At 46.0% G+C, this 144179-nt stretch overlaps 4 protein-coding genes and 6 pseudogenes across 13 annotated transcripts in view; 3 read left to right on the plus strand and 7 right to left on the minus strand.

Moving 5' to 3' along the window:
- Window positions 1-5333: 5333 nt before the first annotated feature.
- LOC136528282 (jasmonate-induced oxygenase 4-like) lies at window positions 5334-17460 on the minus strand (annotated as a pseudogene).
- LOC136528575 (uncharacterized) lies at window positions 12504-14653 on the minus strand (annotated as a pseudogene).
- A 15986-nt stretch (window positions 17461-33446) lies between the features above and the next one.
- LOC136525235 (jasmonate-induced oxygenase 4-like) lies at window positions 33447-35470 on the minus strand (annotated as a pseudogene).
- A 4706-nt stretch (window positions 35471-40176) lies between these two features.
- Window positions 40177-50633, plus strand: LOC136525237 (preprotein translocase subunit SECE1-like). 8 transcript variants are annotated; one of them, XM_066518232.1, is made up of 5 exons: window positions 40177-41394; window positions 41666-41727; window positions 41824-43126; window positions 49156-49395; window positions 50498-50633. In XM_066518232.1, exon 1 carries the CDS (start codon window positions 40246-40248, stop codon window positions 40792-40794), a length of 549 nt encoding a protein of 182 aa, XP_066374329.1. In that variant the 5' UTR covers window positions 40177-40245; the 3' UTR covers window positions 40795-41394; window positions 41666-41727; window positions 41824-43126; window positions 49156-49395; window positions 50498-50633. The 8 variants fall into 8 exon arrangements, with proteins under 8 accessions (XP_066374329.1, XP_066374330.1, XP_066374325.1 ...); XM_066518233.1 differs by having other exon boundaries at window positions 40177-43126; window positions 49156-49223; window positions 49331-49395; XM_066518228.1 differs by having other exon boundaries at window positions 40177-42934; window positions 43025-43126.
- On the minus strand, window positions 49995-53100 carry LOC136525236 (protein SRG1-like; annotated as a pseudogene).
- Window positions 53101-57648: 4548 nt separating this feature from the next.
- On the minus strand, window positions 57649-58511 carry LOC136525685 (flavanone 3-dioxygenase 2-like; annotated as a pseudogene).
- A 22284-nt stretch (window positions 58512-80795) lies between these two features.
- Window positions 80796-87670, plus strand: LOC136527292 (probable protein phosphatase 2C 36). 3 transcript variants are annotated; one of them, XM_066519975.1, is made up of 8 exons: window positions 80796-81175; window positions 82554-82627; window positions 83863-84047; window positions 84644-84689; window positions 85777-86145; window positions 86228-86592; window positions 86673-86909; window positions 87296-87670. In XM_066519975.1, exons 3-8 carry the CDS (start codon window positions 83898-83900, stop codon window positions 87476-87478), a joined length of 1350 nt encoding a protein of 449 aa, XP_066376072.1. In that variant the 5' UTR covers window positions 80796-81175; window positions 82554-82627; window positions 83863-83897; the 3' UTR covers window positions 87479-87670. The 3 variants fall into 3 exon arrangements, with proteins under 3 accessions (XP_066376072.1, XP_066376070.1, XP_066376073.1); XM_066519973.1 differs by lacking the exon at window positions 82554-82627 and having other exon boundaries at window positions 87296-87669; XM_066519976.1 differs by lacking the exons at window positions 80796-81175; window positions 82554-82627 and having other exon boundaries at window positions 83983-84047; window positions 84609-84689; window positions 87296-87669.
- Window positions 87671-94806: 7136 nt separating this feature from the next.
- LOC136527294 (jasmonate-induced oxygenase 4-like) lies at window positions 94807-96633 on the minus strand. The gene is made up of 2 exons (XM_066519979.1): window positions 96126-96633; window positions 94807-96020 (listed from the first exon to the last, which is right to left on the minus strand). The coding sequence occupies exons 1-2, from the start codon at window positions 96360-96362 to the stop codon at window positions 95115-95117; spliced, it is 1143 nt and encodes a 380-aa protein (XP_066376076.1). The 5' UTR covers window positions 96363-96633; the 3' UTR covers window positions 94807-95114.
- A 40020-nt stretch (window positions 96634-136653) lies between these two features.
- Window positions 136654-137774, plus strand: LOC136525358 (BTB/POZ and MATH domain-containing protein 2-like; annotated as a pseudogene).
- A 4710-nt stretch (window positions 137775-142484) lies between these two features.
- Window positions 142485-144179, minus strand: part of LOC136528983 (jasmonate-induced oxygenase 2-like) — a 1763-nt gene continuing 68 nt past the window's right edge. Inside the window, exons 1-2 of the mRNA XM_066521995.1 lie at window positions 143928-144179; window positions 142485-143466 (exon numbers count right to left, since the gene is read on the minus strand). The exon at window positions 143928-144179 is cut by the window's right edge and continues 68 nt beyond it. Of these exons, the coding sequence (XP_066378092.1) occupies window positions 142813-143466; window positions 143928-144152 (879 nt within the window). The 5' untranslated portion in view covers window positions 144153-144179 and the 3' untranslated portion in view covers window positions 142485-142812. The remainder of the gene's footprint in view (window positions 143467-143927) is intronic.

Raw genomic sequence — 144179 nt, forward strand, 5'->3', positions numbered from 1 at the left:
GTGGCATGGTGTGGCGTGGTGCTATAGTGCCGATCGTGGCAACACTATGGGCACGGTGGTGTTTCGCCAGCCATCGTGCGCGACGTGGTCTCGCTGTGGACTTCGTCATCACCTCTTGATCTCCTGGGGGCATCGTACAGGAGTTGGTAGCCATCCCCAGGTTGTTGGTCATCTTGTTGCTTGTGGAGCCGGTGGCCACGATCCCGAGCACCCTTGTCGTGGCCTTCGTTGGCTTAGATGGTCTCCAAAGTCAAGGCCGCCGTCGTGGCCCCCATCCCGTAGTGGGTGGAGTCATACATCAGTCTTGTTGGGCCGTATTTGGATGGTGGGTCATCATACTGGCCGCCACCACTCGGCGGTGTTGTTTTGTCTACGCTGTGTGGCGTAGGGATGATGTCTGACCAGGCTGAGGGGACTATTGTCCCCTCGGTCCTTGCGGGGTCAGTATGGCGTGCCTCCTCTTGTTAGAGCAGGCGTGCTTGGCATGGCTCGATCTCTCCCTATTCCTCCCAGAGGTCGTGAGGAGTTGCACAGCGCGCGGTGAAGGCCGAGGGGAGAGGTCGTGGTCAACCCCGGCCTTAATGTTTGGCCCAGGTCCGCATAGCTTGGCTAGGCCTCGGTCGTTTGGGCTTATACTAGCTGGCATACCGTGGGCCGCCCGAGCGGCTGACTAATCAGTGTCCTGAGATACCCAGGGTATCGTAACCTCGACAGTAGCCCCTGAGCGTTTTTGTGATCACGAAGTGATCGTGAAATCATAGATATTCACGTGTGTTGGGTGTGGGTTCGTAGTCGTGGTTGTCCGAGCTTCGTCGCTTGACCCCTTGCGGGCTAGTGCGTTCAATGTGGTAGGTGGCTGTTACGTCTCGTCCTGCCAGGCCGCCCTGACGGTGCGGTACGCGACTGCTGAGCCCGGCCGTGTCAGTGTGCTGCGTATTGGGGCACGTGATCCAGGCAAGGCCGTGTGGTCTCATCGACACTGTACTGGCTCTACCTTTGGGAGGATCTTGATTTCCCTGACCTCACATGGGCATCTGACATTGGCTGTGACCTCCCATGGTTTGCCACGTGGCGTGGGGTTCTCAGGCTGCTTAGTCCGCCCTTAGGCCTATAAATAGGGGGGCTTCCCTCCGTTTGAACCACTCGTAGCTACTTCTACAAACTTGGTCTTAGACCTTTTTGAAAGGCTAAGCGAGGGAGAGGGAGAGAGATAGAGCTCCAAAGGGAACAGTGAGGTTTCTAGCATGCGTCCCACTAGAGGTCACCTGTGGTGGCCGAAAGCCGTCGCTACCCCTTTCAACAGTTGGTGCTAGAAGGAGTCTTGCGAGCGGGGAAGGACATGATGGCCTGGCTACCATGTAGGGAGCCATGCAGCCTTTGTGACATGGCTGCACTTTGGCCTCCCTTTTGTTCCTTCTTGGCACCGGAGTGGTTGCCAAGGTGCTTGTTGGAGCTAGGCAGTTCTGCCACTTTCTTCCTCCCCGTGCTCTGTTCCTCGGGGATTGCGACACTACAGGAAGGCTTGCGAGTCGTTAGTTGCTTCGTCTCGCTTTTCCCTACAGCGTGCTCCCCTGAGGCTTTTCAGTGATACCACCGTTGGGGTGGTATTAGTTTTTTATTCCTTGTGTGCGGATCGACCGCACTTCACTTTATAATCATGAAGCATGAATAAAAGCTCAAGGAATTCTCCTTTTGGAGTTTTTGCGTCCTCTTGCGAAACCGTGGTGAGCCCCCGGGCCGTTTGGCCGAGTTTGGGTTCATTAGTCCAAAATCAAGGTCTCTTGAGCGGGTCATCGACCTCTCGTTATGCGGGGTGATGAGGTCATCTGACGACCGTGGGCCTTTCCGCTTGAGCACCTTGGTCGTGGTTGGTTGGGTACTTGGACTTTCCTGATACGTAGCAGGACTGCATTTGCTTTGTAATCGTGATATTCAAATGAAAGCTTTAAGGAATTCTCTTTTCAGGGTCTCGCGACCTCTCGCGAGGTTTCGTTGAGTCCCGAACCATTTGGTCGAGATTGGGTTTGTGGGCCCAAGGGTGTAGGTTTCGAGCGAGTCATTGGCCTCTCGTCGCGCGGGGCAGCGAGGTCATCTTGCGACCTTGGGCCTCTCCTCTCGAGTGTTTTGGTCTGACAACTTTCGGCGGGTCATGATCGTGATCTCAGGTCTGTCCAGGTGGTTTTCATTACGTTGGGCACCGACCTTTTCGGGCCTGAGTGGCCTTGACCACGCATGGTCAGATTGCTATCGCGTTTTGCGAGATCCAGCGCTGCTTCGTGAGGAAGGTGCTGTTGAGTGACCTTAGCCACCCGCTCTATCGATCTCCCTTGAAGGGATCGCTGATCCTCGTCGGTATGCGATGCCTGGGAGCTAGCCTTAGGTCATGGTTTTGGGACGTGGGGAGGAGCTGGCCGTGGCTTGGCCCTGGCCATTTAATGATATTTTTGCCTTTGACAAGAGGAAAAACCAGAATTCTCAAGGACCCATGAAGAGGAATAGAGGGAAGTTGCTGGTTAGGACGGCAACCATAGCCACTCAAGTTAATCTTTTTGTGAATTTTTTGCGGATTTAGACTATTTCCCCTAATGAGATAAAAATGCTTTCTCTTGATGAGCCACCGCGATCCCTCCATCCGTTCGAGAGTATTTCAAAAATCACATTGGCTCCGTGATGCCGAGAGATTCCACACTAAATTGGCAATCCCTTGGCTACAACCAACACGATCTCTCCGACCTAGAGTTACCTTTCTCCCAGGAAGAGATAAAAACACTATATATTCCATGCCTTCCGACAAAGCACCAGGACCGGATGGCTTCACGGGGGCCTTCTTCAAAGCGTGTTGGGAAATCATTAAGGAGGATGTAATGGCGGCCATGAACACCCTATTCACCTTGAATGCCCAGGGCTTCGAATGGCTAAATTCGGCTTGCATTATCCTTCTACCCAAAAAAACAGATGCAACAAGAGTTACTGATTTTAGACCCATCAACCTCGTCCACAGCATTGCAAAGATCTTCTCTAAGGTGTTAGCTAACAGACTTGCCCCTCGACTGAACGGCCTCGTCTCCAACTGCCAGAGCGCATTCATAAAAAAGAGAAGCATCCATGATAATTTCCTTTACATCCAGGGCGCGGTACAAAGGTTGCACAAGCAAAAGATACCGACGTTATTCATGAAACTAGATATCCACAAGGCTTTTGATATGGTTCACTGGGGGTACCTGCTCGAGATTCTGCAAGCCCTGGGCTTCGGACAGCGATGGCGTGAATGGATCTCTATCCTCCTACGTACATCCACTTCCACACCCTTACTTAATGAGCGACAGGGTGCCGCTTTTAGCCATGCCAGAGGCGTCCGCCAAGGAGATCCACTCTCACCCATGCTATTCATCCTTGCTATGGACCCGCTTCAACGTTTGCTTGACCGGGCAACCGACCATGGGATACTCACCCCCTTACCAATCACGGCGGCAAAATGGAGAACCTCCATGTATGCGGATGATGCTGCCATTTTCATCAGCCCCACAAAAGACGATGTCGAAGCCGTCAAATCCATCCTACACGCTTTTGGCTCATTCTCGGGACTCCATATCAACCTACAAAAGAGCTCGGTGCACCCAATCAGCTGCAAAGACGTTGATCTTGACCAAGTCCTCTCACCCTTCACCGGTTCTAGAGGGACCTTCCCATGCAAGTACTTGGGCCTGCAACTCCACATCAGAGCACTACAAAAGATACACGTGCAGCCTCTAATAGACCGTATCGGGCAGAGGTTACCCAAGTGGAAAGGAAGATGGCTTAACAGAGCGGGACGCCTCACTCTAGTAACATCAGTCCTCTCCTCCATGCCAACCTACCACCTGACGGTGTTCCCTCTAGCTGCATGGGCTAAGAAAAAGATTGACAAAATCAGGAGATCGTTCCTGTGGAAGGGGGAGGAGAACGCCAATGGCGGACACTGCCTTGTTAACTGGCTAACAGTTACCAGGCCAAAAGATCTGGGTGGTTTAGGCGTCCCCAATCTTGATAGATTTGGGAGAGCCCTCCGGTTACGATGGCTTTGGCAGGAATGGGTGGACGATTCCAAGCCTTGGAACGGCTCCGAGCTTCCATGTTCTGATGATGATCGTCTCCTCTTCAACTCCTCAATCATTATAACTTTGGGGGACGGTGCAAAGACTAGATTTTGGCACCACAATTGGCTCGATGGACAGGCGCCTAGGTACTTAGCACCAAACTTGTTTTGCCTAGTTTCAAGGAGAAACCGAATGGTGAAACAAGAGCTCCGGAACAACAATTGGATACGCAAGCTACAAAGTAAAATCACCTCGGCTGTCCACATAGAGGAGTTTGTGTCCCTTTGGATACGGATAAAAGATGTGCACCTACAGCATGGCGTCCAGGACACCATCAACTGGCGGTGGACCAGTGATGGGAACTACTCCACCCGCTCGGCCTACAGAATATAGTTCAGAGGCTCGCTCGTCCCCTTCATTACAGAGTTGATCTGGAAAGCGCAAGTGGAGAACAGATGCAAGATCTTTGCTTGGATCTTACTGCAAGATAAAATTCTAACGGCACAAAACCTACAGAGGAGAGGGTGGCCACACCATCAACAATGCGTAATCTGCAATGGTCCTTTAGAGACTGGCCTCCACCTATGCCTATGTTGCCTCTTCGCAAAGGCGGTTTGGGATCAAATCCTCTCGTGGGAGAACTTCACTCAGATCCAGCAGCAACCCCAGGTGCAACCCACCGATATCAGATCATGGTGGGAAGAGGTGGCGATGAAAGTGCCAAGATCCTAGCATAGGCGGCTTAACAGGGTAGTAATCTACACCTTTTGGAACATTTGGAAAGAGAGAAATAGAAGAATCTTCGACAACAAGGTACAGACGGTGCCGCAGGTGGCCGCAAAGATAAAGGAAGACATAGAGCAAAGGAAGAGAGCACTTGCTTAACCTTTTGGGCCGTGCGTTTCCCTAATTTGCATGTTTGTGGGGGTTTGTATTCCTAACCTCGAGTGCCTTTGTTTGTACATAAACTCTTTTTTTCCCATCTTAATTGAAAGGCAGAGCTCCTGCCATTGCGTTAAAAAAAAGATAAAAATGCTAGGGCGTGTATGTTTTCCAAGCATAGTTTCATTATGGAAATTTGACAAGTACTCCATATAACTCATGTAACACAATATATAGGTTTATTGCAACAGGGGCGATAGCTAACGCCTAAGTTTGTGGTGAGAAGTACAAAAGTACAAAGAACAAAGTTTTTTATTCTCCGCAGAGGCACGCACTCACTGATCACGAACATTGTTTAAAACAAACATATAAGGTTTAGATCTTCAAAGTCTCAATCAGTCTCATTCCTTTAGAAAAGTGTTATTTGGCCTCCTCCAAGAAGTCCGCCTCTGTAATCCTCTTGTACCTTGCCGGTCGCTTCTCATCCAGTAAACCGGCCGCCGGCTCAAGCACATTGTCACGTTCCACAGCATAGAGCATGGCCAGTGAGATCCTCTCCTTCTCTACATTCGTCACAACCCTGTGCACTGGGCTTTTGAATATCCCGGTTCATTATCTGTATCAAAATTTTGTAGTCAAGTTTAGCATAAAGGATTCAGGAAGTTGGATATACGTCAGTTCCAATTATTTATTTATTTTTGGAATTTTAATCACCACAGAGATTCAGGACACACAATAGCTTGGATTCCCAATTCCCTACCTCACAGGAGTCTCCCAGGTTAATCACCAGAGTGTGTGGAATGGATGGAACATTCAACCACTTGTTCTCTCTCTGAACCTGCAGTCCACCGACCTCACGATCGACCAGGAGAACCGTGAGAAGAGGGGCGTCAGAGTGAGCCTTGATACCCAAGACGAGCTCCGGCCTTGGACAAGGAGGATAGTAGTTGAATCTGGCATAATCTTGAGGACGACCACCAATCTGGATGATGAAATCTTCTTCATCAAGCTCTAAGATCTTGGCCATCGCCCGCAAGATTTTTTCCATAATAGTCTTGGTTTTTATTGCGTACTCGTGCAGAAGATCCCTGCAAAAAGGTCCTAGAACAGTTCAGGCAAAGGCCATTTTGGCTTGCTAATGTCAATAGTAGAGCTGACAAGTACTGTTTTTTGTTTCTTGGAGTATACTATACAAGACGCATGAGTCATATGTAACATAAACGCTCACATTGCATTTTTTTCATTTATTTTTCTTTGAAAACTTGTAAAACAAAAGCCTGAAAAGTGAAAAAGGCTAAAACTGAAAAGGAGTAGGTGACCTGAAGGATTCAGGATGTTTGGGCCATTGAGCAAGGCTTCTTTCGTCTTCAGGCTCCACCTTTAGCTGTAGACGATCGCTCCAGTCAAGGATAAGATCCTGAGCTGTCACTGGATCACTGCCGTACCCTTCCAGCTGGAAGCGCGAGCCTTCCCTCAGGTTGCTGTATTTCTGCCTCTCCTGGAGCGGCTGATTGAAAAACTCTCGTGACGCCTTCATTAGATCCTCCATTAGAGACGCATCTATGCCATGGTTGGTAGCCTGCATGGCATGGCACAGAGATAGCCATTGCATGCATGAGGAAGCCGGCAGCGATGGAGCAAGGTTCGCACGATGATGCATGGGAACTGAGTAACTGACACTGCTACACAAACTTTACTGGGGGCGGACGTTTTTGGTTTTCCGCGGCGGGCAAAGCCGTCCGCCGCGGCCTAGAGGCCACGGTAAATCGTGGCTTAACCGCGGCGGGCAGCTTTGCCCGCTGCGGTTAACCGATTTACCGCGGCGGGCGGTGTAACGTGCCCGCTGCAGTAAATATACTTTTACCACGACGGGCACGTTACACCGCCCGCTGCGGTAAATTATTTTACCACGGCGGACACCTTTTGTGGCCCGCCGCGGTTATGTTCATTAGCCGTGGCGAGCTTTATTATTTGCCCGCCTCGGTAAATTATTTCCTGAATTAAAAAAATACAGCAGGCATATAAATTCAAATTCAAATCACATCCAGATTTCACAGATTAAACTTAAAAAGTATGCATGCATTACACATAAGATAATATACATATATATACATTCACTTAGTCGTTCTTGTCATCGTTAATTCATTACATTTACATATTAAAGTCGTTATACATGCGCTAAGGTGTAATCCTGCGGACGCATCATTGTGGGTCATTTCCTCAGCCTCTCGTACTCCGGTAAAATCGCTAGCGGACTGTTCTCATTGAAGGACGTGCCCCCTTCAAGCACGTATTTGTCTAAGACAAACTTACATATGTCCGTCTTTGTCTGCTTGAAGCTGTGTTGGATGCTCTGCACGTCTCTCGACCAGTTCAATCCATTCTTGAGCACCCTCCAACTGCTGCTGTACTGCTTGCACACCCTCAGGAACTCACAGGCGTAGAAGCCACAGGTTTGTGATTCTACCGGTTGTTTGGCACACTGCATGATCGATACGCAAGCATTACAACACAGGCATTAGAACACATATGAACGGAAAGCACAATTAAACCTTTCAAATACTTACCGGAAAGTTGCGTCTGATTTTAATGCGGTTCTTATGCTTAGCCTTAAAATTCTCTGTTCTTCGATCATAGCATTCAGGATCCTTCACGTACTCCTTATAAGCGCTATATGAAATATACTAGTATTAGGCAGGGCAATAGAACGCATATGAGAAGACAGTTCAGTCACTTACACTCTGAGGCAATCTTCAAAGGCCTTGTACCCTTTTAAGTTTGGCACTGTCAACGAATCAAATACGCAGGCCCTGCCATCCTGATGGTAGATGATAAATGCAACCCAATGACCCTCGAGGCCTTGGCTGCGCCATTGAAACAAAATACAGGTTACGACGAGAAATAATAATACTAGCTAGCTACCCACTTATCTCTACAGGCATGTCTTCGACTTACCCAAAGTGGTAGGCAGCTAGGATACACCCATTTCCCCTGATCTTCTTCATTGCTCCTAGTATGTATCTTGAAATGTTCAACTTCTCATTGTCCATCAGTTTCTTCCTGTGCGCCTCTCTCTGTCGCTTGGTCAAGTCTTTCATGGTTGGATGATTGTCATCTAGGTGGTAACCAATGATGATTCTTTGAGCAATATGCATTAGAGATAGATAGATAACATCAAGTTTTAGTTCCTTGGATATATAGGCCATCAACCTGCAAGGACAAGCCATCGTGGCATATATAAGTAGTCTTGACCGATTCAAAGGCAGGTGATATGTGAAACTCGCAATTCATCACTTACATAGAGAACAAGGTGACTTGGGCGATGTCAAGGTCTTGTTCCCGCAGTAGTCTGTACATGTCGTGGAAGTCCACGGGGAGTTCTACATCGTTGCCGGGCAAGTGGAAGTACTCCGCCACAACCTTGACTAGAAAACCATGCAGGCCAGCTTTTGCCGCTTCCATGTACCAGAGATGAAACCTCCTTGTCTCCCACCTTTCCTCATCGACGAGTTGGGCCTTGGTTATCATGAACTTCCCATGCTCGTAATGGCCGGGGCAGTCATCCGATTCGGGAAATAGATGGAAAGGTGATCTCGGCCTGGGATAGAAATGTCAGTACCATATTATGGCAAAGAAAAGTTATTAGCAAATTATGCTCGCCGCTACCATACCTTTCGAACTCAAGTGAGTATGTGAGCTGCCCTTGGTTGCCTTTAGTCTTTGCCGGCGGTAGAGGACAGTGGCTTGTGCTCGCAATGGCAGCAGGCGGTGTCTTTGCCCCCGGTTCCTTCGTGCCTCCCGGTTCTTTGCTCGTGCCCTTAGACGGACTGCCGAGAGGTGGAGGTGGACTTGTTGTTGGAGGAGGAGAACGAGGGTGAGGGCTTGTGCCTCCCGGTCCTTTGGTCATGCCCTTAGACGGACTGCCGGGAGGTGGAGGTGAACTTGTTGTTGGAGGAGGAGAACGAGGGTGAGGGCTTGTGCCTCCTGGTCCTTTGCTCGTGCCCTTAGACGGATTGTCGGGAGGTGGAGGTGGACTTGTTGTTGGAGGAGGAGAATGAGGGTGAGGGCTTGTTCCTCAGGGTGAGTTCATTCCCTTGTCATCCCCGCCATTGCCTTCGTCATCGCCGTCGCCGTGATCCGGATCATCGGGGGGACAAGATCCGGCAACGGATGGTTGTGATGCTGGTGTCGCTGTCAGCGTAGAAGTCGGCGTAGAGTAGTACTAGAGTAGTAAAGTAGAGTAGTACTAGAGTAGTAAAGTAGTAGTAGTTGGCTCAGATTTGCCCCATTGTCATCACATCGCTTTTAAACTGGTTGCTTGTATCTAGTATACAAGCCATCCTAGTTTAGCGGGGGCACTCGATCATCATCGCCGCTACCTCAGCATAAAAGGGTTCACATCATTGCATATGCCACTGACTCAGCTTAGAAGTGTGAAAAGAATCATCATTGCAAATACCAAACAAAAGCCATCAAGATAGTTTCAAAATTCGGCCCCAAAGGGCTAAGTCCTTCGGCCATCAAGATAGAGTAGAAGACTAGAGGAGGTGAGAGTAGAGAAGAGTAGAGTAAGAGGAGTAGAGTAAGAGTTGTATAGCTCAAAAGTTTGTTTGGCATCATAGGCAGCAATAAACCCCCATCACAGCTCAATCAAATTTAGTCCGTAAGAGTAAGAGTAGTAGAGGAACTGCTCAATTTAGTCAGCAAGACAGTAGTCAGCAAGACAGTAGTAGTAGAGTTCAGTAGTAGCAGTGTTAGAAGATTGAGTAGAGGCCACTGCCTCATCGTCGCTCAGCACATGTTTTTATAAGTTTAACAAAAAATCATCATCGCAAATGCCACACAGATAAGACAGTGTCAAAAAATAGATCCCAAATCCATCCCAATTTATCAAAATTCATCCCAATTCCATCACAATTCATCCAGGCATTATGCTCAGTCAAAAAAAAGCATCACAGGTAGCTGCAAGTTGAAAAAATCATCATAGGCAGCATATAGGCAGTGGCATTGCTCAAATTACTATTGAAGTTAGGCATCACAGGCAGTAAGGGCATCACATATGCCATTCATCACAGGCAGCAGTTCGAATTCATCACAGGCATTGCTCAGAAATGGACACAGAAGGGAGAAATCACATACAGTTTCAAACCTCGGAGATGGAGTCAGGGAAGAAAGGAGCGAGCACGGTGCTAGGGTTCCGGCGCGCGGACGGAGGCGGCGGCCCTTGGCGTCGGTGTGGTCGACCAAGGTCAGCGGGGGCGATGGCGGCGGCCCTCGGTGTCTGCGGCCGGAGCTATGGCTCTGGGCTCCGAGGACGGGGCCCGGCGTGCGGACGGTGACCGGGGAGGAGGACGGAGGCGGGGGGCGCGTGCGGTGGCCGCGGAGGAGCTCGGTGGCCGGCGCTAGGGTTCCGGGGATGGGGCCCAGCGTGGAGGAGCTCGGCGGTCGGAGCAAGGGTTCCGGGGAGAGGAGGACGGGGGCAGGGCACGGGCACGGGGGAGGAGGACTGCGGCGGGGGTCACCGTGGAGGAGCTCGGCGGCGGGCACGGGCACGGGGGAGGAGGATGGGCGTGAAAGACTTAGAAAATTTGGGCATGGGCATGGGCACATATATAGCCACGGATTAACCGTGGCGGGCAATATAAGCCGCCCACCGCGGTAACTGTTTACTACAGCGGGCACCTTAGACTGCCCGCTGCGATTAATCTATTAACCATGGCGGGCGCTGTTACGTGCCCACCACGGTTAATATTTTTGCATTTGCTCATTCAATCTAACACTGATATTTATTATCAATCTAAAACTTATTTTTGCATTTTGCATTTGCTGTGTAGTAGTAGTAGTAGAGTAGTGCTGTGTAGTAGTAGAGTATATGTGAGTAGTAGAGAGTAGTATTAGTACAATAGATAGTAGTAGTAGGTTGAGTAGTACTAGTAGAGTAGTATTGTATAGTAGTAGTAGTAGATTCAGTAGTACTAGTAGAGTAGTATGGTTCCATGATATTAATAATAAGTTACAAAACTTGTCTTCAATAGATCGAGCTATATTATTACATATATGTCTCTGGGATACATATATCATTTTGGTGCAGGTGCTTTCACCGTCCTCTTCTCATCGTCGGGGCGGGCCCACGGCATCATCCTGGACTTGTTGAATCGGTCCTCGACGGCCTTGATCTTCTTTGGATGATCGGTAAAAAGCTCGAGCTCTGCGTAGTTGTTGTATTGTTCGGGACTCTGCACCCCATTAGCTCCCACAATCCGCTGCTTTCCGGACACAACCACATGCCTTTTTGGGTCCTCTGCATATATATAGTAGGCCACTTGCGCGACATTGGTTGCTAGTACCCACAGGTCATCTTTGTAGCCGATACTTTTGAGGTCCACGGTGGTTAGCCCATAACTGTCCACTGCAACCGTATTCAGTTTGACCCACTGGCAACGGAAGACGGTTATGCATAGGTTTTGGCCGTAGTCAAGTTCCCATATTTCTTCGACTTGCCCATAGTATTGCCTCCTCTGGCCTGTGGACTCTTCTTCGCCCTCGTATCGAACACCGTAGTTCTGTGCCGAGCTCTTCTTGTCCTTGTCTTTCGTGTGGAACCTGTAGCCCTGGACGTCATACCCTTGCCACGTGGTGATTTGACTGGATGGGCCTAACACAAGCCTCTTAACGGTCTCTGTATCTTCATCAGGGCATCCTTCAAGGGGTATGTGTTGCTCTTTGAGCCACTCTATGAAATTGCTCTTGTGATGGTTCTGGACCCATGCCTCCGTGCGCTGTCCGTCATTAGCGGCACGGATCTCTTCCAGGTGCTTTTCAATGTATTTCTCCATGCTCACTAACTGATGAAGGATGCTGTAATGAGCTTCTTGCACCGTTCGGTTTGCCACATTGGTGCGTACTTTTCGGCCTGTGCACCCCATCCCTGAGGTTTTGCCTTCATGGTGATGGATAGGTAGCCCAATCACCCTCCCATCTCTTGTGTACCTCATACACTAGTTCACGGTCTCCTCCATTGTGTATGCCTCGATCATAGAGCCCTCCGGGTAAGCGCGGTTATGGACGTATCTGTTGAGGGTGGACATGAACCACTCGTACGTCCACATCTGGTGTAGGTACACGGGGCCTAGTTGATGGATCTGATCGACCATATGCATCATTAGGTGTGGCATAATATCAAAGTAAGATGGTGGAAAGCACATCTCGAGCTGGCAAAGGGTCTCTACGATGAACTCCTTCAGGGCAAGCAGCTCAGCCTTATCAATGACCTTCTGGGTGATGCGGTTAAAGAAGTATGACATCCGTGTGATGACCATCTTCACATACTCTGGACGGATAGCCTTAATCGCAATTGGTAGGAACACCGTCAGCATGACGTGGCAGTCGTGTGAGTTGTAGCCGGTCATTATGAGGTCTTTCATGGAGACCAGGCTCTTGATGTTGGAAGAGAAACCAGTCGGCACCTTGATACCCCTAAGCAACTTAAGAAAAGCCGTCCTCTCATCTTGCATTAGGTTGCAGGCCGCACCCGAGATATCGACTTTACCGTTCTGAGGCGGTCCCGGGTGAAGGTCCGGCCTGATGCCCAGATTGACAAGATCCGTCCATGACTTGATACCATCCTTTGTCTTGCCCTTGATGTCCAGCAGGACACCGATCGTGCTTTCGAAGACATTTTTCTCTAGGTGCATGCAGTCGATGGCATGGGGTGTATTCAGTGTTTTCCAATACGACAGGTACTTGAAGAAAATTGACTTCTTCTTGAAAGGAACGGCGGCGGGGACTTCCTCCGTCTGGTCCCGCTTTCACTTCCTTGTCTGCTTGGTCCCCTCTTCAGGCGGCTTCTTCTTCTTTCCAAACTCCACCTGATCCATGTCCTTGACCATCTCATACACCTTTGTCCCCCAACTAGTCTGCGTCGGTTGATCACGCTGCGGCTCGTCCTGATTGTCAAAGTATTTGTTCATAATACTTCTTCTATACCTGTGATTTTTGGCGAGGAACCGTCTGTGCCTTGTGTACACCATCTTATTGGATCCCTTAAGGTAAGTGTAGTAGGTCCCGTCGATGCAAATTACGTAGCCGGTCTTCCCTTTGATCTGCCTCGACAGTGAGAAGAGACTGGGGTAATCGGTGATGGTGACAAAGATGATTGCTTTTAGTGTGAACTTCTCCTTGCGGGATGCATCCACCATCTGGACCCCAACATCAAATAGTATCTTCATTTCCTCCATGAACGGCTCCAGGAACACATCTATATCATTGCCGGACTGCTTCGGTCCGGAGATAAGCATGGTCAGCATAAGGTACCTACGCTTCTAACATAGATGGGGAGGTAGGTTGTACATGGTGAGCACGACGGGCCAAGTGCTGTGCGAGCTGCTAAGCTCATCGAACAGGTTCATCCTGTCGGTACTCAGCGCAAACCTAACATGCCTAGGCTCCTTGCCAAGCTCCGGGTAGGCCTCATCGAAATCCTTCCACTGCTTGCCATCGGATGGGTGCCGTAGCTTGCCATCGTCTTTTAGGCGGTCAGCTGATGCATGCCAGGACATGAGCTTGGCATCGTTCGGGTTCCCAAATATTGCACGCAGGCGATCGGTCACGGGCAGGTACCACACCGACAATGTTGGACTTTTCCTGTGTGTGTAACCCTCTTCTTCATCATCCTGCTGAACCGAGATCTGTTTGGCCGCACTGCTCTTCTTTGCCCCCTTCTTGTTCTTCTTCCGACCACCCCGCAAGCCTCCCTCGTCTTCTGCATCCACGCGACGACCAGCATTTTTCTTGTACCGACTAAAGCCGCAGTGCGGACAACTTGTCAAATTCTCATACTCATTGCCCCGATATAGGATGCAGTGGTTAGGGCATGCATCAAACTTTCTAAGCTTCATCGCCACTGGCCGGATCAGCTTCTTGGCCCGATAAGTATTGGCGGGCACCTTGTTAGCCGTTGGGTACGTGGTGGCAAGGTAGCTTAACAACTCATTGAAGCTAGTGTCAGACCAACCATGACGAGCCTTCAACATCAACATATGGAGGTTAAAACGGAGCGCCGTGCACTCCTTCGAACAATCACCGCCGTCCTTATAGAGAGGATCAACTACCGCCTGCTTCAACTCTCTGAAATTCTCCAACCACTTTGGGCAACCCAACACAATGTCATCTTCATCAAAGTGTTTGACTAGATCTTCAACAAGCTACACATCCTCGGGTTGGCTCACAGTATCCTAACCATCCCCACCGTCGCCGGCTTCGTCGGCCATGTCTTGCATTAGATCATCCACCATGATGTAATCACGACAACTGTTGTCATTGTCGGCTGGCGCAGCTGCTACTAAAGATGATGAGGAGCCGGGTGCTCCTAAAGGATCTTTATTCACCAGTGGTGCTATCGTCGTCGGCGTCGAAGAGCTCACTCCAGATGCACCGCCACTCGCACCAACTCTTTCGCCGTGAAATGTCCAGACTATGTAGCCCTCGACGAAACCATACATGATCAAATGAGTTTGCACCTCGCTGTCTTGGTGGGCTTTTAGGTTCTTGCAACGAGAACATGGACATATGGTTGTCATCCGCTTCAGTCTCTCACGGTGAGCTTTACCAGCAGTAATAAACTTCCTTGATTCAAAGAGGTACCGCGGATCATTCACTTTATCGATCCGGTACATCCATTCTGACCTATCCATCATACCTGCGAACATTATCCATCACAATCAACATTAAATAAAGAAGAATTAGGAGAAATTGATGATTTTTACGTCCAAAATCATGAAAAAGAGAGGAAATGACGATGTGAAAGATGAAGCATGCATCTATGATGAATCTAAAGTTAAAGAAATACATGACATCATTTTTTCCATTAAAATTGATCTAGATCTAGAGAGAACTCTAGGTGATGGAAATAGAGAGAGAGGATGGAAGGAGAGAGGGAGAGCCTTTATGAACCTCTTATGATGTCCTCCTCTCTCAAATCCAAGCTCTTCAACTCAAATCAAAAGTTTCCTCAAATTTTAGGGCAAAGCCTTCCCCATGAGTTTGAGAGAGGAAGACCCGTGGAGAAGATGAAGGGGTGGTGCAGTGTATTTGTATAGGCTTTACCGTGGCGGGCAAGATAAAGCGCCCGCCTCGGTACATCAACTCTTTACCGCGATGGGCAGTTTAAAGAACCTGCCACGGTAAATCGTATTAACCGCGACGGGCGATTCATACCGCCCGCCGCGGCAAATAACGATTTCCTACGGCGGGCAAGTAAGGTGGCCCACCGCGGTAAACCCTTTTTCCGCAACGAGCGCCTTGGTGGCCGGCCTCGCTGGCCGGCCACCGGTTAACCATGGTGGGCAAAAGAGGTGCCCGCTGAAAGGTCCTAATATGGCTAGAGGGGGGTGAATAGCCTATTTAAAAATCTACAAATCAACTAGAGAAATTTGATTAGCATGACAAATAGCGTAATGCAAACTTGCTCTAGCTCTACAAGGGTTGCAAGCCACCTATCCAACAATTCTAGTTGCAATGATTACTTAGGCACACAAACTTGCTATGTAATTACTCACTAAGAGCTCTCAACCTTGCTACTCTAAAGAGCTCAACTAGATGAATGTAAATAATAAAGCAAGCTCTCAATTCTAATTACACTAAAGAGCTTGTATCAACTAGTTTGCAAGAATGTAAATAAGTGAGTAGGGTGATTATACCGACGTGTACGGGATGAACCAATCATAAGATGAATATATAGCCAATCACTGGGAGAATGCCAAAGACAAGAGACAATCGATTTTCTCCCGAGGTTCACGTGCTTGCCAACACGCTACGTCCCCGTTGTGTCGACCAACACTTGGTGGTTCGGCGGCTAAGAGGTGTTTCACAAACCTCATCCACACGATAGGACACCGCAAGAACTGATCCACAAGTGAGGTAACTCAATGACACGAGCAATTCACTAGAGTTACCATTCGGCGCTCCGCCGGGGAAGGTACAACTCCCCTCACAATCACTGGAGACGGCCACGAACAATCACCAACTCGTGCCGATCCTCCACCGCTGCACTGAGCCGTCTAGGTGGTGGCAACCACCAAGAGTAACAAGCGAAATCCATAGCGCAACACAAATGCCAAGTGCCTCTAGATGCAATCACTCAAGCAATGCACTTGGATTCTCTCCCAATCTCACAAAGATGATGAATCAATGATGGAGATGAGTGGGAGGACTTTTGCTAAACTCACAAGGTTGCTATGTCAATGAAAAATGTGCAAGGGTTGGAGCTACAACCGACCATGAGGCTTAAATAGAAGCCCCCATGGAATAGAGCCATTATACCCCTTCACAGGGTAAAACGCGCTCTGACCAGACGCTCCGGTCATACTGACCGGACCCTGGACTCAGTGTCCGGTCCACTGATCTTTGCCACATGTCACTTTGAGTTAAAACTGAACCATCAGATCTCAACGGCTAAGTGCCGACCATACGCTCCGGTATTACTTACCGGACCCTGGTGCCTGAGCATCCGGTCGAGTACAGTAAGGGTCCAAAACCATTTTTCCTCGACCAGATGCATCCGGTCCACCTCGACCGGACACGGCCTAGCATCTAGTGGTATACCCTAGCTACTGTACCGCTAGGTCAGCGTGACCGAACGCAGGCAGTCAGCTTCCGGTGCATTCGGATCCAGCGTCCGGTCACTTGATCGACGCTGGCATCTCCTCTGTCTTCTTCACCCTTGCTCAAATGTGCTAACCACCAAGTGTATCACCTTGTGCACATGTGTTAGCATATTTTCACAAACATTTTCAAGGGTGTTAGTACTTCACTAGATCCTAAATGCATATGCAATGAATTAGAGCATCTAGTGGCACTTTGATAACCGCATTTTGATACGAGTTTCACTCCTCTTAATAGTACGGCTATCTATCTTAAATGTGATCACACTCACTAAGTGTCTTGATCACTAAAACAAAATGGCTCCTACATTTTATACCTTTGCCTTGAGCCTTTTGTTTTTCTCTTTCTTCTTTTCCAAGTTTAAGCATTTGACCATCACCATGCCATCACCATTGTCATGATCTTCGTCATTGCTTCATCACTTAGAGTAGTGCTACCTATCTCATAATCATCTTGACAAACTAGGTTAGCACTTAGGGTTTCATCAATTAACCAAAACCAAACTAGAGCTTTCACCCGCCACGGAGCCCATTTTGGCCACGCTGCGCAAATTGATTCCTGTAGTAGTGTGACTACTGTGAGGGAGAAGAAGAAGAAGCAGAGAATCGATCTCACCAGGAAAAGCCCCCAGGTCTGTAGCGCTGAACGGAGCTTGGTGGCCTCGTCGGCGGTCGACAGCTTGTCAAGGTCGATGATAGGGAGGGGATCAGGCATGTGAGCCGCGAGCATCAGGCTGCTAGGGCGGTCCTCCTCCCATTGCACCAACTGGCTCGGTGGCTCCTCCACGAGGGCAGCCCAGCTTTTTCACTGGAGTCGGCCCCTTCCATGATTCACCAGCCATCGGTGCTTGTTAACTGCTACCACACACAAAGATGAGGAGCAGCTCTCTAAGCATATTTATAGTGCTTCTAGCCTACTTTCAGTAGGTAAAGTGATTAGGCTATAGACAAACTTTGTTATATAGAGATAGATCGACTTCCCAAAGCCATAAATCCTAGAAACGCTAGTGATAAACCACAAGCTATCTGTTGTGGACACTATATAATTTGTTAGGCTAGAAACAAACTTTGTTACCTAGAGATATGCTTAAGTTTCCTTTGCTAATAAAGATAGACTTAATTTGTTAGCAATAAAGCCACTTTCCCAAAGCTCCTACATTTTATACCTTTGGCTTGAGCCTTTTGTTTTTCTCTTTCTTCTTTTCCAAGTTTAAGCATTTGACCATCACCATGCCATCACCATTGTCATGATCTCCGTCATTGCTTCATCACTTGGAGTAGTGCTACCTATCTCATAATCATCTTAACAAACTAGGTTAGCACTTAGGATTTCATCAATTAACCAAAACCAAACTAGAGCTTTCAATCTCCCCCTTTTTGGTAATTGATGACAATCCTTATACAAAGATATGAATTAAAGTTCATTTGAATCAATGTTGCTTGCCTAAGCATATTTACCATGTGTAAAGGATATGGGCAAGTTTCATGAACTCCTTATGATAGCAATTGCTCCCCCTACATATGTGCTAAGAGTTTGGATTGAAGCTTTGCACATATGATTAGATAGGAAATATAGGAGTCAATTTCTACCAAATGATGCTAAGGTATAAGAGATAGACCTTTGAAGCATGATACTAATCGGAGTGCACCAATATACCATCCTTAGCACCATTAGTATCTAGACATATACAAGAACTAGAATACCCCGTGAGATCAACATTACATGCAAGGGTCTAGTTTCCATAGAATGAACATAAGTCTAGTTACTTAGCCTATGCATGCTAGTTTTTCATTTGGACATTCAAACCTACAACTAACATACACCACACAAGCATGGATATTTGAAATTAAAACATATGTCATGCAAGCAAACATATGTAATGCTCATTCAAATGCACCATACAAGTTTATGAGCTTGCTCCCCCTATTTGTATGCTCAAATTTTAATTGATCCCCTTCTTTTGTCATATATTATCTCTCCCCCTTTGTTTCACTATCTTTGTACACTATTTCTCCCCCTTTGTCATCAATAACCACAAAGGCTTAAAGTATAGATAGGGTAGGATTATTAATGTCGACAATTAGCACAAAAGGTGGCCTTAAATTATAGATATATTGGGGTGAGACCATGTGAAATGAGGATCATTTTCCCAATTTGGTTCAATCTAGATTACTTGCAAAAGATATTTAACTCGGTTTGATCCAAGGATAAGCTTCTTCACACCTCCAAATAAGGGTTATCTTGTACCATGTTGAGTTAAACAATTATAGCTCATTTTCTAAATCAAACACTAGGTTTACAAGCCTACAAACATGTCATATGCTATCACTAGATCATTTTAAACATACAAGCAATAGTGGTACCATACAAGCATCAAATTCATTTGATTTTCATGAATGAGCCTATTCAAATGTGAAATATGTCTAGATGCACTAATCATGTCCTTAGCAAGGATGTATGCCATGCCAATCAACTTTTACCTTGGATTGCTCGAAGGAGAGACATGTCATATAATGGGGGTGCATCAACATATATTTGAGAAGTCAAGTATGTTCAATTCATTCCTTAGCTTGCAAAACCTCTTCTCATCAAGTGGCTTGGTGAATATGTTGGCAAGTTGATCTTCGGTGCCCACACTCTCTATGCAAATGTCCCCTTTTTGTTGGTGATCTCTTATGAAATGATGGCGGACATCAATATGCTTTGTTCTTGAGTGTTGAACCGGGTTGTTGGTGAGCTTTACGACACTTTCATTGTCACATAGCAATGGCACTTGCTTGAACTTGATTCCAAAATCACTCAAAGTGGCCTTCATCCAAAGTAATTGTGCACAACAACTACCGGCCGAAATGTACTATGCTTCGGCGGTTGAAAGTGCTACACTATTTTGCTTCTTTGGTGACCAAGATACAAGTGATCTTCCCAATAGTTGACATGAGCCCGATGTGCTCTTTCTCTCAATTTTGCATTTCGCATAATCGGAATCCAAATATCCAATCAACTCAAATCTTGCTCCTTTGGGATACCATAATCTAACATGTTGTGTATGCTTCAAGTACCTCAATATTCTCTTAGTTGTCTTCAAATGACTTTCTTTTGGTGAGGCTTAAAATCTAGCACACATGCATACACTAAACATCACATTCGGCCTTGATGTGGTCACATAGAGTAGGCTTCCAATCATAGACCGATACATCTTTTGATCCACCATGTTACCACTAGTATCACTATCCAAGCTTCCACTTGTCCCCATTGGTGTACTAATAGCTTTACTCTCATCTATTTCAAACTTCTTGATCATGTCCTTGATATACTTGCCTTGACTTACAAATGTGCCATTCTTCATTTGCTTGATTTAAAGACCAAGGAAGTAACTAAGTTCTCCAATCATAGACATCTCAAACTCACTTGCCATCATTTTGCCAAACTCCTCACAAAATTCTTGATTTGTTGACCCAAAGATGATATCATCAACATAGATTTGCATTACAAACAAGTCATTTCCAAGCTTCTTGGTGAAGAGAGTGGTGTCAACCTTTCCCATCTTGAATCCCTTAGAGAGTAGGAAATCCCTCAATCTCTCATACCATGCTCTAGGTGCTTGTTTCAATCCATACAAAGCCTTTCTCAACTTGTAGACATGGTTGGGTTTCTTCTCATCTTCAAAACCGGGAGGTTGCTCAACATACACAAGCTCATTGATGTACCCATTGAGAAATACACTTTTCACATCCATTTGGTACAACTTGATGTTGTGGGCACAAGCATAAGCTAGCAAGATCCTAATTGCTTCCAATCTTGCAATCGGGGCATATGTTTCTCCAAAGTCAAGCCTTCAACTTGAGTGTAACCTTGAGCCACTAATCTTGCTTTGTTCCTTATTACTATCCCATCTTGATCTTGCTTGTTCTGAAAGACCCACTTAGTTCCAATCACATTGTGATCCTTAGGCCTCTCAACTAAATCACATACTTGGTTTCTTGTGAAGTTGTTTAGCTCTTCATGCATAGCATTGATCCAATCAACATCCCTCAAAGCTTCATCTATCTTCTTAGGTTCAATGGATGACACAAATGAGAAATGCTCATAAAATGAAGCCAATCTTGATCTTGTTTGCACACCTCTTGAAATATCACCAATGATAGTATCCAATGGATGATCTCTTGCAACATTGGTTGGTTGAAGCACTTGCACTTGATTGCTTGCATTAGATTGATCACTAGGTTGAGATGATGAACTAGCCATTTGTTGATCTTGCACATTGCCATCACTAGTGCTTGCTTGGATTTGATCATGAGAACCACTAGCTTGCGCATTTGAGTTAGAGAGCACTTGATTCTTGTCATCTTCAACATCAATCACCTCTCTAGGCCTTAACTCACCAATGTTCATGTTCTTCATTGCATTGACCAATTGAGTGCCTCTTACATCATCTAGATTCTTATCTTCCTCTTGAGAACCATTTGTTTCATCAAATTCCATATCATGAACCTCCTCAAGAATACCACTAGCCAAATTCCAAACTCTATAAGCCTTGCTAGTAGTGGAGTAACCAAGCAAGAAACCTTCATCATATTTCTTTTCAAACTTGCTCAATCTAGTGCCTTTCTTCAATATATAGCATTTACAACCAAAAACCCGGAAGTATGCTATGTTGGGCTTTCTTCCATTCAATAGCTCATAAGGTGTTTTCTCCATCATGGGGTGACAATAGAGTCGGTTGCTATAGTAGCAAGCCGTGTTGATTGCTTCAGCCCAAAATGAATGACTCATATTATACTCACTCAACATTGATCTTGCCATGTCAATCAAAGTTCTATTCTTCCTTTCAACTAAGCCATTTGATTGAGGAGTGTACTTGGCCGAGAATTGATGTCTAATTCCAAATTCATCACACAACTCATCAATTCTAGTGTTCTTGAATTCACTACCATTGTCACTTCTAACTTTCTTGATGGTTGTTTCAAACTCATTGTGAATGCCCTTGACAAATGATTTAAATATTGCAAACACATCACTTTTATCACCAAGAAAGAATACCCATGTGTATCTAGTGAAATCATCCATAATCATAAATACATATTTATTTCCTCCAATGCTAGTGTATGTGGTTGGTTCAAACAAGTCCATGTGCATCAACTCAAATGTCTTGGATGTGCTCATCATGCTCTTCTTAGGATGTGTGTTACCAACTTGTTTTCCGGCTTGACACTACATAGCTTATCCTTTTCAAATGTGACATCTTTCAAGCCTCTAACTAAGTCATGCTTAATCAACTTGTTCAATTGTTTTATTCCAACATGAACAAGCCTTCTATGCCATAACCAACCCATGCTAGACTTAGTGATCAAACATGTTGACAATTGAGCTTCTCTAGCATTGAAATCAACTAAATATAGATTCTCATATCTAAATCCTTTGAATATCAAGTTAGAGCCATCTACACTTATGATCTCTACATCATCCACACCAAATATGCACTTGAAACCAAGATCACACAATTGAGCTACCGATAATAGGTTGAAGTTCAAGCTCTCTACTAGTAGCACATTGAAAATGCTCAAATCATTGGATATTGCAATCTTACCAAGCCCTTTGACCTTGCCTTTGCCATTGTCACCAAATGTGATACTATCAATCCTATTGCTATTGCTATCATTGATTGAATTGAACATTCTTGGATCACCGATCATGTGTTGTGTGCACCCACTATCAAGCACCCAATGCCTTCCTCCGGCTTTATAATTTACCTACAAAAGAAGATCAATTCTTTTTAGGTACCCAAACTTGCTTGGGTCCTTGTAGGTTAGTCACCAAGGTCTTTGGTACCCAAATGACCTTCTTCTTTGGGCCCACAATTGGTGTACCAATGAACTTAGCCTTCACACCATTGGCACCCTTATAAAGCATGTAACAAGAATCAAATTTGATTGAGGATACATTAGGTAGCTTGTTCTTGTTAGTCTTGTAATTTTGCTCTATATGCCCAACTTGCTTGCATCTATTGCAAAACCGACCATTGCCCTTCATAAAGCTAGCTTTGAGAGTGACAAAGGCCGCCTTGCCTTTCTTGGGGGTATAGCCTAATCCCTCTTTGTTGAGAGAAAATCTTTGGCTACCCAAGCACTTTAGCAAGTGGGCTTCTCCACCATAGGCATTGCCTAAGGCACGAGTGAGCTCATTCACCTCCTTCTTGAGGGTTTCATTTTCCACCATAAGTGAGGCATCACAAGTGAGACCATCACTCAAGGGTGAAGTGGAAGTAGTAGTGCTACAAGAAGTGTTAGTAGGAGCAACAATAATGGGTTCATGAAAAGATTCATCAATAAGATCACATGTTAGTCCCACATCACATGTTATGATCACTTGCTCCTTCTTGGCTTCCTCCACTTTGACTTGCTCAATGAGAGAGGAGTGAGCCTTTTCAAGCTTAGAGTGAGCTTTGCCAAGCTTCTCATGGGCTTCCATTATCCTCTCATGAGTTGCATTGAGCTCATCAAGGGATTGCTCAAGAAATTTGACTTTCTTGTTCAATTCCTTGCACTCCTTTCTCTTCATCTCAAAGCAAGTATGACTTGCTCACACATGTCCATGAGCTCCTCCTTGGAGTACTCCTCATCATCATCATCACTCCTACAAGCATCACTTTCACATTCATCATCATCACTCACATCATATTTTACCTTGGTAGGTTTTGCTATGAGGCACGTCGATGGAGTATCGAAGATGGAGGGCTTGTTGTTGATGGCGATGCTTGTTAGTGCTCTCTTGATAGATTTCTTGTCATCATCACTAGAGCTATCACTATCTTAAGACCCATCACTATCCCATGTGACCACATAGCCTCCACCCTTCTTCTTCTTTTAGAAGGTCATTCTCTTCTCCTTCTTCTCCTTCTTTTCTTTCTTATCCTCCTTATGCTTCTTCTTCTCATCCTCATCATTGTCACTATTGTATGGACAATTTGCTACTACATGATCAGGGCTTTTGCAATTGTAGCATCTTCTCACATACTCTTTCTTCTTGGTGTGATCTCTTCTCTTTCTTGCACCATAGCCCTTCTTCTTCATGAATTTTCCCATCTTGCGCACAAAGAGAGCCATAGCTTCATCATCAATATCACTAAGATCATCATCATCACTTGATTCTTTCTTGGACTTGCCCTTGTTCTTTGATGATGATGAGCTAGCCTTGAATGCTATGCTTTTCTTCTTCTTGTCTTCTTCTTCCTTCTTGTCATCCTTGTCATCCCCCTCCCTTTCCACACGGTATGTCTCTTGTGTCATGACATCACCTAGTACTTGGTTAGGGGTAATATCCTTTAATCCTCCTCTTATGATGAGCAATCTCAACATCTCAAATCTTGGAGGTAAGCACATCAAGAATCGATGGGAGACATCATCATCCTTGATCTTTTCTCCCAAAGCCTTCAAGTCATTGATAATTACTTGTAGTCGATGGAACATCTTTGGAATGCTCTCATCATCCTTCATCTTGAAACTTGTCAACTTGTCCTTGAGGATGTACAACTTGGCACTCTTCACCGCCGGTGTGCCCTCATATGTTTCCTCCAATCTCTTCCATACCTCATTTGCTCTTTCACAATCCTTGATTTGCTCAAACACCTTGGAATCAATGGCATTGTATATGGTGTTGAGAGCCATTGTATTGCATTGCTTGTTGATCTTATCTTGGTTGGTTGGATCATTGGGATCAATGATAGCATAGTCATTCTCGGTCACTTCCCATACTTGATCATTGATTGAACCAAGATACATCCTCATCTTTCTCTTCCAATAATCATAGCATGTGCCATCAAAGAACGGTGGTTTGCCCCCCACATGGTTGAACACAACTTGAGCCATAATTTGACACCGAGGTTGTTAAGCCTTCAATCAAACGGTGACCATGGCTTCGATACTACTTGAAAGGTCCTAATATGGCTAGAGGGGGGTGAATAGCCTATTTAAAAATCTACAAATCAACTAGAGCAATTTGATTAGTATGACAAATAGCGTAATGCAAACTTGCTCTAGCTCTACAAGGGTTGCAAGCCACCTATCCAACAATTCTAGTTACAATGATTACTTAGGCACACAAACTTGCTATGCAATTACTCACTAAAAGCTCTCAACCTTGCTACTCTAAAGAGCTCAACTAGATGAATGTAAATAATAAAGCAAGCTCTCAATTCTAATTACACTAAAGAGCTTGTATCAACTAGTTTGCAAGAATGCAAATAAGTGAGTAGGGTGATTATACCAACGTATAGGGGATGAACCAATCATAAGATGAATATATAGCCAATCACCGGGAGAATGCCAAAGACAAGAGATAATCGATTTTCTCCCGAGGTTCACGTGCTTGCCAACACGCTACGTCCCCGTTGTGTCGACTAACACTTGGTGGTTCGGTGGCTAAGAGGTGTTTCACAAACCTCATCCACACGATAGGACACCGCAAGAACCGACCCACAAGTGAGGTAACTCAATGACACGAGCAATTCACTAGAGTTACCTTTCGGCGCTCCGCCGGGGAAGGTACAACTTTCCTCACAATCACCGGAGACAACCACGAACAATCACCAACTCGTGCTGATCCTCCACCGCTGCACCGAGCCATCTAGGTGGTGGCAACCACCAAGAGTAACAAGCGAAATCCACAGCGCAACATGAATGCCAAGTGCCTCTAGATGCAATCACTCAAGCAATGCACTTGGATTATCTCCCAATCTCACAAAGATGATGAATCAATAATGGAGATGAGTGGGAGGACTTTGGCTAAACTCACAAGGTTGCTATGTCAATGAAAAATGTGCAAGGGTTGGAGCTACAACCGACCATAAGGCTTAAATAGAAGGCCCCATGGAATAGAGCCGTTATACCCCTTCACTGGGTAAAACACGCTCTGACCAGACGCTTCGATCATACTGACTGGACCCTGGACTCAGCGTCCGGTCCACTGATCTTTGCCACGTGTTACTTTGAGTTAAAACTAAACCGTCAGATCTCAACGGCTAAGTGCCAACTGGATGCTCTGGTATTACTGACCGGACCCTGGTGCCTCAGCGTCCAGTCGAGTACACCCTAGCTACTGTCCGGTCGAGTACAGTAATGGCCCAGCGTCCGGTGGTATACCCTAGCTACTGTATCGCCAGGTCAGCGTGACCGAACGCAGGCAGTCAGCTTCCGGTGCATTCGGATCCAGCGTCCGGTCACTTGATCGACGCTGGCATCTCCTCTGTCTTCTTCACCCTTGCTCAAATGTGCTAACCACCAAGTGTATCACCTTGTGCACATGTGTTAGCATATTTTCACAAACATTTTCAAGGGTGTTAGTACTTCACTAGATCCTAAATGTATATGCAATGAATTAGAGCATCTAGTGGCACTTTGATAACCGCATTTCGATACGAGTTTCACTCCTCTTAATAGTACGGCTATCTATCTTAAATGTGATCATACTCACTAAGTGTCTTGATCACTAAAACAAAATGGCTCCTACATTTTATACCTTTGCCTTGAGCCTTTTGTTTTTCTCTTTCTTCTTTTCCAAGTTTAAGCATTTGACCATCACCATGCCATCACCATTGTCATGATCTTCGTCATTGCTTCATCACTTAGAGTAGTGCTACCTATCTCATAATCATCTTGACAAACTAGGTTAGCACTTAGGGTTTCATCAATTAACCAAAACCAAACTAGAGCTTTCACCCGCCACGGAGCCCATTTTGGCCACGCTGCGCAAATTGATTCCTGTAGTAGTGTGACTACTGTGAGGGAGAAGAAGAAGCAGAGAATCGATCTCACCAGGAAAAGCCCCCAGGTCTGTAGCGCTAAACGGAGCTTGGTGGCCTCGTCGGCGGTCGACAGCTTGTCAAGGTCGATGATAGGGAGGGGATCAGGCATGTGAGCCGCGAGCATCAGGCTGCCAGGGCGGTCCTCCTCCCGTTGCACCAACTGGCTTGGTGGCTCCTCCATGAGGGCAGCCCAGCCCTTTCACTGGAGTCGGCCCCTTCCATGATTCACCAGCCATCGGTGCTTGTTAACTGCTACCACACACAAAGATGAGGAGCAGCTCTCTAAGCATATTTATAGTGCTTCTAGCCTACTTTCAGTAGGTAAAGTGATTAGGCTATAGACAAACTTTGTTATATAGAGATAGATCGACTTCCCAAAGCCATAAATCCTAGAAACGCTAGTGATAAACCACAAGCTATCTGTTGTGGACACTATATAATTTGTTAGGCTAGAAACAAACTTTGTTACCTAGAGATATGCTTAAGTTTCCTTTGCTAATAAAGATAGACTTAATTTGTTAGCAATAAAGCCACTTTGTATATGTATTTTATTATTTTTGCAAATGAGTTACTATGTTTCAGTTAACAGGTTGTTTGCTCCAAAATCTATCTATTTTCTGCCACGCTTTGTTACATAGAGATAGATAGACTTCCTAAAGACATAAATCGTGGAAACGCTAGTGATAAACCACAAGCAATCTGTTGTGGACACTATCTAGTTTGTTAGGCTAGAAACAAACTTTGTTACCTAGAGATATGCTTCAGTTTCCTTTGCTAATAAAGATAGACTTAATTTGTTAGCAATATAAAGGCACTTTGTATATGTATTTTATTATTTTTGCAAAAGAGTTTCTATGTTTCAGTTAACAGGTAGTTTGCTCCAAAATCTTTCTATTTTTCGCAGGGTTTGTTATATAGAGATAGTTGACTTCCCAAAGCCATAATTCCTGGAAACGCTAGTGATAAACCATAAGCTATTTGTTGTGGACACTATCTAGTTTGTTAGGCTAGAAATAAACTTTGTTATCTAGAGATATGCGTCAATTTCTCCATTGCTAATAAAAATAGACTTTGTTAGCAAGAAAGGCACTTTATTTATTTTTATTATTTTGCAGAAGAGTTTCTATTTTCAGTGTTGTTAACAGATAGTTTGCTCAAAATCTATCTATCTATTTCTTTGCACTAAAAGTTGTTTTATTTTTTGTGCCTTGTTTGATTGAGCCGTCTTTAATATATATATGTGTGCCATATCAGGTTTTGTCGGTGTGATCAACCCCTAGGGAATCTGTTATCCAAATGTTTCATACTGAGTTTGGGTTCAATTTGTTTAGTACCAGTATCTGAAAATAGGTTAATTGTGATGGGTAATAATAACATGCAATAGTGATGGGCATTTTGCGTGTCATCCTGGACGTGTTACTAATGATTTATCAAAGGTTGTCGGTCACATTTTGTACTCAATAGTGATTCATGGAAATTGACGTGCATCACTTTTACTAAAAGGATCCCATGGGAGTGCCCAAGAGGGGGGGGGAGGGTTGAATTGGTTATGTTGTATGGTGACTTAAATCCTACTTAGACTAGGACTCATGTGTTGACGACAGAAAATAGAAATATATATGTCAACTAATATTTTCCCAATAATGATGTAATTCCTGTAAAAAATTAAGTTTTAGGCTATGTTTATCTTGGATTTGGCATCCTAAGTTTTTTCCCTTGTTGCAACACAAATGCATATGGGCTAGTATTGATAAAGTTTCTATCTGCAGCTACCAAATTCTATCTCTAATAATGAAGTTTATCTCTGGCTAGCTTTTGTGATAACAATAGAAGGACAGGTTCTCTTCTTGATAACAAATCTATCTTCAGCACATAAAGCATCTTTAGATGACAGAGTTTATTTCTAGCCTAACAAACTAGATGGCTTGTTGTATGAAACAATCAGTCCATTTCCACAGTTTATGGCTTAGAATTGAAAGTCGATCTTTAGGCAATAAAGTCTGTCTCCGGGTAACAAAGTTTGTTTCTAGCCTAACAAACTAGAAAGATTTTTTTTATGAATGATTAGTCCGTTTCCTAACGAACTAGAAAGCTTTTATATGAGACTATCAATCCATTTCCATGATTTATGCCGTAGAACGTAAATTTTTATAGGTAATAAAGTTTGTCTCTGGATTACTAGATTTGTTTCAACTTTAACATACTAGATAGCTTGTTGTATTAGACTATTAGCTCGTTTCCAAAGTTTATTGTTTTAAATGTTGAACTTTAGGTAATATAAAACTTGCCTCGCCTTACCAACAGATTCTACCTTAACATACTAGATACTTGATGGAAAAGGGTTCGATCTGGTATATATCTCGAGCAAATAATAACAAGAAAACTACCTATAACAATATTTTTCCACATGAAAAAGATGACGAATTGCAGTGAGCATATTTCCTACTAGATAGGCGTGAGCCAACAATATAATGAGAATGCAACATTGAACAACGGTACTACTATCTTGACTTGGGTGTAAAGCAATATTTTCCTATACCTCAAACTCATGTAGCTTTGCTATATTGGTTCGAATTTTTTCAAACTGACCGATGGATACTCCGGTGGTGGTCACTAGAGTTCTTCGATGGGTTTGGAACCTTATGTGTACCTCTCTAGAACACACTAGAACTGTAGTTGTCATACGTCTGAAGGGGCCGGCAGCCCATCTGGCCCAGCCACCAAGGGAAGCAGCAGCGCCAGCTAGGGGGAGGGCGCGCACGGCAAGGGCGGCCTCTCGCTGCTCCACTATCCTTATCCAGGGAATCTTGAATAAAGAAAAGAGAATAGGAATAGGTTCGGTTGAGATTAGATAGATTGAGAGGAGTCCAAATCTATAAGGACTTCCCTTATTAGATTACTTAGGATCTAGGATACAAGTCTACTTAGGACTATAAATAGAGAGGCGATATAATCATTGAGATCAAGAAAGAACAGCCTAAGGGCTTCCCTATCCCTCCTCTTTTCTCTCCCTACGCCTCCCTCTCCCTTCCCCTACCGTAGCTCCCCTTCCCCTCTCCCTACACAACAGCACCTCCACCAAACCCTAGCCGCCACCCTCATCCTCCATAGCCGCCCCCAACCAGCCCCCTCCACCATAGCCGCCACCCTCCTCCCCCAAGAGGACTCTTACAGCTGGTATCCGGAGACCAGATCGATCTGATGGTCGCCACCACCATGACTGCCCACATGAGGGAACAGATCGTGACCTTATCCACCTTCATGAACAACCGCTTCGACGAGGTCAACACAAACTTCGACAATCTCAACGCCAACCTAGACAACATCGAGCGTGCACGCTCTAAGGTGGATGCCGAATACGATGTCCACAAGGTCATCGATAATTGGAAGAAGAAGTTTGACGATGAGTTCTTCGCTCGCCCCAACAACTGGTATGCTCCGATCACCAACATGGGGGCTTCCACAGCCGCCAACAGCGGCGACAGCCCCCTGCTGCCCTGCGCCGCCGTGCCCTCACTGTCTGCTGCACCCTGCAACGAACATGCCGCCAACCGCGCCACCGGCGGCCATCTCCACAGCGGCCTCGCCACCAAGCTCATGGAGATTGACTCTCACCACAATAGCAATGATCCACGTCCCAAGGAGATCCCCGACATTCACAGGATCACCGATCAGTGGATGAAGAAGTTCACTAGCCTTATCACTCGCCTCGACATTCCTGAATAGATAGCAGATCCAAAACTGCTTTCGGAAGAGAATTCTTCAGCACCGACAATACCAATTGTGTTTGAAGGAGGAGCTCCAGAAATAACACCAACAATCAGCAACCTCGACACCGAAATTAGCCCCAATTTTGCTCCTACAGATGTGTCTAAGGGGTCTTCGGATGGAATCACCTCAGCACCAATACCAGAGATGCCCCACAAAGCGCCTATACCTCCACAACAATGGCTACAATTGGCGACAACAGAACCATTGTAGATCCCCAACAACGCCATGCTAGGTCGTTCTTCCTCATGAACGACATGATAGATCCACTGCCATGGCTCAATGGCTGTGAGTTCTTCTTCAGAGGACAACATACCCCCAACAACAAGAAAATCGAGTATGCAATTTTTCATCTAATCAACATAGCACAAATTCGATACATGCACAGGGCAGTGAACCAAGCAGTAACGGATGGGAAACACTCCGCCCACTACACCAACGAGTACATCGGCCCCTAACTCCAGACGATCCGCTAGACGAGCAATAGCAGATCAATAGCTACACCAATTGTGACAAGCACCGCACCAATGACTATGATACCGACGCCAGTATCCTCATGAGGATCGATGCCCCGCAGTCAAACGTGCGTGGTTGGTGCACCAGGTGCCTGGCGGGCGCCATCCTTAGCACCTGCACCCACATGCTAGTCGACAAAGGCGCGACCCACAACATCGTTGACATCACCTTAATGCGCCTCATCGGCCTCTCAGAGCAACGCATTCACACCACCATGATTCGCCGGTAGACCCCGTCCAATGTCCTCGCGCTACCCGCACCACCGTCCATCACGCAGGCAGCACGTCAGCAGGCTGCGCCTCCTCAGTCACCATCACCACCGCCCCTACCTCGCTACAACATGAGCCAGGCGACGCAACCACGCCGCTCCAACGACCACATCAGCAACCGAGGCACGGTCTTCGGCCACCTATGGCAAGACATACCACAACAGCAGGGCCTTCGCAATATCGCCACCGACATCATCAATGGAACCATAGCTCCAGCTTGGACCATTGACCAAGGCCTCCTGTTCTTCGATGGGCGCTTCGACACTCTAGCCACCTTGGCACTCTTGGTGGACCTGCTGGATGCACAACTTCACGGTGAACTAGCAAACATGAGACTTCCAGCGCTCGGTCTACATCCTCCGCCAACAACACCAGACCACAACGCCTCTCCATCAGCCATACTACAAGGACGCCTATGGCCACAGGGTACCAACTCGCTAACTACGATCATCTTCATCAACGACCTCGGTCGTCAGCTACCCCACATCGCTCCAACCATATGCCACCGCTTCTTGGGCTATATCCTCCCCAACGTCGACAACCATCTACACGACTTCGCCTCTCTGCCACGAACAATGCACCAGCTCTACATCGACACCAGCATCCCTCGTCCCTTGCTCATGGCCGCCCACCACGCTACAAGCAACTTGGGAGACACCAAAACCTTCAACTACTACATCTCCGGCTACTTTGGCTCCTACCACTACAACTTCGTGTTCTCCGTCGATGACGACAACACCGAGCAGGTCCACGACACTCTGGGCATCTTCTTATCCCGACCACAAAGATACCTTGGGGGCAGCAGGCTTCCAGGCAACAGCGTCAATGACTGGACAAGGATTCAGCGCGAGGACGCGTTGATCGGAGAAGGGAGAAGTGATGTCATACGTCTGATGGGGGCCGACAGCCCATCTGGCCTAGCCGCCAAGGGCAGCAGCAGTGCCAGCTAGGGGAGGGCGCGCACGGCAAGGGCGGCCTCCCACTGCTCCACTATCCATATCCAGGGAATCTTGAATAAAGGAAAGAGAATAGGAAAAGGATTGGTTGAGATTAGATAGATTGGGAGGAGTCCAAATCTATAAGGACTTCCCTCGTTAGATTACTTAGGACTTAGGATACAAGTCTACTTAGGACTATAAATAGAGAGACGATGTAATCATTGAGATCAAGAAAGAACAGCCTAAGGGCTTCCCTATCCCTCCCCTTCTCTCTCCCTATGCCTCCCTCTCCCTTTCCCTGTTGCAGCTCCCCTTCCCCTCTCCCTGCGCAACAGCACCTCCACCAAACCCTAGCCGCCACCCTCATCCTCCATAGCCGCCCCCCAACCAGCCCCCTCCACCATAGCCGCCATCCTCCTCCCCCAAGAGGACTCCTACACTAGCATCAGCACCAGAGAGTTCATCAGAGAGTGGTTCATCGAGGGAGTTTTCTTTGTAAATCTCAGTCCTTAGGGCACCAAAAAAGTCCCATGCTGTTGGATGAGAAGAGCACCAGACAACAGGCTACACCAACGACTATTTGAGTGTTTAAATCTAGTTGTTGAACTAGTCATTGGGAAAGCTCTGGTGGTCTTCTCGTGGTCACCAAAGTTTTTCAGTGAGCATGAACTCAATTCTGAAAGTGAGTAACAGCTAGTTTTGTGTGCACAGTTATAAATAGGTGATGTACTTAGTCACTTCACCTCTCTTGGACTCCTTGACTGATATTCAAACACATTTGAGCTCAAGTTAAGACTCCACTCACATTTGCTTATTAGTTGAGACTGCATTTGGATGAGATTGGAGAGGATCTAGTGCATTTACATTGAGAGTTTGCATCTAATGGCACTACTTCATCGTCTTGGCTACAAGATGTGACAGAACCGCCTAATTTAAAACACTCCCAAGAGTACTTGTCTTCCATTAGACACTGTAAGTACTCCGAGGAGCACACTAACTCAGACAGTTTCGTTGAGCACACCTAACGGGAGAGCTCGAAAATCCACATTTTCCATCAGGACATAAATAAGTGAATAAAGCTGCATTTCATACACCACAAGGTTACATAAAATCGTAGTTATTCAATATCAGATTTATTACAACAAATTTATACAGTGGAAAGAACAATTATGGGGTTACATGAATAAGAGTTGATATATTACCGGTTTACATATTTTTATCTTGCAACAGAAAATAATAGAGGGAAGTTGCTGGTTAGGACGGCAACCATAGCCACTCAAGTTAATCCTTTTGTGACATTTTTGCGGATTAAGACAATTTTTTTGAGGAGTGGATTAAGATTATTTCCCCTAATGAGATAAAAATGCTAGGGCCGGCATGTTTTCCAAGCAGAGTTTCATTATGGAAATTTGACAAGTACTCCATATAACTCATGTAACACAATATATAGCTTTATTGCAACAGGGGCGATAGCTAACGCCAAAGTTTGTGATCAGAAGTACAAAGGACAAAGTTTTTTATTCTCCGCAGAGGCACGCACTCACTGATCACGGGCATTGTTTAAAACAAACATATAAGGTTTAGATCTTCAAAGTCTCAATCATTCTTATTCCTTTAGAAAAGTGTTCTTTGACCCCCTCCCGGAAGTCCGCCTCTGTAATCCTCCTGTACCTTGACGGTCGCTTCTCATCCAGTAAACCGGCCGCCGGTTCAAGCACATTGTCACGTTCCACAGCATAGAGCATGGCCGGTGAGATCCTCTCCTTCTCTGCATTCGTCACAACCCTGTGCACTGGGCTTTTGAATATCCCATTGTTCATTATCTGTAACAAAATTTTGTAGTCAAGTTTAGCATGAAGGATTCAGGAAGTTGGATATACATCAGTTCCAATTATTCATTTATTTTTGGAAATTTAATCACCACAGAGATTCAGGACACACAATGCAATAGCTTGGATTGCCAGTTGCCTACCTCTAAGGAGTCTCCCAAGTTAATCACCAGAGTGTGAGGAATGGATGGAACATTGAACCACTTGTTCTCTCTCTGAACCTGCAGTCCACCGACCTCACGATCGACCAGAAGAACCGCGAGAAGAGGGCCGTCTGAATGAGCCTTGATACCCAAGACGAGCTCTGGCCTTGGACAAGGAGGATAGTAGTTGAATCTGGCATAAGTTTGAGGACGACCACCAATCTGGTTGATGAAATCTTCTTCATCAAGCTCCAAGATCTTGGCCATAGCTCGCAAGATTTTTTCCATAACAGTCTTGGTTTTTGTTGCGTACTCGTGTAGAAGATCCCTGCAAAAAGGTCCTAGAACAGTTCAGGCAAAGGCCATTTTGGCTTACTAATGTCAGTAGTAGCAAGCTGACAAGTACAATTTTTTATTTCTTGGAGTATACTATACAAGACACATAGGCTGTGTTTAGTTGGGCGAAATTTGGGAATTTGGCTACTGTAGCACTTTTATTTTTATTTGTCAATTAGTATTCGATCATGGACTAATTAGGCTCAAAACGTTCGTCTCGCGATTTTCAACCAAACTGTGCAATTAGTTTTTTTTCGTCTACATTTAATGCTCCATGCACGTACCGCAAGATTCGATGTGATGGCTACTGTAACACTTTTTGGGAAAACTTTTTGGAACTAAACAAGGCCATAGGTGCATTTTTTTCATTTATTTTTCTTTGAAAACTTGTACAAAAAAGGCTGAAAAGTGAGGAGGAATTGTTTTGAGTGCAGGAATTTCACAATAAACTGTTTGGTATATTAAATGATTCAGGAAAAAATATGCGCAAAAAATGATTTAGGAAAAAATATTTCCATTATTCCAGTTCCAGAAAGGCTAAAACTGAAAAGGAGAGTAGGTGACCTGAAGGATTCAGGATGTTTGGGCCATTGGGCAAGGTTTCTTTCGTCTTCAGGCTCCACCTTTAGCTGCAGACGATCGCTCCAGTCAAGGATATGATCCTGCGCTATCACTGGATCACTGCCGTACCCTTCGAGCTGGAAGCGCGTGCCTTCCCTCAGGTTGCTGTATTTCTGCCTCTCCTCGAGCGGCTGGTTGAAAAACTCTCGTGACGCCTTCATCAGATCCTCCACTAGAGAAGCATCTATGCCATGGTTGGTAGCCTGCATGGCATGTCACAGAGATAGCCATTGCATGCATTAGGACTAGGAGGCAGCGATGGAGCAAGGTTCGCACGATGATGCATGGGAACTGACTACTGAGAGAAGAAGAAGAAGAGGAAGAAGCAGGGAATCGATCTCACCAGGAAAAGCCCCCAGGTCTGTAGCACTGAGCGGAGCTTGGCGGTCTCGTCGGCGGTCGACAACTTGTTGAGGTCGACGATAGGGAGGGGATCCGGCATGTCAGCCGCGACCATCAGGCTGCCAGGGCGGTCCTCCTCCTGCTGCACGAACCGGCTCGGCGGCTCTTCCACCAGGGCGGCCAGGTCTTTCACTGGAGTCGGCACCTTCCATGATTCACCAGCCACCGGTTCTTGTTTATTGCTGCTACCACACACGAAGATGAGGATTGAGGAGCAGCTCTCTGAGCATATTTGTAGTGTTTCTGGCCAACTTTCAGTAGGAAAAGTGATTAGGCTACAGACAGACTTTGTTACGTAGAGATAGAGATCGAGTTTCCAAAGCCATAAATCCTAGAAACGCTAGTGATAAACCTCAAGCTATCTGTTGCTGACGCTATCTAGTTTGTTAGGCTAGAATCAAAGTTTGTTACCTAGAGATATGCTTCAGTTTCTCCTTTGCTAATAAAGATAGACTTTGTTAGAAAGAAAGGCACTTTGTATATTTTACTTTGTATATTTTATTATTTTTGCAAAAGAGTTTCTATTTTTCAGTTAACAGATAGTTTGCTCCAAAATCTATCTTTCAGTTGGTAAAGTGATTAGGCTACGGACAGACTTTGTTATATAGAGATAGAATCGACTTCCCAAAGCCATAAATCCTGGAAATGCTAGTGATAAACCACAAGCTATCTGTTATTGACACCATCTAGTTTGTTAGGCTAGAAACAAAGTTTGTTACCTAGAGATATGCTTAAGTTTCTCCTTTGCTAATAAAGATAGACTTTGTTAGCAAGAAAGACACTCTTATATATTTTTATCATTTTTGCAGAAGACTTTCTATTTTTCAGTTGTTAACAAATAGTTTGCTCCAAAATCTATCTATCTATTTCTTGGCACTAAAAGTTGCTTTTTTGTGTGCTTTGTTTGATTGAGCCGTCTTTAATATATATCTGTGTGCATATCAGGTTTTATCAGTGTGCACAACCCCTTGGGGAATCTGTTATCCAAAATGTTTCATACCGAGTTTGGATTCAATTTGTTTAGTACCAGTATGGGAAAATAGCTTAATAGTGATGGGTAATAATAACATGCAATAGTTATGGGTGTTTTGTCTGTCATCCTGGACGTGTTACTAATGATTTATCAAAGGTTGTCTGTCACATTTTGTACTCAATAGTGATTCATGGAAATTGACGCCCATCACTTTTACTAAAAGGATCCCATGGGAGTGCCCAAGAGAGGGAAGGAGGGTTGAATTGGCTATGTTGTATGATGACTTAAATCCTACTTACACTAGCGCTCATGTGTTGACAACAGAAAATATAAATATATGCCAATTAATATTTTTGCAATATTGATGTAATTCCTGTAAAAAAAATAAGTTTTAGGCTATGTTTATACTAGACTTGTTGGCATCCTAAGTTTTTTCCTTGTTGCAACACACGTGCATATTTGCTAGTATTGATAAATTTCTATCTGCAGCTAATGAATTTTATCTCTAAATAATAATGAAGTTTATCTCTGGCTAGCTTTTGTGATAACAATAAAAGGACAAGTTCTCTTCTTGCTAACAAATCTATCTTCAGCACATAAAGCATCTTTAGATGACGAAGTTTATTTCTAGCGTAACAAACTAGATGGCTTGTTCTATGAAACTATCAGCCCATTTCCACAGTTTATGGCTTGGAAAGTCGATCTTTAGGCAATAATAAAGTCTGCCTCTAGGTAGCAAAGTTTGTTTCTAGCCTAACAAACTAGATAGATTCTTTTATGAATGATCAATCCATTTCTTAGCAAACTAGATAGCTTGTTATATGAGACTATCAATCCATTTCCATGCTTTATGCATGCCGTAGAAAGTAAATTTTTATAGGCAATAAAGTTTATCCCTAGATAACCAGATTTGTTTCTATTTTAACACACTAGATAGCTCGTTGTATTAGACTATTAGCCCGTTTTCATAGTTTATGGCTTTAAAAGTCAAACTTTAGGTAATATAAAGCTTGCCTCGCCTTACCAGCTAGATTGGTAATATAAAGCTTGCCTCGCCTTACCAACAAATTCTACCTTAACATACTAGATAATGGCAAAGGGTTCGATCTAGTATATATTTCAAGCGAATAATAACAAGAAAACTACCTATAACAATATTCTTCCAATGACAAATTAAGATGACGTATTGCAGTGAGCATATTTCCTACTCCCTCCGTTCTAAATTATAAGTCATTCTAATTTTCTTGGCGAGTCCAAACATCTTAAGTTTGATCAAAATTATAGAGAGAATTACAAAGATTTATGACATTAAATAGGTATTACTACAAAAATATAATTAATGAAGAATCTAACTATACTTATTTGGTATCATAAATGTTATTATTTTATTATATAAATTTGGTCAAACTTGAGATGCTTTGACTCTCTAAGAAAGTTGGAATGACATATAATTTGGGATGGAGGAAGTACTAGACAGGCGTGTGGTGAAGAAGGGAGATGGTTGCTAGGAGATCACCGAGCCAACAACGAGAACGCAACATTGAACAACGGCATGAATACTGCTATCTTGACTTGGATGTAAAGCAATATTTTCCTATACCTCAAACTTACGTAGCTTTGTTATATTGGTTCGAATTTTTTTTCAAACTGACCGATGGATACTCCGGTGGGGGTCACCAGAGTTTTTTGATGGGTTTGGAACCTAATGTGTACCTCTCTGGAACGCACCGGAGACTCTAGTGCTAGCACTAGAGAGTTCACCAGAGAGTGGTTCAGTGAGGGTGTTTTCTTTGAAAATCTCAGTGCTGAGGGCACCAAAAAAGTCCCACGCTGCTGGATGAAGAGCACCAGACAATAGGCTACACCAATGACTATTTGAGTGTTTAAATCTAGTCGTTGAACTAGCCTTTGGGAAACCTCTGGTGGTCTTCTTCGGTGGTCACCAAAGTTTTTCGGTGAGCATGAAATCTATTTTGAAAGTGAGTAATGGCTAGTTTTGTGTGTGCGGTTATAGATAGGTGATTTGCTTAGTCATTTCACCTCTCTTGGACTCCTTGGCTGATATTCTCACACATTTGAGCTCAAGTTAAGACTCCACTCACATTTGCTTAGTTGAGATTGCATTTTGGTGAGATCGAAGAGGATCTAGTGCATTTACATTGAGAGTTTGCATCAAATGGCACTAGTTCATCGTCATGGCTACAAGGTTTTTGTTACTCTTGGTGGTTGCCGCCGCCTAAACGCTTGGAGGAAATATGACTCCATGGAGCACTCAATTGGAGACTGTGAGGTTCTCCAAAGGTGATTTATGAGGCATTCTTGTGCTCGTCCCTGCGGGAGATCGCGAAGAGCAGCTTTAGTGGATTCATGGCTGTTGTGTACCTTGTAATATAGTCTCATACACTAGCGCTCACGTCGGAGCCTAGCTTGAGGGCTTGTTGACTTAGTAGAGGAGTGGTGATCCTTAGACACACCACAACGGGGACATAGGTTACCGACAAGCAACCGTCAGGAGAAAAAAAATTCTTGTGTTATCTTTTCTCCCTTATGGTTTGGAACTCTACGCTTGCTCTTTGCTTGTGTAGTTGTTAGAGTAATCGAGTAGCTGCTTAATTCAAGTTTTTGCATTTTCTAGTGATAACTTGTAGTTTATCTTCCTCACTAGATCCGTGTTAGAGTGTAAAGTGTGCTTGAGCTTAGCCTTTGTTAGTTGTTCTAGTTGCTTGCTAGTTGTAGTCTGGCTACTAGACTTGTGTAGGGCTTGCTCTTGCTGGCTTGCTTAGAAGGTGCAAGTAGTTCTTAATAGGGCTCACTTTTGTTGCTAACTATTGTGTCTAGTTGTGACTGTGCCTTGTCGATTTTTTTAATAGACTATTTATCGTTCTCTAGTCATCAACTGATCCTTTCATTGACATAGGTACATGCAGCGGCGGATCCAGGAAATATTTCAGGGGGGGGGCTGAACAATACTGCTACTCGATCTTAAGTGTCAGCCCCCCTACACTATAGAACTTTGCCTAAAATTTCATGGGTGCTCCATAGATGCTCCACAGAGGGTTTCACTGCTCTGGTATGGGTAGGGGGCTCGACCACCCCCCCCCCCCCACACACACAGACCCCACCATTGGATCCGCCCCCGGGTACATGCCTAATATTAATAACTCACTGGCGGCAGTGATGTTTGTACAGTTTGTTTAAAAGACTTGAGGCACCAAAATATATTGGCATTAGGATAGGACTGACCAGTGGTTGCTTGAGACAGTAAGGGCATCAATAACATTGTGGTGAATATGGCGATATTTTAGGGAGAAAATATAATACATATACGCAAGAGGACATACTAGATAATCTAAGATTTAAATAAATAAAAGGATAATGAAACTAAATAATTGTGAAAAACTTGGACAATGGTTTAATTAAGGAATATTAGAGGTCACCAAAAGGAAACCAAAGACTACCTTGATTTAGTCTGCACAACCATGAGATATGAGAGTTCGTTTAAAATGCAGGAACTTCACATGATTTGGCAAGCCAAATATGAGAGTTTTGCAGGTTTTGGTAGCAAACCAAATACTAGCCAAAATCATGACTTACCAAATCTTGACACGACGAAATTTGGAAGCGAACCAATCAGGCCCTTTACATGAATCTGTATGATGATCATGTCGATAAATGTACAGCCTGGAGGAGCATAGTCAAACTTTTTTTTTTTTTACTGAAAGTGACTCTATGCTACTTCTATAAAATGAATATTTGAAATGAACCAGGGCCTGGAGCTGAAAAAGTAGGTTCTCCTTGTTCACTCTAACGTATAATCCCTGTTGTCAGAGAGTTTAGCTCAGAGAATCACAGACAAACATTTTTAATTAGAAAATCAGCTTTCATAGATAATCTAAAGCAAAAGATGGAATAGCCCATAATAGGCCATAGAAAAATGAGAGAAAAAAAAAGGGCTAACTACCTTGCTACTTATCCAAACGCCACTATCCCTCTGCCACAGCGAGGGCCGCCTCGTATCGAGCCGCTGAAGCCATGGCGACAACGCCGACCACCGCATTCCTCCGCCTCACTCCAGCCCCTTCTCCCCGCACCGCGCGCCCTCCTCGCTCTGCTACCTTCCTGCAGCCCACGCTCTCAGTTTCCCACTCCCTTCCCGACTGCCGCAACCACCGCCTTGCCGCCGCCTCCAAGGACACTGCTAGCAGCAAGGGGCAGGAACAACATCAAGAGCCCGCACCGTCCGCGCTGGAGGAAGGAGGAGCGGAGAAGGGAACGGAGGTGGGGGGAGCATCGCCCGGGGAGAAGAGCCCGGAGTTGGTGGCGGCGGAGCTGAAGGAGGTGCTAAGGGCGCGGAAGGAGGCGGAGGCCGCCTCGGGGGGCGGGGGGTGGTGGGCCGGCGTGGCGCAGGAGATGACCCAGATCGAGTGGCCGGCGCCCGGGAAGGTGGTGGGCACCACCGGCGTGGTGCTTGGGGTCATCGCGGGCTCCACTGTCGCGCTGCTGTCCGTCAACGCGCTCCTCGCCGAGCTCTCCGACACCGTCTTCGCCGGACGCGGACTTCAGGACTTATTCTCCGGCTGACGACGCCGCATGCTTCGTGTACTCTGTAACTATTGTTTTCTTGCACTCAGGGCTAGGGTGATAGATCAAGTGTCGAAGTTTGGAATTATGTCCATTTTTCAATTGCCGAAGGAAAAGATGACGAGTCTTGCGAAATTGGTAGTGTTACTAATATGTGAATGCCATCTTGTTGGTAAATGGTGACTCAAAAAAAGAAACCTAACTTGAGTTTCTATATAGTGGTGAGAATATAGGCTCCCAGATTACTACTAGTTAATGCTCAACTCTTATAAAATAAGGGCTCAATTTTCACTTATGTTCAAGCAATTGGCTGAAAAGAATTTCTGCAGATTAAAAAGCATATGGTTAATTTTATGCTGTTCTGATTCACTAGCACAGTAGTAGTTTGGACTAACTGAATTATGTTCACTGCCTGATCCCCTAGTGACTTCATTTCACCCTGGTGAAGTAACTGATAGATAGGGGAATTGATACTTATATACAATCAAAAGGGACGGGCACTTCCTGCTATCTAGGTTATGTGGAGTCCCTCTTAATAAATTGTACAATCTGAAGTACAGGGGTTTCCAAGAGGATTCTAACTCAACCTTGATCGAACTGGTGAGTTACGGATGGGATTATCAGCTTATGACATTAGCCTAATGCTTTGTTTTGTTGGGTTTGACAAATGTTTGCTGTTTCTGTATTAACTCTCTCCCCACCATTTAAGTAGCCTACTCTATTAGTCTTGCATTTGTTTTTCCTTGGATGAATGTATAGTCATGGAGGAAACAAGAATCTATATTAGGACCTTTTTGTGTTGCTTTGGTTACGAGATTATGGGGTTAAATTTAATTATTTGCTTGAATGATATATATGTATACAATTGTAGATGCACTTCTACCAGGAAGAAATTTATAGCCATTGTTGTGAGGTGGCTGGATGCAGCAGCATGTAATGTTGCAACTTGATATCTCTAGTTTTCATGAAAATAGCCCTTGACAGTTCCAGGTGAGAATGCTAATTGAAAATTCATGGTTCTAATTTCAGTTAGGAAGATTTATGTTACGAGAGATTTTGGAACCGTTCTATAACCTCATAAATATAAAGGGATGTGATGCGGTCTACAGGTGGACTGGAAGGGCATGACATCCCAACCAGCATTTGTTAAGTCTTTCTCAGCATATGAACGAGCCACTGATAACCTCTCTTTCTCAGATTTATGTTACCCGCTGGATGGATTTCTCTTTCAGGATCTATAGAATAAAACATAACCACTGAACACTGATAACCTCTCTTTCTCAGCATTTGTTACAACCTGATGCACTGGTCTCTAGAAGATCCCATTGTTCATTATCTGTGTAAAAAAGAAATGCACAATTCAAAAAGAGATTACAATTGTCTGTCTTGCACTCATAATAAGCACTTACGAATGATCATTCATTACCTCTATTTGGTCTCCTAGATTGATGAGCAAGGTGTGAGGCCTGGTCAGCACGTCATACCAGACTCTATCTCGGAAAACCGGAAGTTTACTAATGCTGTTGTCTACCATGAGAAGCGAAGCGAATGTGCCATTGAAGTGAGGCTTCAGACTGAAGACAAGATCCAGCCTCGAGCATGGAGGGTAGAGTTGAACCTGGCGTAGTGTTAGCCTTGTTGCCGAATTGTTAATGAAGTAGTCGTCGTCAAGCTCCAGCAGCTTCGCCATTTCTGGAAGCAGACAGCCCTGTACTCTAGTGCATTTTGTGGTGAACTCGTGCAGAACATCCCTGCATAGGGATGAAGCAATCTGGGGCATTTTGCCATGGTGGTTGTTTCAGAAGCCGTCCAGATCCATGGGCTGTGCACTCTGGATGGATGACACCTGGCGGAGAGAGAGGATGCTGGGGACAGGAGCTGACAGAGCTACAGTAGCCTAGAGGAGAGGGATGAAGGATAAATCAGGGGGGAATTTATTCAAAGGCCACGAGTCCAGACGTGAACAATCATGAAGACGGTACCTGGGTCTATTATGGCGCCGCCGCCGGATCCGGTGCCTTGGTATTGCAATGCCGGAGGGGACCAAGGTGGCCCCATACCCGGATAGCTACCGCATCTTGCTTCCTCCCTTCCATGGCTGCAGGTCCATTCCAGCAACCCTAGAGGGGATTTGTTTCAGGTATAAGTCAGTCGTTGGGGTAGTGAAGCGGTTCTTCGGTGACGGCTCTTCTGCCAGTCCTCATTGAGAGCAGCTAATCTGTGTCCGTAGGAATGGGCTACACTCCCAGCAGTGTGTGGATGGTCTGAGAGTTGATAATGGAGATACAGAACAGCTAGCAGCATCGTTGCCAAGGAGGCGAGGCCATAAGTGGTAAGGCTTTGCATCGTATTTGATCTGCGCATTTCATTTCCATATCTTTTGCTAGTATAGTTTTTAATTCTTTTCCTAGATTTATAATGCTAATAGCACCTCTAGTTTACAGATTAGGGTACCATACCATCAATCAATCTGATGAGTCTGTTGTAGATTTAGATTCCCCTGTGTTTAACAAAATTTAGCATCTTTGCTATACACGGCTGGGTATAAAAGATGATTATAGTGATTGAATAGGGAAACATTTTTCTGCTCAATTGTTCCATTAATGGTGGAAACAAAGTTTCTACTGGAACAAGTTAAAATAACTGCACTGTGGGAATGGTTCTTTTGGAATTGTTTCTTGCTGGGTTATTCAATACAGTAGGAAGGTGACATCCAGTATCAGGTGCTTGCATAGAAGTGCAATCTGGGATCTCCATACCTTCTGTGGATGGATATATGATTCTGTGTAACAAAAAATTGACGATATCAAGGAGACAATGGCTACACCTGATGGGGCTGAGGGTGAGTGCCCACTGGGCATGATCTCCGCTTGTACTTGAGTGGATTAAGAGTCTCAAGTACACAGTAACTCAATTTATTTATATTGTTTGTGTGTGTAGGCCTGAACACTAAAGAGCGTGTGGCGGATCAGCCCCTGCTTGTGCTGAAAGGGCAGCAACCAGTGTCCCAGCTGCAATGATCTGCGTGTGTTTTCTTACAGTATCAGCGCTGAAAAAAAAAAACAGTTGGTTGATAATGTTGGAGGGAACAGAGAAACTAATCAGCCAGGGCTTAGTAACCCAAGTGACTGCATTGCAATATATATATATAGGATAAGAACTGCATTGATTACATACAGCTCACTAGAGCTTTTACTAGACAGGAAAACTGCCTGGGTACCCGCACACCTCTTGAGCTACCCAAGGACTTAATGACATAGATTAACTAAAAACTTAAATACACTAAATGTGCCTGGGAAGCAGGGCTTACAGCTACAGTTCTCCCCCTAAGACCTGCTTCAACCCTTCTTGATCTGCTCGATGCCAATTCTGCTTCTCATATCTTCAAGCTTGGCCTTGCCCAAAGCCTTAGTGAGAATGTCTGCCAATTGATCAGCTGTAGGGATGTACTCAGTCCTGATGCTGCCTTCTTCAATACAATCCCTGATAAAATGTTGCTTAACTCTGATATGTTTGCTCCTGTCATGGAAGACAGGGTTCTTAGCAAGTGCAATTGCAGACTTGTTGTCAACCCTCAGTTCCACAGTCTCCACCTTTCTTCCCAACAAATCAGCCAACAATCTTGACAGCCACAGGGCTTGTGTTGCTGCTGAAGTCATAGCCATATATTCAGCCTCACAACTAGACAAAGCCACCACCCTCTGCTTGATAGATTGCCAGCTGACCAAGCTGTTGCCAAAGAAGAACAGACAACCTGTTGTGCTTTTGCTGGAGTCAATATCACCGGCTAGGTCTGAATCACAGTAGCCCACAAACCTAGCAGAATTTGGGGCTCTTTTGAACTGCAGACCATAGTCCAATGTTCCAGCCAAGTACCTCAGCACCCTCTTGACTGCTTGCTGGTGCTCAGTGGTCGGTTTCTCCAAAAATCTGCTCACATAGCCCACTGAGAAAGCCAAATCAGGCCTGGTATGAACCAGGTATCTTAAGCTTCCAACCAGCCTCCTATACTGAGTTGGATCCACCTCCTTGGCAGTGCTATGCTTGCTGAGCTTCAGGCGCTCTTCCATTGGTGTAGCTGCTGGATTGCAATCAGACATGCCTCCCAGTTCTAGGATTTTCTTGGCATAGTGAGTCTGCCTCATGGTGATCCCATTCTTGCCTTGCTGTACTTCAATACCAAGGTAGAAACTGAGCAAACCCAAGTCACTCATCTCAAAGGTGGATTTCATCCTTTCCTTGAAAGCCTTTACTTCATCTTTGACTGCTCCAGTGATGATCAGATCGTCAACATAGACCCCAACCAGCAACACTGAGCCCTCTGAACCTTTCCTGTAAATTGCTGCTTCATGTTTGCTCTGTTTGAACCCCATTTCCTTCAGAGTAGAGTCCAACTTAGCGTTCCACGCCCTGGGTGCCTGCTTCAGCCCATACAAAGCTTTGTGCAGGCGATATACCTTGCTTTCTTTCCCAGGAATAGCAAAACCAGGTGGCTGCTGGACATATACTTCTTCCTTGAGCTCTCCATTTAGAAAAGCTGACTTGACATCCATATGATGAACAGTCCATCCTTCCTGGGCAGCTAGAGCAAGCAACAGTCTCACTGATTCTATGCGCGCAACAGGAGCGAACACATCCTCATAATCAACACCCTCTTGCTGCACAAACCCACGAGCAACAAGTCGAGCTTTGTGCTTGATCACATCTCCTTTCTCATCTTTCTTCAGTTTGTAGACCCATTTTAGAGAAATTGGCCGATGGCCAGCTCGGGGAGACACAAGCTCCCAGGTGCCATTTCGCTCAACAGCGCGCAGCTCTTCTTTCATTGCTGCCTGCCATGCAGGATCATCCTTTGCCTCTGCATAAGAAATGGGTTCCCCAGAGTGGGTGAGGTGGAGCTCTGCGAACAAGCGCTGCGCCGGCGGCGGAACTTCCTGTTCCCCGCCCAAAATGCCATCTATGGTACGATAGCGCAGCTGCTCGTCGTTGTGATAAGTGTCCAGCCGTTCCTCATCATCTTCCAAGGGAGTCACGTGCTCCACTTGTGGGCTGGCTGGAGCTGGTGGTGGTGAAGGCGTTCTGGATGTCTCAGACACCTCTTCTCCTGCCTCAAACACCGATTCTGCTGCTGGGAAAACTTCAGGTGAGGCCGAATGGGGCTGAGGAGATGAGTGTGACTGCACTGAACCTCCAGCTCCAGGGACTTCTTCCTCCCAAGGAAATTCCACCACAAAATCACTACCAGACGTACCTGCTGCTGGTGATGTCCAATCCCAACCTCTTCCTTCATCAAAAACCACATCTCGGCTGACACGTACACGCTGAGATGCTGGATCAAAAACTCGATAGGCTTTGGCTCCTTCAGCATAGCCAATAAATACTCCAGCTTCACCACGATCATCAAGTTTCCTGAGCTGAGACAAACGGCGAGTATATGCCATGCAACCAAACACCTTCAGATGGCCAACAGTGGGTGCTCGGCCATGCCATGCTTCATAGGGAGTGACATCACCTAGAGCCTTGGTTGGTGACCGATTCAGAATATGCACAGCAGTCATCACTGCCTCCCCCCAAAACTTGGCTGGCATCTGGCGCTGCTTGAGTAAGGCACGTGCCATGGCCACCACGGTTTGATTTCTACGCTCCACCACGCCATTCTGCTGTGGTGAATGAGGAGCACTGTAATGCCTTTTGACTCCTTCATTGGCACAATAAGCAGCAAATTCTGCAACAGTAAACTCTCCTCCATTATCTGTGCGCAGAACTTTCAGTTTACGCCCACTCTCCACCTCTGCAGCAGCCTTCACCTTCTTGATAGCATCTGCTGCAGCATCCTTAGATGACAGCAGCACTGCCCACATGAATCGTGTGGCATCATCTACAAGCAGCAGAATATAGCGATTACCTGCCGAAGTTGCTGGTGTAACTGGCCCACAGAGATCACCATGCACCAATTCAAGGTGATCCTGAGCACGATATGTTGCTGCAGCAGGAAATGATCGCCTCTGTTTGGTGGTGACACAAGTGTCACACACTTGCTCAACATGATCGATCTTTGGCATCCCTCTTGCCATTTCCTCCTTGCCAAGCCTCCGCAGGGCCTCAAAATTCAGATGCCCAAAACGCTCATGCCATTTCCATGCCTCCTCATCCCTGCGCGCAGCAAGACACACTGGCTGTGCTGTCTTCATATGCAGTACATACAGCCGGTTCGCGCCACGCCTCACCTTGGCCAGTAGGCGACCGCTGCTGCGTTCCCAAATCCGCAGTACTCCATCATCAATCACCACCTTTGAGCCATTTTCATCAAGTTGACCGAGGCTCATGATCGAGTTCTTCAACGCCGGAATGAAATAAACTCCATGAAGAACACGATGCTCACCAGTCTTTGCTTCAAAAACAATTGAGCCAACGCCCTTGATTTCCACCTTGGACGCGTCCCCGAACCGAACCGTGCCTCGAACGTCCGTGTTCAGATCTGAAAACAGGTCACGCTGCCCAGTCATGTGGTGTGTTGCGCCTGAATCAAGGTACCAGCCGCCAGCCATCTCTTCATCATCTGCTCCCAGATAAGCACGCGCACGTGGCTCAAAAAACTCAACGCGCTGCGCTGTATAGTTGAGCTCCGGCGTGCTCTGTTCCATCTCAATGAAGCCGTGAGACAGAAACAGAGCTGCATCTTCCTCACACTCAGCAAACTGGGCACGCCCTTCATGTCCTCCTTGCTGCCCAGCTTGGTTACCACCGCCACAGCCTCCTCCACGGTTTCCGCCACCGCGTCCACCATGATTTCCTCCCCCGCCGCCGCGCTCTGTTCCATCACGGCGCGGCTGGGGACATTCACGCGCCCAATGCCCTTCCTGATGGCAGTTGAGGCACGTGTTGGGGCCAACACGGCCGGCGCCATTTCCTTCTCCACGTCCGCCGCCACGGCCAGCACCTCTGCCCCGTCCGCGTCCACCTCCGCGGCTGCGTCCTCCGCCACCGCCGCGCTGGTTCTTGAAACCAGAAACGCCAGCTTCTTCTGCGCCTTTCTTCTCCTTCCTTAAACGCGCACGCCACTGCTCCTCAGTGTACAGCAGCTTGCCGTTGATGGACACCGGCTCTGTCACAGCTTGCGCTTCACGGTCATCCACCGCCTTGAGCCTTCCTGTCACCTCTTCAAGCGTGAGCGCTTCGAAGTCGAGGAACTGCTCAATGGCGACGACGATCTGCGCGTACTTTGTCGGCACCGTGCGCAGAAACTTTTCCACGACACGCGCCTCATCGATGTCCCTGTCTCCATGAAGCACCAGCTGCTGGTGCAGAGTTGACAGCCGCAGGGCAAAATCCTCCACCGGCTCGCCAGGCTTGACGTCAATGTTCTCCCACTCCCGACGCAGTCGCTGCAACGTCGCTCGGCGGACCCTGTCCACACCGATACGAGTCGCAGCGATGGCATCCCATGCCTCTTTTGCCGTCGCCTTGTCGAGGAGCGGGAGCCCCAACTCCTTGGGCACAGCAGCGACGATCACCTCCAGAGCTCGCCTGTCGTCGCGAAACTGCACTGGGCCTCCTTCGACAGCTTCCCAGAGGTCGCGCGCCTGCATCCTGAGCTTCATCGTCTGGCTCCACTCATAATAATTGGTCTTGTCCAGCATTGGCCATGATGTGCCGCTGCCGGAATCGCGGTAGACCACCCTGCCATGCGGCGACTCATAGCGACCGCCGCCACGACGCCTTCGGTCACGCAGTGGTGACTGCGAACGGCGCCTGTCCCGCGGCGGAGTCCGCGGCCGCCGGTTCCTCCGGTCCTCCTCTTCTTCTTCCTCCTCCTCCTCCTCATCTCCCTTCTCTGCTGCTATCTCCGCCCGCAGCTCCTGCGCTGTCCTGGCCGCCGCCTCCGCGGCTGCTGCAGCCTGCTGTGCCGCCTTGACAGCCAGCGCCGCCGCCTCCTCTGCTGCCTTCAGGCGCGCAGCCCTGCCAGAGGAGTCGCCCAGCTCGCCCTCAGTGGCTTCCTTGGACTTCCTAGCCCGGCGCTCAAAGGAGGTTGACGTCATGAAGAAGATGAGAAGGTGAGAAGGTGTCTAACCTACTCTCTGATACCAATTGTTGGAGGGAACAGAGAAACTAATCAGCCAGGGCTTAGTAACCCAAGTGACTGCATTGCAATATATATATATAGGATAAGAACTGCATTGATTACATACAGCTCACTAGAGCTTTTACTAGACAGGAAAACTGCCTGGGTACCCGCACACCTCTTGAGCTACCCAAGGACTTAATGACATAGATTAACTAAAAACTTAAATACACTAAATGTGCCTGGGAAGCAGGGCTTACAGCTACAGATAACCATCTTATTTGCTTCTGTTATCTCAGGTATTGTTGATTTGTTGTTCCATCAAGGCCTGATGTCAGTGGGATTGCCATGCCTAAGAAGACTGAAGGTGAGAGCCCTTCAAACTAGGGTGCACTTGCAGTGAAGTGCAAATGATCAATTTTTGGGACATCACACAAAGTTGGGAATTTAAAATTTTCCTTGCTGAGGCATCAGCTGTGGAGAGAGGAATTGTAAATCACTTGGTTCCTGTAACCATGGTGTGGCAACCCTTGCTGCAGGTGAGATGTTTTTGCAATCTATACATTTGTTTTCCATTGAACTGAAAGTTTGGTAGTAAAGTTAGTGTTCAGATAGTCTATTTTGGCGCCTAGTCGTAGATAAATACAGTTTTGTTTAACCGTAAATACAGCAAGCGAAGCCCCACTGTAAGATTTTATTAAGAAAAAGAACCACTATACAAGCAACTGTACAACAAACAGAAGAGGGAGAAGAGAACATAAAGAAACTGAACAACAACCAAGCAAGAGAGAGCACGAGCTTAAGCAGAAAGAGCAGGGCCTGTTTGGATCACTACCTCCCACGCAATGCCTGGCCAGGCAAGCGATCCTGATCCCAGACCTCCGAAATTGAACGCTCCTCCTATAATTTTATATAGAGTTAACTAATGTGTTCTCTTGGGTAGTTAAACTTTACTCTCTCCGTTTTAAAAAGAAGAGAGAGTTTGTCCTAATAAGTTAAAGTTTCTAAATTTGACAAAATTTATAGAACAAAATCACATAGTACAATACCTATGTTCTATCTAGTTCTCATGTACTTTAGCTTTTCTCTTTTAGACAGACATTTAGACCCATTTGGAGTGGAGCTAGCAGAAGGTGTCTAGACTATACACACTTTATTTTCTTTAAAAAAATAAATTTAATATTTGGGATTGCAAGGTTTCAATCAGGTCCCTTATTCATTACATAGAATCACATCTATATCTTTGCAGTCTCGATGACCATTTCCCCTTGAGCGACGTGTTCATAGAGCCCAGCAATATATTCTTTGATTTTCACCTTCTTGTAGAGTGCTGGATGGTTCTCATCTATCAGTTTATCCGCGGGTCGGATTTCTCTTTCAGGATCTATAGAATAAAACAGAGACACTGATAACCGCTCTTTTTCAGCATTTGTTACTACCCGATGCACTGGGCTCTTGAAGATCCCATTGCTCATTATCTGTGTGAAAAGAAATGCACAATTTAGAGAGAAAAAAGATAACAATTGTCAGTCTTGCATTTATAGTAAGCATAACCAGATTAGCCAAGCTTTTAATTTCCCATTTGCAATCATAAAATTAAAGATTCTAATGATAGTTCATTACCTCTATTTGGTCTCCTAGATTGATGAGCAGGGTGTGAGGCCTGGTCGGCACGTCATACCAGACTCCATCTTGGAGAACCTGAAGTCCACCAACGCTGTTGTCTACCATGAGAAGCGTGACGAATGAACCATCAGAGTGAGGCTTCAGACCGAAGACGAGATCCGGCCTCGTGCATGGAGGATAGTAGCTGAACCTGGCATAAGCGTCTGCCTTGCCGCCGAACTGGTCAATGAAATAGTCGTCGTCAAGCTCCAGCAGCTTCGCCATTTCTGGAAGCAGGCAGTCCTTCACTCTTGTGCATTTTGTGGTGAAGTCGTGCAGAACATCCCTGCATAGAAAAGGCGACCACGGCATGTGGCGTTAGGCACTCTGCTACAAGTTTTGTCTGGCTCGATGGGATTTTGTTGTTAAGTCAGTTAGGAAAGGGCCACATAGCATGTATTTGATTTCAATAATGATACCCTCGGGGCGTCCGTCCTTCTAGACAGGACCGACCCGTGTGTCACGCCGCTAGCTGCCTGTGCCACACACCCTCACCTATGCCTCCCACCCGAACTAGCGCCGCTCGCCGTGGCGGCGCGCCTATCTGCCTGATGCGGGCGTGCCTATCTGCCTGATGCGGCCACTGTTGAGGTCTGTTTCGTCGATGAGCTTCACACCAGCGACCTCCACGTCACTCTGTGGTATCGAACTCCGCGTCGATGTTGAGCTCCGCATTGACGAGCCATGCGGCCACTGTTGAGATCTGTTTCGCCGATGAGCTTCACACCAGCGACCTCCGCGTCACTCTGTTATCTCGAACTCCGCGTCGACGTTGAGCTCCGCATCGACGAGCTTTTTGCAACGATATATTTCACGAGTTTCATTTGTATGTTTCATGTGTTTCATTTGTATGTTGCAAATGGATCTAATATTACACAAGTTACAATGGCTACACACGTATATTTCAAGTGTATGTTCCACATGTTTCACACGTATGTTGTAAATGTATGTTCCAAATGTTTAGCCGTTTCAGACGCATGTTTCATGTGTTTTCATCCAAATGTTGCAATGATTATATAGATATGTTTCAAGAGTATATTGCATATGTTGCAACGGTCGGACGAATGTTACAGAAGAGATGAGACGTTAGGATGGGGGAAGGGGTGCGGTCGAGATAGTGCGCGGCGGAGGACAGGGGCGCAGCAGCGGATGGCACCGCGGCGGGGGGAGGAGCGCGGCGTGGCGGGGAAGGGGGAAGGAGCGTAGTGAGCATGACGCCGAGGCACAGCCAGGATGGGATCAAGGTGCGGGACGTCGTGGGTGGCGTTGGACAAAGTCAATGGCGCGGGATGGGTTGCGGGCGGTCGGACTCGATCACTGGAGCTCGATCTGATGCGAGCGCGGGGGCGTCCGATGCGACGCTGGTGCAGGTGTCGCAACTGCGTTCGGACAGGGGCTAGCATCCGTACATCCGGACGCTAACCACCCCAAATTTGGTTTTGAAACGATATGAGATAAGATGGTCCATGTTTTTAAGAATAAGATTGCCCCACGTAGTATTTGATTGAGAGGAATGGATTATATCAATTTTGTTTTGATTGCAGGTACAGTTATTCATGGGTGTCACCTATCAACATTAGGACCCACATGTTGCAAGTACAGTTATTCATGGGTGTCACTTATTCGTGGATCATACCAAATACTTCCTCTATCCCAAATTGTAAGATGTTTGATTTTTTTTTGACATTAAGTTTGATCACTCGTTTTATTAAAAAATTTATGCAAATAGAGTCAAATTTAAGTCATTCTGGAAGAACTTTTATTAATAAACCAAGCCACGACAAAAGAAGTGATATTTTACACAAATTTTTAAATAAAACGAGTGATCAAATTTGATGTCAAAAAAAAGTCAAACATCTTATAATTTGAGATGGATCGAGTATTATTTAGTAGAGGAGGTATGCTGTTAATTTTGTAATCACAGCACCCAAAGAACAGCTCAGGACCTCAACATCGTCATCGGAAGATTACCTGAGACATGTGGGCCATAGGTCAAGTTTCCTGTCCTCTTGAGGCTCCATCTTGAGGTAAAGGCGGTCGGTCCAGTCCAGAACCTGGTCCTCCGACGGCACCCAGTCGTTCCCGTACCCTTCGAGCTGGAAGTGCTTGCCGTCGACCATGTTGCTGTGCTTCTGCTTCTCCTGGAGCGGCTGCCTGAAGAACTCCCTCGACGCGTCCATCAGGGCGTCCATGAGAGAGGCCTCCATGCCGTGGTTGGTGACCTGGACACCGAACGATACATACTCCAGATCGAATGGTACGGTATATACTTTGTACTAGCTAGCAAGATAGACTCTGTGCGTGTGCGTGTACTGCGTACCAGGAAGAGACCCCAGGACTCGAGCGCCAGCCGGAGCTTCGAGGCCTCGTCGTCATCACCGTCGCCACCCGGCTGGCACAGGCGGGCGAGGTCGATGGCGGGGACCGGCGCGGTTACCGTGGCCTTGCGGTCGTCGTTGCCTGCGCCTGCGCGCGCGACGTACCGAGCCGGCACGTCGTCCGCGGCGCCCAGCTGGCCGGCGAGCTCTTGCAACCGGCGGCGGCGGCACCGGCCGAGCTTCCCCTCCTGCACTTTCCATGAGACTGAGAGTGCTGAAGTTGAGAGCAGAGGGGTGTACGACTAATATCTTCGCTGCGACTGCGACTGCGACCCGATCAGTGGCGCTGCTGGCTACGTCTGCTCCTCTGCGATGCGTCTAGTGCTAGCTACACAAGCGATTATTTTGACGCGGGGCCCCGGGGCGCCGCCGTGTTCGTCGCACATGCTCAGAGATGACGTCCAAGTATGGACTCGGGTTGTTCCCGTCCTTGGCCAACCGGGAACGTGTCCACGTTCGGAGAACAGGATCCCGAAAGTAATTTTATTCCTCATTTTACAGAGAAGATTAAATTGCGTCTACCCTACAACAACTTGATAGATCGGTGTAAATTAGTCCAACGATTTATAAACTACTTAATCAAGTACAACTTTAGCGAATTGATACATATGTCCAAACGTTACTACTATAATATAGACGCTGGAATTAATGGTATATACGATCACAAAGAGGCAAAATTTCTTGCATAGTTTTTTTTCGTCTAACTCTAATCTCTATTTGGATTCTAGTTTTTTGTCCGCTTCGTGTCCATGTAGGCCGCTTTTTTTCTAGTTCACTACTACACAAACGTTTATGGAGGCGGGCGTTTTTGATTTTCCGCGGCGGGCAAAGCCGTCCGCCGCGGCCTAGAGGCCACGGTAAATCGTGGCTTAACCGCGGCGGGCGGCTTTGCCCGCCGCGGTTAACCGATTTACCACGGCGGGCGATGTAACGTGCCCGCTGCGGTAAACATACTTTTACCACGGCGGTCACGTTGAACCGCCCGCCGCGGTAAATTATTTTACCGCGGCGGACACAGTACAGAGCCCGCCGCGGTTATGTTCGTTAGCCGTGGCGGGCATTATCATTTGCCCGCCTCGGTAAATTTTTTCCTGAATTAAAAAAAATACAGCAGCCATATAATTAAATTCAAATTCAAATTCAAATTCAAATCACATCCAGATTTCATAAATTAAACTTAAAAAGTATGCAGGCATTACACATGAGATAATATACATATATATACATTCACTTAGTCGTTCTTGTCATTGTTAATTCATTACATTTACATATTAAAGTCGTTATACATGCCCTAAGGAGTAATCTTGCGGACGCATCATCGTGGGCCATTTCCTCAGCCTCTCGTACTCCGGTAAAATCGCTAGCTGGCTGTTTTCATTGAAGAACGTGCTCCCTTCAAGCACGCATTTGTCTAAGACAAACTTACATATGTCCGCCTTTGTCTGCTTGAAGGAGTGTTGGGTGCTCTGCACGTCTCTCCACCAGTTCAATCCATTCTTGAGCACCCTCCAACTGCTGCTATACTGCTTGCACTCCCTCAGGTACTCACAGACGTAGAAGCCACAGGTTTGTGATCCTACCGGTTGTTTGGCACACTGCATGATCGATACACAAGCATTAGAATACAGGCATTAGAACGCTTATGAACAGAACGCACAATTAAACCTTTCAAATACTTACCGGAAAGTTGCGTCTGATTTTGATGCGGTTCTTATGCTTAGCCTTAAAATTCTCTGTTCTTCGATCATAGCATTCAGGATCCTTCACGTACTCTTTATAAGCGCTATATGAAATGTACTAGTATTAGGCAGGGCATTAGAACGCATATGAGAAGACAGTTCAGTCACTTACACTCTAAGGCAATCTTCAAAGGCCTTGTACCCTTTTAAGTTTGGCATTCTCAACGAATCAAATACGCAGGCCCTGCCATCCTGAGGGTCGATGATAAATGCAACCCAGTGACCCTCGAGGCCTTGGCTGCGCCATTGAAACAAAATACAGGTTACAATGAGAAATAATAATACTAGCTGGCTACCCACTTATCTCTACAGGCATGTCTTGCATTACATCATCCACCGTGATGTAATCACGACAACTGTTGTCACTGTCGGCTGGCGCAGCTGCTGCGGAAGGATCTTTATTCACCGGTGGTGCTGTCGTCATCGGCGTCGAAGAGGTAACTCCAGATGCAGCGCCACTCGCACCAACTCTTTCGCCGTGAAATGTCCAGACTGTGTAGCCCTCGATGAAACCATACATGATCAAATGAGTTTGCACCTCGCTGTCTCGGTGGGCTTTCAGGTTCTTGCAACGAGAACATGGACATATGGTTGTCATCCGCTTCAGTCTCTCACGGTGAGCTTTACCAGCCGCAATAAACTTCCTTAATTCAAAGAGGTACCGCGGATCATTCACTCTATCGATCCGGTACATCCATTCCGATCTATCCATCGTATCTGCGAACATTATCCATCACAATCAACATTAAATAAAGAAGAATTAGGAGAAATTGATGATTTTTACGTCCAAAATCATGAAAAAGAGAGGAAATGACGATGTGAAATATGAAGCATGCATCTATGATGAATCTAAAGTTAAAGAAATACATAACATCATTTTTTCCATTAAAATTGATCTAGATCTAGATCTAGATCTAAAGAGAACTCTATGTGATGGAAATAAAGAGAGAGGATGGAAGGAGAGAGGGAGAGCCTTTATAAACCTCTTATGATGTCCTCCTCCCTCAAATCCAAGCCCTTCAACTCAAATCAAAAGTTTCCTCAAATTTTAGGGCAAAGCCCCCCCCCCCATGAGTTTTGAGAGAGGAAGACCCGTGGAGAAGAAGGAGGGTCCGAGGGCTGTATATGTACAGGCTTTACCGCGGCGGGCAACATAAAACGCCCGCCTCGGTAAATCAAGTCTTTACCGCGGCGGGCAGTTTAAAGCGCCCGCTATGGTAAACCGTATTAACCGCGGCGGGCTATTCATACCGCCCGCCGCGGTAAATAACGATTTTCTGCGGCGGGCAAGTAAGGTGGCCCGCCGCGGTAAACCAATTTCCCGCAGCGGGCGCCCCGGTGGCCGGCCTCGCTGGCCGGCCACCGGTTAACCGTGGCGGGCAAAAAAGGTGCCCGCCACGGAGCGTGTTTTGGCCACGCTGCGCAAATTCATTCCTGTAGTAGTGGTTTGCACATCCGCGGTCCTCCTGTATGAGTGCACGTTCTTGGTTTTTTTGTTTCGCTATTCCGTCCTCCTCCGTCTACACTTCCAATCTTCTTTTTTTGCATTTTAGATTTTTTTAGCTTCTTTTTTTTGGCCCTTTCTTTTGGGCCGGTGGCTTTTTAATTTACTTATAAACATGAAAACAAATATAAATATGTTATGGTGGGTCTTTGAGTTATTTATTGTTTTTCTCTAAGAAATAAAGATTTTTGCCATCAAATTTGTTGGTATAGTTTTGATTAAAACAAAACTTATTTTTTTTATGAAAATCAGCAAATGGTCTAACTAATGAAACCAAGAATAAAATCTTATAAGTAGTTTGTTTACTAATCATGTCTAAATAAATCTATCTCTACGATCCTTGACGAAGTTTGTTATGTAAAAAATTGAGAGTGGTCTCTCACCACAATCATTAGGGTACAAATCAATTCTTGGCACGTCAGCAGCTAACTTCTCGCCAACTTTAAATAGAGATTAGAATTACATATTTTATGGGTTTTCAAAAAAAGCCACGGAACTCAATATTTAACTATAGTAACATTGGATAGTATGAAACTTTTAGCCAATTTTGTGCCGGGGGTTTGGGGCAGAGCGAAACACCCACATAATATAGATATGTCGTTGTTTGCTATTAATATCTGCTAGGTTTTTTCGGTTGCAACGCACGTAGAGATGTGAATCCATGCAGCAGGTGTCCATGGGATCCGTCCCCCGTGAAATTCCCCAACCCCCCCCCCCCCCCCCCCCCCCCCCCCCCCCCCAACAAATACGTGGGCTTATCTACGCCGGTGAGATCGCCTGGAATAACTGGGCCTCTTCGGACCCGTATGTGATGGGAAACTTGGGCCGTTGGCCTGCTCCCTCAACCCAGCCGCGCGTACCGGCGTACGCCGTAGGCCGGCCCGGCCGCCATGGTTGCCGAGCGGAAGCAGCAGCAGGTTGCCACAAAAAGTGACAGGCCACCGCGCCTTGTCCGGGGAACTCTGGAGTCCGGACCGGCCAAAGCTGGCAGATCGCTGTCCCGGGTCCCGGCCGTGCTCTTCGGTCTTCGTCAGGTTGCTCCATGCCAAAACAAACCTCTCGATGATCGCCCATCGATTGGCCTTCTGATTGATGAGCAACTTGAGCTTATCGTCTTCCGACAGGGACAAACAACTTCAGTTAGGCGCGCGTGACTGTAGTATTGGAACTGCCGCCGGCGATCGGCCACGCGGCCTCAGACGGCGCCACGGCGGCGGCCATATTCCGGCTGTATTCCTCGTCCATCCAGACTCCTGAGCATGACGCTACGGTGTCGTCGCCTACTAACTCACGTGTGTGGCGCATTCGGCAGCGCACCAGTTCTCGATTCCAGCCAAATCCAGTGATCTAGATTATTGTGTGAAGAAGTGCGCCAAATCTACATCGTATACTGAATTACTGATGGACATGTGAACGACAGTAAGTGCATAAACATGGATCGACAGATACGGTGGCGTTCATGGCTGATGACACTGCCACGGGCTCGCTCATGATGTACAATACAATACAAACACAGTGAACAATCATGGTCGATCGTTCGTTCACATGGCGTCAAGCAAGCTAGCGCTGAGAGGCCGGAGATCAAGCCGCCGCCGCCTCGGGCATGCTCCCAGCTGACTCCCTGTCGTCGACCTTGATGTTGAGGAAGTCGATGGTGCGCTCGCCGAGCGCGAAGGCGTCCCAGAAGCCGTCGCCGAAGGCCTTGGCCTTGAGCTTCCTGTACATCGCCGGCCTGTCCTCGGCCACCAGCTCCTCCGCGGGCTCCAGGTCCTTGTGCGGCTCCGGCTGGTAGAAGAGCACGAGCGACATCCTCTCCCTTCCGCTCGTCACCACGCGGTGCGTGGGCGCCCTGAACACCGCGTTGCTCATGATCTCCATCTCCTCCCCGACGACCACCAGTAGCTCGTCGCTGGCGAGCACGGGCACGTCCACCCACCGCCCGCCGTTGCCGTCCCTGAGCAGCACCTGGAGGCCGCCGACATCGCGGTCGAGGAGGAGCACGGTGACGACGGAGTTGTCGGTGTGGGGCTTGGAGTTCCGGGCGCGGGCAGGGCGGGCAGTAGGTGAACCGCGCGTACGTGCCGCCGTTCTCGCCGACGTGGTCGAGGAAGAACGCCTCGCCGAACCCAAGCAGCCGTCCCATGGCCATGAGCGCGCTTCGCCACCTGCTCGCTGCCCAGGGCGTACTCGTGCAGGAGCCCCGCGAGCGACGGCGGCCGGGGCGGCCAGAAGCCCAGAACTGCGCCCGCCGCTCCTCCTCCTGCGCCATCTGTCCCTGAGCCTGATGCACCAGTGTCGATCGCGCTGCGTACACTTGGGCTAATAAAGAATTTGTTTGATTGGCCTTCGGTGTCTGCGTGCCAATTCATATAGAGTGAAATTTTTGTATTTTGGTCCCTTTTGAAAATAATTTTTACAAAAAGACCTACGTCAAAACGTTTTCTGAAAATAGACCATTTTTAGGCGTCTTAGAACATGACGCCGAGGTATGGGGGTCGGCGTCGACTGACACGACGCCGAGGTATTGCCACGTCACGGACGACCAGGGTCGTCGGCGACACGGTGGCGCGTGGGGTCCGAGACGGCGTCGTGTCAAACAACGCCAAGGGCCCAACCTCGGCGCGGCTGGACTGCGCGCCTGTAACAGAACCGACCAATTATACGAAATTAAGTAAGAAAATCATCCGTCAGAGCAGACGATTCAACAAACTTAAGCCCGTATAACCCGGTAGTCCATGAAATCACGAAGGATTTCAAACCAACTTCCATTCTAGCCAAGATCGTAATAAGTTTAGCGGTCACCATCACATATTACATAAAAGTTTGCATCTCAGATACATCAGAGTTTAAACATGGTTATTACAAAACAAGTTCGAATAAAAGTAGCGGAAGCCATTTGTTCAAACCACACACACTCTCACACGGAGTTCAAATACAGTGCCAGCGAATGATCATCTCCAACAAAAGCATGAGACGAGACGTAAGGAATGACTATGCACATGGTCCTAAGCATCACCCATCGCAGGATAAAGGCAGTTGATACAGTAGCCGTAATACATCTGCCCATCTGCAACAAGTGGGAATAAAACCCTAAGTACGAGAAGATACTCAGCTAGACTTACCCGACATAACCGAAAATAAGTGACACCAAGGATTATGAAGGCTTTATAGTAGGGTAGTTGACTCATTTGCAAAGAAAGCATTTTTTGCAATTCAAGAACCTTTCTAAAGACATTATTGCCAATTTAATTAATTATAACATGTCGACTAGATTTGCACCTATACTAGAGCAAACATGTGATTAAGCAGATAATGATAACCAATGATCATTAAACAACTTCCATACTGTCATATTCATTATAACTGTCCAAGTGTTCCATAAACATTTACTACGATGAAGTCACTCAAGTCAAGTGCTCACTATCCAGGAGCGATGGCGATTCGAATCGATTCCTAACCAGCTGGTGATTTATTCCTTACACAAACCTCACTCACCCGCTAAAGTGAGATATTGATCACCGGGTCAACTATCCAGGAATCTCGAGTTTGCCAGGAACCACATGTACCCGGGGGCCGACCGACTGCACTTTGGTCTTATCATCTTGCCCCCGTGTCCTACCACACCTGCTCCGGCACAGTGCGCTGCGGGCAATCTACTCGGCCCGAATAATCTCCCAGCTTCGCGGTCGGAAGGTACTTTATCCGGCCAGCTAAATGTAAGGCATGCGTTCAACATGACTCGAGGCCCAACAACGGTCGGTCCTTAATCGACACAGACGAAAAGCACTACAGTCCAAAACTCTATAAGTCTCCGTCCGGTTTCAACTTCATTTAACACTTAGTTATACCATGACTTCATAGTCATCCAAGCAGATCCAGGTAACCACCTATAGCTCGTAGGTGACAGGAAATCACCGACTTCTATCGGTCTAAACCAGCTAAGCATTGACTCGACTGTGGATACCAGGGTAACAAGGATATAGTATAACAAAGGTAGACAAGGTATAATGCAGCAACAGTTGCAAACAACTCCTGAACGTAATGCATCAATTAAAGTAAAGCATTTAATTAATAATTGCAAACCGAGAGAAAATGCTCCGGGGCTTGCCTCTCTCGAAGGAGCTTGGGCGGTGATCGGGGCACTCCGGAAGTTCCTCAACGTCCTCCTCGTCGGCTTTGGGCACTTCCTGCGGCTGCACCTCGAGCTGCTCCTCGGGCTCCTTGGGTATAACGACTGGGTTCTCGGTTTGCAATCCTGTATGATGCAATGTGCGTAAGCGCTTATGCAATCGGTGCATCGAATGAGATGAATACAATGGATATGTTTGAATGCAAGGTAGTCAACATCATCCAAGAACATATACTACAAGCACATGTCATCTACTGCATTCTCTTCTACTACTAATATGCTAAATCAACACATCTTATTAAATGTTTCAAAGATACACCAAAGCTTTACTAATTTCTTAATCACACAAAAAGCAACACTTAATTAAACCCTAATTAATAATAGGTTTGAATAGCAACATCTATTTTTATTATTTAGAAAAATCTTAGAAAATTACTACAGCACAGTACTACCCTAAATAGTCTACTATCAGATTTTCATAGTATTTGAATAAGTGGCTTAGCCTACACAAAAATAACAAGCTATGGCATGATTATGAACATGAAAATACTTTGTACTGTGAAAAGTGTCAAACAACAGAGTTAGCATTTTTCCTATGATCTTCATAGCATACAATCACTGTACAAAAATTATCACATACATGTTTTATACAAAGTTTGCTCTCTAGCTAAAATAACAAAAAATCAGCCATTAAAGGCACTTGAACTATACCTCAAAATTTTTATACAGCACATGCATGACACATATTTTTTCTAGGAAGTACATTACATAAGAAGATCAACAAACTTGGAATCATATTTTTCTGAAGCCAATAAGTTTTTCTACATATTTTTCAAGTTATCAGCAATATCCATAATTAAATAAAGTTCTACAGAAAAGTATCTCAAAAATGACATGCAATAATTTTCCCAAGTAGATCTGATGATAAGGAACCTAGCAAAATTTATTTCAACAGATTTGGAGCAAATTTGAGTATCCAAACATTTTCTAAACTATTTCTATTTTCAAATAATAAAGAAAAATTGAAAACGAATCCTCCTATTGATACTGGGCCGGCCCGCGGGAATCAGCCGGCCCACTGCCACCCTTGGCCTGCGCGGCCCGAGCGAAGGGAAGGGGAGGTGGCCCGGCAGGGGCTTCGGCCCATGGCCTCTTTGGCCAAGCTCGGCCGAGGCGAAGCCATGTCGACGCCGTGACGTAGCGGCGGCGTGGCTCGGCCAACGGGGCCGGCGGCCATTGCCGGCCATGCCAGGGCAAGCTAGCGGGCGCATGCGGTTCGCGCGAAGCTGGCGAATGCAGGCAGGTAGCTAGGCAGGGAGGAGAAAGGGAGGAAGTGTGCCTTCCACGGCGGCCGAGCACGGCGGCGCCATGGCCGACGGTGGCGAGGCGCTAGAAGGCGCTACCTGGGCTCAACAGTCGGCACAAGCGCGAGCACCACGTGCCGGAGAGTGAGGCGAAGCTGCTGGCGCACGATTGCTGGCCGAGGTGGAGGAGAGGCGGCGAATTTGACCGGCGGGTGCGGTGGCGCGGCGAGGGGGAGAGTGAGTGAGCTCGGCGCTGGCGGAGAGGAGAGGCAGCGTGGGAGAGTGCAAGCGAGCGTAGCGGCTTCTGCAGAAGTAGGCGGGCGCATGGGCACGGGTGCAGGCCGGCTGCGATGCGCGGCGGCGTCGACGGTGCATGGCCGCCACGCGGCGGGCTTGCCCTGCCATGGTCGGGACGCGGCGCGACGCGTCAGATGGCGGGCGAGCGCGGAGGCAGGCCAGGCGCGGCGCTGGGCTGGACTGGCAAGGCGCATGGCGCTGGCGCAGGAGGCTCGCGGCTGCAGGCCGGGCTGGCTTTGGCCGTGGGCCAAAAACGAGGCGGCGGCCCGCGAAGTGAGAAAAGCCCTTTTTCAATTTATATTTTCAAGAAATTTTTAAATGCCAGCTTTCAAATATCATTTTGAGCAAGAAAATGACATCTTTTGAAAATGTACCAAAAATGAAAATTGATTAGAATGTAATTCTCTACAACTTTGCTTTTATGACCAAAGCCAAATTCTTGATAGATTTTGAATTCTAAAATTAAAGTCAATTTTAACTCAAACCTTAATTTTGGGGAATTATTTTAAAGCAAAATTTTGAAATAATTTGAATACAAACTTTGCTCCAAGAATTGAACTAAATAATCCTAGATGATTTACAAGCATAACCAAACAAGTTCTACTAACCTAGCGAGCAAAATCAGGGCAAAACAACTCTAACAAGTGTATGCAACATTCAGGTTTCACAACATGTTTCATATGTTTCGAAGCAGTGTTTCAGTTATTATTTTCATGATTGGGCATATATGATTAGGATGCTTGATGATGCATGATATGCATGATTTGCAGTGCCTAAATGTTGGCATAACACCGGGGTGTTACACCCCTCTCCCCTTATAAAAATCTCGTCCCGAGATTTGGGTTACGAACCATTTGTTATAAAAATCTTCATAAGCTTTTTGTAGATACTCTCCCGTTTCCCAAGTTGCATCTCCCTCATCATGATGATCCCACTGTATCTTGTATGTTTTCACCACACTATTCCGAGTAGCACGTTCTTTAGTGTCTAACACACGGACTGGTTGTTCATGGTACACCAAATCTGATTTGAGTTGGATACCTCGAGGTTCTATTCTTTTCTCCAGAACACGTAAACATTTCTTGAGATGTGATACATGGAAAACTGGGAAAACGGTACTCATTGTCTCAGGTAACTCTAACTTGTAGGCTACCGGACCTCTTCGTTCTAGGATCTTGTATGGTCCTACGAATCTAGCGGCAAGCTTTCTTCGGACTCTAAACCTTTTCTTCTTCATTGGCGTGACTTTCAGATAAACATAGTCACCAACTTCAAACATAAGGGGTCTCCTTCTTCTGTCTGCATAACTTTTCTATCGTGATTGGGCCGCTTTCATATTCTGCTGAATAATATGAACTTTCTCCTCGGCTTCTTCTACAAAGTCAATGCCATAATACCTTCTATCTCCAGGCTCGACCCAATTCAATGGTGTTCTACATTTTCTGCCATATAAAGCTTCGAAGGGAGCCATCTTGATGTTTTCTTGATAACTATTATTATAAGAAAACTCAGCTAATGGTAACCATGACTCCTATGATCCCTTAGAAGACAACACATAGGCTCTTAACATATCCTCCAAAACAGCATTCACTCGTTCAGTCTGACCATCTGTCTGAGGATGATAAGCGGTACTGCGAATCAAACTAGTTCCTAAGCCTTTGTGTAAATGTTCCCAAAAGTGAGCCGTGAACTGTGAGCCTCTATCAGATATTATGGTCTTTGGTATACCATGCAATCTCACAATTTCTGTGATATACTTCTCGGCATATTGAGGTGGTCGATAAGTTGTTCTGACAGGTAGGAAATGAGCGGCCTTGGTAAGACGATCCACAATCAACCAAATCGAATCATGTCCTTTTTTAGTAGTGGGCAAACCCGAGATAAAATCCATACTGATATCATCCCACTTCCAACTAGGGACTGACAAGGGTTGTAACATACCGGCAGGTTTCATATGAATGGCTTTAACTCGACAACATGTGTCACATCTGGCAACATATGCTGTAATTTCTTTCTTCATTTTGGTCCACCAATAACGAGATCTTAGTTCTTGATACATCTTACTACTTCCGGGATGAATAGATAGCTTAGAAAGGTGAGCTTCATCCATGAGTTTATTCCTAAGCTCTCGATCCTTGGGAACCACAAGACGGTCGTCAATCCATAACACGCCCTGTTCATCCACTTTAAAGTGCTGAGACGACTTTTCTTTTATTTTCTCTTTGATGTGGAATATTCCCTTGTCGGTTTTCTGGCCTTCTATTATCTTACTCTCTAAAGAGCAACTAATCTGAATACTATGTAATACAGCAGGATGCATCAGATCGAACCCATCTTCAAGTAATGGCTGCACATTCAAGTAATGTGACTTTCTGCTCAAAGCATCTGCCACTACATTGGCTTTTCCAGGATGATATTGCACATTCAAGTTGTAATCCTTGATCAATTCCAACCATCTGCGCTGTCTCATGTTCAACTCTGGTTGGGTAAAGATGTACTTAAGACTCTTGTGATCCGTGAAAATATTGCACATATTACCAAGTAGATAATGTCTCCAAATTTTTAGGGCATGCATAACTGTAGCAAGTTCAAGATCATGTGTTGGATAGTTGACCTCGTGCTTCCTCAATTGACGTGAGGCATATGCAATGACTCTCCTTTCTTGCATAAGAACACAGCCCAATCCAGTCTTCAATGTGTCGCAAAACACATCAAATGGTTTCTCGATATCTGGTTATGCTAGAACAGGAGCAGTGGTCAACAGTTTCCGCAAAGTGTGGAAAGCTGCTTCACACTCCTCTGTCCACACAAACTTGTGATCCTTCTATAGCAGACTTGTCATCGGTTTGGCAATCTTCGAAAAGTTTGGTATAAAGCGACGGTAATAACCGGCTAGTCCTAAGAAACTTCTAATCTCAGGAACTGTGGTCGATGCTTTCCAATTCATAACCTCTTGCACCTTACCTGGATCGACTGAAACTCCATTTTCTGACAGAATGTGACCAAGAAAAGGAACTTTCTTCAACCAAAATTCGCATTTGCTAAACTTAGCATATAGTCGATGATCCCTAAGTCTGGTCAAGATAATTCTCAGATGTTCTTCATGATCCTTCTCGTTCTCGGAGTACACCAAAATGTCATCGATGAACACCACCACAAACTTATCCAATTCTGGTATGAAAACTGTATTCATCAAAAACATAAAGTATGCAGGAGTATTTGTCAAGCCAAAGGACATGACAAGATACTCATACAACCCGTATCTGGTGGAAAATGCAGTTTTTGGTATATCCTGTGGCCTAATCTTGATCTGATAATAATCGGATCTCAAATCTATTTTTGAGAACACTTTGGCCTTGGCTAACTGGTCAAATAGAACATCAATATGAGGCAAAGGATACTTATTCTTGATGGTTACAGCATTGAGTGGCCGGTAATCTATGCACATTCTCAACGTGCCCTCTTTCTTCTTCTTCACAAACAAGGCGGGACATCCCCATTCAGACTTGCTTGGCCGAATAAACCCCTTTTTTGATAAATCTTCTAATTGCTTCTTCAGCTCAGCTAGTTCATCTAGAGGCATTCGATAGGGTCTCCTTGAAATCAGAGTTGTTCTAGGGATTAACTCAATTCCAAACTCAATCTCCCTATCCAGCGAAAGACCAGGTAGCTCATCCGGGAATACATTCGGAAACTCACACACTACCGGAATCTGATGAATAGGAATGACTGCCGTAGCACATGTAACACTTATAAGGTCTGTTCTTCGAGGCAATGGTACTTGGAAAGTACCCTCACCCAGGGGATCCTTAAGGGTAAGTATTCGACTTCTAGTATCTATGACTGCTCCCCAATCCTTCATCCAATTCATCCCTATAATGACATCCAAAACTAATCCAGGCATAACTATCAAGTTCACTCGAAACTTCCTACTACCTAATTCAAGGGTTGCCCCTCGAACCATCCAGTTGGTCAAAACATCAGCCCCTGCTGAACTTATACGGTAACCATAACCCGATTCTGTGCATAGTTGTTCATGTTTCTGTGCAAATGCTTGACTCATAAAAGAATGCGATGATCCAGAATCAAATAGAACAACTGTAGGGTTTTCGTTGATAGGAAACTTACCAGCAGTGACGGGCTCTCCCTCAGGAATTTCATCCACAGTCGTACTATGCACCCTAGCATTATACGTCTGCTGCTTCTTCTTGGGCGGATACAGACAAAACCTCGAGAAATGGCCGAGTTGATCATAGTTATAGTAGGGTCCCCTCACTGTCCCGGTAGATCCCATAGCTCCCTTGGAACTGCCTTGTACCGCAGTTGCGGCTGCTTTGTTGGGCTGTACTGCCATCTTGTAAGGCTTCTGGGGTCCACGGAAATTCTGACTTCTCTGCTGAGGTGGCCTGAACCTCGTGCCAGGTGTCGATGGGTGATATGGAGGACGACCTCCCATAGGTGCTCTAGCTTGGGACGGACCACCTTCAAGGGCTCTCTTGCGTGTCTTGGCTGCGGTGCTGGCGTTGTTATTCTTCTCCTGCTTCAGACAGTCGCTGATGAAGTCATTGAATCTGACGTGGTTGTTGGTACCAACATGCTTCATCATTTTTGGATTGAGTCCCCTCTTGAAACTGGCTATTCTCTTAGCATCTGTGTCAACCATGTCGGGAGCATAGCGACACAAGTTGTTGAAGGCATGCAGATATTGCGTCACGGTCTTGGTGCCCTGATTTAACGCCAAGAATTCTCCCAATTTCATCTCGGTCAGCCCGGGTGGAATATAAACTCCACGGAAGGCCTCAGCAAACTCTCTCCATGAAATCTGAGCATTTGGAGGGAAGGTGGTGCGATGGTGCTTCCACCACATTCCCGCTGGTCCTTGCAACTGAAGTGCAGCATACTCCGTTTTCAACACCTCAGTCATCCTCAACACACGGAATTTATCTTCCATAGTGTTGATCCATTCCTCAGCATCGAGTGGCTCTATTGGTTCCTTGAATACTGGCGGCCTGGTGTCCATAAAATCTTTGAAGCTGCTATATTGGTTCACCCCAAGGCCACCACCCTGATTATTACCACGTTGAACGTTGTTGGCAATGGTGCGTAGAAAATCCTCCATGTTCTTCTGGGATTGTTCCGCGTTGCGCTGACTCCCGAGCAACTGTGCGAGGAACATCTCGGGGGTAAACGGGAGAGGAGGTGGCAAATGCGGTTCATGGGGAGGTTCATTGTTGTTGCCGTAGTTTCCACCACCACCACCGGTCCCCGCACCGTTAGCACCGGTCTCAGCGGCCTCATACGTGGTTCGGCGAGTGTTTGTCATCTGCATATTTCAGCAACAAGTAATGATTGAGTGAAGCTATAATAATTGCGAGTGAAGGAAAAATTATGCCGTACTGAATTTACTGGAGAGAATAAATTCATACAATAAAATAGAGGCACAACAATCGCATCCCAATTAAAATAACAGCACTTAATCAAATTACTTCAACGGCAAACATCGCGTCCATACAACCAAATTGCCAGCATACATACACTAGACTTTGATGCGTTCAGATATCGCATTCGTAATCAAGTTCCAACCACATGCCAAGTCTCATACGTTCGAAGCAACATACAATAGGTTACATGCCAACAAAAGAAAGGTCATCGCGACAGGACCTAGATACTAACGCAAGGCAACTAGCCTACTCCTCGGGGTCATCGTCGGGATCAGAGACGTCACCATCGCCCCCAGGTGAAACTACAGGCTCGTCCTCGTTGTCGTCGTCGATGTCCATGCCCGCGGTGTCTAGTGGAGCATATGGGCCAACCCCATTGTAGAGCGCGTGAAACTCCTCGTGCAGGTTGCCGTTGTATTCCTCTAGCTCATTGACCCTCTGCAGCAGAAGGTCCCTCTCGTCCTAGGCTTCATTCCTTTCCTAAACCAACTATCCAATCATGCGGTCTACATTGTTGTTGGCTTAAGTCAACGTATGCACCCGCTGCATAGCTCTATCACCTCTCTCAATCGCCTAGTCTTGCTGTAAGTTCATATCAGCCAACTGCTCCTGCAAGCTAGCTATAGCACGTGCCTGTCTCTTCTTCTGCTTTCTCCCCTTGAGCTTATCCTGACCATGCAAGCCAGTCAAAGTCTAGTAGGTACTCTCGAGACCCTCATACGCTCTGATGGCGGCGAACATAGCACTCATAGAATGGTTATCGCTAGCCTGTCCCTCAGCTGGACCTCTGACCAAGGCGCTTCCCTAAGGCTGAACCCAAATGGTATCATGAGGATCATCCCTAGGAAAAGTGCCAGCTAGAGCTGCTGCAAGCTCACTAGGAAATCTGCTCATAATATCCCTGATGACACGGAAGGCTGCTCCCTCTGCACCCTCAGCGGGAGTGCAACCCTCAAACTCCAAATGCCAACCATCCCAATCTGGAGCATCACCGAGAGTAGGAACCATGATCTCTACCACTGCAAGTCCATCCTCTGCTAACTGGCTCTCATTCCAGGAGTACACCGGCTCCTGACCCTCTGGGTACCCCACATCATGGAGCACTCTCCAAAGCAAAGTCGGCATGCCAAACTCGCTCAAGAAGGTGTCTGTGGTGCAGTGCTCCCTCAGGGCCAACGGACGTCGAGGTGCTCTTCCTCCGATGGACTTACGAGCGGTCTGCTTCGTGCGGGCCATCTGTAGCAAAAGTTCTTTCATTACCCCGGGGAAAACATATTTTAGGTGATACAACTTTTATCAAAAGGAGATAATTAATTTATAAGGGGAGGAATGCATGACATGAATGAAATGCACAAGTAATATGATGTATGTACGTGCCGTACGTTCTCACAAACTTAGGAAATAAATAATTTCTAACTATAAATTCAGTGGCAAACAAACGATCTCTCAAATACGTAGCTAATACGTTCTACACGATAGCGTTGTTATGTACCTACAGAAAATTCATTTCAGCCCAATTCCCAATAAATGCATAAAAGCAGTAAATTTTATCTACACGCTCTACATGAATCCCCAGATACATGTACAACGGTAGTAACTACCCGAATCATCGTCCTATTGACGGCATCGCCTCAATGGACGGAAGACCCATACATGAGATACCTTTGTAAAACATGCGTAGAACATGTAATTACTCCAGCATCATATAAGTATTCACCCTAGATCGGCGGTGTATCCGATCATGCTCTCACAACTCACACTTACCGAGGCATAGAAGCAATTGATCCATACATTACCACTCAAACAAGTGGCACTCATACAATAGCACGCCGTATGAGCGACGAAAGAGAAATATGATGCAAGAACCCCAAGTCAGTACTTAATTAAGCCACCTAAAGTCCTTAACTAGGCATAAAGGATATGACCACTGGCACACTTTATAGTTTGAAAATCACATTTTCCAAATGCCTTTTTGTTTTAAATACACTTGTGAACAGTAACACGCTAAACCATGCTTTGATACCAGCTGTAACAGAACTAACCAATTATACGAAATTAAGTAAGAAAATTATCCGCCAGAGCAGACGATTCAACAAACTTAAGCCCGTATAACCCGGTAGTCCGTGAAATCACGAAGGATTTCAAACCAACTTCCATTCCAGCCAAGATCGTAATAAGTTTAGCGGTCACCATCACATATTACATAAAAGTTTGCATCTCAGATACATCAGAGTTTAAACAAAGTTATTACAAAACAAGTTCGAATAAAAGTAGCGGAAGCCATTTGTTCAAACCACACACACTCTCACACGGAGTTCAAATACAGTGCCAGCGAATGATCATCTCCAACAAAAGCATCAGACGAGATGTAAGGAATGACCATGCCCATGGTCCTAAGCATCACCCATCGCAGGATAAAGGCAGTTGATACAGTAGCCGTAATACATCTGCCCATCTGCAACAAGTGGGAATAAAACCCTGAGTACGAGAAGGTACTCAGCTAGACTTACCCGACATAACCGAAAATAAGTGACACCAAGGATTATGAAGGCTTTATAGTAGGGTAGCTGACTCATTTGCAAAGAAAGCATTTTTTTGCAATTCAAGAACCTTTCTAAAGACATTATTGCCAATTTAATTAATTATAACCTGTCGACTAGATTTGCACCTATACTAGAGCAAACATGTGATTAAGCAGATAATGATAACCAATGATCATTAAACAACTTCCATACTGTCATATTCATCATAATTGTCCAAGTGTTCCATAAACATTTACTACGATGAAGTCACTCAAGTCAAGTGCTCACTATCCAGGAGCGATGGCGATTCGAATCGATTCCTAACCAGCTGGTGATTTATTCCTTACACAAACCTCACTCACCCGCTAAAGTGAGATATTGATCACCGAGTCAACTATCCAGGAATCTCGAGTTTGCTAGGAACCACATGTACCCGGGGGCCGACCGACTGCACTTTGGTCTTATCATCTCGCCCCCGTGTCCTACCACACCTGCTCCGGCACAGTGCGCTGCGGGCAATCTACTCGGCCCGAATAATCTCCTAGCTTCGCGGTCGGAAGGTACTTTATCCGGCCAGCTAAATGTAAGGCATGCGTTCAACATGACTCGAGGCCCAACAACGGTCGGTCCTTAATCGACACAGACGAAAAGCACTACAGTCAAAACTCTACAAGTCTCCGTCCGGTCTCAACTTCATTTAACACTTAGTTATACCATGACTTCATAGTCATCCAAGCAGATCCAGGTAACCACATATAGCTCGCAGGTGACAGGAAATCACCCGACTTCTATCGGTCTAAGCCAGCTAAGCATTGACTCGACTGCGGATACCAGGGTAACAAGGATATAGTATAACAAAGGTAGACAAGGTATAATGCAGCAATGGTTGCAAACAACTCCTGAACGTAATGCATCAATTAAAGTAAAGCATTTAATTAATAATTGCAAACCGAGAGAAAATGCTCCGGGGCTTGCCTCTCTCAAAGGAGCTTGGGCGGTGATCGGGGCACTCCGGAAGTTCCTCAACGTCCTCGTCGTCGGCTTCGGGCACTTCCTGCGGCTGCACCTCGAGCTGCTCCTCGGACTCCTCGGGTATGATGACTGGGTTCTCGGTTTGCAATCCTGTATGATGCAATGTGCGTAAGCGCTTATGCAATCGGTGCATCGAATGAGATGAATACAATAGATATGTTTGAATGCAAGGTAGTCAACATCATCCAAGAACATATACTACAAGCACATGTCATCTACTGCATTCTCTTCTACTACTAATATGCTAAATCAACACATCTTATTAAATGCTTCAAAGATACACCAAAGCTTTACTAATTTCTTAATCACACAAAAAGCAACACTTAATTAAACCCTAATTAATAATAGGTTTGAATAGCAACATCTATTTTTATTGCTTAGAAAAATCTTAGAAAATTACTACAGCACAGTACTACCCTAAATAGTCTACTATCAGATTTTCATGGTATTTGAATAAGTGGATTAGCCTACACAAAAATAACAAGCTATGGCATGATTATGAACATGAAAATACTTTGTACTGTGAAAAGTGTCAAACAACAGAGTTAGCATTTTTCCTATGATCTTCATAGCATAAAATCACTGTACAAAAATTATCACATGCATGTTTTATACAAAGTTTGCTCTCTAGCTAAAATAACAAAAAATCAGCCATTAAAGGCACTTGAACTACACCTCAGAATTTTTCTACAGCACATGCATGACACATATTTTTTCTAGGAAGTACATTATATAAGAAGATCAACAAACTTGGAATCATATTTTTCTGAAGCCTATAAGTTTTTCTACATATTTTTCAAGTTATCAGCAATATCCATAATTAAATAAAGTTCTACAGAAAAGTATCTCAAAAATGACATGCAATAATTTTCCCAAGTAGATCTGATGATAAGGAACCTAGCAAAATTTATTTCAACAGATTTGGAGCAAATTTGAGTATCCAAACATTTTTCAAACTATTTCTATTTTCAAATAATATAGAAAAATTGAAAACGAATCCTCCTATTGATACTGGGCCGGCCCGCGGGAATCAGCCGGCCCACTGCCACACTTGGCCTGTGCGGCCCGAGCGAAGGGAAGGGGAGGCGGCTCGGTAGGGGCTTCGTCCCATGGCCTCTTTGGTCAAGCTCAGCCGAGGCGAAGCCATGCTGGTGCCGTGACGTCGCGGCGGCGCGGCTCGGCCAACGGGGCCGGTGGCCATTGCCGACCATGCCAGGGCAAGCTAGCGGGCGCATGCAGTTCACGCGAAGCTGGCAAATGCAGGCAGGTAGCTAGGCAGGGAGGAGAAAGGGAGGAAGGGTGCCTTCCACGACGGCCGAGCACTACGGCGCCATGGCCAACGGTGGCGAGGCGCTAGAAGGTGCTACCTGGGCTCAACAGTCGGCACAAGCGTGAGCACCACGTGCTGGAGAGCGAGGCGGAGCTGTTGGCGCACGATTGTTGGCCGAGGTGGAGGAGAGGCGGCGAATTTGACCGGCGGGTGCGGTGGCGCGGCGATGGGGAGAGTGAGTGAGCTCGGCGCTGGCGGAGAGGAGAGGCAGCGCGGGAGAGTGTAAGCGGGCGCAGCGGCTTCAGCAGAAGTAGGTGGGCATGTGGGCGCGGGTGCAGGCCAGCTGCGACGCGTGGCGGCGTCGACGGCGCATGGCCGCCACGCGGCGGGCTTGCCCTGTCATGGTCGGGACACGGCGCGGCGCGTCAGCGGGTGGGCGAGCGCGGAGGCAGGCCAGGCGTGGCGCTGGGCTAGGCTGGCGAGGCGCGCGGCGCTGGCGCGGGAGGCTCACGGCTGTAGGCTGGGCTGGCTTCGGCCGTGGGCCGAAAACGAGGCGGCGGCCCGCGAAGTGAGAAAAGCCCTTTTTCAATTTATATTTTCAAGAAATTTTTAAATGCCAGCTTTCAAATATCATTTTGAGCAAGAAAATGACATCTTTTGAAAATGTACCAAAAATGAAAATTGATTAGAATGTAATTCTCTACAACTTTGTTTTTATGACCAAAGCCAAATTCTTGATAGATTTTGAATTCTAAAATTAAAGTCAATTTTAACTCAAAACTTTAATTTTGGGGAATTATTTTTAAAGCAAAATTTTGAAATAATTTGAATACAAACTTTACTCAAAGAATTGAACTAAATAATCCTAGATGATTTACAAGCATAACGAAACAAGTTCTACTAACCTAGCAAGCAAAATCAGGGCAAAACAACTCTAACAAGTATATGCAACATTCAGGTTTCACAACATGTTTCATATGTTTCGAAGCAGTGTTTCAGTTATTATTTTCATGATTGGGCATGTATGATTAGGATGGTTGATGATGCATGATATGCATGATTTGTAGTGCCTAAATGCTGGCATAACACCGGGGTGTTACAGCGCCGAGCTATTGGCACCATTCGGCGCGCGGCCCAGGCGGCCCAACAACGCACGGTGGCCTAGTAGCTCGGCGCGGGGTCACTTAACGTCGAGCCACAGACCTCGGCGCGATCCGACTCAACGCTGAGGTCTGGTCCCTTGAGGCTGCACCAAGGCCCCCTTCTTCTTCCTCCCTCCATTCTGAAACCGCCGGTCTCCTCTCTTTCTCTTCTCCCCCACGCGCCACCAAACCCTAGCCTCCAAAATCGACCCTAGGTGCCACGATCTCGGCTCCCGAAGTTTCCTCGAGGTAATGGTCCCTCCCCTCCTCCAATCTATCCGCATAGATATGCTTACATTGTCCCTAATCATGTGAAATCATGGGTATATGGTGTTTTGGTATATTTGTGTTTACATTTGCAAAATGTATGGCTTAGGATGATTGAGTGTATTGTTGTTTAACTGTTTTATGTGCTGAACATGTTAGGTTAATTTGGTTTCTAGTTATTTTGGTCATTATGGTTCTTTGTTTATTGTAGGTGTCATTAGGGTTAGTTATTTGTTGGTCATTAGGGTTAGTATGTATTTTATTTATTTGTTGGTCATTACATTTCAATTTTTTATGACTAGAAATGATTATGTTATTGGGGTTGAAAAAGATGAAATGATATATTTTAGTTTCTACTTATTGGATTGAAACTCGCATGATATATTGATATGTGACACTACTTGTTGTGTGATGGCTGTAGATGGATAAATTAGTGAGGTTGCATCATGGAGGCCGTATTGTTAGGACAAGAGATGATAGTTTAGAATTTCTGGACATGTGTGAGGAGTTGTTGATTTTTTCTGAAACACCATCTTTGACCAGTTAGTGGAGCGAGTGAAGGTTAAGTTAGGCTGGAATAAAGGAGACGTGCATGTTCAGTTTGAAGGTGTCATAGATGTTGGGTCATCGAAGGGTCCTCGGATAAAGTATTAAAGACAGAGGTCTTCTAAACCTTTGGTATAGGTTGCAATCCTATTTGCATGATTCAAATGAAAAATCTTTCTCAACGATTCCTCTTCTACTAACACGAGTTATACTAATAAGAGTAGACATGCTATATTTATGTTTGTATGTTTGTTCCTGCAGAAAAAACCGAATGTTGGTTCGATTTCAATCCCCTATTTTTAGAGAGAGTCAAATCTTTTTTTCAGTTTGGGAATCAACCATAGTACATAAAACTCAGAGGTAGGTAAACTGCAATTTATGAAATAGCGAATGCATAATGATTACACTCACATCAAAACTAACAATGGCATGTCGCAAACTAAACCTAGCATGCCTTAGGGGATTGAAAGAAACAAGTGATACAGACATTGCAAAGGGTACACACTCACATGAAAACTAACAATGGCATGTTGCAAACTAAACCTAGCATGCCTTAGGAAAAGAACAACTCATACAAGCATTCCACATTCGGATTGACTAACAAAGGTTGGTCCTAATAATGCTCCCACATATTGAACTGAGTTGCGCCTTCCCCATAGTATCCTCCAGTTGACGGAGGTGGTGTTGGTGGCGGTGGAGAAGGAGGCCCGTCCTTCTTATGGTACGGGCACTCGCAGTACGGATTATTGCATAGTGCCTCCTCTGCATTATTGCTGTTGTCATCGTCCGACTTGTCCCTGTTACCACTTCCAGGGCCATACTCCAGGTCAAAGATGCGTCCCTGTAGATATATGATGTACTGTTGATGGGGATAGATAGGAGGAGGGTCGATCCATCTAGTGAAGCCACAGTTATCTGGACAGCTTGAATCCTGAAAACCCATCTACCAATAAGTACTACTAGAAACCAAATGCAAATCTAAAAAAGGAGAGAGTTCAAAGGAAATACAAATCCTCGCGGGCATCTGAAGAAATGACGGCCTCCACCGTCACAGTCGTTGTACATCTGCACAACACAATCCAAACCGTGGCGGTATTTTGGCCAATCTTCAATGCGCTTGTCGTATGATCTAAGAGGTCTCTCACGGGTGAAGTCACTCTTCCTCTCCAAAGGAAATTCCTCTATTGGTTCTTCAAAAGAATCAGGACCCAGAGAACCCTCCCACACAATCGGAGGTCCCTTCCTCACCCTCTTTCCTCTCCCTCCGTCGAAACCCTTTCCACTCGAGGAACCTTCGCTTGATATTTGCTAAAACTAAACCAGAAAATAAGTTGTATGGATGTGGAGCAAGACATGGACCACTATATATAGAGATGAAGGCAGGTTCACCATGAATGCTACTTGACAAAAAACTTGTGTGCGTACTCGTTTATTGAATCTGCAAAGGCTAGATGCTTTATCTAAAAAGCCTACAACCATGACTGGTCATTTCATCTAAAAAGGCTACACCTGTGTTTTGTCACTTTATCTAAATACAATACATCACTCTGATATTAATTCACTGCGTATACGGATACAACAGTAAACGAATCTAGGCTTTTCAGTGAGTTTTCAAATAGACTTTTCATTGACTGCAACAGTACTTGTAGCCCTTTCAGTGACTGCAACAGCACAAGTAGCCTTTTTAGTGATACAAACAGTAGCACTACAGTCTTAGGATAGTTAACGAAGTACAGAGCATAAGACCATCTGAAATAAAAGCATAGTGCATTACAACATAATAATAAAAAGTTCAGGGAATAAGTTCATCTAAAATAAAAACAGAGTGCATTACAACATAGTAAAAAGAGTCCAGGGCTACACGACATCGCTCGTGAATAAACCAAATACCTACTGAGTGCAATGAGGCCACTTTCCCTTCCTCTGGGCATCAGGATTCTCCTCCATCGCTGCCTTCGCTCGGCTCACACGCTCAAGCTTCTTCTCCCTCTCCGCCCTGTACGCAGCAACACGCATCCTTTCCTCTTCTTCCTTATGCTCCTTTTCTATAGCCTCTTGTCTGCGTCTCTGCTCAAACATCTCCTTAACCTCCGCATCCCACTCCTTCAGGCCTTCTAGATGCTGCTTGTCCGACTCCTTGATCTCAGTGTCAATCCACTGCTCAAAGTCACACAGTGGTGGAACGGTCTGCAAGAAAAATAAATTGTTATAAAACAAATAAATAAGCAATACTTAATATCACAAGAAAATTAATTAACACACAATAAAAATTCCTCACAAACGATGCACGACGCTGTTGCTTTGTAGGTTCTCATGCATAATTGGGACACATCCAGTACCTCTGTCTATATGTTTCCTCATCTTCAGAGATGTCTACCTTGCAAGGATCACCACAAAAGCACATTGGTCGAGGAACACCTTCAGGGAGAGGCTTTAGGTCGTAAGGATTTGCCCTCTGACGGCCATAGCTACAATTGAAAGAATTTAGTCATATTAACGAAGAACCAAACCTAAACCTAGGGTTTTCTATTTATTGCACAAATAATGAATAAACATTGGGATTACCTTGGAATACGAGCTTTACCACGCCTTGGCATCCTAACATTACGTAGAAAAAAAATTAATCCAAAGTACCTTGCAACGAATGTAAAGCTACTAACACTAAATCACCATACCTCCCAAATAAGCTTTTCATTACAAACCCTAAGCAAATTTGAATCCCAACAAACACAAAATTTAACTCAATGATTATAAACCAGAACATATACAACAACAACAACCATACATTTAGGTCATTCAATCATTTGAACCACCATACATTGCACGAATGACATGAACATGAACCAAACCTATAATGCCAAGTTCAAAAACAACCGAATCTAAATAGATGAAATGAAAGAGGGGAAAGAGGAGTACCTTGGCAAAACGCCTTGGTCATAAAAAATTAAAATGTAATGATCAACAAATAAATAAAATACATACTAACCCTAATGACCAACAAATAACTAACCATAATGACACCTACAATAAACAAAGAACCCTAATGACCAAAATAACTAGAAACCAAACTAACCTAACATGTTCAGCACATAAAACAGTTAAACAACAATGCACTCAATCATCCTAAGCTATACATTTTGCAAATGCAAACACACATATACCAAAACACCATACACCCATGATTCCACATGATTAGAGACAATGCAAGCACATCTACGCGGATAGATTGGAGGAGGGGAGGGACCATTACCTCGAGGAAGCTTCGGGAGACAAGATCCGGACACCTAGAGTTGCATTTGAGGGTTAGAGTTTCGTGGGGGCCGTGGGGGATTTGGGAGCCGGCGGTCTTCAGAATGGAGGGAGGAAGAAGAAGGGGGCCTCGGCGTGGCCTCAAGAGACCAGACCTCGGCGTTGAGTCGGGCCGCGCCGAGGTCTGTGGCTCGGCGTTAAGTGACCCCGCGCCGAGATACCAGGCCACCGTGCGTTGTTGGGCCGCCTGGGCCGCGCGCCGGATGGTGCTAATAGCTCGGCGCGCAGTCCAGCCGCGCCGAGGTTGGGCCCTTGACGTTGGCTGACACGACGCCGACGTCTCGGACCCCACGCACCACCGTGTCGCTGACGACCCCGGTCGTCCGTGACATGGCAATACCTCGGCGTCGTGTTAGTCGACGCTGACCCCATACCTCGACGTCATATTCTAAGACATCTAAAAATAGTCTATTTTCAGAAAACGTTTTGACGTATGTTTTTTTGTAAAAATTATTTTTAAAAGGGAACAAAATACAAAAATTTCACTTCATATAGAGCTGCTAGCTAATTTATAGAGCGGCAGTAGAGCTACGCGACGTCTGCACGTGACAGCTGACAAGGAGGTGAGTCCAAACTGTTGTGATGATGATCTGGAGTTCTGGATCACGGCCGCATCTTTCCCCGATCGAGGGGAGATCTCTCATGCCACATGCTTACCCGTTCGTTTAAGCACTGAAAGTACCGCTGGTTGACTTATTATGAGAAAAAAATATTATTTATTTACTGAAAAAATATGGATTATAAGTCAAACGAATAGGACATTAATCTAAGATCTGAAAGAGCGTGTTGTGAAAACTGAAAATGGGTGCTGTTTTAACGGGGTGTTTTCCAACTTTTAGCCTATCCACGGGTCCAACCAAGCGTTCTTCGATCAGAGCATCAACGAACGTCACTGGATCCAGGGCCTGGCGTTTCACGCTAGAATCGGAACTGAGTGCCACACCCCAGTACCCCACACGGGCTCATTTTCCACCGCATATTTCCCAAACCCTCACGGCCCCACCCATACACGCCCCTTTCCCCAAGTTGCCTTTCCCCAAATATCTCGAGTTCGCAGGCCGCTGAAAGCTTGAATGAAGCCCATGGTTGGTTGACCTATCTGTGTCTCCGAGTAGCCAAAGTCTACTCTCTCTCCTCGTCTCCCCAGTTCTCTCGATCCAGTAATCGCAAGGTATACAGCGAGCTACATTGCTAGCATCAGAAATGCTCTGCTCTTCTCGTTCAGTATGGATCTGAGCATGTCATCTATCAGCGAGGGGTTCTCGACTATGACACTCGCCCCCTCTCCGAGCTCGTAAATTGCAAAATGTAAGTTCAATTGGTGGATTAGCTCTTCTTAGACGTTATAGTTGCTTTTTCTTTAAACAGAATAGCGAATAATCACAGTGACCTTCCGCTCGCTCGGGATATACCACGAGCTTGGTGATCTAGGAGCTCCGCCGTCACGGCACTTCGATTCCGTTTCCCCTGTGCCCGAGTACCCCGCCTGCCCGTCGCCCTACCTCCAGATCCGGCGTTCCCGACCGGCCCGCGACGCATCCACTGCCTGAAGCTGCATCAAGAACGCGCCTCCTGCGCTTTAAGGGACCGCCTGCACTCGAGAGGTAGTCCCATCCTTCTTTCTTCCTCGCACCATTCTTTTGTTTTTATAGTGATGCACAGTTCCTGATCTGCAAGCCTGGTTAAAGAAAGGGATATCATGCAACAGTTATTGCAACAGCTTCAGTGCCCTCAACTTCGTATGAAGCAGTAAGCTGACAAACGCCGCACCAGTTTGTCTGAAGCTCCAACCGTATCTTCAAACTTCCGTCACTAAACGATCCAATTAAAAGTTGACTTTCTGCTACTATGGTCACTATACAGTGCTTAAGAAGATTGGTTTAGTTGCTTACTGTCTCGATTTACTGAAACTATGAAAAGCAGTCAAATTCGCCCGCCACTGCCACGCTAGTCGTCCTCGTCGTTAGTACTATCGCCAACTTTACTGGTACGCCAGCCCTCACGAAGGACATCATTGTTGTTGGCTTGTTGCATTTGATCCGAGGAAGGACGCCATGGTTCCAAGTTCCATCGTGAAGGATGTCTTTCTCAGGAATAGAGACGTGCGTGCGCTGGATCCCCTGTAGGTGCCTTAGGCTTGTGAGATCAGGTTGATTGTATCTACGTGGAATCCAGGGGCACACAACGACTTTGCTCAGCTATCTTCCTGGCAACGGTTTTTTTTGTTATGGAATAGGAGGGGGTTTAACACCTAAAGGGCGTACCCAGTGCAGAGAGCTCCCGCTCTGTGCGGGGTCTGGGGAAGGGTGTCAGTGACAAGCCTTACCCTCGCCTGTGCAATGCGAGGAGACCACGACTCGAACCCGGGACCTTCCGGTCACAGGCGGTAAGACTCTACCGCTTGCACTAGGCCTACTAGAATTTTATTAAAAAGTAAAGATTGTTACAGGAAAGAATCAAGAGACAAAAAGGTCAAAAAGAAAATAGCTAAAATTACACAAAGCCTTCTAGCCATAAATCTATAAACGGGTGGAGTGCTGCTTTTGCTCTTAGGATAACTAGAGCAAACTCTCTCTTGAAGACATTATCCCGTAATAAGCTACGGTTCATAACATAATAGCAACATATCTGTTTGTGAACTTATGTATTTGCATGATCTTATCTTATATGGAATATTTTCTTTATTGTTAGATGGGATGTCAAAGCCAGACCTTGTAGGAGTTTGAGAGTGCCATGGAAGACGGATTACAACATACAAGTGCGATACCAAGGGATCTCACATTCGATTTCTTAGAACATATCACAAATAAATTTTCCAATGATCAAATAGTTGGCCGTGGTGGGTATGGAGTGGTTTACAAGGTATTATTATTATTTACGTCTTTATATTCCAAATTATACTAACTACAACAACCCATAATGTACCACATGTTAACACGATTTGGTTTAACAGGGAGTACTTGCCAGTGGGGAAGAGCTTGCTGTGAAGAAGCTTTATAATACACATCCAGGGGACAATGACAAGCAATTTAAGAATGAGTGTACTAACCTTATGAGGCTCCAACATGACAATATTGTACGCTTAGTTGGCTACTGCTACGAAATAGCACATAAAGCTGTGAAGCACAATGAAAAATATGTTTATGCTGAAGTGGAAAAAAAAGCCCTCTGCTTCGAATACTTGCATGGTGGAAGCCTGGACAAGCATCTTTCTGGTATGATTGTGCTCTACTTAGATTTTTGCATGAAAAGAAAAGGTCATCTCTACCTTTTATGTCTTGGTAATACACTTTTATTTATTTCTACAGATGAATCCTGCGGACTTGGTTGGCACACACGTTACAAAATAATTAAAGGAATTTGTGAGGGTTTATATTATCTTCATAAAGGAGTCAAAGATCCTATTTACCATCTAGATTTAAAACCTGCAAATATATTACTAGATAAAAACATGGTGCCAAAAATAGGAGATTTTGGTTTGTCAAGACTCTTTGATTCAACAACAACCTGTACTACAAAAGGAATCATCGGAACGCCGTAAGTTGATACCACGTGAAGAATCATTAAAGTTTCCGTTTATATTTTCTAATATCCATTATTGTATTTGAGAATATACCATGCAGTGGATACATGCCACCGGAATACATCAACAGGTACCAGATCACATCAAAGTTTGATGTATTCAGTTTGGGTGTTATAATCATACAAGTAATGACTGGACGTGAGGGTTACATGAAATGTGGAAATATGCCTCCCCAAGATTTTATTGAGCTTGTAAGAAAATATCCTACATCAAGAACACCATACCTTTTTTTTCACAAAATGTCATATTGTGCTAATTTACCTTTGTGCATGTATGCCATCTTTTGTAACACCCTAAATTTTGCAACATTTTAAAATAATAGAATATGATTTATTTATGCAATATTGTGAGCATTTAAATCTAGAAAGGTAATATTTTTTGTCAAAATAAAATCAAACATAGGTATACACCCATGATTATGCATTCATGCTGCTGCATAGTATTCTTTGTATTGTGTGGTTTGAATCAAATTTCAATTGTTTTGAATTTGGATTTGAAAATTTCTTTGGAAATTAGAAAAGAAAATGGAAAAGGTTTTCTTCTCTCCCTCCCCTCTCTTCCCTCTCTTTCGTCCTGCTGGCCCAACTAGCCCGGCCGGCCCTCTCCATCCGCCAGCCCACTCACAGGCCGTAGCCACCACGCGCCAGCCCAGCTTTGCCGCGGTCCAACCCGCGAAGCAGCCGCGCCTTCCCTCTCCTTGTTCCGCTGACGCGCCGGGCCCGCCCGTCAGGGCGCTCGTCTTCCACCTCGTGCTCGCGTTCGAGCCGGACTCCGCCGAGTTGGAGTCCTTCACCTCCCCGTCTCGTCCTCTGTTTTGGCGTGCACCGCAAGCCCCACCGCCTCTCATAAATAGCGGCCGAGCCCTGCGTTATTTTTCCATAAAGCCGAGCTTTCGCCGCGTCCTCGAGCCCTAGCAGCAAATCCGCCGCCGCCGAAGGGAATCCGTCGACGCCGCCGACGCCGAGGTCGTCCCGCCGCGTCTTCGTCGTCGTAACCTAGCTCCGTGAGTTCGCCTCGAGCTCCTCTGCCGCCCCATGCTCTCGGTTCGTCGAACCACGGTCTCTAGGGCCCTATTCACGTGCGCCGGCGAGCTCCTTCGCCGCCATTCATGGCAGCCGCCGTGCCGGTCACTGTTCCGGCCAGCCACCCTCTCTCTCCCTTCCCCGATCCGATCTGGGCCGTCCGATCTCAGATCAACGGCTCAGAAAAGAAGATACCGTTTCGGATTGCTGTTTTTCTAAAGAGCCCCTGCCTTTTCTAGTTATAGAACCCGCAGTCCTTTGCGCTTTTCAAAAATACGCTTTCTTATTTTCAAAATGTATTTTCTTCCGGTATAGATTTACAATACGTTTTCAGTTATTTATAGATGTGCCACTATCTTATTTTGCTCATAACTTCTTCGTTTTAACTCCGTTTTGATCCGTTCAACCTGCGTTAGCTTCGTAATTCCGTAATCTATAGGATAGTACTACTGTTATACATGTTTACCACCTTTGAAAATCGAGATTAGATTTAATCTATTATTTTATTAAAGGAAATCTTGTTTAATTCACAACTTCTTTGTTATAGCTCCGATTTTCGTGATCTTCGCGTCTGTGTGATCATAGTGTGATGTAGATTCGTTCAGGAGCCCTTTGATCAAGGCAAGTATAGTATGGGATCATCCTTGTTTCCTATTCACCTTAATACATTTAATTCATGATTGCATGTGTCACCTTGATAAGGATTTTCTAGACTTGAACTTATACCTTGTCTCCTATGGAGTATGCATTGGGTAGCTATTGCTAGTGCTCAACTAAACCATGATCTTGTAACTTGACCAATGGAATATGCAATAAACACTAAAACTTGACTTTTTAGTAACATGGAAGCAAGGGGCTGGAGCATTTATGTTACAAATTTCTCTCCCTAAGGACTTATCTGTAAGTGATCATCCGGGACTTACAGTACAACTGTGAGGGCCACATGGCTCTGGCTTTAACTCAGTATAAGGACCTTTTCTAGCTTGTTAGAGGTTACCTTTATGGTGCAAGAGGGGCTTGACGAATCGGGTATAGTGCGGCCTCTGTCCGTTAGTATATAGGCTGCGCGTCATTGTGCCTTTCGAAAGGGGAGCCCAACATCTGTTTGCCAATTGGAAACCTAGCAGCCCTAACTTGTTAGACGAACCTTTGAAAGGTTTCATAGTGAACCCTGTCTGCTCACCTTGGAAGTGTTTTGGGAGTTATAAACCCGGGTATATGGGAATCATGACTCACAGGTAAATATGTACAACCTCTGCAGAGTGTAAAACTGTTATAACAGCCGTGTTCACGGTCACAAGCGGCCTTGGAACCCTTATGGAATAGATGATCACTGTTATATTATATCATATTATTGTTTATGCTATTCGTTAATCATGTTTACTTTGATCATGTGTTTTACTTTGGGAATAAAACAACTTGTTGTTACGCTTATGCTAAAATTGAGACAACTAAAAGCTATATGCAGTTAAACCTGGGTCTTGCCTTTTGAGCCTCATGAACCCCATGTTACACTTGTTGAGTACGAATGTACTTACGCTTGTTTATTTTCACTATTTGGATAAAAATCCCGGATGGGTAACAGATTACCATAGTAGTGATGACTTTCCTGAGGAATACTAGACTAACCAGTTGATGTCCCTGTGCTATGGAGCCTCCGCGAGAGAGTTATCTTTTATGTCTTAGTTATATTTATGTAAAGACATTCGTTATGTAACAAACACTTGTGATGATACTTTCTATAATTTGTCGGCTTATGTGTGTGATTGATCTCTGGGCGCACATAAGATTATGCATCCTATTTTATCCTTAAAATCAGGTGTGACATCTTTGAGCATTATGATTCAAATCTGTAGGTACATGAAACTAGGGGAAGAGGTTTCAGGCCACAATGTTGTCTCTCACATCACATGAAATTAAGACATGCCTAAAAATAGCGTTAAGATGTGTGGAGGTTGACCGAGTGAAAAGGCCTACTATAACAGATATTGTTGATGAACTGGATAAGCTTGATACCGAGAAAAGGTCACTTAAGGACCAGGTATTATTGTTGTCACACAGCTACCCTTGATGATTCATTTCACATGCAACACGACTTGCTGTTTCTACTAGTTGTGCCTAATTCCTCATTCGATGTTGTATGGAACGAATAAGCTACATTTCCTGCCATGTTATCCTGTAATTAGGGGTGTAAATGGTAACGATATGTTCCCGACCATCCGATTGACCATAGAGGGTTGGATAGTGATATGGATATATTTTTCAAATATCCAAACATTTTTTCGGATATATGAGATACGAACTTGATAGATTTTTATCGAATACGAATATGACATGTATTATATAAATGTTATTGGAGCTGAAATAGCTAGAGCTGTGCACCCTTGACATTCTGCATCACTGTACATCTTTTCTCCATTAGCCCCATATGCCACTGATAGTATTGGAGAATTAATTTTGGCCCATAAATAATAGCATAATGTGCTTAATTTCTTACTAGATTTGAGTTGATATTTTGCGATAGGTAGGTATTAACAGCTCTTTTTAAGTACATAAATGGATTTGATGTAATTCACCGCAACATTGTCTAAAATTTTTGTAGATAAGAATTGAACTTCTAAGCTTTTGTTGTGGTAGGTTGACATACAACCCAAGGAAGTCTTCAACCAACACATGAGTTCAGGTAAGCATCTCGTTTAAAATATTCTCTGGTAGCTATAGCTGGCATATTGACGAATAAGCTGATACATGATGTTAGGAGATAAAGCTTTCCCTCAGCAAAATCCTTAAAATATGTTATAAAAGTCAGTTTTTTTTAATCTTGCAAGGAGATTACCTCTGCTTTTAAGAAAGCAATATAAAAGGTACAAAACAAAGCTGGCATACCAGCTGATCCGGACAGCATCAAAGACACTAGCCCTTTTACATCAATCAGATTTCATAAATGTATGTCGGGGCCATCGAACTTGGTTGGAAGTTCTTCATCCAGCACATGATATCGCTCCTTGTCCACCTCTTTGAGAAGGATGCTCCACTTCCGCATTAAGGAGAGTGCAATGTATACAACATCAGTTGGGGCTTTCGGGAACTTTTCTTTCGGGAATTTTTTCTCAATAGCCATCTTGTTTATGGTAGTCCACATCGCCCATAAGAAGCCTGCAAAATAAACATAATTAATCGTATGGGCAAGGGCCCCCTGCCCTGAAGCCAGGTACTTGTGAATTCCATTGTAGATTTTGGTATATCCCTCCATTGAACGAATTTCATTTGGAATGAGTTTCATACTGGCACTAAGTGACGACCATTTTGTTTTTTTCACCGTTCATGTGCCACTGTGGTGGTAAGAAATATCGACAGCAGAATTTGTTTTTGGTAGAACGTTGAAAACGGAGTCCGTATACGTCCTAGATGTCCATTACAGTGCGGGCTGCTCTTGAAGGCCAAGCTGGGCTCGAACTCGACTTGGGCAGGATCTCTCTCTTGACTTAGACGTCCTTGCTGAGTTGCTGGTCTTTTTCACCATGTCTTTCTCTGAGCACTTCATGATCCTCTCCAATGTTTCTAAGAATGATAACATCTTTAAGTAGCAATTTATTCTTGTAATCATGAAAATGATCGCTTAAGAACGAGCCCACCTCTAGAGTTTTTAATTACCGCATTTGAGCTCTAGTATTGCTCTTTGTATAGCGGGCATGGGGTTTGCTGAGTACCAATTTTAATTGTTGTGACAGTGATAGGATGCTAATTTGAAAAAAGGTGGGGTGGTGCAGGTGCTTCTGACGCAGTTTCTGCTTTGACTGCCACGGATGAATACCCATCTGAATTTTATGAAACTCAAGATCCTGGCCGGCAATTTGGTGGGGCACTCCAGAGGTTCTTAGCATGGGCTGGGCAACTGGGGTCCGGCCAACCTTACAAGCCACATGAGGGCCGTGATGGTCTCTTGTGGTGGCGTGATCTTGCACACTGCCAAGACGGAGATCTGTCACTAGCTGTCGTACAGGCTAACAATGAGCTCGAGGACCACTGCTGTGTCGAGTCGGTCCTGCCCATTGGCACCGTTATCGGTGTCTTCGATGGCCATGGCGGCCCTGCTGCTGCCCAATTCACCTGCGGCAACCTCCTACCCAACCTCATAGGTGAGACCCAAGATGCAACCATATTCACTCTAGACGCATAAACATGGAGACAATATGGATTGATTTCGTTTGATCTATGTAGAGGCTGCATCTGGCCCAGAAGGTATGACAGCTGGTGCTATCAGGAAGGCATTTCTGGCCACAGACCAGGGATTCATCACACTCGTGTCACGCCAATGGCAACTTAAGCCAGTCCTCGCTACTGTGGGGTCATGCTGCCTGGTTGGCATCGTGCACCTGAAGACTCTCCTCATTGCTAACCTTGGGGATTCCCGAGCTGTTCTTGGGAAGGTCACCCCTGATGGGAATATTGCCGCGGAGCAGCTGTCCAGGGAGCACAATCTCCGCGAGGAAGATGTCAGGCAGGAGCTCATTGCTGAGCACCCAGATGATCCGCATATTGTTGTATTGAGGCATGGTGTCTGGCGAGTGAAAGGCCTCATACAGGTCAGCCTTATCTCACTGTTTAATTTTGTGTCACAGTACTTGAACTGTATATATTCAGTGCTTACATATTGATGATGCAGGTGTCAAGATCCATAGGTGATGCATACTTGAAATATCCGAAATATAACAGGGAACTGCTCCCTTCAAAGTTCAGACTTGGAGAACCATTCAGCAGACCTTTGTTGAGTGCCAACCCATCGATTACATCACACAGTCTTCAACCAAGCGACCGCTTCGTAATATTTGCCTCAGACGGTTTGTGGGAACACTTGAGTAACCAGGAAGCCGTCAAGATTGTTCAAAGACATCAACATGCCGTAAGCTTTCACTTTCTTGTTTCATTGCATCCAGCTTGTCTATGTGATGTTTCTTAGTTTTGTGGCTTACATGGAAGATGGAAGGAACACCAGTTTTGTGGTATTTTTCAAGCTCTAGGTATTTGTAACTTGCTGCGTTCTATGAATGAGGTTTGTTGGCCTCAGACATTTCTGTTCAGCACGGTTATATAGATTATATTGCTGCATCATATATACATAATATTGGTGAAGCTGCAAATAAAGTAAACAACGCAAATTTGGTTCACTCGGCATATAGAGGTGTTGAGGATAGTTTTGGTTTCCTAGTTGGACGAAGAAGTAAAGTCTGTTTGGACACGTGGCATATACTGCCCCTGTTATGACTACTGGCTTCTCTATTTTTTCAGGGAAGTGCAAGAAGACTCATTAAAGCAGCTCTCCAGGAAGCAATGGCGAAACGTGACATGCCATACTCCGACTTGATCAAGATCGATAAGGGGGTTCGCAGGCATTTCCATGACGATATCACAGTCATCGTCTTATTTGTAAACCATACACCTCCAGAACCTCTTTCCATAAGATATCCCTAAAATAACAATGTAATGATTGTGAGATTGGATGTAACGTGATACCTTCTTAGGCTTGTGACTTCATGTTAAATAGGCTAGGAACAGCCTCTAACGTGACATTAGAAGCTTGGCTCACAAGTAGGTGAAACAACAAAATAACCACTAAGTCCTGCTTTCTACACAAGAAACCTTCGGGGACCTCAATGCACATGCATCCTCTTTGCTTCACAAGCCAACTAAGTGTTCTTGTAATCTTGTTCTTTGTGGTTATTTTGACAGACGCAAATCCCATGGAAACTCTTATCATGGTGGATATTGCCGGTGGTGAGTGGAGACAGGGAATCTCTGTTAGCAGAGGGGGCCAGGTTAGGAGAAGTGGAGGCAGGAAATCAGACGAACAGCACAGAAGTTGGGCTAGGGAGAGTAGGCGAGGAAGGATTGAGTGCTTGAGAGTTTAGAGTTGTTACATGAATGATGATAATCCCCCCCCCCCCCCTCTCTCTCTGGTTCTTATATCTATTACACGGCAATTGCCCGTAGGTGCACGCAGGCACGTTCTCACTTCCACTCATCACCAGCCAAGCGAATATTGGGCCGACGTACACGTGACCCGACCCGAGGTCCATGGGCCTCCTCATCCGAAGTGTTTGTGGTAGTTGGGCCGCCAACACTCCCCGGGGCTTGAGTACCGGCTTGACCCCAAGCCGGGGCTCTTGGGAAATCTTGATGCAGCTGGAGCAAATTCTCCCAAGTCGCCATGTCAGCCGGCCATCCAGACCAGAGAATCAACCCTTGCTCTACCGAGCCATTAGCAGTAGGGACAGTGCGATTCTGCAGAACCTTGAGAGGAATGCGAGGCAACTCAGTGGCAGACGGTAGGGAAGAAGATACCTGGACAGTAGGCATAACAGCGGCCTTTAGCTGACTGACATGGAATACTGGATGGATAGCAGTAGATGGTGGTAAAAGGAGCTTGTAGGCCACAGCGCCGATGCGCTCCAGAATTTCAAAGGGACCATAAAACTTGAAGGACAACTTCTGATTAGCACGGGGTGCTAGAGTAGACTGCACATATGGTTGAATCTTCACGAACACCTTGTCTCCCACCTGGAACTGGCGTTCAGTACGCTTTTTATCAGCCTGCCTTTTCATCCGCTCTTTGGCTCTGGCGAGATGTTGAAGGATCAGATCAGTCATAACCTGACGATTCTGCAGCCAAGTGGACAGCTCTGGAACAGCTACATCATCCCAAGCAGATATCCCAAAATGCCGAGGAAGATAGCCGTAAAGTGCTTCAAAAGGTGAACGCCCCAGAGCCGAGTGAGTTGTGGCGTTGTACCAGAATTCCGCCAGGGCAAGCCAAGAAGACCATTTAGCTGGACAGGCATTGACGAAACACCGCAGAAACATCTCCATGGATTGGTTGAGCCGCTCAGTTTGTCCGTCAGTCTGCGGATGATAACTGGAACTCATCTGTAAAGTCACATCGGCCAGACGAAAGAGCTCACGCCAGAATAAACTTGTGAAAATCCTGTCCCGGTCAGAAACAATGGCCGAAGGTAGTCCATGGAGGCGATAAACATGGTTGAGGAACAACTTCGCGACTGTAGACGCTGTGAAAGGATGTAACAGCGGCACAAAGTGGCCATACTTGGTGAAAGAGTCAATAATGACCAGAATGCAATTGACATGACCAGAGCGTGGTAAGCCTTCAACGAAATCGAGGGATATAGTTTGCCAAGCTCCTGTGGGAACAGCCAATGGTTGAAGAAGACCAGGGAGGCGGGTTCGGTCAGGTTTGGCTTGTTGGCAAGTCAAGCAAGACTGCACAAAGTTTCTGGCAGAGGCTTTCAGCCCTTTCCAAGAGAACAACTGCTTCAGTCTAGTGTATGTGGCTGGGAATCCAGAATGCCCGCCCAGAGCGCTCGAGTGTGTAGCGTGCAATATCTTCTGCTGCAATGGAATATTATCACCAATCCAGATTGTAGAGCCGTGACGAATGACACCATTGCGAAGAGAGAAACCCGGCAGCTCATCTGGGTTGATAGATAACTTAATCAACATGTCTGAACTCACGGGATCTGATGTATACCCAGCTATAACCTCTTGAATCCAAGTTGGTGTAATGACAGATAGCGCTGCACAGGTGGAATCATGTACAGTTTTGCGTGATAGAGCGTCTGCCACCCGATTTGAAGATCCTAGCTTATACACAATACGGAACTGAAGGCCCACCAATTTGGAGAATAGTTTCTGTTGCCAAATGGTATGAAGACGCTGATTAGTAAGTTGGACAAGACTCTGCTGATCTGTAAATATGGTGAATTCTGCATGTTGCAAATAAGAGCGCCATTGTTGGACTGCCAGCAAAACTGCCATGTATTCCTTCTCATACGTGCTTAGACCCCGAGAGCGTGGCCCCAAGGCTTTGCTGAGGAATGCCAATGGGTGTCCATCCTGGGTAAGCACTGCACCAACTCCATTGCCGCTGGCATCGGTTTCAATGCTGAAAGGTTTGTCAAACTGGGGTAGCGAAAGCACCGGAGATGTACTGAGTGCATGTTTCAGGGCTTCAAAGGAACTAGCATGAGCTGGTGTCCACACAAACAAGGTATTCTTTCGGAGCAGCTCAGTTAATGGTTTTGCGAGAATGCCAAAATGGCGCACAAATTTGCGATAATAGCCCGCTAAGCCCAGGAATCCCCTCAAATCTTTGACAGTCTGAGGTAGAGGCCAATTAACAATAGCACTCACTTTCTGGGGATCAGTTGTCACACCTTCAGGAGTAATGACATGGCCCAGATATGCAACGCTGCGCTTGGCAAACTCACACTTTGACATTTTAATCTTCCAGGAATGAGCCTGTAATTGCTGCAATACTAAAGCCAGGTGATGAAGATGTTCCTCATAGGATTTACTATATATCAAGATGTCGTCGAAGAAAACCAAGACGAACTTCCTGAGAAAGTGAGCCAACGTGGAGTTCATTGCATCCTGAAAAGTTCCCGGTGCGCCCGTAAGACCAAAGGGCATGACGCGGAACTCAAACTGTCCGAAATGGGTCTGGAATGCTGTTTTGAACTCTTCTCCCGGCTTGAGCAAAATCTGGTGGAATCCAGAGCGTAGATCCAGTTTAGTGAACCATGAGGAACCTGAGAGTTCATCGAGTAACTCATCTATGATAGGAACTGGGTACTTGCCCTTGACAGTAATAGCATTGAGCTGCCGATAATCGACGCAAAAATGCCAGGTATTATCCTTCTTTTTGACCAATAACACAGCAGATGAAAAAGGGCTGGTGCTCTTCTGTATAATGCCTGAGGCTAACATCTCCTTAACCTGATTCTCCACTTCATCTTTAATGGCAGGCGAGAAGCGGTAGGGCCAAGAATATACTGGAGCTGCTCCAGGAATTAAGGGAATAGAATGATCACAACTGCGTGAAGGAGGCAACTTAGTTGGAGGATCAAACAAGTCAGAGAAGTCTGTGAGGAGTTGTTGAACTTCAGGAGCATGAGTGGCATTGGCAGACTGTTGCTGGTTCTCAACAGAGCACAACTGCAGCACAGCACCCACTGGCAACTCAGGCAATATTCCAACTAAATGAACAGAACTGCCCTGGTGGTGCAAGTAAATCCATTTCTGTCCCCAATGGACCTCCATAGGACTATGAGCTTCTAACCAGTCAAGCCCAAGTATCATATCATAAGAGGTTAACGGCAAAACCTTCAAATCTGAAGTAAACTGACAGTTGTGAATAGACCAAGAAGCAGCTGGAATGTATGAGGAACAAGTGAGAACCGCACCATTGGCTACCTGAACTTGTAGTGGAACAGGCAACTGCTGAATACCAGAATAATGATCGGCAACAGATGTGCTGATAAAAGTGTGAGAACTACCAGAATCCAGCAAGATCTTGACATGGTGATTACCAATAGTGCCCCAGAAACACATGGTCCTTGGTTGGACTGTACCAGAGATAGCGGCCAAAGAAAGCTGAAGAAATACTTGGTCTATAGGGGGTGCCTCAGCTGGTACTGCAGCGTCCACCTCTTCATCCACATGGAGAATATCTAGAAGTTCTTGTACCACATGTAGTTGCACTTGTGGTGGGCACTGATGATCTCGAGCCCAGCGGCCGCCACATCTCATACAGAGGCCTTGGGCACGTCGGGCTGCACGGAGAGCGGTCCAACGTTCTTCAGCTGTTGGGCCACGACCCCCATCCGCAATCGGCCTGTTGAGCTCGGGCGCCGGTAATGCAGGACGGGGTGGTGGTGGAGGAAGAGGGAGTGCACGCGGAGCAAATGGTCGTGGACCACCCAGTTGCTCTCCACGTCGGTAGTCCCTCTTCTTGGCAGGGTCGGTGACCTCCTCCTGCAATTTGGCAAGCAAACAAGCAGTATCCAAATTTGGTGGGCGATGTAAAGCTACTGCTGCTCGAATGTAATCTTTCAATCCATCAACAAATCGCATAGCAAAGTAAAGTGGGTCGGTGGTACCACCATAGGCTGAGAGGTCATCAACGATAGCAACAAACTGATCGATATACTCTTGAACAGAATGAGTTTGACGGATTTGAAAAAGTTGTCTAAGCAAGAGCTCATGCTCGTCCTGGCCAAAGCGAGCAAGTATCAATTGAGTGAAGGTAGGCCAAGCAGCATTTTGGAGTTGGGACTCAACAGAAGGGTACCAACGTTTAGCAGCATTGGTGAAATGCATCTTAGCAACACGAACCCACAGGTGAAGGTCAGTACCATAGAGCTCGAAATAATCTTTGCATTGGCTAAGCCAGTATTTGGGTTGGGATCCGTCAAACTTTGGAAAATCAAATTTGGGAAGTTTAGGTGATTGGAAACCATTATGCCCCACCCCAGTGGTACCATTATGAGGACCAGGATCATCATTAGGTTGCAAAACAGAGCGCGGAGAGGGAGGGGAAGGGATCAATGGCATACCCTTGACCGGGGAATGAATCTGGGTAGTGACTACCCCAAATCCACTCTCCCAGTGGTGGTTGTCGACGCAGGGCCCGTTGGGCGTGTTAGATGGAGCGCCGATGAACGAACGCTCAGGAGCAGATGCGAATACGCCCTGCGTAGGAGCGGGCTGATCCAGGATTGCACGCTCCCAGTTGCGAGAGATCTTCGACACCTCCAGCTTGGACTTCGAGACATCAAGCTTCAAGTCGTCGACGATTCCTTCGATGGATGGCCGCCACCCATCGAGCGATGCGGTGACTTTCTCCAGCGCCGCCATGCGGTCGTCGTGCGCCTGCTCCAGGTCGCGGATCTGGCGGGACAGGCGCGCGTCCTGATCCGCGAAACGCGCATCCCACTTCAAGTCGTGCTCGGTGAAGCGGCGAGCGATCTCGTCGATGATGAGCTTGGTCTCCGGATTCATGACTCCGAGGCGGTGCTGTCGTCTGGTGAAATGGTCGTGGCCGAGAGGTTGGGGCGGATCCAGATCGACCGCAGCCACAAGTCGACTTGAGCGGAGAAGGGATTTACAGCGACCGAATCACTAGCAGTAGCTCACGGCTAGAAATCAGATCAAGCCAACCGTATCAATTGCTCAAATCAACCGATGGAATATGAGCGGATCGAAGAGGAGAACCCAAAATCGGTGTCTCTGATACCAAATGTTAGCAGAGGGGGCCAGGTTAGGAGAAGTGGAGGCAAGAAATCAGACGAACAGCACAGAAGTTGGGCTAGGGAGAGTAGGCGAGGAAGGATTGAGTGCTTGAGAGTTTAGAGTTGTTACATGAATGATGATAATCCCCCCCTCTCTCTCTCTCTGGTTCTTATATCTATTACACGGCAATTGCCCGTAGGTGCACGCAGGCACGTTCTCACTTCCACTCATCACCAGCCAAGCGAATATTGGGCCGACGTACACGTGACCCGACCCGAGGTCCATGGGCCTCCTCATCCGAAGTGTTTGTGGTAGTTGGGCCGCCAACAATCTCGTGCAGTGGCGCCTGATGCAGCCCGGCGCACCCGACAAGGCTCGCTTAGCGGATTAGCCCACACTCCCGATGATGGAGACGTCGCCGCCGCCATGGCCGTGTGGACCTCGGCCTTCATCATCGGCGGCATTCGGCACCGTTCCTCCTTTGCAGACCCGCTAGCCGGGGCTCGAAAGTCAGAGAGATGGAGGTTCGGCTTTGTGGATTGTGGTGCAGGGAACGTTAGTTCGTCACCCTCGTTGCTGGCAACCAGGATTACTGATGCAGTGGTGCAGATTCGTTCGTCGCTGGCAGTCAAGCCTTGCAAGGTTCCTCTTCCTAAGCCGAGGTCACCAATGGAGTTTTCCATCGGTGATGTACGTGTGAAGGATGCGAGATCTAGTAGAAAATCAATTGGGGAGAAGAGCTTCAAGGAAATTTGCAGCTCGGAGATGGTGGTGATTCTGGGCGCCGGAGAGAGATCGTCGTGCTCCAGTCCGGTGATGCCAGTCCGTGTCCGTTCGGTGGAACAGAAATTTCAAAATCAAGTGCTGATTCTGTCTCCGCGGCTGTGCGGACGTACGAATTTAATCTTGTATAGCAAAAACTGATCTGACCTGTAGAATGTATTGGTAGAGCCGTGCATGAACTGATGTGACTTTGAGGCAAGCTAATCTTGTATAGGAAAAGAAGCGCGGTGGACCAGGCCGCATGGGCGTGAGTCACACAAGCAGGCTAGGCCGCGTGCGGCAGGGCCTTTCATACCTACGCCGGTGAGATCGCCTTTCATACCTGTACGTGATGGAAACTTGGGCAGTTGGACTGCTCCCGCAACTCAGCCGCGCGTACCTCGTAGGCTGGCCGGGCCGCCATGGTTGCCGAGTTGAAGCACGAAGCAGCACCAGGTTGCCAAGTGTCCGGGGAACTCCGGAGTCTGGAGTGACATTTGGCGTGTTGTCGCGCTCTCGCGGCCTCCCGGGTCCCGGCCATCCTCTTCTATCTTCGTCAGGTACTCTCAGGTCGATGCATGCGAAAACCTCTCGACGATCGCCCATCCATTGCCCTTCTGATTGATGAGCAACTTGAGCTTATCATCTTCCGACAGGGACAAACAACTTCGGTTAGGCGCGCGTGAGTAGTATTGGATGTGCCGCCGGCGATCGGCCACGCGGCCCCAGACGGCGCCACGGCGGCGGCGATATTCCGGCTGTATTCCTCGTCCATCCTGAGCATGACGCCACGTTGTCGTCGCCTACTAACTCACCTGTGCGGCACATTCGGCAGCGCACCACCAGTTCTCGATTCCTCGTCGCATCATTGTGAAAAAGACTTCTTTTTCTTCTTCTTCTGAAACGAGTAAAACTCTGCTTATATATACTGAAACATCGGGGAAGACTTCCGGTTTGTACATCAAGATCATTCTTTATTTCATCAATCACATCCAAACCCAACAGATCCAGTGATCATCTAGATTGTTGTGTGAAGAACTGCGCCAAATCTCTTATCAGACTACGTCGTATACTGCTGGACATGCGAACGACCGTAAGTGCATAAACATGGATCGATAGATACGGTGTTCATGGCTGATGAGTGATGACACTGACGCGGGCTCATCCGCTCATGGGGTACAATACAATACAAACGCAGTGCGTGAACAATCATGGTCGATCGTTCGTTCACATGATGTCAAGCAAGCTAGCGCTGAGGTGATTACGCCGCCGCCGCCTCCGGCATGCTCCCTGACTCCACCCTGTCGTCGACCTTGATGTTGAGGAAGTCGATGGTGCGCTCGCCGAGCGCGAACGCGTCCCAGAAGCCGTCGCCGAAGGTCTTGGCCTTGAGCTTCCTGTACATCGCGGGGCGGTCCTCGCCCACCAGCTCCTCCGCGGGCTGCAGGTCCTTGTGCGGCTCCGGCTGGTAGAAGAGCACGAGCGTCATCCTCTCCCTTCCGCTCGTCACCACGCGGTGCGTGGGCGCCCTGAACACCGCGTTGCTCATGATCTCCATCTCCTCGCCGACGACCAGCAGCAGCTCGTCGCGGGCGAGCACGGGCACGTCCACCCACCGCCCGTCGCCTTCGCCGCCGGCGCCCTCCCTGAGCAGCACCTGGAGGCCGCCGACGTTTGGGTCGAGGAGGAGCACGGTGACGACGGAGTTGTCGGTGTGGGGCTTGAGCCCGTACACGAGGTCTGGGCACGGGCAGGGCGGGTAGTAGGTGAACCGCGCGTACGTGCCGCCCTTCTCGCCGACGTGGTCCAGGAAGAACTCCTCGCCGAACCCCAGCAGCCGTCCCATGGCCATGAGCACGCGCTTCGCCACCTTCTCGCTGCCCAGGGCGTACTCGTGCAGGAGCCTCCCGAGCGACGGCGGCCGCGCCGGCCAGAACTGCGTCCGCCGCTCCTCCTCCGGCTGCACCGTGAGGTACAGGCGATCGCACCAGTCCAGCACCTGCTCGTCCGTGTCCACGCGGTCGATGCCGTACCCCTCGGGCTGGAACTCGCCGGCGTCGTCCCGGTTCGCGTGCCTCAGCTTCTCCTCCAAGGGCAGGTGGAAGAACTCCACCCCGGCGTCCCGGACGCCGTCCAGCAGCGCCACCGGCATGCCGTGGCCAGTCACCTACTAGCAAAGTTCAGATTTTATATTCGATTCATAGTGAACTTGGCACGTAAAAGTAAAGCCTTTGTCCACTAAACCAACATGAACGTGCAGTGCGTTGCGTACCTTGAAGAGACCCCAAGACTGGAGCGCCGACCGGAGCTTGTCGGCCTCCTCGAGGTCGCCGGGGTCGGCAAGACGCTGCACGTCCACGGTGGGGAAAGCCAGCTCGGGCGCCGCGACGCCACCGGCTGGGCTTGGGCGGTCCTTCTCCCTCAGCACGTACCGGGTCGGCAGCGTGGGGAGGCCGCCGGCGGAGGCGGCCACCTCCTGCACCATCTGTCCCTGAGCTTGATGCACCATCGTCGAATTGTCGACCGTGCTGCTTCTACAACACTTGGGCTAGTAAAGAATTTGTTTGGTTGATTGGCCTGCTTCAGTATTTGCGAGCCAAATCATATAGGACTGCTTCCTAAATTTATAGAGCGGCGGTCGAGCTCCGCGCCGTCTACACGTGACGTGGAGCTGACAAGGAAGTGAGTCCAAAACTGTCAGTGTGATGATCTGGATCACGACGGCATCTTCCCCCGATCGAGATCGAGGGGAGATCTCTCATGCCTATCCATAGTTTAATCTAAGATCTGCACGAGCATGGTGTGAAAATGGGTGTTGTTTTTAACGGGGTGTTTTCCAACTTTTAGCCTATCCACAGGTCCGAGCAAGCGTTCTTCGATCAGAGCGTCAACGAACGTCACTGGAGGCAAGAGCACCACTGTTCTTAGACGGATGCCCGTGTAACCATCGCAATCTATGAGTGTTGAGATGAGTTGGTGTGGAATAATTTACACACCAAACCACCACAACACTTATGGATTAAGGTCTTGTTTTGACGTAGTCGGATTCGCAACGATCCACATGTGTTGGAGTGGATTGAAGTTGAACTTAAACTAATTTCTCCCAAATCTATCTCAACGCATGTGAATTAAGATGAATCCGTCAAGATCATACAATGTCTAACGTGGATACCAGACATCCAAACAAGTCTAAGTCTGGATCCAGCGCCAATCCATTCGAGAACATACACCACTAGTGGAAGCGACTGAGACCATCGGCGTCGTCGTGGTATTGACAATCTATTCGCACTCCTGTCGTGGCTAGGTGCAAAGAAAGGAACGTCCGTTGCTTCAGAGGAGCACAATAAATTACGGTCAGAGCCGGAGCTCACGCTCGGTTAATTGGTTCATATCATTGCTGGTTCGTGAAGAAATAATGTTGGCTGGTTTGTGTGAAAGAAAAATACTGTTCTGACTGAAAATTTACGATCGTTTACGACAAGCCACAGCCAAACGAATAGACGGTTGGCTGTTAGCATCAGGTCTTGTCTGCTTTTGCACAAAAGCAACGTTAACGTAAATGGGGGTGGTTCCACGGCAGCAACGAAAAGGAAATCGTTGAGCGTGACAATGGGAAGCGTGATGAGCGGTTACTGTCCATGACCGGGTGTAATCGGCACGCTGAACGCCCGGAATTATTGCCGTGCCATCCGATTACATCGTACGTCCAAGAAACAAAAACTAACGTCATCGGTTGGCGGTGTGATCAGATTACGCTACAAAATAAGCCAACCAAACAGTAATAGACGACAACTCTGCTTTGTAATCGTTGCCAAATGCATAGTGTAAAAGTCGTTTTTCTACCTTAATACAACGATATATAATTCTCTTGTGTATTCGTAAAAAAAAAATTGGCTTATTTTTATATACAGCACAAATTTTCTCATATTTTATCAGAGGTTGGTAACGACATAGTATGACATCAACTATGGGTGACAAATTTTTCAAAAAGAAAAATTGAGCACTTCACACGATTTTGACGGAGTTTTCAAGATTCTAACTTTTGGTCAATTTTTACTGGATATGTGCTCCTTTTATCTTCGCCATCCATCGTAGTAAATCCGCAAAACAACAGAAAGGATAAACTATCCCTTCTTAACTATAATTGGTTGGATCGATTGACATTTTCACACCGGTCAGGGCGTCCAATCGTCCAGATGTTCCACCGCTGCCTCCACCCGCACTCTGTGCGCCGCCGCCTAGCTCCGTGTTACCGGCGAGCTCCGCGCCACCGGCGAGCACACCGGTGACCTCCACACGCCACAACCACCCGCCCTTTGTGCCACCGCTGCCCGTGCCATCCCGACCCCACCCTCTGTGAACCGCCACCTAGCACTATGTTGCCGATGAGCTCCGTGCCGCCGGTGAGCACACCGGTGACCTCCACGCGCCGATGAGCCACCATTTGTCGAAGCAGCATCAAGATGTTTGTGTTGAGAAAACAAGTTGCAAACGTATGTTTTAATTGTTTCAGGTATTTCAGAGGTATGTTGTAAGTGTTTTATAACGATGTTGCAAAGGTAGATTGGGATGTTGCAAATTAGATCGGAATGTTGCACATGTTGCAATGGCTATACACTTATGTTTCAAGTGTACGTTCCTAATGTTTCTTCTGTATCAGACGTATATTGCAAGTGTTTTCGTCTGGATGTTGTATATACATGCATGCTGCAAGCGTATATTTCAAATGTTTCAGGTGTTCCATATATTTACAAGTGTTTCATCTAGACGTTTCATATGTTTGCAATGGCTTTCAAGTGCTTCCCAAATGTTTTGCAAGTGTTTCAGACATATGTTGCAAGTGTTTCAGCTGTTTTCGGATATATGTTGCAAGTGTTTCATCTTTGTGTTGCAAAAGTAAATCTAGTGTTTTACATATTGCAATGGGACCCACCTGTCGCAGCCATCTGCTTCAGCTGCTGGGTGACGTCTTGGTGGCGTGGATCCGCTACTGGGGCGCCGCCGAGCAGACGCAGATGGGCGCGTGAGAAACCGAGTGCAGACGTGGAGGCCCACATGGTTGGGTGCACGAAAAACAAGCGGCGTGAGTTCCATTTCTTTTGCACAAGTGACATCGTCCGACGTTAGCACCCTAGATCGGACATCCGAAGCTAGCAAGTCCGTATGTGTCGGTGCGAAATGTGGCCAACAAGTAAATATTTGTAATTTTGCCATGCGTTGTGATCGGATGTGGCCTAGCACTCAATGACATAGGATTTATACTGGTTCAGCAGACAGGCCCTACGTCCAGTGGAGGTCGGTTGGTGACTTTATTCCTGAGCCTAGGTGCTCGAAGTTTGCTGTGGGGTTACAAACGAGTAAGGAATGAGAAGGGGGTGTTAGAGGCCCGATCAGACTCTGAGCCGAGTGGAAGAGAGTGACGGATGCTCAAACGTGCGCTAAGTATCGGAGAGTATGCTCTGTATGTCCGAGCTTATCAGCTGTTGAGAGCATGTAGACTGTGTAGTTGTCGAGCTCTAGAACCGTTGTGCTGTTGTCCTCGAGTCTTCGAGTCTTTGGAGCTTCAGGGGGTTCGAAGCTTCTATCCTTCTAGTAGGAGAGAGCGCATCCCCTTTTTATAGTTGAAGGGGATGGCCTTACAAGTCAGAGAGAAAGAGAGAGTTCATACGGGCGCTGCCTAGTCTTGTTGTCCACGTCATCGGGTATGGGATGGCCGTCGGCGTCCATAATACTGTTTATGTTCTGATGCGTCTGATAGGCTCTACCATGGCAAATGACGGTGCCCACAATACTGTTTATTCTCTGACGCGTCTGGCAGGCTCTACCACGTTCGCCTGACATGCCCCGATGGCACCGTCCTGCAGGTGCGCAGGGCATGGCAAGGTACGGTCCTCGGTATTGCGGTTGACTTGAGCGCCTTACCTTATCTGCTCCGCCTGCTCCCCAGGCCCATATCGAGCGGGTGTCCCCAGTCAATCGCTCCCAGTCGTCCCCGACCGTTTCGGTCAGAAAAGAGCAGCGAGCAGAGGTCTTGCCATATTCTCGATCGGAGAAAGGAGGTTGGAGTCGGACTGTGCTCTCACCACGGCTAGGCCTTTCGGTCACACCTCCGATTAGATCTCCTGGCCGGAGGTGCCAGTCGGGGACCAGATCGTGGTCTTGACCTGTCATTGTGTATCTGGGCCGGCCCAGGCACGTGCTGTCGTTGCGCTGCCTGTTGGGCCGAATTTTGCAGAAAAGTGGATCCATTGGGGACCCCGGATTTACGAACCCGAAAACATGTTTATTGGGTGCCCCTGCGAGTGCACAAGCTGTTGTCAGCTAGTATATGGTAGGATCCATCTCTTTGGTTGCCTCAAGCATAGAGTACTAATATATTCTGGGGAATCTTCACCTGTGGCTCTCGAGCAAAGACTTGTGACGTTTACGGGGAGGTCTTCATTATTGTTGGAGATATGGTGATTGTGATTGTGATTGATTTAGAAGTAAATAATATAAGTGTGGCGTAGTAACAGAAGTCCATCAACGTTCCAATGAAAAAGCCGGCACGTGCTCGGATATTTTTTTCGGTTACGCAGTTTCACATATGCTTTTATATATTTATTAGGGTTATTGTGGTTCTTTTTTTTATCAGGTACAATTTTGACGTACACGACTCACACACTCCACGCTCACACCACACGTACGCGTCTATACACACGCAAAGAAGAGAATGAGAGGCTCTCTTCAGCCTCCAGTGCAGAGGAAACATGTAGTACCACCGAACACACACGTGCGTGTACCCACCTATACTATGCTTTTATATATTTATTATGATTTTTGTATTCTTTTTTTATCGGGTACAACTTTGAACACACACAGCCTACACACTCACACCACACGCACACATGTGTACGCGTATGTACACATAAAGAAGAGAATGAGAGGCTCTCTTTAGCCTTAGCTTGGACGCACACAGCCCACACACTCACACCATACGCACACACGTGTACACGTCTGTACACACAAAGAAGAGAATGGGAGGCTCTCTTTAGCCTCCAATGCACGGGAAATGTGTAGTACCATCGAACGTACACGCGTGCGTGTACCCTCACGCATGCGTACCCTAAGTTGAAACGCGCAGTACCACCGAACGCACAAGCGTATGTGCACCTAAGTTTTGTGAAAAAATTCCAGAAAAAAGATGCAAACACCATGTTTTGAACCCTGATGGGTAGCGTCCCACTGAACCTTCCTGCAACTAGACCACATGCCCATTTCCTTTTTTTCATTCTTCTTACTTTCAGTTAACCCCTCGAGTCCATAATTTGTCATTTTGGATAATGGTTAGTTTTCGATTCTAATGTATACATAAATCAACATATATACATAATTTTATTAAACCACTTTTTAAGACTAATCTCTATACATGTTTTTTGTAAACTAATAAATATTTTAAAGGTTATTGCTATTCGAAGTTTCAAAAGTTGGAATTATTTTTTTCCCAAACAACAAGAACTATAGGACTAGACTAGAGGGCCGAGGGGCGTATATGTGTCATCCTCTAGGACCACATGACAGCACGGACCACAGAAACATCTATCTATGGCACGATGAATGGGACGTAGCAAAATCTTCAAGTGCACATTCAGTGGCAAAAGGAAACGAATGCTACAATACAAAAACATAATCAAGGCAACTTGTTTCGTCCACTTGAACTGCTACCGGTACAGCAACAGCAACAATAGTAGTTCTTTCTACCAAAAAGTATTTTTCCTTTTTTTATTTATGAAAAACTATTAAATTTACGTAACAACAAAACAAAATAAAACTGATTAGAATAAATAACTCCCAAAAGTTCCTTGTTTATGCCCCGGTAAGGATTGACTACTTCAGAGACTCAAAAATACCATTTGAAGAATTTGGTATTTTTGTTTCATATTCATGAATATATCATGAAAAAAGAAATAAATTAGGTGACACTGATCTTTCAAAATTCAGAAATGACGTAAGAATGCCGAAAGCCTAACAAGTACTCCATCCTTCTTAAAATAAATAAACTTTTAGAGTTGTCCTAAGCCAAAAACTTTACAAACCAACCATACAAAATATAGTTCCACTGTCAGTTTTTATACCCTTAGAATATAATGACGACTTTTAAATTTCAACAAATTATGTTGGGAACTTAACATGGCAGTTAAGGAAAAATCGATTGTGACTGACTGTACATGCCGGTCGTGTAGTGCATGTAATTCAATAGAGCCTCTTTACCATATTTTATTTGAAAAGGTACCATGGAACACAGGTAATGATGCGTTTTTCAATCACCAAGCCCAAGTTGTGGATTTTGTACATCTTAATGGTACATCTCCAAACGGCCGTACAAACCTCAAAATAGTTCTTTATAAAAAAACTCAAATTAGTTTATATACTTGTACTGTATGTTGCAACTTGTGCATTCACTGGAGATTGTCTAGAGAGAGATTGGGAGAAAGGGTCCACGAGGGACACCGGCCCATGTGAAATGGAGATATGGAGCTGGTAGATGGCAGCTGCAGAGCTGCTGGATTCTGCCATACAAATATTCTGAATTCATGATAAAAAAATTCTTGTGGATACGAATAGACCACTAGCCACGATCGGGAGTGACTGTGATCGGTACCGGAGATCCTGGAGATCATGGAGGATAAAAAATTCTTCATACTACTCGCCAAAAAAAAAGATCGTCCATTGCCTGAAAGGCAACATTGTGCTTGGATATTTTTATGGTGTTTGACTATTTTCTATCTTTGTTGGCAGACCAATATGTGGCCTATAGGTACATGGACGCCTATTCATTCAATTTCTTGGTTGAAAAAAGACAAATGAAGATTCTTCAATACAAGAGCAAACTGACACTGCCTTCATGCATTTAAAATTAGTTAGTAGGCCGTATTTTATTTCATTATCATAACTCTTGGACCAATAGTTTCTTAACTAATACATTGTCGATGGGGAACCCTACGGCCCCCCCATGGACCATACTGCAGGGAGGTAGACCTTGGTAACAAGGCCTACAGCCCAATCGCCAAGAAGAACGCGGAGCAAAGCAACGTGCAAAACCGAAACTCCAACGCAAACTATATAAGGAAAGGCGCCCGAAGCGTAGCTTAGGACTCTGACCTTGTATCCGAATAGGACACAAACAACGCCTCTCAGCGCCTGGATTATAAAGGGCTGGTGAGGGTATCCATTGTAAGAGGAGAACGCATACCCGATATTCAAAGCAATACAAACGCAAACAGGCTAACGCCAAAAACTGGACGTAAGGTTATTACTTGACCAAGTCGAGGGCCTGAACCAGTATAAATCGTGAGTCTCTTTGCGTAACTGCCGAATTCCGCTATTCGCCGAAGCCCGAACGACTGTCCCGGGTACCCCCGTGGCAGGCTATCGGTGGTAAAACATCGACAGCTGGCGCGCCAGGTAGGGGCTTTCGACGAATTTTTTCTCGAGAGTTCGGCGGACCTCAACCTCAAGATGACCTTTCGGCGGGAACAACCTTTGTCTTCGGATCCTAGATCTGCAAGGCTGACGGCGACGGCAAGCTTCGTACCCGTCTCCGAGAAGAAAAAGAATTCGATGACGAAGTTCAATACAAACTCGCCGAGAAGATGACGAAACTCTCAACTTCGGATACAACTCGGAATAAGGAAGAAAGCGGATACGAAACCAACTCTGAAAAAGAGATACAACCCGATTCCAAGACAATCTTCACGGCACAAGAGCCAAGCCTAATTGGACTCGGAGACACAACAATGATCGCGAAGGAATACGACCCATACAACTCAAAGAAGAACTTGGGAACTTACGGACTGCGCAACGCGACATCAGTCTATCAACACTTTACCCAAAACAAGATGAACTCAGCAAGAAGAATACTCCTGGAGGGAGCACAAGAAGGGATGATCATGACAGTGACCCCGCAAGATTGTGTGGTGCATTGGCCAGGTTCTTTCACCTCAAGCAAAGTCCAGACTGGCACGCGCGTTGAAGAACTACCTTATCAAGAGGGAAAAGAACTCGGATCCAGTTTAGAAGCTACAGACAGCTCAACCAAACGAAGGATGGAATACCGTACAAGAAGAGCTCGGAAGAGGTATACTGTATACATGGCGGAGCAGTTAGAACAACCTTTGGAACCACCATAGATACCAGATATAAAATCTTCAGACGAATCAGAAGGCAACATCTCGCTAGATGAGAAAAGCGACAGCAACGAAAATGATGAGAAAAGACTAGCAAGGCTAAAGAAGAACAAATTGAAAGCTTGGAGGAGGAACCAGGCTAAACAAAGGAAGCAAGTCTGGAATAAATACAAAGCGGAGCTAACGGAATACAACAGAAAAAAGGCGGAAAAAGAAGCCACAAAAAATACAAAAAGGGAAAGAATTGAAGAATTAACAAAGGAGTTGTACACCCTCACGAATAACGAGAAAGCAAAGGAAGACCAGAAGAAAGAAGTCAGGGGATCAGAAAAACAACCCGGCGAAGAAATTCCACAGGAGCCACAAAGGGAGCAGCCACCCAAAAAATCAAATTTTCAAAGGATAGGACCAGTAGAAAGTGCTGATATTAATGGAAGAAAGGAACACTACTCAAAGCAACAAGAAAGAGACAAACCAGAATTGAGCCAACGCTACCAAGAAATATCAAGAAGATTCGACAAAGAAGATGACTACAGAGAGTCTGAGTTAAAAGAAGACAGGTCTTATTATAGAAGGGCAAGATCGCCAGATTACGGAAGAACGGAACCATACGACAGATTCCCTTATTTCGTAGGAAGACTACAAACTTTAAAGCTACCGCACAAGTTTAAACCAGCAAATCATTCCAAGTATGATGGCAAAGTCGAACCAAGACAATGGCTAAGGGTTTACTCCCAATCTATTGAATTAGCTGGAGGCGACGACGACATCAAGGCTCTATTCTTCCCAATGGCCCTCGAAGCAATGCCGCTACAATGGTTTGACAAATTAAGGCCAAGATCAATAAGGTATTGGGAAGACTTGCAAGAAGCTTTCTATAACAACTTCGCAGGCATTATTACCCATCCAATGACTGCAGCCGAATTGAAAGGAGTAAAGCAAAGGAGAGGAGAAAGTCTAAGGGAATACTATAGAAGATTTGGAGAATTCAGGGCTCAAGTCCACGACATTACTGATAGGGAGGTGATAGAGGCCTTTGCAGAAGGAATCTGGGCAAACTGGCAATACAAGGACTATTTCAATGAGAACCCAAGAACAAATAAAGACTTCAAGAGGGTTGTTGAGAAGCTAATTTCGTCAGAAGAAAGAACTCGGCACAGATTTGCTAGGGACAACCCAGAGAATAGAAGACCCGATTACAGACAGCAAGACAAAAGACCAAAGCAGGACAATATGGTGGCAACCACAGACAACAAAAGAAGATACAATGGCAACGGCAATGATAGCAATGGTAGCAATCACAATGGCAACTACAACAATAGCAACAACCGTAACAACAGCGGTTACAACAGTAATAGCAACTATTAGAGTAACAACTACCGAGGAAGAGCGTCGGAAAACATAGAAAACATGTCGTGTCACATACACCCAGGGGCCAGACATAAGTTAGTTGAATGCAGCACTTTTCAGCGGCAATTCATGAAGAGAGAAAACAAGAATCAAAACAACTCGGAGCCAAAGCAAGAAGAATCCAAGGAGGAAAAGAGAGCTGAAGGAGATTATCAAGAACCCCAACGCTAATTAGCGGTGATATTTTCAGGTGTTCCTAACACACGAAGCAAAAGACAAGAGAAACTAGCTCACAGAGCCATCATGGCAGCTGAACCAGCCATCCCAAGATATCTAGATTGGTCAGAGTACCCCATCCACTTCACAAGAGAAGACCAATGGACCAGTGCAGTAAACGCAGGATGCTACCCACTGGTACTGGGTCCGACTATCGCAGGAGTAGCAGTAACTAAAGTACTCATCGATGGAGGAGCCGGGCTTAACATAATTTTCGCAGATACTCTCAAAATGATGAATCTAGATTGTGAAGGTCTAATGACTCCCATAAGCACACCATTCTACGGAATAGTACCCGGCAGAGCAGCTATGCCCCTCGGACAGATAACCCTACCCGTCACCTTTGGCACACCAGACAAATACCGGACGGAATTCATCAAATTCAAAGTTGCAGACTTTGAATCATGCTACCACGCAATACTTAGGAGACTAGCTTTAACAAAATACATGGCAGTACCACATTATCCATACCTACTACTCAAGATGCCAACAACAAAGGGCGTATTATCATTGAAAGGAGATCTAAAGAAAGCACATGATTGCGACGTACAAGCAGTACAAATATCTGAAAGATTACAAGATATAAAGGAAGGAAAGGAGATTGCAATGCTGGCCAACGAAATAAACCCAGATGAGATTAAGATACCGGCTAAGAAGCCAAGCAACTTCGCACCACCAAAAGAAGACGCTACCAAGACTATTGACCTACTGACTGGTGATCCAGAGAAGACGGCAATCATCAGTGCAAATCTCGACCCCAAATAGGAACTCGCGCTCACCAACTTTCTTTGGGACAACAAAGATATTTTCGCTTGGAAGCCAGTAGACATGCTAGGGGTCCCAAGGGAGTTGGCTGAGCACATAATTGATGTGAACAAAGGGTCCAAACCCGTTAAGCAGAAGTTACGAAGATTCGCTCTAGACAGAAAAGCAGCAATCAAAAAAGAGATCACCAAGCTCATGGCAGCAGGATTCATCAGAGAAATAATCAACCCGGATTGGCTTGCCAACCCGGTCCTAGTAGAGAAGAAGAATTCAAAAGAATGGCGCATGTGCATCGACTACACAGACCTCAACAAAATTGCTCAAAAGATCCATATGTCCCACCAAGGATTGATCAAATCATCGACTCGACAGCAGGATCAGCTCTGTTATCCTTTCTAGATTGCTATTCAGGCTATCATCAAATATCCTTAAGAGAAGAAGACCAAAGCAAGACTTCGTTCATTACACCCTTTGGGGCATATTGCTATAAATCAATGCCTTTTGGGCTAAAAAATGCAGGGGCAACATATCAAAGTGCAATTCAAACTTGCTTGGGGAGTCAAGTCGGAAGAAATGCAGAAGCATACATTAATGATGTAGTAATCAAGACAAAAGAACCCGGATCATTGATAGAAGACCTCAAGGAGACTTTCAAGAATCTAAAAGCATGGCAGTGGAAGCTAAACCCCACAAAGTGTGTTTTTGGGGTACCATCAGGACAACTACTCGGGTTTCTAGTCAGTAACCGAGGAATTGAAGCAAGTACAAAGAAGGTTAAAGCCATCATGGATATGAAACCTCCAAAGAAAGTTAAAGACATACAGAAACTTATAGGACGCATGGCAGCACTCAACAGATTCATCTCCCGACTAGGAGAAAAAGGGCTACATTTCTTCAAATTATTGAAAAAGATAGGAAATTTTGAATGGACAGAAGAGGTAGAAGAAGCATTCCAAAAGTTAAAAGAATACTTGGCATCATCACCAGTAATGACACCACCAAAAGACAAAGAGGACATGATGCTATACATTACAGTAACCAAGAACGTTGTCAGCACAGCAATTGTGGTTGAGAGAGAAGAACCCGGACACACATACAAAATCCAAAGACCAGTCTATTACATAAGCAAAGTACTAACAGAATCAAAAGTGAGATACCCACACGTGCAAAAACTACTTTATGCAGTGTTGATATTATCAAGAAAGCTGAGACATTATTTCCATGAGCACAAGATTACAGTGGTAACTAATTTTCCACTTCAAGACATTATACGCAACAAAGATGCAACAGGTCAGATATCAAAATGGGTAGTAGAACTCGGTGCTCTCAACCTAGACTTCAAACCAAGAACAACAATCAAATCTCAAGCATTATCCGACTTCATTGCTGAATGGACAGAAATTAGTCAAAAAGAATCTGAACCAATACTTGATCATTGGAAAATGTATTTTGATGGTTCCCTAAAGTTAGGAGGAGCTGGAGCAGGAGTACTATTCATATCACCAGAAGGGAGACAATTAAAATATGTGCTACAAATACTTTGGCAGGCAACTAACAATGAGGCAGAATACGAAGCATTAATACACGGTCTAAGAGTTGCAAGCTCGCTTGGGATCAAAAGACTACTTGTCTACGGTGATTCAGCTGTAGTAATCAATCAAGTCAACAAGGATTGGGATTGCACAAAAGATAATATGGATGCGTACTGTGCAGAAGTCAGAAAATTGGAGAAAATTTTCCAAGGGCTCAAAATCCATCATGTACTAAGAGATTCCAACATTGCAGCAGATGTGCTAGCCAAATTAGGATCAGATAGAGCAAAAGTACCACCCGGTATATTTGTGGAAGAACTCACAGCCCCATCCATCAAACAACTCGGAAACACAGAAAAAGAGAAGGAGACAACAGATCCAATGGAAGTAGATCAAGCAGAAGAACCAGACCAGTCAAGACAAATCATGGTCATACAAAGTGATTGGAGACAAACATACATTGATTTTATCAAAGAGAAGAAACTACCCAAAGACAAAGCAGAAGCAACTCGGGTTGTACGAAGAAGCAAAAACTACGTTCTGGTGGGGGATAAACTATACAAAAGAGCAGCAGCATCAGGAGTACTGCTTAAATGTGTTCCGACAGATAAAGGAAAGGAAATCTTGGACGAAATCCACTCAGGATGCTGTGGAAATCACGCAGCCTCTAGGACACTAGTCGGCAAAGCATTTAGAACCGGTTTCTATTGGCCAACAGCACTCAAAGATGCAGAAGAGCTCGTCAGAACATGCAAGAATTGCCAAATGTTTGCTAGACAATCACATGTGCCGGCTCACAACTTAATATGCATACCACCGGCTTAGCCGTTCTCATGCTGGGGGCTGGATCAAGTCGGACCACTCAAAAAAGCAAAAGGAGGCTTCGAATACATATTTGTGGCAATTGACAAATTTACAAAGTGGATTGAATACAAACCTTTGGTCAAATACAGTGCAGAAAAGGCAGTGGAATTCATACAAGACATCATGCATAGGTTCAGCATGCCCAATAGAATAATCACAGATCTTGGTTCACCATTTACAGCAAGAGAATTCCAATACTAGGCAAGAGATTGTGGGATAGAAATCGACTTTGCATCAGTAGCACACCCACAGGCCAATGGACAAGTCGAAAGAGCAAATGGACTCATATTACAAGGTTTAAAACCAAGATTATATGAAGATTTGAAAGATTATGGTAGAAAATGGATCGATGAATTACCAAAAGTAGTATGGGGTCTAAGAACCTGGATCAGCAGAGCAACTGGATACTCACCATTCTTTCTGGTCTACGGATCAGAGGCAGTACCACCAGCCGACTTAATATGGCTATCTCCATGAATAGAACAATATGAAGAAGGCGAAGCAAAAGAAACAAGGCGGTTAGAAATTGATTCAATAGAAGAAATAAGAGACAGTGCAATCATACAAAATCCAAGATATCAGCAAGGGTTACGAAGACATTATGACAAAAGTACTCAACCCTGATCACTAAAGCCAGGGGACTCAGTACTATGACTAATCCAGAAGAAAGATGGACGACACAAACTACTCAGTCTATGGGAAGGACCCTTCATCGTGAAGACAGTAATAGGACCTGGCACATACGAGTTGATGACTTCAGATGAAATACATGTAAAGAACACTTGGCATATTAGCCAGCTCAAAAGATTCTATAATTAAGTACAACAGATTGTACTCAAGTTTCAAGAGAAATAAAACAGAGATTATTCAAGAAGAACAGCTTCAAATATAAGCCCTGTCCAATGGATAGAACCAACCCGTAATCAGGTTGGGGAAAAAGGGGCTTCCCTGTTAACAGCCAACCCAGAAACGGTTACGCTACACGGGAAATCTTGTCACTCAACCATATGGAGATGGTCTGACTGACGGCCAACGGCCAAATAGCTTCTTGGGTAAGGAGACCCAAGCTAGCATTTGTCACTCTACCATAAAGAGATGGTACGACTGATAGCCCTGTCCAACGGACAGAACCAACCCGTAATCAGGTTGGGGAAAAAGGGGCAGCCCTGCAAACAGCTCAACCCAGAAACAGTTGTTGCTATACGGGCGCAATCGCTTACCCCAAGAGCTGGTACGATTGCTTACTTACCCTGCAAATAGCCAACCCGGAAACGATTGTGCTATATGGGTCCGGTCGCCTACCCCAAGAGTGGTACGATCGAATACTTCGCCCAAGAAGCGGCACAAACACTCCGACAACTCGGTCGCCTACCCCAAGAGTGGTACGATCGACTACTTCGCCCAAGAAGCGGCACAAGCACTCCAACAGCTCGGTTGCCTACCCCAAGAGTGGTACGATCGAATACTTTGCCCAAGAAGCGGCACAAACACTCCGACAACTCGGTCGCCTACCCCAAGAGTGGTACGATCGACTACTTCGCCCAAGAAGTGGCACAAGCACTCCAACAGCTCGGTCGCCTACCCCAAGAGTGGTACAATCGACTACTTCACCCAAGAAGCGGCACAAGCACTCCAACAACTCGGTCGCCTACCCCAAGAGTGGTACGATCAACTACTTCGCCCAGAGAGGGACACAAGCACTCCAACAATCCGGTCGCCTACCCCAAGAGTGGTACGATCGAATACTTCGCCCAAGAAGCGGCACAAGCACTCCAACAACTCGGTCACCTACCCCAAGAGTGGTACGATCGACTACTTCGCCCAAGAAGCGGCACAAGCACTCCAACAACTTGGTCGCCTACCCCAAGAGTGGTACGATCGACTACTTCACCCAAAAAGCGGCACAAGCACTCCAACAGCTCGGTCGCCTACCACAAGAGTGGTACGATCAACTACTTCGCCCAGAGAGGGACACAAGCACTCCAACAATTTAGTCGCCTACCCTAAGAGCAGCACGATCGACTACGTTGCCCAAGGAGGGGCACAAACACTCCAAACAACTCAGTCGCCGACCCAAAGAGCGGTACGATCGACTACTTCGCCCATGGAGCGATCTACAGTACAAATCGGTTGATTACCCCAAGAAAAGTACAATCAACTCCATCAACTCTACTACATCACAAGAAGAAACAAGCTATGGCAAAGTAGAAAAAAGCCACAAGGAAAGATAGGGCGAAACTTTTCCATATTATTCAAAGACATCTCAGAAGAAAAAGAAAGACAGGTCGAAGCCTGCTCATTTCAGTCAAAGACAAATTCAAAAGCAGGGCAAAGCCTGATCATATTTTCAGAGACAAGTATATATTACAAGAAACCACAAGTTCATTACACAAAACATCTAAGGAGCTGGAGGCACAACAGGAAGCACATCCATCTGTTCCAAGATTTGGTCTGTAAGACCACCAAGCTCCACCTTCGCCTCATCCCATCGCTGCGCAAACTCTGCAGTCACAGAAGGATCTACAATCTACTAAAGCGGAGCATCAGGAGTGGCAACCCGGATGAAGGATATAACATTGTTTACACAACGGTGAAAACCACCCTTGACAAACTCAAAAAATCGAGTTGACAACACCAGGATAATGCCTCTCAACCCTTGAGCAAAGTCCTCCTGGCGACAAACAGCATCAATAATAGGCTTCACAGCTTCATAAAGAGCCCATAATTGATCTTGGGCACCTGTCAGCTTAGTTTGGAGAGCCCGGAATTGATCATGGGCAGTTGCTAACTTCTCCTGCAAATCTTGCACTAACTTCAAAGCCTAAACAAGGTCACGGTCGGCTCCAGATCTAATCAGCTTGGCCTGAGCAAATAAATCTTGGTCCTCTTTCAATTTGATATCAGAAGAAGAACTTACAGACTCAGCTCGATTTTGAGAAGTACGGAGGGTATTGACCATCTCCTCTTGTTCTTTCTGCCAACTCTCCTTATCCTTAACAAGAGCTAAAAAGAAAGCAGACAAAGAACTCAAAGAAAGAAAGAAAAAAAACAAGGCAGAAAAAGCAAGTATGCAAAGAAAGGAGAACCCACCAGTTTTTTTCTTTCTTCAATGCGGAGACCTCATTCTGAGCAGCAGTAACAGCCTGCAAAGATGAGCCGCGCACCTTCTTAGCCTCAAGCACCTTAGCATTGAGGGCGGACTCCATTAGAGCACGCTGCGCCTTCTCATAAGTCAGGACAACTTCAGTCCGAGCCAGCTCATCTTCCTTTCTTTTCAAATTGGCTTCAGCTATGGCAGTAAATTGCGCCTCATGAGGACCGAACAAGACATCCTGATCTTGAAATAAAGACTGCAAAGCAAAAATATGTGAGACAGTAGCAGAAAAACCAATATCGAAAGTTAAAAAGAACTCGAATACCTTGAGTTTGGCGCCATACGCGCCCGAGAAATTCTCCCACAAAGAAACCAACTCAGACAGCCACTCAACACGACCGAGTTGGACCAACTCCTCCCCACCCTGAGTTAACAGGAGAGTACTTGGAGTAGAAGTCAAAGGCTGGCCGGCACTAGAAGTACCAGCAGCATCCACAGCAGCAATAGATGAAGGATTATTATCAGCTAGCTCCCCATTCACTGCATCCTCCCAAGCAGCTGCTTCGAGGTTGTCCAACAGGGACAACCTGGCCGGCAGAATAGGAGCAGCAAAAGGGCTACCTAAGTTCACTTCAACTCGGTGCTCCATTGGAGGAGACACCGGAGTTCCAATAGCCTCCTCCTCAACACGCGGAGCAGGAGAGGCAATACGTGGAAGAGAAGCTACAAAGAAAACAACCCATCAGACAGAAAAGAAAAAACCAAGAAAGCAAGCATAAACAGGAAAATAACTTACCAGCAGTAAAATCTTGTAGAGGTCCACCAGCATCAAGAGCCAGGGAAGAAGAAGTATCCTCCGAAGGCCTACATTCAAAAAAAAAGCTCGGGCCAGTCAGAGACAAAAGCAAAAATGGCGAATTAGAAGACAAGATAAATATACTTACTTGATAACCTTCTTAAAGTTTCCAACCACCCCTGAGAAGCCAAGATTCAGGAGAGGCACATTGAACAAATCATCCTCAACCACCTCAAAGGAGGGGATTGGGAGGGCCTCTAGGACAGAAGCAGATACAACTGTCACAGAAGGGACACAAGTTGTTGGTTACCGACTATAATGAAAAAAGCAATTCAGTTATTTAGGAAAAGAGCAAAAAGACAAGCACAAGAAAATTTATAGCGGAAGACTTACGATCGAGTGATCAAGGGGACCTCATCCTCAGTCTCCACCTCGCTCAAGACAACAGACCGGCCTTCTATCAAGACAACAAAAGCTAGGATCAGTAAAACAAAGCAAACCAAAAGACAGAGGCATAAACAACATAGGAGAAAGCACAAGCTCACCTACGAGAACATTACCTATTAAGGCAATCTGACGAATTGAACGTTGCCTCTTGGGTAAAATATGCTTAGCAGCAACCTCTGACTTTCGCTTCCTGGATGACAAGATATATTGAACAATTCGAGGATCAGGAACATACTCAACGTAGGAGTGGTGACCTTCAAACAAGCCAGTAATCAACCTGGTAGAAGAAGAACCCAGCCCGGTAGCAGCAACTACCATAGGACCGGCAACAGCATCATCATCTTCATCTCCTTCTTCGGCGGGCTCTTCAACAACAGCCCTGCCACCACCAGCAACAGCTATCTCAAGCTTAAAAGCCCGACCAAAACCCTGCAAGAGAAGAAGAAAGAAGTCAAAAATAGAATACGAATTACAAAAACCCAAAAGAACTCGGAGGAGATTACCACTTACCTCAGGAGGAGGATGAGCAGCATCATACTCTTCAACATTAGCAGGCATCACAGAGACCCCACCCAGAATACGCCCCAGGCGTTCAAGAATGACCTCCTCAGGCAACTCAACATCAGGAACAAGTCGGGAAGGATCTAAGGGCCTAGTATATTCAAAGCCATAATGCACCCTCTGTATAAGAGGTTGCACCCGGCAACACAAGAAACTGGCAACTATACAATTGCCACTTAAGCTTGCCTATTTAAGCAATGCAACTCGAGCGAGTACAGGCTTCAGAGCAGCACGCTCAGCAGAAGAGATTTTATCTTTCCAAATAGAGAGGGGAATGGGAAGAATAGAAAGATCATGAGAAAAGGAAAGAGTAGGTTTTGAAATATAAAACCACTTCTCCGCCCAATTCTTGATAGAATCAGAAAGGGTAAGAGAAGGGAAAGAAACTCCCTGACGAGATTGGATAAGGCAGCAGCCGAGAAAAGGAGTATTATTTCCGTCTGACAAACGCACACGGAAAAAAATGACAAAAAAGAAGAAGATTTGGAGGAATTCCAATGAAAACTTCGCAAAAATGCACGAAGGTAGAAAGAAAAAGAACCCCGTTAGGGGTAAGATGATGGATTTGAATCCCATAGGATCCAAGAAACTCAAGTAAGAAATCGGACGGGGGATAACAGAGCCCCGCCCGCACGAAAGGAACAAAAAGAACAGATTGATTCAGAGTGGGAGAAGGGACATCGTGCTCACCAAGACCAGAGAAATTAGAGAGACATTTCTCCTGAAGAAGGCCATGAGCAACAAGCAGATCCAACTCCGCCTCCGAAGTCGATGGCTTGGGGAGTTGCCTCTGCATTTTCCGCATCGCAACAAATTCGATGTTCTCGATCACCTTGAGCGATGCCTCCTCGTCGATAGATTTGCCCTTATTCTTGCTCTTGTTCTTCACCACCATCTCAGAAAAACAAAGACAAAATTTGGATGGAAATAGCAGGAGATCGAAGGCACAACGGAGCTAGGGTTTTGGCTGAGATTGGGGAATATTTTACTGCAAAGGCAAGTTAAGCCAATAGTAACAGAGCAGTTATCTTTATACAAGAAAAATACATGGCCCACGAGGCCCAAAATCACGCGGATTGCCCGAAGAGGCCCTTCAAAGTTACCGTTCCACAATTACCGTGCACATAAAACAAAAAGGCAATGGTCCGTTCAGACTATAACGGATACATGACGAATTAACACATTCACAAGGAGGCAACCAGGAAAGAAGGATGCAACAAGTCAGTCATGACAAAACACCACAGTACAAACATACAAAAGAGCTCGGCCACATCAATAAACAACTCGGTCATAGAGTAGAAAGGAATATTTTTTCATTTCATCAAAGGTACATTGAGATTACAACAGAATACAAGATCTGATGAATTCGATGAAGAAAGCAAAGGAAATCATTCAGCACAAGGTTGCAACCCTCAAACCAAGATTCGATATTACCAGGCAGGATAAAACAACTCAAACGTACTTTTCTCCAAAGGAAAGGCGCACATCCAAGATTGCTATAGGTGACAGAGAAGGCACCCAAAAGTCATCCAAGATTGACAACGACAACCACGTCAATATGGAAGAACCTGGCACCATCTCTCAACACGTGCTGATCTATATTGGACTGAACCTAAATGGCGCAGCAGAAGACTGAATAATGGTTGATCTACAACGGACTATCAAAGAACAAGCCGGAACATGCGCCAATCATCACTGTAAGAAGAATAAAAAAGAAAGGGCGGGCACTAGAAGATGAGGCAACGCAACATGCATCACTCACATCACAAGTCCTACACCATTTGCCTCAATATCCCTTACAGCTAAATACCACCTCGAGACTAGCCTGCTACTAGTCTCTATCACAAGACCTACACCATTTACTAGCAGAAGAAAACAAAAGAAAGAGAACAGGCCCGGGGGCTCGTCGAGCTCCCAAACTATAATATCCATGACTACAAAAAGAAGAAGAAGAAACTGCACAACAGGGTATCAGCAACAGGCCATATTTATAGCACAACTCAGATGCACATATGCCAGACTCATGGAAGAAAAAAAGAACTCGAAAAGGACAACCATGTGAACCACTGCAGAGCCAGGACTTCAGTAAAAAATCAGATGTGACTAGACCATCACGAAGGAACAGTACATACCCAGAACAACCACAGTACAAGATAAAACATATCCAAGAGAATATTCCATAGCAGCAATACAACCCGTGAAGACACATTGATTTCTCCAACAACCAGAATGACAGCAGCAATAAGCAGCCGAACAAACAACTCAGAGACGTGTGAAGGATCACATACAAAATTACAGTGTCAAAGGATTACAGTTGAAAAAGAACTCAGACGAAGAAAAATTATAAATCTCATTGATCGAAGACAAATACAAAGGTTACAGACGGCCAAACAGGACCGGATAAACTCAGACATAAGATAGAGACAAGATTCTTAAATATTGCAACAAGGAACCTAGTGGCGGCAGCAGCGACAGCTCGGACGCAGAAGAACAGATAGAGCAGCATGATCATTACCAACCAAGCATAAGCCAGGGGGCTGCTCAACCTCACACACCAGCATATCTACGAATGAAGAAAGAATTGAAGAAGAAATTTCCTACTCAAGGAAGAACCACAACCAACAAAGAAGGTATTTATAGCAAACCAAAGGTAAGCAAGGCTAAAGATCACAAGAAAGAAAGAGGAAAAGAACAAAAGAGCAAAGCAACAAAGGCAAATAGTACCCAAACACAAGATTCCTGACAAAAAGTAAAAGAAGACGTTGACTCATGGCTATATAAGACCCATCCGTGACCAGCAAAAGACAAAGATCAAAGGAGTACAAATCAAGACCCTTCTTCCGGCTTCTTTTCAATAGAAAAGAACCCGAAGAAGGCTCGGGGGCTACAAGTACCTACCACAGAAAAACATATTTTCAAATTTTTTGACCCTCCAGCTTTTTGTACCAAAAAACAGAAGGCTCGGGGGCTACACTCAATGAGTGCAATTTTTGCAAAATTGCACTCGCTGCACTCAAAGGAAAAAGAACCCGAAGGACATCAAGCAAAAGTGCACATCAGCCAAAAGAAGAATCAAAGAAGACCATCTCAAGATTTCACTTCAAGAAAGATCCAGATCAAGACTACAACAACTCGACCCTTGAAGCTCAATCATGAAATGCTCGGGGGCTTGTCGATGGGGAACCCTACGGGCCCCCCATGGACCATACTGCAGGGAGGTAGACCTTGGTAACAAGGCCTACAGCCCAATCGCCAAGAAGAACGCGGAGCAAAGCAACGTGCAAAACCGAAACTCCAACGCAAACTATACAAGGAAAGGCGCCCGAAGCGTAGCTTAGGACTCTGACCTTGTATCCGAATAGGACACAAACAACGCATCTCAGCGCCTGGATTATAAAGGGCTGGTGAGGGTACCCACTGTAAGAGGAGAACACATACCCGATATTCAAAGCAATACAAACGCAAACAGGCTAACGCCAAAAACTGGACGTAAGGTTATTACTCGACCAAGTCGATGGCCTGAACCAGTATAAATCGTGAGTCTCTTTGCATAACCGCCAAATTCCGCTATTCGCCGAAGCCCGAACAACTATCCCGGGTACCCCCGTGGCAGGCTATCGGTGGTAAAACATCGACATACATATATACATATATTTATAATATAAATTTGGTGTCCCCTATTGAAAACACCTACTTATATATGGTTGTGATTTTGTATCACAATCGCAAATGACAAATTAATAGAGTTCTTATTGGTCAAAGTTCTATTCTAACAAAACCAAATACTAGACCTGACTCATGGAGGTCCTAAATATCAATATTATGGGGTTCATGGAAATTTTGTTCTGTACTAAAAAGGTGAAAAGGAACACCAATAGTAGCATCGGGAGGCACTGCCGGTGCCTATCTGGTTCCCAACTCCCAAGATCCGTTAGAGAAATAATAATAATAATAAACCCATGTAACTTCCAAGCCCTGCTAAAGGTTCGGTGTCAAATGTTTTTAATGGGTTGGTGTTACTCTGGTTTGGTGAAGAATGGATTGAGATTTGTGATGGGCTAGTTTGGGTTTGGGCTCTCACTAAGAATCCATGGATTCAGATTGAAAGTATAGACCTAAACTGTTGTCCAAAACCGTAGGCCTAAACTGTACGCTGAAACAAAAAATTGAGACGCACAAAGATCACTAGGAAGCAGCAAGCGGCTCAAAGCACACCCGCACCCTACCTATGCCACCACGACAAATGCAGCAGCACCCGTCGCCCACTACCACCCATCAAGCAGCAACACTCCCAACCCTCCTCCCTTGTGTAGTGTCGTGGCCAAAGGAAGCAACAACGTCCAACAACCATCTCGTGAGCCTACAACATAGTCGTGTCCTATCTCTATAGGCTCAACTTGCTGACCAACTCGACAACACAGAGGCGACTGACAAGGATGTCATAGAGCTCGCCACCATCACCATCTGTAAGAAGGCGTCAACCCCTCCCCAAAGGGGCACAAGGATGGTGCAGGGCTCACTGCCGCCGCCATCCACAAGAAGGCGGCCAAGGTCGGCGCTGCGTCAACGGCTACATTGTGGTGTTGGCCTCATTGGCGGTGCCCCTCCACAGCGTGTTTTGTGTTCCTTACTCCTTGTTTTAGTTTAGCACTAGTGATGGGAGAAAGCATTTAATGGAACGGTTAAGAAACCATGGGCCGAAATCGAACAATTAATCGGTTTAGGTGAGAAATGCTGAGCGGTTTGGTTTGGATTGGGCGGAGCAATGAAATAGATGGTATGGTTTGGTTTCTTAACTATACTGGCAATTGAATGGATTGGTGCGAGGTTGACTTGGATTTTGGCTCACTAGCAGGTCCCAACAATGTGATGAAAACATCACAGTGAACTTGAGTTCATGACTTTTAAATAGTTTAGTTTGCATCTTAAAATTATTTTTAGTACTCGAGCCTAAGGACCACTCATCAACATTGCACACGGAGAGACGTTGTTCCATTCATGACACTAACATAGTGACATGATCCACATTACAAGTAGAAACCTTCACATACAGCGGACTGTATATCTTGTCTACAGGAACATTATTCGGGATAGTTGATCAGTTTTGGGGCTTTGTTGGGCGCGTCTGTATCCATGCATGCGAGCAAACATCAGCATCATTCATGCAACGGCCTCTTGGTCGACTTCAGGGTCGAAATGGCAGACTAGAGGGGATGAATAGTCCTTTCAAAAAATTAACCATACCGGCTTACCGAAATAAATGCGGAATTAAAACTATCGGTCTAGCCAAGACTACACCCCTCTATCTAAATTCACAAGCACCTTACAAAGATCCTAATTAAACAACTAAGATGTCAGGCTAGTTAGAGCTCCCCTAACCAATTCTAAAAGCAAGGTCACACAAACCTATGCAATTAGTACTTCAAGCAAAGGGGGTTTCTACTTAAACTAGTATGCAAAATCACAAAACCTAAGCTCACTAGCAATGCTCAAAAACAAAGCTACTCAAGCCAAATTAGAGATCTCAAATTACTTAGCAACACAAACTAAGCAATGTGACTAACAAGGCTACTCAAACCAATTAGTCACGCAAGAGAGCTTCTGTGCTACACAAACAAGGAGGGTAACAAACAAGCTACACAAAGCTAACTAATTATAAAAGCAACTACACAAGCACAATATAGAGTTCATGCGCTTATAGGCACCACGCCTAGCTCTACAATAGGGCGTCGGAAGAACCTCCACAAGATGAGGGCATTCAATGACACACTCTACTAGAGTTGCTCTTCGCGGCTCCCGCAGGGCGAGCACAATACCCTCACAATCACTTCTCTGGAGCACCGCACAATCTTCCTTGTGTGCTTCGATGGATACCACCACCAAGCCGTATATGAGGTGGTAACCTCCAATAGTAACAAGCATCACCGACTTACAACTCAATCACCTAGTGCCACTCGATGCAATCTCTCAATGCAATCGCACTAGAATCAGTCGCTCACAATTGATTCGCACTCTTGTAAGCATAAGTGAGTTAGAGGCTCTCCTAGCACTCCCCAAGCATGGACACTAAGTCCCAAGGGTGTCAAGCAACATCCAAGGCCGGCCACACACTCCTTTTATAGCCCCAAGGGCTAAAATAGCCATTACCCCTTCACTAGGTTGTCTGTGCACTAACCGAACACGCTGTAGGGAGCACATGATGTGTTCGGTCGCAGAGTTCGGTCACTCTGTAAGTAGCACAGGACGCGTCCAGTCGTAGCGTTCGGTCATTCTCTGAGCGTCACGTATTTTGACTGTTTAAATATTACCGTTGGGCACAAATGGCTCCTAACATGCGCAAATGAACTCTATGTCCGGTCACTTGACCAAACCCTCCCGTTCTTAGCGTCCGGTTAAGAGCAAAGAGGTTCCAGAGAGGGTTTTTGGTGACTGAATGCATCTGGTCATGCCTGACCAGACTCTCTTGCAGTGATCGAACGCAAGGAGTGTTGTTTAGGTGTTTTCAATGGCGAAGTGTTGTTTCAAGGAGTGGTTGTATGGTCCTAAGAACCAATGGCCTGAAGAACCTCCAAAGGCAAAGCAAAAGAAGAAAGAAAGGTTAATTTACAAAGCACCTCCAGTCAAGTGCGAATGTGGTGTTAAATCCAACTACGATCTAGTCCCTTCAGAGCTTAGAATAGGCCATTATTGCTGCCATATGGTTGACTATGATGAGGTTGGTTATTTTTGTGGTAACCATGAAATTGTATTTTGTTTCTTTTGCTAAGACATATATGATATAATTTTTTGTTTGAACAGAGCACTAGGAAATGCAGGTGGGAATGTTATGATGGTCAAGCTAAGTTCTTGGATGAACTGAAGGGGAAGAATGTAATTGCACGAAAGGGGGATATGAACCTGACTACATCAACCTATTCATTAAACATCACAAAGACATGATGCGTGAGTTTGCTAGCCAGCGCGGTATTTGTATCCCGATCGATGTTGGGCTTGACAAATGGGGATTGGAGAGACAAATCACGTTAGAGGAGGAGAGGGCAAGGAAGGAGGCAAGGGAGGAGACAAGAGTATAGATGCAGGTTTTGAACGAGCATGTTGTTGCATTATGTGCCAGTGAGTGCTTAAAAGCCTATTTTTCATTACCTGATTTTAGATGTAATATAATCATGTTGCTAACTGATTGTATTTTATACATGAAGGGATTGGATGAAGCGAGGAATACGCTGCAGAGGTAGCTCATGCAAGGTACGAGGAAAAGAAGTTAGATGAGCATAGAAAGCGAGTTGGTCGCACCATTGAATCATCGATTGTGTTGTCTGATGAGGCGGAGGAGGCTGAGGACGACACTGGTAGACTGAGCGAGCTCATTGCTCTAACAGAGGCGGGCTTATAGGCGGAGAAGGCTAAGGACAACACTAGTAGACTGAGCGAGCTTATCGCTTTAGCTAAGGCGGGCTTGCAGGCGAAGGAGGATAATGACGTGTTCTTCACTTAGGTCATAGAGGCCGCTGATGAAGCGGAGGCCGCTTACTACAGGCGAAAGGCAGATCAGGGCAATGCAGGTGAGCCTAGCCACAGCAACAGGGTTGTGGTTAAGGATTGGTACTCGGACAATGAGTTGCTTACTCAGTATGTTTCTGAGTGAGGGTTTATGATTGCGCCTTCTGTTAGTTCCATGCGTTATTAATGATCAATGTAGCTATATACTACAAATTCCATTGTGTTGTCTTATATTCCATTTGAACTATTGATATATTGTACCCATGTATCATGTACTCGGATTATCCATGGTCGATCTTAAGTGATCCTATCTGTCTGTATCATGCGTTGAGAATTTCTAAAATGAACATAATTGAGTGAAATTATTTTGAATACAGCGCCATAGCCCACTGGTTCTACCGCGCCATAGCCCAGGCCTTGCCGTGCCATAGCCCACGGCACGGCAGTGACACTGACAAAAACCGACCAGCCTCAATTGAGCTGCTGTCGGTGCTGTAAACAACTACAAGTGTTGCCGCGACCGTGTGCAATGTGAAACGAATATGAAGCAAATAAATGGACGATAAGTTGCCGCATAACATTTTCATTAGTTTATGAGTTTGTAAGTTTCAGATGACAATATTCGTTCGACATAAGTTCGACGTAACGAACTAAGTCCTAGGAATGTAAGGATCCCTCGAACGCCTCTTGGAAACCTCATCGTCTAATGGAAGAAGGGGGTAGTCATACTCCACCTCAAGAAAGGGGTACATCTGGTGCGGCATGGGAGGGGCATCCTGTTATAAATTGATAAACAAAGGGTTAGAGTATTCAAATTAACAATATTCGAATTAACATTATGTATCATTGCAAAATTTGAACAACTTATTATGCAATACGAACACAATATGAAAGCACCTGCTGCCCTCGTCTTCTATGCCTACTAGCCTTGTGACCAGATTCTTTGCAAACGGAGCAAAGATTCCTGCCATGGGTCTCATTGAAGTCTCCCCTATCGTACATGTCTTCGCCGTACCCTCTCATAGCATCCATGTTCCCCTTGAGTCGCTTCTTCTTCCTCCTACCTTTCCCTACCTTCATTTGATCCGGATGTGGCACGTAGTCATAACCATTATAAGGTGGCCACTGTGTCGGGTCAAGGTATGGCTCGAAGCTCATCTCTCAAATACTAACGGTGTTCGAACGGAGATACAAGGGTGACATATATGGTAGATCCTCATAGTTGTACCCATGAACCCTGTAGGCCGTGATCATATGAGAGAAAGGGGCATGCATGATCTGAGGGACATTGCAACTGCACTCTACCTTTTCAAGATCAACACGGTAGTTTCATCCACCATAACGTTCGCCGCCCAAGCTTGTGCCACCCTTGCCCCGTACACTAAAGATATGGCAGCGGGGTCCATATGGCTCGGTGGTGTGCTGCTTGGCCAATTCCTCTGCCTCCTTCAAATGTTCAGCTCCAGCCTTTCCAAAATGCCCCTGCTTAGCTATATTCCTCTGCGCAAGTTTCCACCTCTTGACAAAATATTCGTTGCACTTATAAAAGGAGAACTCAACAATTCTAGACACAGGCAATGATTGAACTCCGGTGAATACATGGTTGAAGGACTCCGAGGAGTTAGTGGTCATGATGCCATACCTGAAACCCCCTTGTCATATGCTAACGCCCACTGAGCCTTCTGTTCCATCTGCGCCTCTAACCAGGCATTTCCTGTTTCATTTACCATCTTGTCTAGTTCTCTCTTTGTCTCCTTGAACTGGTGCTCTGTACGTACACAACATAGAGCCTTTACCTTGTCACATACCTCCTGCTTCCACTGACGCCGCCAGAAATTAGCGACAAAGTGTCTCATGCACCATCTATGCACTAGAGGCGGGAACCCATCTATATGCTCAGCTACAACATTAAGAAGCCCTACGTGACAGTCCAAGATCAAACATATAGTGTGAGATGGGCCAAGCACTTGTACACGTAGAAGCTGCATGAACCATGACCACGATTCATTATTCTCTCCCTCTGTCAAAGCAAAAGCCATGGGTACTATCTGGTCCTCAGGATCAACAGCAGCAACCATCATCAAGGTGCCCCTGTACTTTCCTATCAGGAAAGTGCCATCAACAAGTATGACTGGCCGACAAAACTAGAATGCATGTTCTATTTGCGCGAACGACCAGAACACATGATAGAGGACATGCCTCAATGGGTCCCGAAAACACATCCCTTCAGTGTCCACAAACCATTTCAAGCCAGGGTTATAGTAATGCATTGCACATAAGATGCGGGGCACCCTATTGTACACTTCCTCCTAACTACCCCATCGAATTGCTAGAGCAATTTACTTAGCATGTCAAGCCTTTCCATACTTCACATCGTACTTAACAAAGCCAGATATGGACTATTGTAAAGAAGACACCTAAATGTCGTTATTGTCATCAACGAGCCCTAATATACAATGGGCAAGGTAACGTGTAGTGAGATGCTGATGATTTTCCTTCCCCTTATTGTCTAGGCAAGTGTGGGGTTCGACAACTTTAGTTATCCTCCACTTGCCATCACTCTGTCTTTTTTGTGCATTTAACCTCCACATACAACCGTTTTTGCATATCATGTAGTACCTCAACTCCTGGTCTAAATGAGTGACGGTGTACGGCCTATGGTGATACATAACATAGTCTTGAAGGAAGAGCTTCATCTCTGACATTGTATTGAATATCATCCCCTTCCTAAGGGTTTCTTTCTCATGGTCATATAATAATTTCCTACACATCTGGAGACCGGTGTCACAAACTACCATATCCGTCATGCTGAATCCCTATAGTTCAGAACACCCCTGAAAGGTATGTTCATCGACCTTAGTTGCTCAAGCTCAGTCACTGTGTAAGGTGGTGGTGGAACATACTGCTGCGCTTCGCTAATTTTGGCCCATGAATCATAGGGGGTATCATCTGCTGTCAAATCTATGACTAGTCTACCCTGAGCCTGGACACCATGCAAAACCTCAGTTGGTACTGGTAATGGCATAGTATGAACTAGTACTGGCATGGCATCATCCGGTGTTGACATATCATCTGTACCTCCTTGGTCATCATCAGAATCATCTGAATCACTACTAACTACATCACCGATCCTGTCCTCCTCCTCCTCCTCCTCCTCTTCCCATTCGAACTCATTCACATCGAAGTCATTGCTTATACAGCCTACTGTACTTGAATGAAACTACTCCTACGTCAACTGACCGTCCAAATCCATGTTATCCTGAGTTGCTTCCCCTTCGACCCCTAATTCTTGTTCATTGCCTCCAAAGCCATCAATGGATAGGCCATCCTGAACACCCTGCATCCTGTACCCATTCTCCACCACCACCTCAGGCATGGGCACATTGGAACCTTGGAGCACCCTTGTGTAGCGGGACCAGTGAGCAGGGTCGCACAAAGGCATGAGGACATAGTGTGCCCTAGTCTTCCCAGTATCAAACCTCCCCTTCAGTGTGAAATCACCGCCAAACTTTGCATTCAAATGGACACAAATGTCGTTGAAGCTAGGAGGTTCATCAAACCATTCCAATTCTTCTTTCATATCCTCAAATATACCATCTTCTCTCCTAACACTTCCTCCGTATAAAACTCTAACACAACAATCCATCTGCAAAAGCATTAAAAGAAACTTCATCAAGTCATCGAAATCGTCGTACGTAATGTCCATAGTAATATTAATACCTATTCTAACTATAATTATACTAACTAATCTAATATTAACATCTATACAATACAACAACTAATTAGACTAAATCCAATGTATAACTAGACTCAATAAATGTACTAACTAAACTACCTTACTTTACTATCTATACTAACTTACTATACTACCTATACTAACTAAACTAACTAACTATACTTTACTAAGTATACTAACTTTATTAACTATACTAACTACACTAGGGGAGTACCTCGTGGCTGCGGCGCTCGTCCTCGCGGCGGTGGCGCACTAGACTGGGCCGGGGGCGCGGGCGCTGGCCTCGGCGGGCACGTCGGGCAGCCGCCGTGCGTGGCTGGAGGCGGTAGCGCGCCGGCGTGCGGACGCGGCAGCCGCATCGGGCGGCCGATAGTCGTGCCATGTAGGTGTTCATGGCGTGGCCGCCAACGTGCTCGGTGGCCAGGCGCGGGCAGACTGCTCGGGCAGGCAGGACTGGCCATGGGGTTTTTATACGGCTCTGCCGCGCCACGGATCAGGGCGCGACACTGCCACGCCAAGATCGGTGGCGCGATAGGCTTCACCACGTCAACGGTCAGCCGGTCCGATCGTCATCACGTCAGCCCCCTACCGCGCCACCATGCATGGCGCGGCACAGGCCTTTGGCCGTGCCATGGCAATAGGCGCGGCCAAAAGTGTTAGTTTTGAAAATAAAAATCAGACAGTGTTAGATTTAGAATTAGTTTACAAAAAGTGTTAAAATTAAAAAAAAATTCCCGGTCGCTGCCTAGTGCCAGTGTCCGGTCACTCCAGAGCCAGCGTCCGGTCACACCTAGTGACCCCTATCTCTTCTCTTTTCATCCCTTTTAACTCAAACTTCTTCTTTGCAAATGTGCTAACACCACCAAATGTACACCACGATGTGCAAGTGTGTTAGCATTTTCATAATTATTTTTCAAAGGATTAGTCACTCTTTTTACCACGTCACTCGATCCTAGCAACGATGCAAAGTTAGATCACTCGAGTGGCACTAGATTACTGATATGCAAACTATTTTGCCCCTCTTGATAGTATGACCATCTATCCTAAACCCGGTCATGCACTTCTCTACACAACCTTTGACCAGTGAGATCAAATTACCTACAAATATACATTTGCCTTGCGCATTCCATTCCATCTCCTCCGATATTGATGCAACACATGCACCAACTATATCACAAATGATATGATCCACTTCATATCATCACATGACCTTGGTTCATCGATCTTGACCTCACTTGCTTTTAACCATTGTCTTTGTCCATCGGCGTCAAGTCTTGCTCAAGCTTCATCGCCACGTAGTCCATCACTCCAAGCCCTTCAACTTGCCCTTCACGCTTGCAACCTATCCACCAAGCCAAGTCTTGTCTTGATCTTCTCTACCTTAGTGTTGGCGGTCCTTAACTTAAATATTTTTCCCGCCGAAGTGCATTAAAATGACAACATTCCATGCTACATCATAACAAACTATTATTTTATCTATCAAGTTCCACGAGTTTTGGTGCTCTCACTTGTTTTGTAGGATATTTAATTTTCCACAAAACAAAACTATCTAAAATGACAAAACGGAGTACACCATTGCGAATAGCACGTCGAGACAATCAAAATGGATATATTGTTTGCTATATTTGGAGATCCAAATAAATAGATATCAAATTCGTAAATTAAAAAGGAGCGCTGACGGCACCGCTGTCGCCAGCACCCCAACAATGCGATGCACCACCTATCAGGAGCGGCCACATGGCGGCAGCACAGTCAGCAGCCACTGCTGCCGGTAGCAGCGCCTTTTCCCGTGCGTGTGAAAGATAAGGTGGGCCATGAGTGGCCCAGCTGACCCCACGGCTGTAGCCAATGCTGGGACTGGGATAGGAGGAGGCAGGCAACAGGGCCAGCCACTGCCCTGGCAACGTGTGGCACGGTGGTTCCCCTCATGCGGGAACATGCGCGCTGGCGGGGCGCGATGCCGCTCGCCTAAGCCGGGCTAAAGGACGCGTGGCAGGCCTGGATTGGAGGTGCGATGGCGGTGGCGCGGTCCAGCGTGATCTGCGTGGATTTGGCTGGCTAGACCGGCCGGTTTGGCCCGAGTTGTGCCCCAGGAGGCCGAGAATTTTTTTTTAATTTTAACCCTTTTTTTAATATAATTTTAAATCTAACATTGTCATTTTTTTAAAACTAACACTTTTGGTCGCGCCTATTGTCCTGGCGCGGCCAAATGCCTGTGCCGTGCCATGCATGGTGGCGTGGCATAGGGCTGACGTGGCGCGGGCTGGCCAGGGGGGGCCGATGACATGGCGGGTCCTGCCGCGCCACCGACCATGGCACAGCAGTGCCGCGCCCTATTGCGTGGCGCGGCTGGACCGACCATACCGCGCGAGCAGCCACACCACCTAGCCGCTGCGCCTGCCGCCGGCCCGGGCTACTTGGATGGAATCGAAACGCGTCGCGCCCGTATTTTGTTGAGTTTTTTTCACGGCCGAATAGAGAATTTGATAAGCCAATGATTAGTTTTTCGTCTTTCATAATACGGTTATGCACCATTTTAACTAATCAATTACGAAAAATTGCCACCGGTGTCCAGATACGCCGGGACTGCCGGTTCCCGAACGCAGGGTACTTAATCTCGTCGGCTGTGCTGCCACGACTCAACGAAACGAATAAGAAGCAAGTTGACAAGCTATCACATAACATATTCATTGTTTTGACATAAGTTTGACATAACATAACCAAATAACCCCGCAAGTTTCGGATGCCAATATTCGTTTGACCTAAACAAACTAAGACCCAGGAGTGTAAGGATCCCTCGGACGCCTCTATCTCTTCGGATTTGTTGGCAACACATTGGGAGTGTAGCCAACGTCGGTATGGTCGCGTCGACGGTGCGTATGGCTCGTACCCTGCAGGTATATGATACGCACAATTACTTATAATTCTTTATGATCGTTAGTTCATGGAGCATACGTATTGAAACAAACTATCTTTGTTAGTACATGTGAGGCTCCTTGGGTGCCAAACGGGGCACCACCTAGCTGAGACATGCCGATCTCGTCCTGCGGCCATTCGTCCCACTGGCCGTGTTGTCCGCGGAAGCCTGGGGGTTCATCATCGTCGTCATAGTCCTCCTCCTCATCCTCTGTTGCAGGGTCTTTCCCAGCGCTATGATGTGGTGGTGTACGCACCGCGGAAGTGGCACCCTGCGTCATCGGCTGAGAAGAGCCGGCTGGTGTCCTCAAAGAGGCTGAAGACGTGCCACCCGACCGCGCGGGGAGTGGTGGTTCCTCGTAAGGAGTGTCCATGCAGCTCAACTTCTGAGCTAGCTTCCTACAGCTCTTCTTCACCTTCTGCATAAATAGACGTTAAAGTTAGTTCATTAGCCAAATGCATATACAATAAAGACATTTTCGAAACGGACAAGTTTATGTTTACCTCCACAAAAGCTGCGAGAATGCCTGGCCCCTGCCCTCTAGACTCGTGAAGCCAGAACGCTGCTTCATTGGACAACCTTGCCAATTGTGTCGCCTAGGTACAGAAACGTGGTTGGATAGTTTTAGCACACATACTTAATACCAAAAGGATAACAAATTGTACCATTCAAGTATCTTACCACGTATCTTTGAAGCGGGGCTCTCTGTAGCTGTGTGTCCTCCCTAGTGGTGACGTCGTACATATCTTCGATGACATCTTCCTCAGAGTCCTTGTCAATCGCCACGTCAGTGTATGGAGGCTTGATATATGTCCTCGTAGACCTATGAAGCCACCGTAGGTACTCATCGAAGGTGTGCTGGTCGTGTGGAGGACCCGCAAGGACCGCATGTGGTACTCTAGTCTGCCACAAATAGATGTACGAGCCGTGTGTCACGCGCCAATCCTTGGTCTTGTACCTCTTCCTATGGTCAAACCTGCAACAAAACGATATTAGTTGTACCAAACACACCTCTGAATTGTAGCATTGTTATTAATCGATAACGCACCCGTGCAATACTTGATCGGTGGAGTAAAGCGGTGGTGGGCAGCCTGTCATTCTTCCAAATTGTCTGCAGACCCGGATGGGCAAGTGAATCTCGACCACATGGAAGAAAATAAGAGGGACGTCGCAGCGATACTCGTGTGACTCATCCCTAGTGACAGGACTCTGATAGTCCTGGAGCTCCGGAGAATCCCAAGGACACCAAAACACCTGAAATTTCATAATTGTGTTAGGTTATGATATAGTGTATATCAAAGAAGACACTGCTATGATAGTATAGAGAGTGTAACCTGGTGCTGTGTCAGGACGTCGAGACCGTTCGTATACTCCCTATACTTGCGCCACGCATTCCCTCTAACTAACTGTGCTTCCGTCCAGATATATAGAACTGTAGGGAGTGTATCATGCCCATTCCATTGCTGCATTGAACACGATAATGAATTAGCAACAAATAATCTCATCATATCTAACTGCCCAGAAGAATATAATGAACCAAAGTACTTACCGGTAAATCATTATTAAGGGGCCTCCCAACGGGCAATCGTTCCTAACACCAAACCTGGAGTAGGTAGGAGCAACCCCCAAGGTTCGCATGTCCTGAGGTGCGACGGTAGGCAACGCATAGCTGTCGATACGTCCATGCTAGGACTGCGCTACCCTAGCTGTACCCCGCTATGTTCTCCCACGGCTGGCGAAGTATGTCAAGGAAGATCCAGCTGATGGTGTTGCCTGAGGCGTCTGGGAAGAGGAAAGCACCAAGAAAGTGCCAGAGCCACACTCGAGCGAACCTGTCGATCTATGCCTCCTCAGCTTGTGGGTCCAAGTACTCAAAGCGCTTTGTGATCCAGGACGACGAAACACCGGAACTTTTCCTGTAATTGATCAAAGAAAAAGAGACCCGATGCCAGCTGTAAAGCAATACAAGTATTAAATAGGCTTGAATTACTCACTTATTTTTCTTGGAAGCATCATCGTCCGGTGGAAGAAAACCAGTAAACTGAGCCACCAGCTCCCTCCAGTGATCGTTGTCAACTATCCCTGTCACTGGAAGTCCCCCCAAGCGAAGGCCTAAAATAACCTTGACATCCTGCAATGTCAAGGTCATCTCGCCACACGGTAGGTGGAATGTATGGGTCTCAGGCCTCCACCTGTTATAAGAATAGAACGACTGTTAGTTGCCTCCAATTTGTTATAAGAAAGTTTACGTATAAAGAATGTACTCGCACCTGTCCATAGCTGCAGTCAGTAGTGCTGGATCAAGGTGCGGAAGACCGTGGTTGACAACATGGATAAGCTCGAGGAAGCCGACACGCCGTATGTACGACGTATAACACTCGTCCCACTGATGCGCCCTGGTGTGAGTGCAGGGCCTCAAAGGAGGCAAGGACACCTCTGCGTCGTTGTCACTCAAGATGTGTGCTCGGTGCTGGTCGCCGTACTCCACCTCTAGAATGGGGTACAACGGGTGCTGTGTGGGAGGGGCCATCCTGTTACAAATTGATAAACAAAGTGTTAGAGTATTCAAATTAACAAAATTCAAGTTAACATTAGTAAGTTCACAAACAAATCACAAACAAATTCACTAACCTAACTAGCCTAAATCTCTAAACCCAAAATCCTAACTATACTAGATAATAAATACATAATCAATCCATATAAAACTTTGATTCTAAAATTACAAGTAATCTCTCCGTCTCAAAATAAATACACATCTTGCTTCTCGAGTAGTCAAATATGTTTAAGTCTGATCAAAACTAAATAAACGGTATCAATATTTCTATCTCCTAATAAGTTTATTACGAAAGTATACTCCATGCTTAATGTAATAGTACATATTATGTTTCATAAATATTAGTATGCTATTATATAAATTTGGTCAAAGACACTAATAGTAGATACAAAAAATACTAACTATACTACATAATAATAAAAAAATATGAAATCGAAAGGGAGATACCTTAGGAACGGGCGGTCTTGACGCGCCGGCGTTCGTGGCGCGGACGGCTAGGGCGCTGCGCAGTAGGAGTGGCCGAGCGCGCATGGGCGAGCGGGCGAGGACGGGCCGTGTGGGCGCGGCCGGGGCGAGGCGAGGCCGGGCAGGCGCGTGCGTGGCGTGGACGAGTGGGCGCGGGCGCGTGCGGACGCAGGCAGGGCGCTGGCGGCGGCTGGCGGCGGCGGCGGCGGTCGGGCGTCGGGCGGGCGGGCAGGGTAGGCGTACGTGCGGGCGGCCGGGCTCGCGCGCGGGGTATATATCTGCTCCTGCCACGCCACAGATCAGGGCGCGGCACTGCCGCGCCATGGTCAGTGGCGCGGCAGGACCCGACACGTCAGCGACCCCCCCGGCCGGCTCGCGCCACGTCAGCCCTGTGCCGCGCCACCATGCATGGCGCGACACAGGCATTTGGCCGCGCCAGGGCAATAGGCGCGGCCAAAAGTGTTAGTTTAAAAAAACGACAGTGTTAGATTTAAAATTATATTCAAAAAAGGGTTAAAATTAAAAAAAAATTTGAGGCCGATTGTCTTCCCAGTAAATGTAGACATCGCACAGTTTTGTCGGTTTAGCGTCGGTTCAAGGCCCAGAAGACTGGTTTTCATCCGGTTTTTTACGAAGGTCGATGGGGGAATTAATTTGCCATGATCCTATGCTCCAGCACCGACTACAGGATGTCGGCAACTCCCAGGTTGCCTAAAATTAGAGGAAGGGAGCTAGGAATATTCCTCCGGTCTCCGCTATAAATAGAGACCCTCTCCTTCACTTGAAAACACACCTACACACAAGAACTTCATTTCTTCATCCTATATTTTGTAGTAGTGTCCCTCTAGGTGTCTCTCACCTTAGTTGTAGTATAGAAAAGAGGGAAAGAGGCAACACGAGAGCTAAGGGGGAGCTAGGTCTATCGGATCCTCCTCGACTTTGTACCTCGGTGGTTGTAGCTGTTCTTGTAGCTACATCTGGAATATTACTCTGATATTTCTGGCTTATCTAATTAATTAAGATCAGTATTTATCTCAAGTTTATTCATCGGATTTCTGCTTGCATCAAGTGCTCTAGTCTTTGCAAAACTAGAGTAGTAATCTATAGATTAGGCGTAGTGCTTAGTCTTGCAATTACCTAGAGTTGCAGCCAATCCCACGGATAGTTGTGGTAGCCCCAGGTGGTGACAGCCCTGACGACCGACGTAGTCCACCATGTTCGGGTTGGTGTTTGTAGGACCGTAGTCGGAGCTTCCTAGCCCTCTTCACATCCTAGTCTGTGGCTAGTGTTCTGATGTCTCGAAGGGAGTATCCTTGAAATAACTTGATCCTTGATTCTTTAAGATTGGCCGGGAGACCTTAGGAAATTCCTCTCTACCCACAAAACATCGTTCTTATCTTTTTATCCTTGGTCGAACTTGATCCTTAATTAGTATACTTCATGTTCCTCATGAAAATCGATACCTTGGAATACTCCCAAGTAAAAGCTACAACTATATCCGTGCGCTTGTGGATTTATCTGTTTGCGTTAACAAATACCAACAAGCTTTCTGGCACTGTTGCCGGGGAACGATAGCTGTGCTAGTTTCAAACCAAGTTTGTCCATGTATCCTTCTTTTTCGTTTACCACCACCATATTCACCTTACCACAATCATCTTTACCACATGGATTCCACTCCTATATATAAATTCTTTGCTCCAAAGGGTGAATTGTTGGAGCCTCCACAATCATCACATCCTATCCTTACATCTGGCTATAAGCTTCGCCCTGCTTTCATAGCCATGGTTCGGGAGCAAACCTTCTCTTGAGAAGAAGGTGAAAATATGTATGACCACCTTCGGGACTTTTAACAAGTGTGTTCGTACCTAAATATTTCTAGCATGACACATGAAACCTTAAAATGGAAATTGTTTCCATTCTCTCTTTCAAAGAGGGCGAAACAATGGTATGCTCATACCGTAAGAAGTGTAAATGGAGAATGGGATGAACTTTGAGGCACATTTTGTCTTGCTTTCTTCCCTATTTCTTAGATTATCACTCTTCGTCTCGAAATCCTTTCCTTTCAACAAAAAGAGAAGGAAACTTTAGGAGCAGCTTGGGCAAGATTTTCAAGTTTAAACATATCTAGCCCAGATCTGTCAATACCTAACCATGTCCTTTTACAACACTTCCATCATGGCCTTAGCAAAGAAGTTGCCCTTTAGGAGGGTCATTCTCACATAAATCCGTTAGTGAAGGGAAAGCCATCCTTGATAAAATCCTTGAATATAGCCCTTACACTGACATCTATGATGAATTCCTTGAAGAGGAAGTTGAACCAAGCCCCGAACCAAAAGAGGAGGCACATGCAACCGAATTAAAACTTCCAATTCATCCTTCTCATAATTTGGTTGCTGAAAAACCTCCTGATAAGGGAACACAAAACCAACTAGAGGACGATGAAAAGTCTCCTTTAGAGTTTCCCTTTGAATTCGAGGAAGATCTCTTTGAAGATTACGGAAATACTTCAAAGTTGCCTGTCCAAGCAAGACCTATGGCACACACCACTCCATCTGATCCGCATGAAGAATCTGTTCTCATAGAACACATCAAAAGCCTTTCGGCGTTCATGAGTTACGAATGGCTAAAGGAAGCAGAGTTATCTCCTTATGTAGCTCGAATCACCTCTCCTTCAACCACGCTTCTGTGCCAAATTAGGGCGTCCACTATGGAAATCATATCTAATCCTTCTGTCGGGTTAAACATTATTTCAAAGGCATTAGTCAAAACTCTTAATCCTGACACATCCTTAACCCCATCTCAAAAACTTCTACAAAGCCCATCAGGATCTATTCTTGAAAGCCATGGGGTCTTAAGGGTTGTTCCTGTCACAATCAACAACTCTGAGATATGTCTAGACTTTCACATTTATGACATCTCAGAGATTCCTCACTTGATTGGCAGACCAATCATGAGACTTCTACAGGAAAAACCACTATGAGGTCATTTAGACTTCAAGGTTGGGAATTCCACTATCAACATTCCTCTTGCTCATTCTATAAACACAATAGTGGAACCCAAATCCGAACAAGACCCTATTGAGGAGCCCTGATGGCCGACGTAGTCCATCACGTTCAAGTTGGTGTTTGTAGGACCGTAGTCAGAGCTTCCTAGCCCCCTTCACATCCTAGTCCATGGCTAGTGTTCTGATGTCCCAAAGTAAGTAACCTTGAAATAACCTGATCCTTGATCCTTTAAGATTGGCCAGGAGACCTTAGGAAATTCCTCTCTACCCACAAAAACATCTTTCTTATCTTTTTATCCTTGGTCAAACTTGATCCTTAATTAGTACACTTCGTGTTTCTCGTGGAAATCGATACCTTAGAATACTTTTGGATAAAAGGTACAACGATATTCGTGCGCTTACGGATTTATCTGTTTGTGTTAACAAATACCAACACTTAGTCACATGACTCCATGTCATGTCCAATATGCAATGAGCTCCTTCATCACATGTGTGAGCCTTGCAACATTTCTAAGCCATCTTTATCGTCATGGCATGAGTTGCTCACACAAGTGTACATGTGGACTAATCACCTGTGTATATCACATTTAACACTTCCATCTAAGTTGTCACTTAATTACCAAAACCAAACAAGAACCTTTCACTAGCGCTCTCCACATTAGAAAAATAATATCTTTTTTTGTATGGAGTCAAATTAAGATACTTTTTATACCAAAGTTGTAGCTCTCAATGATATCTACAACTTTGTAGTCTTGAGTTTTTACATTTGAGGTCGTTAAGATGCTCGAGAAAATAATATAAAGCTTCAGCAGCATATTAATCATGCATAAGGGCTTGTCGCCTCACAAAAATTATGTTTTTCTTTATAGGTGTCAAAATGAAGATACCTTTTATATCAAAGTTGTAGCTATCGACAAGATGTACAAGTTTTTTAGTTTTGAAGTTTTTCATTTGAGATCCTCAAGATGCTCAAGAAAACAATACAAAATTTACCAAATCTTACTTTTTTTAGAAAAAATCATATGTTTCCATTTAATGTTGAATAAATACTTTTTTATATGAAAGGTTTAGCTCTCGATAAGATCTACATCTTTCATTCAAAATTATTTTTAAGCGACATCAAAATAAGAAATATATGGTTTTTCTCTAAAAAGATAAGCTTTTGTACGCGATTAATATGCCCCTTAAATTTTCTATTATTTTCTTAAACATCTCAACGATCTCATACAAAAAACCTTCAAAACTAAAAAGATGTTGACCCAATCGATAGCTACAACTTTGATATGAAAAGTATCTTCATTTGACACCTATCAAGAAAAACATAATTTTCGTGAGGCGACAAGCCCTTGTGCACGATTAATATGCTGCTGAAGCTTTATATTATGTTCTCGAGCATCTTAATGACCTCAAATGTAAAAACTCAAAAGTACAAAGTTGTAGATGCGGCCACCTTCTCGTCGATGCGGCCGCTGACGAAGAAGTCCTCCCCGAAGCCCATGGTCTGCGCCATGGCCCCGAGCACTTGATGAATATTGCCTAAACCCTATTCCTCTCTCTCCAATCCATATAATGTGGGCCTAGCAATGGATTAGTGTCGACGAAATGCCATCAATTACCTTGCCATAGCCTCCCCGCTCTCCTACGTGACACAGAGACGCGAACCATTGTGAATAGTGTCTGTTCCAAGCCACCGCTACTCTCCCTTCACCCTTGCCTTACACGCTCCACAAACAATCGTACCCATGCCTCTCGTCTTCCCTTGTTCCATATCCTCATGGTCCTACAAGACAACCGCAATAGCTGGCAACCCATGCATGCCTATTGGCTTCCCCGACACCTTCTCCTTTTGCTCTTTTACCACTCAACAAGAAATGGGGCCCAACCCCACCTGTCATGCCCGCACCATTTCCCCTTCCCCTTGTCCCTTTCTGGCACGAAGAGAGCTGGCACCACTCTCTCCCCCTTCTCTCTTCGTTCCTTCTTCCCTCCTTCCATCTATTCCTTCCTCCCTCCTTCCCTCCGATTTAGACCTCTGTCTCATTAAGAAAAAGCTAGATCTAGCCAATTATTTTATGTAAGGGTACAATGGTCATTTGTCCATTTAAAAAGGATAGCTTGGACATTGTGTCTATACCTAGTAAACTAAGTTGAATCCATTTCCATCCCCAATATAAGTTGGACCACCACTAAAGAACACATTGAAGGCCACCCCCACTCAACCCGATGGATTTGTTTGAGCTAAATAGTCAAGATTTTCATATACTATCCCAAATCAACACATACGTTATATAATTATAAATATAATAAATAGTGGGAGTAGCAATTTTCCAACTATACCTAAAGTAGCATTGGGATCCTAAGGTAGCTACAGTGGGTGATTGTACCGTCCAATCTGAAATGAGTGGTCCAGAATGGAAGCTACAAAGCAAATGCTAAATTCCAAAAAGGTTTGTAGAGTGACTGTATCAACCGTGCATACACTACATTGACAGTGCCACAGAAGATCCAGTTCCAAACCTACTTAATGTTTTACTTCTGCTTTAAGTTTCTTGGCTATCACCTAATCTCTCTTGTCCCTCCCAAATTTCCCCAATGCCCCGTCGGCCCTTCGCCGCCATTGCCGCTGCCGCCGCTGCCATTGATGTCGTCGATGCCGCCGCCACTGATCACATCTCCCTTCCAAGGTTTGCCTCCACCACCCAAAGAAAGGCACTTCTTTTAAAGTAACTTGTTGCGCTAAGTTCTTGCTATATATCCTGGCTGCAGGGATGATATGGCAACCCAATCCAAGGTGACAGCGTCTAGATGCACCACTCAGGCGGAGATGGGCACACACACACATTCGAGATCGTCGGGTATAGCCTGATGAAAGGCATGGGCATCGGCAAATTTGTCCAGTCGGACATCTTCACCGTCGGGGGCCACTCCTGGGCCATTTGCTTCTACCCTGACGGCGTCACCGATGGCACCAGGATGTTCGCCTCCGTCGCTCTGGTACCGATGGACGAGGGCACTGAGGTGAGGGCATTCTATGATCTGTTTCTGGTGAACCAGATTAAATGTCGGTCAGAGAGTATTATGTGCTCCGAATCCACTGCAACCATGTTTGTCGCACGCAATTATTTTGTTGCAAGAGAAAGAAAGTTGGAGCTTCCATCGAATGGCTACATCCAGAACGATCGCATGAACATTCAATGTGATCTCACAGTCGTCAGGGATTCTGAGCTATGCAAAACCAAGGGGGGCTTCGAAATTCAAGTGCTACCCTCAGACCTATCAGAGCATTTTAGTAGGCTGTTGTTCTACGAAGAGGAAGCTGACGTGATTTTCAGTGTCCAAGGAGAGACTTTCCCAGCACACAAGATCGTACTCGCCACGCGGTCCCCTGTGTTCAAGGCACAGCTGTATGGAAAGATGAAGGAGACCAAGGCGCGGTGGGTGACCGTGGAAGACATGCAGCCTGATGTTTTCAAGTACCTGCTGAATTTCATCTATACTGATGCGCTGCCTGTCTTTGATGATGACATCGACGACGATGATTACAGTGAGATGATCAAGCATTTACTTGTGGCCGCAGATAGATATGCCATGGATAGGATGAAGCTGCTGTGTGCAAGTGTTCTTGTCGAGAACCTTAGTGTGGAGACTGTGGCAACTACCCTGGCCTTTGCGGACCAGCATAACTGCAAGAGCCTTAGAGACATGTGCATTGAGTTTATGGCCTCTTCAGATAGGATGAGAGATGTTATGGCCACTCAAGGATATGCAAATCTCAAAAGAACATGCCCTTCTGTCATAGTTGATATACTAGAGAAGACAAGCAGGTGCCGCAAAATATAGATGGTCATTTCATTACTTATGTGGAGTAGGCAGTTTAGTTCTTATAATTATGTCTTTTTTACTAGAGTACTATATGGTGACTAGCATTTGTGGATGGTAAGTTTAATTTTAATTAGCTTCTTAAATTATGTTGCACATCTTATCGAGCTACTGGATTAAGAATCAATGTTTGTCCATGTCACTATCACAACTTTGTAATGCAGAACTGCAATGTCAGTAACAATAGCAAGTCGACGAAGGAACACAGCGATGTTATCATAATGTCAATTGCATTATATTAAACTGACAGATAAATCTTTGTATGCAATCTTGCAGATAATTCTTTGAGGCCCATATGATGCAAACATGCCTTATTTTAGTTTATGTGCTTTATGATACCTAGTTTTGTATTATAGCACACGGATACAACATCTTGGCGAATATATGGTTTTCATTGATAAACCATTAGAGTCCATGCAGTAGTGTAATTTTTGGGATAATCCTGTTGATAGTCAATCATATCTGTCCTTTGAGGCTAATGTCAGCTGAAATTGGGTTATCTAGTTATTAATAAGTAGTCAAATTTCAATTAAACATAATGCGGAAAATGGGGCATCTCTGGTCTTAGTGTCCTAGATCTAGTACACTAAAATGCAAGTACGTGCACTATTGGCGCTTGTTTTTCTGTTGTTTCCCTGGAATTGACATAGAAATACAATTCTCTTTGTTACTATATCATTAGTATCATGTAGATGCAATTCTATGATTTTATAACTAGCACGATGCAAGTTTTATTTGGAAACAAATTTTTAGTTGTCCAAATGGTTATTGACTTTATCCAAGATGGATCCAAAAGTTGTTGCGGTTAATGGCATGTGGAGTTATTTTAGGACTGCAAATGAGAGTTCGCCTTGGTTTCTAGTTCTAGGAATTATGATTATCCTATGTTTGCTTGTCCATAATATGCAAGACAATTCCCTTGTTTAATTTTTATTGTTATGAACTTTTTTGGTAGTTATGGTCCAAGTGATTATGGAAATTGACTTTACTATTGGTAAGTGATTTTAGAAATTATTGTCTTGTTCGTAGAATCGGTTCTCATTCTTTTTTTTGGAAGGGTCGGCAAAAGCTTTGCCGAGATATATTAGTACGAGAAAGTTAAAAAATGGATGTATAGAATATTTACAAAACATGAGAACCCAAAAGACACAACAAAAGCACAACTAGACGCACAACGTCTGTCCACACAAGACTCAAAATGCAGGCTTGTTATCCATCTTGATCATTTTCAAACGCTATGGAATACTGATGAATGTCTTCTTTGATTAGGTATCGGTTGTAGCTCTTTGTGCTGAAATGTTCTTTGGTTTCTTTGCTTCCATATATTCCACCAGAAATATATTAAGATCCCGTCGAACTCCTTTCTTCTGTCCTTATCAATTCTTCTCTTCTCCATTTTCTCCAACATTTGTAGACCGACTGTAAGTTTGTGCTCACCTATGGTGCTAAGTTCCATCCACACTCACAAATTGATGATTGCCCAAACTCTTTTGTTGTAGGTGCAATCTTTGCATAGATGCCTCTGGATTTTCTTGTTCGTTATTACATAACTTACAAATTGGTTCTAATTCTCAAAGCAAACAAAATGCTAGTCCAATCTATTCCCCCAACCAACAATGGTGCTTGTTCAATACATTCCCTCATCCAAATGGCTCCAAGTCATCATCCGATCCGAGTACGAGTGAATCCATGTCGGACGTGCTGTTGCCGAACGAGGCCACTCCCCCAAACCAAACACGCTGCAAATACACATAATGAGTCCTTTGGATGTTATGGTGATTCGAACAACCCCAAAAGATACTTTTCCCATGAACACCACGACCCACCCTGCCTTGGCCCCCAAAAAATTCTAATCTAAGCAACTAAAAAATATCAAAAAAAAAAGAAAAATGAGAAATTAAAAAAAATAATATACATGATTAGACTTAGATCAGATGGCAATGGAGAATTCCTCATCGCGGGATGGCTCCCCATCCCCGTCCCCACGGTGAAATTTTTTCCCATCCCCGTCAATACCGTCGGGGGAGCGTTTCGCCCCATCCCCACGAGGGGATTAAATCCCAGCTGGTCCTGTCCCCGTCAGAAAGATCAATCAAGTCCGTCACAGTGAGCAAAAGCAAATCTAAAATCTCATTTAAAAAAATACTGCCAGTTCCGAGATGTGCATCGAGCAATACGATTTTTCCCACATGCTGATTGCCAAAGAAACGGAGCTAGTTCTCATCTCACAAAATACAAAGAAACTACAATGCGTAAACAAACAATATTACAAGAACCCTTAAATCACAACTCTTTTGCTTTACTTCTTGGATTAAGTTCACTTTTGGCCCTCAAATATTGTGTTGGTCTAATTTTAACAATCAACTACAAAACCGTCTAGTACCGGTACCCCAACTGTTAAAACCGTTCACTTTTAGCACCTAGGCGGGGAAGGCTGTTTTGACCGAAGTTGAGTGGTTTTGACCACGCTACGCTGGCGTTGACCGCCACGTAGGACGCTGGCCTGCATCTCAGCAACATGTGGGGCCCGCACGTCATCCACTCATTCCCTCCCTCTCCTTCCTCCGGCTCCAGCAGCTCCAGTCGAGCATGGGTGCCTCGCCCTCGCCGCACAGCCGCGTCCTCTCCGCGGCAACGTCAATGGACTTGGCATGCTGGTAGAGATAGGTTGCCTTAGCTTGGAGTGGATGCAAAGCTTTGTACTTGGATCCAGCGGCTACATGGCTCCTCGGTGTTGTTGCCGCTGAAGCCACATATGTCAGCGCCGACCATGGGGATGCCGAAGAGGCCGCAGCTGAGCACGGTGTTGATGGAGTAGCGGAGGTCGTCCCACATGGCGGCGTTGTCGTCGGTCCAGTGCGCGGTGTACCAGCCGGACCCCACGAACGTGGACCGGCTGAGCACGAAGGGCCGGCGGCCGGTATCGGCGAGCAGCGCGTCGTGCGTGGCGCGCGCCTCTAGGAATCTGAAGAGGTTGTGCGCGTCGTACTCGTGCACGCCACCGTAGTGCACCGAGGACGCCGGCGTGGTATTGTTGTTGATGGGGCGGCGCACGCCGGAGTTGTTGATGCGGTACAGCGGGTCGTCTAGCGCGTTGAGCGCCGGCGCCGGCGGAGGGGCACAGGTCGAGGTAGAACGGGTGGGAGGCGTAGAGGTTGAGGTCCACGTTGGAGGCGGCGATGTCGGCGATCCAGAGCGTGAACGTGTCGTTGCGCTGCAGCCGGAACGTGCGTTTGGTGTGCTCGCCCAGCCCGTATAGCGACAGCCAGCCGGCCGTCGGCAGCGCCGTGGTTAGCTCCAGGTACCTGTCCTTGAACACCAGCGCTGCGGAGGTGTCGAAGAGGACGTCGCCGCTGGAGCGCCGGGAGACGGTGAAGCGGAACGGCGAGGCTTGCAGAGTGAAGGTCAGGTCGGACGTCGCCGCGGAGAGGACGCAGCTGTGCGGCGAGGGCGAGGCGCCTGTGCTCGACTGGAGCTGCTGCAGCCGGAAGAAGGAGAGGGAGGGAATGAGCGGGTGACACGCGGGCCCCATATGTCGCTGAGATGCCGTCCAACGTCCTACGTGGCGGTCAACGTGGTGTGGTCAAAACCGCTCAACGTCGATCAAAACAGACTTACCCCCGTCTAGGTGCTAAAAGTGAACGGTTTTGACAGTTAGGGTACTGGTACTAGACGGTTTTGTAGTTATGGGTTAAAATTAGACTAACACAATAGTTGAAGAGGACAAAAAAAAAAAAATCGACTCAATCCTTACTTCTTTGTCTCCGTCTTTGTCCACCCACGTACACGAGGCGACTTCATGGGAAGGCACGACGGCATTGTGATTTGTCACCACGTCAGGCCATCTTTGGCCACCCACGCACACGAGGCGACTTCATGGGAAGGCACGACGGCATTGTGATTTGTCACCACGTCAGGCAAGCAACTTGGTCTGGACTCTGGAGTCTGAGTACGTCCGCATGTGACTGCGTGAGGACTAGAACTTGCGAGCTTGCTTGGCCAGTGGCCACCTGCTCGCTCCGCAGCGTGTACTCGTGCAGGAGCCTCGCCCGAGCGACGGCGGGTGGTCGGGCCAGAGTCTCAGCTGCCGCGCGTCCTCCGGCTGGACCTGGAGGTACAGCCGGTCGCACCAGTCAAGGATCTGCTCGTCGGTGTCCACGCGGTCAGAGATGGAATCGCAGCCTCGCTTGCCATTCGTCCTCTTTGCGCGCGCTCGGGTCTAGAGCTCGCGCCACTGTGGAGCTCGCGCGCGATGCCGGGCCGCATACAGAGCTCGCGCACGGCTGGCCCGCGCCGCCGTTGCGGAGCTCAAGCGCCCCATCGGGCCTGTCGGGCCGCCTTGCTTGCTTGCTTGCTTGCCTTCGATTGCATTGCTTCTGTTGGTTGATACAGTTCCGAGAAAGGATTGCAAGTGTTGGTTGGAGGCCTGGAGCGAGGGAAGAAAGAAGAGTGGGAGCAGAGGATCTGGATGGGGGAGTTGTGAATGGCACCAGGAGATAAAACTTGCATTTGTAAAACATGGTTTTTCTTGATACAGTTTCCTAGGGTATAGAAACCAGTATTGGTTTCTGCATTGTGTCACAATCTACAATGATTGTGAGTGCCCTCACGATTGTCCGAGATGAAGTCCAAGAACGCTTCATGACATCTCCAGACGTTCAGCGAGCATAGTCGCCAACACATGTTCATACTTGTTTTATTGTGGACTGTTACTTCTGTTATAACATGCTGATGCTGTCGATTCTAGTATGATGAAATCATCAAAGTGATCTTTATTTCATCACTTCCAAATAGTTTAATTTGCATCTTTTGGTACTGGAGGCAAAGGACGACTCGTCGTCAACAACAATGCACGCACGGCGACGTTGTTCCATGACATGACACTGAGTCACTGACATCATCTCCAAACCTTGGCAGCGGATTGGACATTTTGTCTACAGGAACATTATTCGAGATAGTTGATCAGTTTGGGGCTTTATTTGGGCGCATCTCGATACATGCATGCGAGCAAACATCAGCATCGTTCACGATCACGCAACGGCCTCCTTGTCTACTACCCTGGCCGTTGAGGTAGTCGATGGTGGGCTCGCCGAGCGCGAAGGCGTCCCAGAACCCGTCGGCGAAGGTCTTGACGTTGAGCTTCTTGTACAGCGCCGGGCGGACGTCGTCCACCAGCTCCTAGGCGGGCTGCAGGTCCCTGTGCGGCTCCGGCTGGTAGAAGAGCGTGGCTGGTCACCACGCGGTGCGTCGGCGCCCTGAACACCGCGTTGCTCATGATCTCCATCTCGTCGCCGACGACCACCAGAAGGTCGTAGCCAAGCACGGGCACGTCGACCCACCGGCCGTCCTTGAGAACCTGGAGGCCGCCGACGTCGCTGTCGAGGAGGAGCGTCGTGATGACGGAGTTATTGGTGTGGGGCTTCAGCCCGTGCACGAGGTCCGGGCGCGGGCGCGGGCACGGCGGGTAGTAGGTGAACCGTGCGTACGTCGCCACCTTCTCGCCGACGTGCCGGCCGACGAAGAAGTCCTCCCCGAAGCCCAGGGTCCGCGCCATGGCCCTGAGCACCTGCTTGGCCACCTGCTCGCTCCGCAGCGTGTACTCGTGCAGGAGGTTGCCGAGCGACGGCGGGTGGTCCGGCCAGAGTCTCAGCTGCCACGCGTCCTCCGGCTGGACCTGGAGGTACAGCCGGTCGCACCAGTCGAGGATCTGCTCGTCGGTGTCGACGCGGTCATGGAGGCGTATATGGTTCGATGAAGTATACGTAGATGGAGTATATCATTCTATTAGATCATCTAGGGTATATATATGACAAGTATGTATGTATACTTAGAATATATGGTTATACTTATTTTATATGTTATTATCATAGTATTATATAATATATTAAAAAATATGTGCTCTTTTTAATTTTTTTTTTCACATAGTAAAGATTTAGAGTATCTTAATATTAGTATGTCAATATACTCAAATTGATAAAGTATGTACACATACGCAACGTGATTTATTGATTATAGAAGTAATTACTCCCGAGAATATACACTATATATATATATATATATATATATATATATATATATATATATATATATATATATATATATATATATATATATATATATATATATATATATATATATATATGTAATGGCCGTGCTATGCATACGTACCGCGAAGAGCCCCCAGGACTGGAGCGCCGCCCGAAGCTTGGCGGCCTCATCTGTGTCGCCGGGCTCGGCCAGGCGGCGCACGTCCACGGTGGGGAATTCCAGCTCCGGCGCCGCGCCGCCACCGGTTGGACGGTCCTCCTCCCTGAGCGCGTACCGGCTCGGCGGCGCGGGTAGGCCGCCGGTGGCCAGCTCCTGCACAAGCTGCCCCTGAGCCTGATGCACCATGCTTTCTAGCTGCCGAGTGCCGGAACA

The sequence above is a fragment of the Miscanthus floridulus genome, chromosome 19, assembly GCF_019320115.1.
Source record: "Miscanthus floridulus cultivar M001 chromosome 19, ASM1932011v1, whole genome shotgun sequence".
In the NCBI taxonomy this organism is placed as follows: Eukaryota; Viridiplantae; Streptophyta; class Magnoliopsida; order Poales; family Poaceae; genus Miscanthus; species Miscanthus floridulus.

Excerpts from the sequence above, each read along its gene's own strand:
- LOC136527292 (XM_066519975.1), top strand. The coding sequence starts at position 83,898 with ATGTTGTCTCTCACATCACATGAAATTAAGACATGCCTAAAAATAGCG. Across the intron at positions 84,690-85,776 it reads CAACCAACACATGAGTTCAG|GTGCTTCTGACGCAGTTTCT; the intron begins GTAAGCATCTCG and ends GGGGTGGTGCAG. Across the intron at positions 86,146-86,227 it reads CCTCCTACCCAACCTCATAG|AGGCTGCATCTGGCCCAGAA; the intron begins GTGAGACCCAAG and ends TGATCTATGTAG.
- LOC136527294 (XM_066519979.1), bottom strand. The coding sequence starts at position 96,362 with ATGGTGCATCAAGCTCAGGGACAGATGGTGCAGGAGGTGGCCGCCTCC. Across the intron at positions 96,021-96,125 it reads AGTCTTGGGGTCTCTTCAAG|GTGACTGGCCACGGCATGCC; the intron begins GTACGCAACGCA and ends CTTTGCTAGTAG.
- LOC136525237 (XM_066518226.1), top strand. The coding sequence starts at position 40,246 with ATGGCGACAACGCCGACCACCGCATTCCTCCGCCTCACTCCAGCCCCT.